The following is a 144179-nucleotide window of genomic DNA, read 5'->3' as shown; positions in this document are numbered from 1 at the left end:
CGACAGCGTGAAGAGAGCGGCACAAGGTCGACCAGCATGGTGAAGAACTTCAAGAGTGGCGACCGTGGCAGTGGTGAGGAGTGAAGTGGAAAGGAAAGAAATAGTGGGATGACAATGTGGTAGTAATGAAAGAGTGAACCGAAAATGAGTGTGAAGGGGAAATAGAGTGTTGGTTGTGGCGGGATTTGAAATGAGTGAACACAAAATTAACGACAGTTCTCTTTAGAACGATCTTCATTCTCGCTGCAACTTAAAATTAACAACGGTTCTCCCTAGAACATCATTATTAATGCCTTGTAAAGACAGTCTCCCAATAACCGTTGTTAAAATGACTTCATAATTACAAGTTTGCTATCGCTTTTTTTAATCATGGTTTTGGTTTAACCGTCTTTGTATGGGTCGTCGTGTTGATATTTTATACTAGTGTGTGTATATATATATATAGTGAATAAAGTATAAAGCAATTGCAAGTTGATGTGTTGGTATATACAATGTATGACGAAGTGTGGATTTGGTTAATTTAGTAGTTGGTATTCTTTTATTTCATGGGATCTATATATCTTGCTGAGAAAACATACAAACATGAGAATGGGTATTTGGTGCATGATCTTCTCGTTTAAGTGATCAATAAATTGCTTCAGGAATGAGTATGTTTCTCGAGCGATAATTGAGTGTTTGAGCGAGAAGAATGTTGCACCAATTCACTATCTATAAGAAGTACAATTGTTAAAGTGACCATGAAGTTGATAAAGTGATGAACATGTCCCTTAAATGAATATTTGAGCAAGGAGAGAGTTTGAGACAAACCTCTTTCTTAAGAAAATATTGCTCAAGCATTTTTGTCTCACTCAAGAGATATATCATTTGATTTATATCATGTTTACTGGATTTTATTTGATCTTGAACCATGTGGTACTCTTTAGTAGACTTTGTTCAATGCTTATTTTTCAGAAGTTGTTGAATTGCATGTCAAATTAAACAACCAAATAGTTTGAATATGTCTACAAATATTGCTTCAGATAATAGATACAAAAAGTCTGATCATACTAGAAATACATAAAATTCAATATAGTAATGTGAAATTTAAATGCGATTTAGAAAAAGGAAAGTAGTTCATTCTTTAAGAAAAAGAGACCAGAAGGACCATTATCTGGTAACAAAGCTAGTCTGGCAGGACACTCAGCACCTTCGTCAATGGTTAAAAACCCTACATTCTGGTTTAGATCAGTCTTGACAAAGTCAGGGCACAAACAGTTTATGCGAAAACGAGGAAACTTCTTAGCCAACATTCTTGTGTAGGAATTTAAGGCTGTTTTTGACATAGTGTATCCAGAAAGAACAGGTGGCCAGTTCTTGGATTCCAATGATCCTACCTTGTAATCTTTCAGAAACTCCCTCAACACCACATGGATTTTTTTGTTTGTAAGGTTTTCAATGTCACTCAATACTTCTCTTGCCCAATCATTTGGTATATTCTGAAACAACAAAAGAAAAATAAGTTTAAATTTATAATTGGATCCTTTGCAAATTAAGAACACTCAACATGAATAACGACCAAATAATAAGTGTTAAGTGTGAGGTTTGAGTCAATAATACACAAGAATAAAATTGAAAAAAAAAACTTTTAATTAGTAGAAGGTTCTAATGTATCTGTCATACACATAAAATCATATACATAATAAACATCATTTAATACATATGTTAAACAATGTAAACATAATATTATTAAATATTTTTTCTAATAAACGATATTTTATACTTATTATGAGGAGTATGATTTATAATACTTATAATAAAACAAAATTTAACTATAAATAATGAAATAATTTTACCCTCAATATCCCTCTTCTAGAGGAGACATTGACAATTCTAGGTGAAGTGGATCGTTGAAGGAGAGGAAGAAGAGCTTCTGTTACTCTCTCTGCACCAAAAAAGTTTATTTCAACACATTCTTCAGCTAACTCATAATTTTGTGGAACTATTAAATTCCAATCTGATATTTCGCCCCTTTTCTACAACAACAAACAAAAAAACACACCATTAGAATATATAAACTTATATAGAATTTAATCAATAATTTAAACCAACTATTCCTTTGAAGAGTTACTGAAATTGAACATCAAGCTAAAAATATTGTTAGTTTTAAAATTTGAATTTGGTTTCATTGTAATTTTATTTTTTAAAGAAATATTTGATAGGTTAAAAAGAGGGAAATATATATGAACTAGTTTTGATATTTACTGATATAATAAATTATTTTAAATATAATTGTTAATATAATTATTATAAAAATAAATATTTCAAAAATGTAATCTTTTATTTAATGTAGAAATTTATGTGTCTTCTAAGTATAAATTTATATAACTTTTTAATTTGTTCGGCAAATAATTTTTTCCTATATTTACTTAAAACATAATTTTTGAGTTAAATGTGTCTTCCACAAATATTGTACGGTGTTTTTACTATTATGCTTATGTCATCAATATGTTTTTAAGTATATTTAGTCTTTTCCAATCAAGTTTTATTTATTATATATATTTTTATCAATTGGATTTATTTTTTTAAAATTATAAAGAGAGTTAAAATAAATTTTGAATAATTAAGAATCGAAAGCTCAAATAAGGTTAGAGAAACTTATATTTGAAAAAAAAAATATTAAGCACACAAATAGATATTTTTTTTTCCTTCAAAAAGTAAATTAAATTTTATTTTGAAGTGATATATCGAGAAAGAAGCAACCTGTTATTCGAAAAAACAGAACTCAAATTCTTAAAGAAAAGTTTCATATTCAATTGTGATAAAAAAAAAAAAAGTGATTGAAAAAGAAATTTTATTGAAAATAATAAACTAAATTTTAAAAAATGTAATTATTGATAACCACTCGATTTTTTACATTGTCATCTAAAGGGATTTAATCTCCTCTTTCATGATGTAAAAAGAATGTTTTAAAATTTTGTTTAAGTAAAATTAGGGTTTTTATATGATTTTATTTAAAAAAATTACAGAAAAAGTTGGTTAAATATGTTTTTGCAAAGATTTTGGTTATTATATTTCTTAAAATCATTAACTAAAATATATACTAATAAAATATATGTTTCTAATCACTCTAAATATAACACAAAGAAGCACTACCAAATACCGTTGACCAATACCTATTAATTAATAGTTATTTTTATCAACAATTTTAGGCATGCACCCATTAAAATATACCCACTCTTTGCTTTCTACTTCATCATAACAATACAAAAATGGATATCTTGTACTTCATCTTTCTATTCTCCTTTTTGTACCTTGTAGCAATCTCAATCTCGATGCATGCACATGGCAAATATACAATTCTTATGCATTGAGTACTAAAACAAATGCTTCATTCACATGTAGTGTTTCAAATCATGGACTACACCATGTGATGAAGTTGTAATTAAACATTGCAATTGTCAACTCAGCTTCTAAAAAAATGTTTCATGATTACGATAAATTGTATATGACCTATAACATCAAGGTTTTAATTATTTTTTATCATATTGAGAAGAAGAGTTAGTGAGCAAGGTTTTAAATTTTTTTATCACATTAATAAGAAATTGAGTAAACTTGATTTGAACTCAATTTTATAAGATTGGTAGATTTGGACCCACTTATATAATATAAAATATTTTTATTTATAGTTAAGGTGAGATTTCTAATTTAAATTTTTCAAAATTCAACTATTTTAGTTTCACATCTACCTAAAATAATAAACTAGATCTTTTTTTTATCAGCAATAAAAAAATAAAAAATCTTTTTAAGGATAATTAAATCAATGTACAAAAGCATACAGACAACACCTCCTCAAAGATTTGTCACTAACTTTCAACTATAATATATATACTAGAAAATAGGGCTCAAAAAATCGAAAACCACCTACTTGCCTTTCAAAATAATTAAGAAAAACAAAGTTCATACGCAAAAATCAAACAAAGACTGAATGACCTAAATAAATCACTTATATTTAATCGAATACATGTAAATTAGGGAGTAAAAACACTAATAAAAAAAGAAAAGAAAAATCTAAATCACTCTTACAAATGACTTTGTATTAAAACTTTTTATTTGGGTCAACCTTTACATGTTAATTTCTTATGAACCAATAGGTTTTATATTAGATGAAATTATATTTTGTTTTTCTAATTACATATAGCTTTTTTTAAATTTCATACAAATTTTTTTGTGTATTTTAAAAACATTATCAATTGCGACTATTATAACAATAAAAACAAAGAAATATAATTATAATATTTTGCAAAAAAACAATCAGAAAATGTCATGTAATTTATCTATGATTAAGTTTGCTGAGAAAAAAAATATCTATGATTAAGTTATTGTCGTAGAAATCTTTATTAGGAAAAATAGCACACAAATATAACCAATGTAATCACAAATATTATGGTTGTCATGAAAGACAAAAGGAATTAACCTTACCTTTCTAAGAACATTCTCTCCATTTACTAATCCACCAGGAACACCTGCATTGTTCACCTGCACCCAAATAGATGAAAAAAATGAAACCTATCATGAAAATATTCTGGTTCTTTCTTCATTGAGAATCTGAGAAAACCAATGATGCCAAAACTGCAATTAATCTGAACAAGTTGAAATAGTGACACATAAATTGGTACCAAGATGTCAAGTCTTCCAAATCTAGTTTTGATGAATTGTGCCAAAGCAGCAACACTAGGAGGATCAGTGACATCAAGTTGATGAAAAACCAGAAGGTCTGAGAGACCAAACTCTTTCAATTTTTCCACTGCTTCCAAACCCCTTTTCTCATTTCTAGCTGTTAGCACCACCACAACTCCATTCAAAGTCAGTTTCTTGCATATCCCAAAACCAATTCCCTTGTTAGCTCCTGTCACCACTGCATACCTGTATATCCAAGTCAAGTAAATAGATCTGTAGCTTATGTCTATGATAAACACTACTTTCTTGTGAAAAAAAATGCATAGAATCCTTGTTAAGTTCATAATATTTAGGTTTGTGTAACAATGAAGTTTTTCTGCATATTATGTGTCTACTTAAGTTTTATTTGTGAATCTTAAGAGCTATATTTTCTGATTCATATGTGCAACCCTTTTCATTTGCTTTTACAGATCCAAACTCATATATATGTATAACAAATTCTAGGTTCCACAATATTTTAGCCTCCCTAATGGATGATGATTTTTAAAAGAATACAAAAGCTTTATGAGTATCATTTAATTTCTACTTACCTTTTTGCTTCCTCTCCCATGTTGATGATGTCCCTGGTATGTAGTAGAGAGCTTTTGTTTATTTGCTTGCAGAGAGTGTGGTATATGAAGCAGATTATCAACTCCAAGACTCTTTTATAGGGCAAATGCTTCACCCATTCATTTTATATATATATATATATATATATATATATATATATATATATATATATATCACTTATCACAAGATCTTTAAAATGTATAATGATATACTGATAGTTACATATATGAATATTTTGTTAAAGTGTTAAAACCCAAGAACAATGAGAAATGATACAATAAAATAAAAATTATAATTTCGTTTAATTTCTAATTACTAATATATTGGTTTGTTATTGAAAATAGAATAAATTATTTATGCTTGAAAATTGAATTTATTCATATCAATAAAAAACTAATATAATTCATAAAGTGGAACTAATGACATTGGTTGATTCCACAAGGTCATGCACGATGGGAAAAAACGCACGTGGAAGCAACACACACAATCAAGAATCAACTGCGGAAAAATAAACGACATAAGATTTAATGTGGTTCGGTCGCCAACTACAACTTACATCCACACGGGCAACTATTAGGTTTTCATTATGTCCTGATGCACACCAATTACAAGTACAATGATCTCTTTAAATAGAGATTATAAAAGGGACACAATGATTAAGCCCACCCACTAAACATGGTGTCTAGTCAGCCCAACCCAATTGATCCTGGATTCATACCCAACAATCTCCCACTTGAAGCCACGGAACAATGTTTATCTATGCTTCAACTGTGTACATGGTGTCTTGTCAGCCCAACCCAATTGGTCTTGACTTCATACCCAACAATCTCCCACTTGAAGTCACGGAACAATGTTCACCTGCGCTTCAACTGTGTACATGTACTTCTGTAATCTGTCGACGGAACTCAATGTTCCACCTCTAGTTGCCACCAACATCCTTAATCATTTTGAAGACTTCGTGAAAACTCCCCTGAGTTTCAACACGTCAGTCACTGACCCGTTCTCTATTCATATCGACTCCCACTTATAGGAACTATCGGATCCTGGAACAACCTGAGAATAAACACTCTCCATATTCAACAAGAAATTTTCTGGAGAATTTTCAACCACTGGAATACTGGTTTTCCTAACCCACTGTCGTCTAGGAACCTCAACTGAAGCACGACCCGTGCTCCCACTATCATAAGTACCTCTGACTGGTCTACCTGAACCTTTCCATGCTCGTTCATCCTGAATCTGACCCGTGGCTCTGGGTTTCTCTCTTGTAAAGACAACCCTCTTCTGCCCACGAGATTCTGTGAACCGGACTTTGTTTATCTTCTGAACTGGGATGGTCACTCCCTTAGACATGTTAATCTGACTATATACAACGAATCTCTCTTTCTTCCGCAGGCCATGACAAGATTTCCCTTAACGACCTTCCACTACTGATTTTCGAACTTCACTTATGTCCCTGTTCGTCCAACTGCCTAACAGAAATCAAACTTTTCATCACGCTTGGAACAACTCTGACATCCTTCAAAGCCCAGAAACCAACTGGTGTCTTCAACACTATGTCACACATGCCCGTAACATCAAGAGTTTTGTTTTCTGCTAGTCTTACCTTTCCAAAGTCTACAATAACTAGATTCTGCAATGCTTTAGAATCCATGACCCAGGAATCCATACTGCTATCCGCGCAACAGACTAAAAGGTCCTCGTCCGGGGAATCTTCTACAATGTTGACTTGTTTATCATTTGTCATTGATTCCTGAAATGCCCCACCTCCTTGCACAGTTCCAACATGTTACACTTGAGCAATCCCGAGTCTTTGACTGACTCCTTCTTTTGTTCTTGCTCCCACTATCTCTGATATTATTCTTACCTCCGATGACATATAGCGATTCACTAGATAACTCCCCATAACTCTTTCTTCAGACATCCTCACCAAGAATGAGATCACGAATCTTCTCAAAAGTGAATCCATTGGATCCCGTTGAACTGGTAATTGCGGTAACCGTTCCGGACCAACTGTCAAACAAAGACAATAGCAGTAGTAAAGCTTGAACTTCATCATCGAACTTAATGCCCACTGACGTAAGTCAGGCTAAGATCGAATATTGATGTGCTCAGTAACTGAACTGTCATAACTCCGTGCCGCAGCAAAAAACAATCACACCTTGCGCCTAGCACCGCACCGACACTACTGCATCAGTAGAAAAATGCACGCGCCACCTTGCGTCTTCCATCACTGTCATCGCACTGCACCTTCGTGTCGTCTCGCTCACCGCAAGCACCTGCACCTTTTCGCCGTGAAACACGATCTGTCGCCTTACTAGCGCACTCCACCACACTGCCTGGACACGATCCTACTCCGAGCAAGCCACCTGCACAACGTCGTGAGCCGCCACCACTCTTGTTGCGACCCACACCACTGCACGTCGCACCGCCTACTGCGAGTCGCAGGTCTTGGTTGTCGTGAATCCTAGGCCACTGTGAAACCCTAACTTTGTGATGCCGCTACAGCCCCTGCGAAACCCTAGCTTTGTGACGTTGTTGCCGCCTCTGCGAAACCCTAACTTTGGGACGCTACTGCAACCCTTGTGAAACACTAGCATTGGGACGCCGCTGCAGCTGCAATTTTCATGTCTCGTTGATTAATTTCTGCTGATCGGATCTCTAGTGTGTAAACGAACCAAAGCTCTTGATACCACTCGATGGGAAAAAACACACGTGGAAGCAACACACACAATCAAGAATCAACTGCAGAAAAATAAACGACACAAGATTTAACGTGGTTCGGTTGCCAACTGCAACCTACATCCACATGGGCAACTATTAGGTTTTCATTATGTCCTGTTGCACACCAATTACAAGAACAATGATCTCTTTAAATAGAGATTATAGAAGGGACACAATTATTAAGCCCACCACTAAACATGGTGCCTAGTCAGCCCAACCTAATTGGTCCTGGCTTCATACCCAACAATGCAAATGTATATGATTTTGGAGGCAGAATGGGGTTCTAGGAAAGCTGTTTTTGGCAGTATCAGGGGCATTAGTGTTGTTGTTACAAGGGTCATTAAGAACCAAGCAAACAGATACCAATTAGAAGGGAGAAAATTTTCTAGTCCTCTTTTTTTTGTGCTTCTTACTGCATAATTATGGAGCTCTTTGTCTTTGGATAAGTTTTTTTTTTTTTGTAGGAAGCAGTGTGGTTTTGTTTTTATTGTACTGATTATGAGGTTGTTAGTTAGATGGAGAGATGGAAATGTTGGTGGCAGTTGTATAAGGGTTGGGGCACTCCTGAAGTGTTCCCTTATAATTAATTTATTTATTTTTTATTGATAAAAAATGACATAGTAGATTTTTGGACGTAATGTAATTTGGGATGTATATTACTTAAACTTTTTTTTATTATGACTTGGGAAGTTGTGTCTTGCTGGAACGACTCCAATATGAAGTCATGATAGGGACATGCAACTTGAGCTTAAACAATCGTGTCATGGTGACACGTCTTTAGTGCAAAATTAATAGATATAAAGGTGATCGGGTCAAGGACGACTTTGATTGGATCTTTAGTGCAAAACTTTAACTTTGCATAATTTTTTTGAAAAACAAAAGTTTGTTTTGTTTTTATAAAAATGCAATAATTAATTAAATTATTAAATTGAAATTTTTTATAAAATTGTGAAAGATTTATTATTTTTTTTTAATTAAAAAATGGTGTTAAAAGCCTAAACCAAACATAATTAAAAGTCTAAAATATACAAAAATGCGTCCAAAATACTAAAAGAATAAAATTCTTAATAGATGGTTGATTTTTTTGAAAATTTGGTATCTCCAAATTCTTTTAGGCATTGGTCATTGTATTATTTACCTCATTTCCAACAACTTTTATTTTTAATACATCTTAATCCTAAATCTCTATAATTTATGACCATTTGAAGTTCTTTCATACAAAACTTTATAAAACTTGTCATTTTTTTATATTTTTAATAATTCAATTAATTATTATATTTTTTTTAGAAAAAAATCTGCAAGACTAAAGTTGTCCTTTGCATGCGCGACTTCAATGCATATTTCATACAACTAAAGTTGTGCATGGTGGCATGACTTTAGCATATTGATTCTACATTGAGGTTGTATCACCATAGCACAAATTTAATTAAACCTTAATTAAAAATTCATTCAAAGTCGTCCCTTGTCCTAATGACTTCAGATCTATTACCTTTGTGCTAAAATTGTGTCATTGTGACACAATTTTCACATGAACCACATTATGAGCTGAAGTTGTGTGTCTTTGGCACAACTTCTTTGTAGTGCACTAATCATTCCATTATTCATACCAATTATGTTTCTTATTCTTGTGGAATTATTATTTGATATAATATATCATTCTACTAATTAAACCCTAAATCTTTAGTTTTGTGAAAGTTGTTACATAATTACTTATTACTTGATAAAAAAAAATTATATAAAAGGCATTAGCTTATGTATCTAGTTGCAGTTTTTACAATCTTCATGAACAAAGTTTGATTAATCTTTGCTTTGAGGGTGTTTTTGCTAAGAATCTTTGGGTCTCATTAAATTTTGTCTGTCAATTCTATTTGAAAGAGCTAGTCATATCCTTTGTGACAATAGGTTTTCATAATTATGATAATAAGTTGTTTTATCATACGAATTAAACCTCTTAATTTATATTTATGTCATGAACTTGTTCATTTGATGCTGAAATTTATGGTTTAAACAATTTTTTTGGAGATAGAAAGGTTGAAGCAAGAGAAGATGAACTCGTTTATAAACCTTCTCTCCCAACGACCATGACTCGTTAGGCCAACAAAGCATTCATTGGATAAGATACAAAGGTTTCATATTGTTTAAAAAGTTGTTTCTCACTGTGAGTTCACTTTTTGTAATTGGTTTAAAAAGTGAAAATTGAACATGTGGAAAAAACTTTTGGAGGGAGAATGAACAAGTGTGCTTGGAAGAGTTGTTGTGCGAGGAAAATTTGCATAAGGACTTCCCACTTCAAACTTGTCATTCTCTTTGTCATTTTTTGTACTCCAAATGTTTAGGAGTAGCCAACTCCCATTTTCATTGGGGTTGGATGTAATTAATTTCTTCTATATTAGTTTTTCTTTTCAATATAAATATGTCATATGACTCTTGTGTTCTTTCTAAATGTTTTACGTTGCAAGGTTTGATTATGCCTTGTGTTGTTTCTAAACATTGGAAAATAATTTTATATCTCTTAGTCATTCTAAACATTTATTCTTCATGCAAATCTTGTGTAAAAAGAACTAAAGGATTAATATTTTTTGCAATAAGGTTTATAACTCATCTTTAAGGAATTAGGAATAATGAACTTATTGTGTGAATGTTGGAGTTATGTTAAAGATATATTGATAAGAAAACATGCATTGAGTTGAGTTCATGAAATTCAACCCCACTAAATTTTTATCCTGATTAAGTAATATAATTTTAAATTTAATAGCATTGAATACTTTAAAATTAGAATTTTTTTTCACTGTCTAAATTCATATTAATCGATGCCTTTAAATTATTAGTTCAAAATAGTAAGAATTCATATTTACTTAGGCATACATAAATTTTTTGGAAAACAATATTTGGAGTTTCCAATTTTACTACTGTAAGATTTAGTACACTTGTTAAGGAGTTAACAAACTTTTTATCTTTATTATTTGGATAATTTTGGAAATTTAGAAATCATATGAAATTTAAAAACCTATCCTTTTTTAGTTGATGATTCATTTTTTTTCAATGAAATATTCAGATAGTTGATAAAATATTCTTTTAAATCTATATGCATAATGATATAACTCATATTTTCATTTTGAAGTTTTTCAATGTTCAAACTAAAAATTTCAAAAGGTACTAGAGTAAAACAAGTAGATTGGTCTATTCTTGGTGTTAGTTGATTAGAGGTTAATATTGACGGTGCTACTAGAGGTTACCTCAGTAATGCTATAAGTGGTGGTATCTTTAGAGGTAATAAATGAAAGTTTGTTGGAGGTTTTACTCTCTATTTAGGCATCAAGTTCTCTATTTACATTGAGTTTATGGTTGTTATCATTGCAATAGAGACCTTTAAAATGAAAAACTATAAATGTGTCTGAATGTGACTTTTCTTTGGTTTTTCATGCTCTCCTTGGAAACTGAAAGCTCACTAACAGAAGACTTTTTAACACCTACAAAGTTCTTGATTTTAAAGTGTTTTATATCCTTAAAAAGGATATACTAGTACAAAAAGGCTAAAAAACGACTAAGAATAACAACATTAAAAAAAACGTCGTAGCAAAAAGCGTGGTGACATTTCTGTAATTTTTTTGAATTTTCGATGAGATATAACAACAGTTATCGCTATAACTGTCATTAAAAATGAATCTGGGCACAAATAATGACGGTTACTCTATTGAACCGTCATTATAAAACTGAACCTTATATCAAAACCCCCCAGCCCACGCTCAAACTCACTCTTTTTCTCTCTCGCGCGCACTCTTCTTCTTCATTGAGTGGTGCTTGCGAATCCATTGCCGTTGTCACCGTGCCTTTAGCTCTCCTCTCTCCCTATAAACCCTTTAAGCTTCCACCCCACACCCCCCGCACTAACCATCCAAGCTCCCTAACCCTTGCGTTGTCAGCATCTTCTTCTCTCCTCCCCTTTGCGGCGTCCAACGTCACTGGTGGTTGTCGCATCTCTCCTTCGCGCGCGAGCTGCCTCTGCCGCCAACCCTTCACGCCGGCTACACCTTCGCATGCCAACAACACCTAAACCCTAAATCACTATAGAAAAGTTACTATCTTGAAAAAAAAATTAACTTTATAATAAATATTTGCATGTATCTAGTACTTTAGGATTTGTGGGAACTTCATTTAGTGAATATTTGATGGAGGAGTCCTATCATTGAAGAGAAGAGTGATAGATTTTGAATTAGCAAAAATTTGCATGATGAAACTTCAAACGGTCATAACTTTTGACAGAGAAGTCAGATGGAGACGCGTAAAAAATGAAAGTTGCTTGAAACGAGGTAACAAATCACGTGGGCGTAACAAATGAAAGTTGCTCGAAACGAGGTAAAAAATCACGTGGCCAATTTCCGTAGGGGATTGGGGTCGACCAAAATTCCAAAATCAACTATTTACTATTATTTTTTTATTTTTAAGTATTATTTAGGTCTTTTTAAGGTATTTTACGGTTTTAGTTCTCATAATTTCACTTGTCAGAAAATTCTAAAATGTTGCATGATGTTTTCTAGTATAAATTAGAGATTTATCAAACTATTATGATTATATTACATTCACAAATTTATTACTCATACATTACATTACATAATGTTATGTGTTCCAACATTTTAATCTTATTATTTCAGTGTTTATTCTGTAATAATATGTTGAGTCGGAGGGAAAGTGAAAATGCAAAGAACATGTACCTTAAGGTAACAATGTATAACACTTTAGGATATATGAATTATTAGAATGACATAGAACTTTTTCGTATATTTATAGAACTTTTTTGTAGATTGTATGCAGAATTTCATATTTAAATTATGATATTACATGCATTATAGTTCTGGAAATCTGATATTGTATGCAGGATTAGAGTAAGTATATAATAATAAAACTTTTTTTTAAAAATTATTTATTTATAACGACGGTTTAAGTGGAAATCGTCTTTAAAAACCCATCAGAAGCACTTATAACAATGATTCCAGTGTGAAATCGTCATGATAAGTGTTTTTTTTTTTAATTTTTCATTTATTTGATAGAATGATAGTTTTTACATGTGTTGTTAATGTGGTTTTATAACAACGGTTCTAGAATCGTTGTTTTTTTAAGTAGTAATAATAAATGTATTGAAGATTTTTCCAACAAGTCTTGTTAGTTTAGATTAATATAGGTTTTATAAGCTCTTTGGATCCTATTTATTCTTTACACGAGTTTCGATTTAACTCTTTCTTCCTCTTTATATTTTTTTTCTTCTTTTTATAGAATTTTCATACGATTACATGATTGATGAAACTTTAATGTGTGAACTTAGTAAAAATGTTAAAGCTTTATAATGATATATTACATAGTTTTATAAATAAAAAAACACGTTAATTCTAAATCAAAAGGAGTCATCACTTATGGAAGAGTTCATCCACACAAGATTTTATTTTTTTCTACACTCATGACTTTCTTTTAGCATTTCCATAATTTGAAAGAAAAAAATATACTAAAAAATGATTTTGTTTTCAATTTCTTTAAAATATATAACTAGTTAACAATCCATTTATAATGTAATAATAATATCTTAATCAATAAAAAAAATATTAAATATGAATACAATAAAAAAAAATTCATGTTGGACATCTTATAAAGGTTGTAAATATATTAATTCTAAAAAAAGGGAAAAAAAATGAATATACCTTCTCTTTCTGTTTGAGGGGCTACTCCCTTCTCCAAATATCGGTGTCAATGGTGTACATTGCGGAGGATTATGTGTTTTGGAGAGTAAAATCCAAAATTATAAAATTGAGAATTTAAATTGCATTATTCGAAATAAGTATACTTCTATTATAAGTCCCTTCCAAGATCGGGTTTCCATTATTCCTTTCAACGGTTCACAAAAAGCTTCAGAAATCTGAATCATGTTATACTGTTTCCACAACCACATGTGAAAGAACAAACTAGGCTATATTTCAGAAAAAGGGTATGTAGAATTCACCAAAACCATGCTAAACAAAAATTCCACTTTATATGGAGAAACCTTTGTAGCAGTTATACATCATTCTTATGCTCAACAAAAAGGAAAAGTTTTACCCCACTATAGAAAGTATTTTGATTAATTAACTTTTAAAAAATGAAATATTAAATTAAAATTAAAAAGAGACAAAATTAAATCTAATAAAAAGACAGTATATTTGAGCCTAAAAAAATTATATGGGTATCAAGTTAAACATATTATAAGAAAAACCTATAATATTACAAAATAAGAGGTTATTAATTATTTTCAAATAATATTCGACTAATAAGACTAATTCATAGTATATAACTGATTGTAAACTTTATCTTAAACTATCATAATGCATTACAGACATACAAATTATATTTGAGATGATGACAATGTGAAAAATATTATATATAGATCAAAAGGAAATCTCTTGATCCATTGATAAAAAGAGGTCAGGAGGACCATGATCAGACAACAATGCTAGCCTAACAGGATTTTCGACACCTTCATCAATGCTTAACAAGTCTTGGTTATGGTTTATATCAGTCTTGACAGAGTCCGAGCATATACAATTTATGCAAAAATGAGGAACTTCTTAGCTAGCATCCATTAATCTCTGCCAAAACAATAAAACAAACAAGGTTTTGGCAGAAAATTCCAAAGTTTTTTTTTGTTGTTCTCTTGTATCAATTAAAGATTTATCAAGTCATTACATCTTCAAAATTTACTTATTTAAAAAATCCGTTCTATTAATGCAACATAATTGTTTTGTTTGGTTAACAGGACTCTGATGTTCATAGGCAAAATATACTTGTGCATGGGAAAAGCAAGCATCCCAATCAATATCTGATGTAAGAGTGTCTCCACCTGATGAATTACTCTTTGGTGTAAAGTTGCTAGAATTAACAAAGGTAAGGTTTATGGGTTTGGATCTGAGTCAACCAAAGAAACTGGAAAATCCTATCACGATTCTACATCTTCGTCTATACAAGTCATAAAAGGAGATTCAACCAGGAAAAAAGAGTTATTTGCTGCTGAAACTTAAAGGGGTGACCGTGATAGAATGTTGAATAATGAGACAAAAATTCAGCAAAATAACAAAAATGTTGCATTTGTTGATGGAAAAAATTAACTTTCAACCTCCTTTATGAATTGAAACTTTATTCTCCTTAATTCTCCTTACCGTACTTAGATTTTATGTTTTTAAAATTGTATTATTTGCATTGAATCTTAGTTATATAACAACACTACAAACCTTTTTGTATGCTTGTATTGCTTAATCTTTAACAGTATCAATATTTTTTGATGTTAGTATTTAAAAATATATTTATGTAAAATTAGGTGTTATTATGATGAAATTGTATTGTACAAAACAATTATCAAATTTATATTTGTTTAAAAAATATTCAAAATGGTGATGAAAAAAATATTTTAGAATCAATTACAATTTTGGTCACAAATTTCAATCACAATTTATATAATTAAATCAATCACAGTTTTCAGTCACTAAATTAGTCATGCATTAATGACTAAGATATTAACAACCAATTTTAGTTAATCACTAAACTTGTCACTAATTAAAACAGTGATTGATTTTGATCATTTAGTAAATCAATTACTATTTATGGTTTTTTTTATAGTATTTTTTGTTGGTTCTCTCGTGATGATGATTCCTTGTATATGTATGAAATGGTTTTGGTCTGTTTTATCTTCATAGCCTCTGAATTAATTTTTGGTGAAACTATGCTTTCTTTTCTTTTTATAAAAGTTTTCATAGCTATGCTTCCAGTTTGGATAAAGTTTTTTTCTTAAAATTATGAAGGTAAGATACGTACACTAATAGTGAAATAAATTATTTATATTTTGTACATAAAAAACAATTAGGTCATTAGAAAATCACATATTTGACATAGTCAAATGCAGTAAATTAAACTCACAATTGAGAATTGTTTTAGTACTTAGTGAATAAAAATTATGACAATGACACTGATATTCTGATTTCACAATTAATAATATTATTATTTTATTTTATAATTTTATTTATTTTATTTTTATTAATTTAATATAATATTTTATTATTAAAAGAGGTTATAAAGGAACGGAAGAGGAAAAAAATGTCAAACACACATTATTCTAAAAATTAATAATTAGTCATGACTCACTCCTTAAATAAAAAGATTAATTTTTATTTTAACACTCTATTAAAAAAATAATTATTTTACAATTTTTTAAATAAAATATTATATTATAATAAAATAATAATTTTATTTTAAAGGTGTGAAGTGAATGTAACTGTTGTTAAGATTTATTATGCAAATAAAAAGTGTGAAAGTTTTTTAAAGTAAGTAATTAACAAGAGTGACATGTCCTTTTTCTAACCCTAATGGTTCACCTCAAGTTCCATCATATTATTAACATCACTATATCAACTTATTAGTTTAGTCTTAATGAGATGTATAGGTTAGTTAATAAAAAAAATATTTATATCTATCATTAACCTCAATTATTAGGGTCAAATGACTTGTAGATATTATATAATAAACTTTTAGTATAATTTTTTTGAATACAATGACTTTTAGTATAAAATTATCAAAAAATGCTACAATAATAAGACGAGGTATCACTTTCATCTTATGCACCACTATCTATTGCTGCCAAACTTTTATGACTTTGCTTTGTGTTTTTTAGAGTTTCATACGTTATCAAACGAGAGAATTGGTAACTTAGTTGGTTTATCTTCTAATTACAGTTTTGGTTGTTTAGGTAAGGGTTTCTAAGTTTATGGAGGATTATGTGCAATTTCATCTTCGGGTTGTTGTTGTTGTTTGATAAACAAAAAATTGTGAGACAAACATATACGTATATAATTATCGATAGATACGTATGTATCAGTAAAATATCATTATTGATGGAAAATGTTATACGGATAATAATAATTATCAATTTTATAATATTTATGTTTATCTGTTATTGAGAGTCAAAAACAAAAATCACTGTTATGGATTTAAGGGTCTTATTCGTCAGTACAATTTATCTGTAATTACTAACAGATCTGCATATATCGATAATATTCGTTCATACATTAAATTCCTAAAACAGAAATCATTATTATGGGTTAAAGGGTCACTGGTAGCATGACATGCGTCCGTAATATTATTCTATACATTGGACGCCAAAAAAAAAATATTATAATATTTTTTAGATTTAGTGAGTCGTCTAATAATATGTTAGACTCTAGATTATCTAACGTCCTGTTAAACACTCGGACTTCCTACTACATCTTCCAGTTGTACAAATAATTGTTAAAAGGAATAAATATTAATTATGAGTCCGTCTAATAAAATAATCTATTAATAAAAATTATGTTTTTAAAGGGAGTTTAGTGGATAGTGTAAGTTTTTGCTTTGGTTCAATTAAAGGTGTAGACGTGTATGACATTTAAGTCACATTCTGCATTTTTTTTCTTTGTCTGATTGGTGTCTTGACTATTTGGTTTGTATGGAGATGATTTTATGATGTACTCTTTTTTAGGTGTAGGCTTGAGCAAACTTTAAGTGATTTTCTCTAGATTCAGATAGGTGTATTATGTTAGGTTTATTTGGATGTTTGTCTACTAAGAAAGGTTAAAGGTTCTGTTTATGTATAAGAGTTTGATCACCCCTCAGGTGATTCACATTTATTCATTGTTTATTGTTGATAAAAAAAAATTAATAAAAATTATGATTCAATCATATAAGACTTTTCAAACTCATTTTTTATTTCTTTAAACGCATCTAACTTTAAATTGATTAATTTTGAATCAAAATAAAAGGTTTAATAAGGATTTCTGTAAATTAAATCTAAATATGTAAGAACATTGTTTTCCAAAGCGAGAATGAATTAATGATTCTAAATATAATGTGTGGTAATTGAAGGTTTACTTACTATAATCAGTTAAATAGTAATTACTATAATCACTGAATTGATTATAGATGAATAAACGCATCAGAACATTGTTTCCCAAAATAGAATGAGTTTTAAATAATTATTATGGATATAATGTGTGTTAATTGAAGATTTACTTACAGGTGAACTTTTGAAACAATTAATTTAAATCATTTACATATTAGGGTTATTTTTTTCAAAAATCAAATTGGGTAAATCTAGTACTGTTAATTGACTCTAAATTGATTCATTATGGTTAATTGCTTATCAAATTAAAGTTTCTATTAATATGGATCAATGATTAATCAAAAGGATTTGGAAAAAATTTATAAATTTTGTTCTAAGAGATTTATTGAAGAACTTAACATCTTACTCCTGGAATTTATTTGAAATTGTATTATCTCTTGTCTTGGACGACTAGACCGAGTAATATGATATGATTGAGATAGAGTGATATGACATGATTGAGATAATCCTTAGACAACTTATATGGAAAACTATGATTTCGTTCTACGGGTTATGCCTCCATTGTAAATGGATGATTGTTAAATTAAGTAAATCGACCATTAAAAAACACAGTGATTAGTGTGAATCATTTTCAGGAAGACCCAATATTTATCATGAATGAGTCCCAAGAAAATCTCGTTCAATCTTAATTATATTTGTTGATATTTGAGGAATAACAACCCACTAGTAATGAGATTATAGCAAGATTCACAACCTGTACCATTCGAGATTATAATGATTGGTTATTAAACATCATATGAACGATCATGTGTTCTTGAATGACCAAGTCATTAGGTAAGAATCAACCTCTAGAAGAACCCCTCAATCTTGATCCTAACGAAGACTTCTAGAATATAACTATCCATTTTTACTGTTACAATTTGAGCTGTTTTTACTATTACGAAACACGATGTTGTTTACGCGATTCACTAGGAGGTTTGGAAGACTTACCATAAATAATAGGTCTTATTGGAGAGATAGGGTTTGTTTTTTTAGTCACTATGTAAAAGATTATAAATAATAAAAAATATTTTTAATTGAAAATAGATTTTCTCTATTCAGTTTTTCTAAACTTTCGAAGTTGTGAATTCCAACACTTATCTTTATTAGTTTTCCCTTTACGCGGTCCGATGTGGATCAGATTTGATCGATTTCACGTACCTAATTTTGCTTTCCAGTGACTCATTCTTCATACTTTAGTATTCCTAAAGAATAAAAGATATTTTAAACTTCATTAAAAAAAGTTAGATTAACAAAAGAAGTTAATTAAATCTAAAAAAATAGTAATTTGTATTCTGATAATTTAGTTTAATACTTCTGGTAGTATAAAAATCAAATTTATAAAATAAATTAACAAATATTTTTTTTTAATATTTATACACGAAAAATATATGTTAAATTTAAATTATTAATTCAATTTTATTTTTTTATTAACTAGTAGAGTGATCCTTGGAGTCATTAATGGATCCATAAATTTGAATTGGAATAGTGGGACGATAAAATATTAATTGAATTGGAACAGTGGGACGATAAAATATTAATTGTTTCCTAAACGCAAGAAATCGTTTAGCGTAATCATCCTAAAAATTAGCAAATAAATTTTATCTCTAAAAACTTATTGGGTAAAAATATAATTTTAATTTATAATACAAAAATGTTTAGCAACAGAACACGTAAAAGTAGTACCTAAATTAAAAGTAAGTGGAGACAAATATATATAACATCGAGAGGCCACTTTAATACGAAACTCTTATAACTTAAAATTATTTTATGTATTAACAAAAAATTAGAAAAATTATATGATGGAGTTTCTGAAATTAATTAAACTCACTCTACCACGATTTCATTTTTTTTTTAATTTGATCAACAATAAAAAAATAAATTAATAGGAACCACTTTATAAGTGGGTGGTTCAACCCTTATACATGGTACTCAAACGCCAACTTCATCCAAAATACTCAAAAGCTAGCTTCATCCTAATGCCAACTAATAACTAGAACTCCCATCCCTTTCTATACCTAGAAAACATCTTCAAGAGACCGACCTCAAACTTTCCACAGGTTCCAGACACCAATCAGAATAAGAAAACGAAGCTAAGCGAATTTTTGCAGAAACCCAAGACCAAACCTTTACTTGCATCAAAGCGAAAACTTCAGACACATCAGTCACTCCCCTTTTGAATATGATAAAATTCCCGTGGTTCTAAATTTCACTCACCACCCCAACCCAAATTGTGCTCCATAGTAAATTAACCAAATCTGAAGACATGGTCATCCCGAATTGATCAAAGTTTGACTTCGGGTCTATATGAGATACAAATGATACTCCAAGTCATTTAAAGCATAAACTCCACACTCGTCGAGCGAAACTGCAATCGAAGAACAAATGTTTGTAAGACTCTTCCTCATTCCCGCACAGACAACGCATCGAACTTTCTACCGACATCCCTCTTCTTTTCAAATTACCCCTAGTAGCAAGCTTGTTTTCCAACACCCTCCAAGCTGTAAGAACGGTAAAGGGTACTGCTTTGCACCTCCACAACTTACAACAAACCGAAGAAGAATCCTCCTCTTTATCCTTCCTAACGAGATTGTAAGCAGAATTAATTGAGTAAGTTTGAAAGCCCCCGTCCTTCCAAATCCATCTATCAGCCTCTCCCTTGACTAACCTAGCCTCGAGCAGAAACTGACTCATCTGGTCCACCGAAGGCTTCTCCTAGTCAAAAAAGTGTCTTCTCCAAGCTAGCTGCCAAACCCAAATGCCATTATCCCAATACCCAAGCTTTGCCACCTTTGCATCCTTGGTCATACAGATAGAGAACAACCTCGAAAATGCATTCAACAGCGCAACACCTCCCAACCAACTATCCTTCCAAAAAGAAACATCCTTTCCATCTTCGACTTTCCACTTGAACCCCTCCTCAAAACTTCTCCCCCAACCCTCCGAAGCCCACACCTCTTTCAGATCATTCCACCAAAGAGAGCTCCTCTTGCTTTTTCCATCCTCTCCCAGACTTCTCCACCCGCCGTATTTAGAAACGAGAACCTCCTTCCAAAGACCACCCTTATCCGAACCCAACCTCCAAATCCACTTTCCTAGCAAAGCCAAGTTAAACAACTTTAGGTCAATAATTCCTAAACCCCCAAACTCGTGAGGCTTACAAACCAAATTCCAAGAAGCCCATGCAATCTTCTTTCCTTCTGCACCCCATCCCCAAAGAAAATTTCTTTAGATTCTGACCAACTTTTTTGCCGCCCCAGAAGACAATTTCAATAATGACATGAAGAATAACATAATCGAAGAAAGAACAGATTTAATCAAACAAATTCTCCCTGCCATTGTCAAGCACCTGTCTTTCCACCTGCTTAGTCTAGCCTTAACTTTCTCTAGCACGAATTCATAGTTATTTAACATTACTGAAACATAATGCTTGTGTGTGAATATTTTTATTATGCTATTTGATTTAGTGTTTTGAGACATCTAAAATTATTCTAAAAGTAAAAGAAATTTGATTTATTTATTTATTGTTTGACATAATTTTATTTGTCTCTATATCTGAATTTGTTAATTTTATCATAAATATATGTATTTATATTTTTTTTAAATTATTATAAATTTATATTATATCATTCTAGTTCATGTAAAAAGAACAACTTATATAAAGAGAAGAAGGAAGAATTTGAAGAAAATCAGAAAAAAAAATGAATTTATTTTAATAAAAGAATATTTTTTTAGAGATAAATCAAAACATAAAAGGATAAAAAGAAATTAGTATGCAAATGTGTATCTATCTACATAAGGAAGAGTGAAAATAAACACTACTAAAAAATCATTAAATAAAAATCAATTTTAAAGATAAAAAATAATTAATTATTATATTAAATACTATTTTGAAAATTAAAAAAATATTAATATTTAAATTAATTTTTATTATTGATAAATAATTTTTAAATTGATATTTAATTATATATAAAAATTTTAGTTATCAAATTATTTTAGATTATAAATGAAAATTGTTTTAATACTTAGTTGTGAATAAAAATTAATAATTAATCATGGCTCTTATTCGAATAAAAAGAAGAAAAAAAAATTGAAATAAAATATTATATTATAATAAAATAATAATTTTTTTGGATTTCAAACTAAAATGAAAGTGGTGTCAAAGTACAGATAAAAAATTGTGAAAACTTTTAAAACTAAATAACTAAAAAACCTTATGTCCTTTTCTAACCCTAATGGTTCACCTTAAGTTTCATCATACTATTAAAATTATTATATCTAAAATACTATCCACTACTTGATGAGTTATTAGTTTTGTCTTAATAAGATGTATACCTTAGTTAAAAAAAAATTATATCTATTATTTACCTCAATTATTAGGGTCAAATGACTTTTAGATATTATATAATCAACATTTAGTATAATTGTTTTGAAAATTATGTTTTAATATATTTTTTTAACAGAAAAAGCTATAATAATAAGACAAGGTATCACTTTCATATTGATCACAGAAAAGGGCATGAGTAAGGACCACTATCCAATGCTGTCAAATTTTTATGAACTAGCTTTCTGTGTTTTAGGGCCTTGTTAAATAATTTCTTCTAATTTAATTATATTTGAAATCAATCAATGATGTACTTTTATTTATTTTTATTTTTATTTCTAAATATTATTTGGTCAAACACACATCTATTTGACGCACCTGCACAAGACGTAGCATAACCATTTACTTCTCAAATGTTGTATTAATAAAATGAAATAACATATCCATCAGCAAAAAATATTATTGCTTCGAATTATGCTTTTTATTGAAATTTAATAGTCCAATTAATAATCTATCTATGAAAGAGGACGGTTTTTGTAACAACCAAACACACATCTATCTTAATTATATTTAAATTAAAATTTAATAATATATTTTGGACTGATGAGATTAATAGAACTATTAATTTCCAATTTTGTGTTATTTTCATGAATTTAAGAAGAGATGAAACAAATAGATATATTATGAATAGAGATGTTACTTAATCCAAGTACAATTAGGTTAAATAAGAGCGTAAGGGTGGAGAGAAAAGTGTGACCTAGTGGGGAAGGAAAGAAACCCTAAAAGAGACAGGATAACCTTTCCCGATTTCTTTCTTTGGCTTTGGTGCATGTAATAGCCACCATGAGTGACTAATTCTTTTCTATCAGATTGAGAGTAGTCTATTCAAACTCTAATGTACTTTGGTGGTAATTATATATGAATTTATGTTCCTCTTTGATATTGGTATTGTCATTTTGTACTTAAAGCTTGAATTTTTATTCATGAACATGATTATTGAATCTTGTATTTTGTGCTTAAAACTTAAATTTGTATTCATAAACTTGATTATTAGATATTGTATTTTATACTTAAAGCTTGATTTTTTATTCATGAACATGATTATTGGATTTAACTGGGAAGTACTTCAAAGAATCTGACCTAAATGAGAATACTTGATATGCTTTTATGCTAGGAATAGATTTGAATGTATCAATTGCTATACAACATCTTCTTTTCTTAATGATAAGAATGTTTTCTAAAGATATGAGACATCAATGTTTAAGAGATAATCTTAATAATCTTAATAATTGATGAATTAATATGAATGACTTTTATATGTTGCATCAATACCAATTAGGTTAGAATATTGTATGTTTTTATTTACCCAAAATACATATGAGTGAAATAGATTATTTTTTCAATCCCGATTTTATCGATTGAATTGTTTTACGAATTTATTTTGTTTTAGTTTAATTTTCACGCAAACTTATATCAAAAGAATTCAATTATTGTACATATTCTTATACTTAGTGAATATTGCGATTAGGATTTTAAATAATTGTTCATTATGGGTTCGACATTTGTCTTTTTAAGACAATTTATTACAACTGAGTTGGTATATTTATCGTAAAGATTCATCAAGTACCAAAAAAGAAAATTATTGTTATGAGTTTAAGGGTTTAATACATAAGTACAATCCATCGGTAATCTTCAGGAGGTGTTTATCTGTTAGTAAATTGAGCCCCACAAACAGAAATTATTGGTATGGGTTTAAGGGTCTTATTCGTAGATACAATTTGTTCGTCAATAATTACTAGAAAATGTTCATTAGTCAGTAAAATGAGCGTCAAAAACAAAAATCATTGTTACTAGCTTAAGGGTGTTATTCGTCGGTACAATTCATTGATAATCGCCAGTAGGTGTCTATCCGTCGGTAAATCGAGTCCCGAAAACAAAAATTAATGGTATGGATTTAAGAGTCTTATCCGTCGATAATATTAGTTGATAATATATGTCGGTACATTGAGGGTCAACAACATAAATCATTATTATGGGTTAAAGGGTCTTACCAGTCAACAATTGACAACGTTTATCTGTCGGTAATATCCTTTGATACATTAGATGCTAAAAATATAAATCATTGTTATGAGTTTAAGAGTCTTATTTGTCAATCAAATTCGTTGATAATGGTCACAATAATAATTAATGTTAATTATTATTATTATTATGTTGATCATAAAAGTAATAATAATTAAAATAATAATAAAAATAAAATAGTAATAATAATGATAATAATTATTATTATAATTATAATTATGATAATAATAAAATTAATAATAATAATAATAACAATAATTAGTTCATTGTTAGAAGTTCAAAAAGTCTAATACATCCTACAACTCTACAAATTACTATTAAACTGAATAAACATTTTTATTTAATTTTGTTATCCAGAAAATATAAGTTTATAATCTTCAGACAATAAGGCTTCTCATGTAACTTCGTAACAACCCTCCCTCCCACCTTTTGTTTTCTCTCTCTTCAATTTCTCTCATACCTCATCTATTCAAAAAACCTGATCACGCCATGTTGTAGTTGAGAAGTCAAGGTACATTTCTACCCGATCAAATTTTCAAATAGAGTAAGTTCATTTTTACTCTAAAGATCCCTTATTCTCTATTTTTCTCTATGATTTAGTCATTAATCTTAGTGGGGTCAGTTGAGAAAAGTGTTTCTCTCAACTTGATTAAGCTCATACTAAAATTTGGTAATGTTTGGATAATTTGCTCCCGGTTCCTAAATTTTGGAGTGGTTTCCCTGTTTGAGGTAAAATTTCCATCAGAATAAGGAATTTCAGGTAAGGGAAGCTAACTTTAACTTTCAATATTACCCTAGGCTAGAAGATCTGAATGTGGAGGGGACGAGGTCCCAAGTTTCAATTTCTCTTGTAGGGATGTTATTTGATAAAATTGTTTGATTTTATGTTGTGTGAACTTGTATAAATATTAGATTTTGATAATTTGGAAGTTAAATATTATTTTTGATGTTGGAAAGGTTCTTGAATGTTATGAATTTTTAAATGTTATGTGGTTGAATGATATGTATCATATATGAACGATGAAAATTGTATGAAATTGATGTCATACATTTGGGATAATGTATGAGTTATTGTTTGATGGTGTATTAAGTATGAAAAGTCTATGTTTAACAGAGATCCTCTAACTTTACTGATGATCTATACCATATAGACTAAGATATCATGTGGTGAGAAGCTGATGAGGGGGTTCATACACATCGAGTCCCACTATAGACACTCGGTATTGGATGTTTGAACTTATCCTGATCCTTGATGTATGGATTAGATGTTAGTCTCTAGTAAGAGCATACTTAATGAGTCTTCCGAAAGACGATGGATTAATGTGTACTCATTGTGATTGAAATGAAAAGTAATATGGATTGAAACGAAATCTAATGATTGTGATTGAGAAATTGATCCATGTAATTTGGTTTGCTCTTTTGATTAAATTGTGTATATTATAAAATTTTAGTTTCACTAGCTTATCCTTGCCTTTTCTTGTTGTGTTTGAACTACAATGATTGTACTATGTACACAAGCAGATGATCATACAGGTGTAGGAGAGCCTATGAGGCTTTAGAGTTTTGTTTTGAGTTATGAATTGTAAATATTTGTATTTCTATAAGTATTAATCATGCATTAGGAATGTTTTGAAAAACTATAAACTTGTATAGAAACATGTAGAACTTTTATATAATAGTTAGATGTATTTTTGGGGTGTTACATTAAATGGTATCAGAGCGATTCATCCTGGATGACTTGAGGATAGTGGGTTTATTGTGTTTTTCCTGCATGTAGATTTTTGTTTAAGTCTAGCTTCAAGACTTAGTTAAAAGTTTCTAATAGGATGTTTAACAAAGTTGTTGTTTGAAATCTTTTTTGTGTTTGAGTCAAACTGGTTGTTATGAATAAAGATGAAAATATTATGAATTTAAAAAATCTTGATAAAGTGGTGAGGGTGCACACTCATAACTAAATCAAGATGATTTTCTATCTTAATGCTAAAAGTAGAGTGTACTTTTTTTATATATGTTTTGAGATGGTTATTTACCTTGCATATGAAATTTCTTACCTTTCTCCTTTAACCAACATTCACAATATTTTTGTGTATCGTAACTAAGGATATATATATATATATATATATATATATATATATATATATATATATATATATATATATATATACATACATGGTCACAATCATATTCTAGTATTTGATTTGGTTAAATAAGAGATTTGTCTTTTGAGATGAAATCAGTTAAAAAAAATGGGTTCTCAAATAAAGTAACTTCATGGTAAAAACATCGATATAGTCAAAGTGTTGTGAAATCTCACATGTTGTGATTCCACACGAGGAATAAAAGAGAAGATAAGATAATCATATCCTAATTTTCTTGGTAAGCTAATTTTTTAGGACAAAATTTTTTTGTTGTTGGCGATAATTGTAACCCCCGTAACAAACCCCCCCTTATGCTTTATCTCTCCATTCTCTTTCCCTCTCCCTTCTCTCTTCAATTTCTCTCTCCAATTTCTCTCTCATACCTCATCTATTCAAAAATTTGATCACACCATGTTGTAGGAGTCAGGGCACATTTTTCAAGAGTAAGTTCATTTTTACTCTAAAGATCTTTTATTCTCTATTTTTCTCTATGATTTAGTCATCAATCTTTGTGGGTTCAGTTAAGAAAAGTGTTTCTCTCAACTTGATTAAGCTCATACTAAATTTTGGTAATGTTTGGATAATTTTCTCTAGGTTCCTAAATTTTGGAGTGGTTCCCCTGTTTGAGGTAGAATTTCTATCAAAATAAGAAATTTCAGGTAAGGGAAACTAACTTTAACTTTCAATAATATCCTGGGCTAGAATATCTGAATGTGGAGGGGACATGGTCCCAAGTTTCAATTTCTTTTGCAAGGATGTTATTTGATAAAATTGTTTGATTTTATGTTGTGTGAACATGTATAAATATTAGATTTTGATAGTTTGGAAGTTAAATATTGTTTTTGATGTTGGAAAGGTTCTTGAATGTTATGAATTTTTAATCGTTTTGTGATTGAATGACATGTATTATATATGAATGATGAAAATTGATGTCATACATTTGGAATAATGTATGAGTTATTGGTTGATGGTACCTTAAGTATGAAAAGCCTATGTTTAACAGAGATCCTCTAACTTTACTGATGATCTAAATCATATAGACTAAGATATCATGTGGTGAGAAGCTGATGAGGGAGTTAATACACACCGAGTCCCGCTATAGACACTCGGTATCGGATGTTTGAACTTATCTTGATCCTTGATGTATGGATTAAATGTTAGTCTCTGGTTGAGACATACTTAATGAGTCTCCTGAAAGACGATGGATTCATGTGTAGTTAGTGTGATTGAAATGAAAAGTACTATGAATTGAAACGAAATCCAATGATTGTGATTGAGAAATTGATCCATGTAATTTGGTTTGCCTTTTTTTATTAAATTGTGTATATTATAAAATTTTAGTTTCACTAGCTTATCCTTGTTTTTTCTTGTTGTGTTTGAACTGCGATGATTGTACTACGTACACGAGCAGATGATCATACAAATACATGAGAGTCTGAAAGGCTTTAGAGTTTTGTTTTGAGTTATGAATTGTAAATATTTTTATTTCTATAAGTACAAATCATGCATTAAGAATGTTTGGAAAAACTCTAAGTTTTTATAGAAACATATAAAACTTGTATTGAAATAGTTAGATGTATTTTTTTAGTATTACATCTCAAACTCATTTTTTATTTATTTAAACTAGTCTAACTTTTATTTTAATAATTTTGAATCAAAATCAAAGATTTAACAAAGAATTCTATGAATTAAATCTAAATGTGTAAGAACATTGTCTCTCAAATCAAGGATGGATTTTGAACTAATGGTTATGAATATAACCAAAATAATTGTGTGTGAATTAAAAATTTACTTAGTATAGTCACTGGATTAATTATATATTAACTTTTGAAACAATTTAAATCATTTACAGATTAGGAATTTTTTTCTTCAAAACTCGAATTGGGTAAATCTAGTAATTATGTTAAATTATTCTAAATTGATTCATTCTTATTAATTACTTATCAAATTAAATTTTCTACTAATATTGATGAATGATTGATTTGGAGAGAATTTAGAAATTTTGTGCTAATAGATTTATTGAAGAACCCAACCTGTTCATGAAATTTATTTGAAATATTATATGATTTTGAAATAGTTCATCTGTTAATGGAATTATGTATTTTGGAGAGTAAAATCCCAAATTATAAAATTGAGAATTTAAATTGCATTATTCGAAATAAGTATACTTCTATTATAAATCCCTTCCAAGATGGTTCCAAGATGGGGTTTCCTAAAAAATATTACATGCATATCAAGTTAAACATATTATAACAAAAACAATAATTAAAAAAACAAGAGGTAACTAATTATTTAAAAAATAAAAATTAAGTAAAACCAAATCAATTCATATTTTATAATATATAAATGGATGTAAATCCAATTTTAAAAAGTTATATTAAATTTAAAAATTCAGTTCTTCTAGCATAATGTATTTTTACACACATATTACATATACAAATTATTATTTGAGATGATGAGAATGTGAAAAACATTATAGATCAAAAGGGAATCACTTGATCTATTGAGAAAAAGAGGCCAGAAGGACCATGATCAGGCAACAATGCTAGCCTAACAGGATTTTCAGCACCTTCATCAATACTTAACAAACCGTTGTTGTGGTTTATATCAGTTTTGACAGAGCCAGGGCATATACAATTTATGCAAAAATGAGGGAACTTCTTAGCTAGCATCCTTGTGTAGGCATTTATACCTGCTTTTGCCATGGTGACACCAGAAACCACAGGTGGCCAATTTTTGGATTCTAATGATCCTTCTTTGTAATCTTTGAGAAACTCTCTAAGTACCTCATAAAGTTTCTCATTTGTGAGATTCTCAATGTCACCAAAAACTTCTCTTGCCCACTCATTTGGTATGTGCTGAAACCAGAGGAAGAGAAGTATAAGACCTTGCTTCTTTTATTGTTTTGGCAGAGATTAATGGATGCTATAATGTGAACAAAACTACACAGCACTTACTAGTAAACCAAATCCAAATCAAACAAGAAAAACCAAAAATATCAAACTATACTCATTTAATTCTTCCTTCACATTAAAAACTGAATATTTCAAAATTTGATGTTTGTAAGAATAAATATATAGGATGGCATGATAAACTTGACAAATCCAACCAGAATCAATGAAATACTGTGTTACCATCTCGTTATTTAATTCAATTCCAAGTCTAATTCAACAGTAAAAACTGATACCAGTCTTTTCCTTTTCAGACTTTTGGGTTCCTGGCTTTTCAAAACTTCCCAAATGCAATTTTTTTTCACATAATGTGTGAATCAAGTTGGAAGAAAGAAGTGCATAAATTATCATAATATATATATATATATAATCAATTAACTAGATGTAGTTGTCTTTCTAAGAAAGATAATTTAATCTTTCAGACAAATGTTCTTCTCTTTTTCTTCCAAATATCAGTTGAGAAAACTAAAGTACTTTTTTTGTATTAAAGTGTTGAGTTGAGAGATATTGTTTTGACAAAATAGTAAGGGATATTCTAGACTACACAAGTTTTTATGCAGTGAACTGACTGGTTGGTGATTTCCAAACAAAACAAAGAAGAACATGTTGGAAAAGGCATACATGTTTGTTTAAATTTACCTTCAGTAGTCCTATTTGACCAGAAATATTGACAATCCTTGGTGAAGTGGAGAGTTGGAGCAGAGGAAGAAGAGCTTCAGTTACTCTTTCTGCACCAAAGAAGTCTGTTTCAACACATTCTTTGGCTAACTCATAATTTTGATACACTATTAGATTCCAATCCAATATTTCACCCTTTTTCTACAAGCACAAATAAAGTTATACCATTATACATAGAGCACCATTAATATATACATACATATATATATCATGGAACCTTACCCTTCTAAGATAATTCTCTCCATTTACTTTTCCCCCAGGAACACCTGCGTTGTTCACCTGCAACACCAATTATTATGTCAAACGCATCACATGCAAGGATCAATATATCAAGTTTTCCAAATCTGGTTTTGAAAAGGAGGGAAGAAGATAGTGACCAATATATCAAGTTTTCCAAATCTGGTTTTGATGAAATCTGCTAAGGAAGTAACACTGGAAGGGTCTGTGACATCAAGTTGATGAAAAACCACAAAGTCTGAGAGGCCAAACTCTTTCAATCTTTCCACTGCTTCTAAACCCCTTTTCTCATTTCTAGCTGTTAGCACCACCACAACTCCATTCAAAGCCAGTTTCTTGCATATTCCATAGCCTATCCCCTTGTTAGCTCCTGTCACTACTGCATACCTATATACATCTAAGTCAGTATTACAATTTCAAAGTTTCATATTAAGTAAAAAATGAGAAAGTTAAGTAACATACTCACAAACATGCATCCTTTACACAATTGTTGATGATTATCTTATGAAAATTTACACAATTTTTGTTTACATTAGATTCATGTTTTGGTCTGTGCATGGTTACAATAGAATTTCACAACAGAGTTAAGTACTAATGATTTTCTTAAAATGTTTTCTGAGTTTTTTATCTATAGATTTTTAGCTGTGATTTTCTATCCATGCATGTTATGCTACCTTTTTCACAATAATGATTCTTGACAAATTCTAGCTTCATAACTTCTTTAGCTACCTTAATAGATGTGATAGAATAACTTTAAAAGCATGCAGAAACACAACAAAATTTGTGAGTATCATTTTTTTTTTCTGTACCTTTTTGCTGCTTCTCCCATGATGATGATTCCTGGTGTCTATGTATGATGGTTTTGGTCCGTTTTGTAATCAGATCATCATAGCATATGAATTATTTTTTGGTGAAACTATGCTTCATTTGTGGATATAGTTTTTTTCTTAAAATTATGAAGGGAATATACATGCACTAATAGTGAAATAAATTATTTATATTCTGTGCATAAAAAACAATTGGGTCGTTAGATAGTCAAATATTTGAAATAGACAAATGCAATAAATTAAACTGACAATTGGGAATTTTTTTAGTACTTAGTTGTGAATAAAAATTAATAATTAGCCATCATGACTGATTGTGTGAATAAAAAGAATAAAATAAGACTAAAAAAATCATTTTACAATTATTTTTTTACTAAAAAAAATCATTGAATAAAATCTAATTTTAGAAAAAAAAATTAGTTGTTATATTGACTAAATTAAAAACTAATTTAAAGATTAAAAAAATGTTTGGTTTCTAAATTAGTTTTTATTATTGTTAAATACTTTCTAAATTGGTATTTAATTAGCTACAAAGTTTTTTTCTTTCAAATTTAGAATCTAAATAATTGGTAGTTAATTAAATATCAATTTATAAACTATTTATCAATAATAGAAATTAATTTAAAAACAAACAAAAAATTTAGTCTCTAAAATGGTTTCTAATTTAGTCATTATAGTAACTAATTATTTTTTTTATTTAAAATTGATTTCTATTTAGTAATTTTTTTAGTAGTGTTTAGATATTATAATAAAATAATAATTTTTTAATTAAAAATGAAATTATAGGTTTTGAAACTAAGTAACTAACAAGAGTAACCTATGTACTTTTTCTAACCCTAATTGTTAACCTTAAGTTCCTTCATATTATTAAAATTACTATATCTAAAATATTATCGTTGATGACTTATATTAGTTTTGTCTTATTAAGATGTATATGTTAGTTAAGAAAAAAATATTTATATCTATTATTGACCCCAATTATTAGGAACAAATGACTTTTAGATATTATATAATAAAGTTTTAGTACAATTTTTTTGAAAATTATGTTTTAATATATTTTTAACAGAAAAAGCTATAATAATAAGACGAGATATCACTTTCATATTGATCACAGAAAAGGGCAGAAAGGACCACTATCCAATGCAGCCAATTTTTTATGAACTAGCTTTGTGTTTTTTAGGGCCTTGTTAAATAATTTCTTCTAATTTAATTATATTTGAAACCAATGATGTACTTTTATTTATTTATATTTTTATTTCTGAATATTATTTGGTCAAACACACATCTATTTGACGCACCTGCACAAGACGTATTCTCAAATGTTGTATTATTAAAATGAAATAACATATCCATCAACAAAAATAACATAATTAATTATTTTTTATTTTTAAAATTAGTTTCTGTTTATTGATTTTCTTATAATATATTATAATAACCATTACTAATTCCCTAAGTCCCACTCGTTTATGTGACTTAATCAAACCTAAAATTTTATGGAATCTTTTAGTTTGATATTCACAAAACATTTACAACATGTTAACATATATATGACTATTACCTGCATACCATATTTGTGTTAATAGTTACCAACATTATATCATCCTTCAAATTTACACAGATAAGAAAACTTTCCGTTACTCTCAAATTGAAATTCACTAGGACAATAGTTTAGATTCTCAATAATTATAATAACTAAATTTACAAAACCAATTATTTTAATTTGTTAAAGTTTGGAGAATTTGATATGAAAACAACATTATTTTTAGATTTTTCTAACTATGTTGGAAATTAAACACGTAAGTGAAAGACTAGAAAATTGAAAAGATTAATAGTAAGATGTTATATCACAACCACTGCACTAAAAAAAATCATTAAATAGAAACCAATTTTTAGAAATTAAAGTAATTAGTTATATAATAACTAAATTAGAAATCATTTTAGAAACTAAAAAAAAAAATTGATTTCTAAATTAGTTTCTATTATGGTTAAATAGTTTCTAAATTGGTATCTAATTAGCAACCAAAGTTTTTAACTACCAATTATTTAGTTTCTAAATTTGGTAGAAAAAACTTTGGTTGCTAATTAGATACCAATTTAGAAACTATTTAACAATAATAGAAATTAATTTAGAAATCAATTTTTTTTTTAGTTTCTAAAATTATTTCTAATTTAGTTACTATTGCAACTAATTATTTTGATCTCTAAAAATTTGTTTCTATTTAATGATTTTCTTGTAGTGATTATAATATTATGACACAACACGACAAAATACAAGTAATTAGTATGTGTCGTTCACTACAAGAAAATCATGAAATAGAAACCAAATTTTATTCATTTATAAGATTGAGACACCATCCAAGTGTCTCATTTTATTTCATTTATTCATTGCTGAAAAAAAAATAATCACTCTTTTCTTTTTTCTCTTCCAAAAACTGACCTAAACAACTTATAAATTATTTATACCATATCTTTCACATATACCTTCCAAGTCTCCAAGGTTTGAAAAAACAGCATCGTCATTTTGCACATGAACTTGGTCTGGAATCACATGAACTTGCTCCTGAACTGCAACATTCTGGTTTTCGGATAATTTGATGTCGTAAATACTTTTTCTTTTGCCTTTATTGGGTAAGGCCAAATGTTTGTAGTATTTCTGTGCATGGCTTGCAACTTGTGATGGAGTTCTGCTTTTGACCACATTTCTTGCAATATTCGTCCATTCTCCCTTTTTGTACATCTTAAGTCCAGTCAGGAACAATCTGTTTGGAAAAAAAAAAATATAAGATTTAATTAAATATTGGGTTAAATGTATATTTTCTCATTTTAAACCAAATTAATTTTCGTTCCTAATTCAAATTTTAGATCTTCTGGATACTTATGTAAAGAAACTACTGAAATGAATCTTTGGAAAAAAATTTATACATGATCAACGAAATTTCAATATGAATTAAAATGTTAAAATATTTCATGTTGATTCACGTGGATATTATAATACTATAATATAATTCACGCTTTTGTTTGTTACATAAACACACAGAGATAATAACATATTTCCTTATTACAAATATCTAAGAGATCTAAAATTTGGACTAGAAACACAAAATCAATTTCATATTATAATACATGTTCGACTAGAGATGAAGACATTTCATTGTATATAAGTGAATGCAAACCTCACCTTATAAGTCGGTTTTATGGGTTGAGTTAGGCTTAAAGTTCACTTCTTAATATGGTATCAGAGTCAGGTTCAAGTCTATCATAGCGATTATTTGGTGGGCTTATCAGGCCACCCGCTATCGGATCACCCATAATATGTTATCTCACGCACGAGCTATCACTTTCGGCGTGAGAGAGTATGTTGGAGATCCCACATCGACTAGACATTTCATTGTATATAAGTGAGTGAAAAAAAAATATTTACTATAAGTATCAAAGAACTTTAAAGTTTGGATTAGAAACAAAAACCAATTTCGCATTATAATACAGAACGAAAGACATATTTAACCTTTAAATATTTAAATGTAAAAAAAATTGTACTTACCTGTGTTCTTCTTCGCTCCATCTCTCGTAACGATTAGTTTGAAGGCATGGTGGTGGTGGTGACAAATTTGAAAATGGAATGATCAAAGAATTCTCATCAGTTTGAAACTGCTGATTCATCATGTCTTTCAACCTTGTTTCTTTCACTGTGCGCTTCTTTTCATTATAATCCTTCATTTTATAGGAACAACTTCGACTTCAAGATAAATAACTTACAGATTAATGATAGAACTTACAGATTAATGATAGAACTTACAGATTAATGATAGAGTAGTAGATTGCATTTCTATCTTATACGTAGATCTCCAAATATTATAAACAACACTTATCTTAAATAATCTATTAAAAAAATCACGAGTATAATTTATCTTTTCAAGTATAAAAGATTTGTGATAGGATATGTTGTTTGATTAAAAATATAAACAGAAATTGAAATCAAAATAATTTATTAAAACATTTTAGTCTTAAAATTTTAAAATTTCAATTCATAAACGCAGTTAAGTTTTTGTGTCTATAGTAGTTTATTTTAATAATATGCTATAGATTGAATAATTAAGCTAAATAGTTTTAAATTTAGACATTTTTAATCTAGCTAATGAAATCAAGTACTTATTCTATATAAAAAAAAAAACTAATATTACAGCCAATGTTTCAAAAATTGATCGATCAATACTTGTATAGTGTAATGGTTAACATAAGACCGAATCAATATTAATAAAATAATTATGAAATAATATATAAAATTGTATCAAAAGCCTAATTAAATAATACTAAATGTTTAAAATAATATACGTATAGGTGTACATTTTTAACGTTCAAAATACATATAAAACCAAATTAAATATATTATAATATTCGTATAAATTTAAATAATACACGATAATATTTGTTAATAAAAAAAAGTTTAAATATAAATAAAAATGATAATGATAAAATATTTTAAATTAGTTTTATTTCTTCCTGAGAAAAAAAAAATTATAATCTATAAATAATATATATATATATATATATAATTCAAGAGAAACTTTGACACGTGGCAACACCACGAAATTCCAAAAAATGTAAAAGAAAATCATTAAAAGTTTATCAAAAGAAAAAACGAAATATACGAATGTGGCACACTAGGTGACTGACACGTGACATTAATTTAAAACCATTCTACCTAATAAATCAAAACATTAATAAGAAGTTGAACTAGTTCGTTAATATTCTTAACTTGTGGAACTTGTGACATTAAAACATTATTCACACGAAGAATTAGAAGCAGATAAGAGAAACAGACTTTAAAATAAACAAAAAGTTGTTTATAATAATTTTAAAGTGGTATAGTGAAAATGATAAAAAAAATTAACATAAAAGCTTTTATAAAAATATGGCTGAATAAATACTTTAAATTAATTGTATATATATTTAAGAGAAAAATGAACATGACATTCTATCACGCATTCTGTTTTCAACTAAGGCTCGTTTGTTTCTGATGGAGAAAAGAAAATATTTACTGTACGTAAAGTTAACCGTAGAAATCAAAATAATAAAAAAGAAAAAGCATGGAAATCGAATATTTTTTCATTCAAAACTTTCTTTTTGCGAAGAAAGTTATATATATATATATATATATATATATATATATATATATATATATATATTTATTTATTTATTTTAATTTATTTTTTACTTTTTATTTTAAAATTAAATTATTATTCTTTTTATTTAAAATAGAATTACAATTTAACTATAAAAATATAATCAAAATTATAAAAATATAATTATTATAAAAAACATAATTAATCATATTATATATGTACCAGTCGGACCCCAAACGACCGAAGGTATGAATAAATAATACCAACAATAAATACGTGACAAAGGCTACTCAACATTGAAGAGGTCAAAGGCATGTCGAAACACATTCCTGTAATATCATGAAACCACCATACACGACCTAAAGACCACTAACCATGAAACCAACTATCCAGCCCATGTTGGAAGAGGCCCAAATCAACCTATAAAAGGGACTTCTGAAAGGGGGGAAGGTATGTTTTTGATATCCTAAGAGAATAGACTAATCACGAGCACTGACTTGAGCGTCGGGTGCAATCGCAGGCACCCCTGCCGACCAGCGGAACGCGCGAGAGAGGAAGAGCTTTGAAGAAATAGAAGATTACCAGCACGACAACAAATTATGTATCAACGTGGATCAACATTACTCAGGCCTTGACATCCACACAGGTACAATTGGCGCCCAACGTGGGACACGAGTAATCTCAGTTTCCCAAACATAAGGATTTCAGCGAGCAACAATGGTATCGGCAGTGAGCAACACCAACAATGATAACATGGCAGAAGAGCAGATGATGATGCTCCAAACCCTCCAAGCTCAGATGCGCAAGAATTGCTTCAGAAAGGAGCTACAGATCAATTGCGTCACGAGAAGGATAGGCGTAAGCAAGAAGAAATGCGACAACGGCAGACAGAGGAACTGGCTCAACTAAAGGTGAAGAATAAAAGATTACTTTAGCGGCTTGAGCAATCCGAACGGGAGGGACACTCTCGCGCGCCAACACCACCCACACATCGATCTGGAACAAAAATACCAACTCCCCATACTCAAGTGGTGCATCACACGTCGCTCACGCACCACACCCATCAAAGCGTTAAGTATGCTTCTCCCGGCAAGGTAGTTAATCCAAGGGGTCATTCCTTCACAGATGATATCATTGTTACGCCTCTTCCCGATAAGTGGAAGGGCTTGACTATGAATCTTTACGATGGATCCATCGATCCAGACGAACATTTAAATATTTTTAGAACACAAATGACCCTATACACCGTGGATCATACAGTATGGTGCAAGGTTTTCCCACCTCACTGAGAGAGGGACCCCTAGGGTGGTTCACTGAACTTCCCACAAACTCTATAACCAATTTCGACGTTTTGGAAGTAAAATTTACTACTCAATATGCCACAAGTAGACCTCACTGTACGTCCTCCATGTCTCTTCTCAATGTCAAACAGGAAAAAGGGGAAACATTGAGGGCTTTTATGGACATGTTCAGCAAGGTGTGTATGGGAATCAGGAATCTAAACCCAGATATAGCAATGCACCATTTAGTCTCGGTCATTCTCCCCGGCCGGTTCACGGAAAGTCTTATTAAACGACCACCATATAATATGGATGAATTGAGAACAAGAGCGACTAAGTTCATGCAAATAGAAGAACATGTTGACTATCACAGGAAGACGCAGGTCAAAAACACAAAGAGAAACAAGGGCATTCGTCCTTCCATGATGACAACCGACCGAGATCGGTATCGTTCTAATAGAGGTCCTCGTTTCCATAATTATACCCCTTTGACGGTACCTAGGGAAAAAGTTCTGGACGAAGCCTTACAAACCGAATTGATCCCAACGCTAAAACAAACACAAACACCGCCCAATGCGGATACAGCTAAGCGTTGCCAATATCATCGCAATTACGGTCATACGACTGAGGGCTGTTAGGCACTAAGGGATAAAATAGAGGAGCTTGTTCGAGCCGACCACCTCCGCAAATTTGTAAAAAAACCATGTCTGCACCACGGTCGCCCCAACATGACATTGATTACTCCAGGGATAAGGAACGCTTTGGACAAAGGGACGACTAAAACCGCGATGACCATCGTCGCACGAGTCGAAGGAAGCGAAGTGAGAGTCCAGTCAGACAGATACGACCTCGAAGTGAAAGCCCTGAACGCAGAATGGACGATGCTCTAATTCAGCCAGGAAGAAACATCTAAGGGCAATTCAGTCCGTCCATTCAGCTTCTACACATCGACGACCGCACATACCACCAATCACGTTCACTGACAACAATTTATCGCAATCGACCCCGCTCAAGACGACCTCATGGTCATTACAGTGGAGATAGATAAGTTTGCAATCGCTAAAGTCCTAGTTGACAAAGGGAGCTCGGTCGACATCCTATATTGGGAAACCTTTAAGAAGATGCAAATTTCGGAGGCAGAGATACAACCTTACAATGAGCAGATAGTTGTATTTTCGGGGGAAATAGTAGAAACGAGAGGATATATCGACTTATTCACCACCTTCGGTGATGATTATCTCAGCAAGACTATCAACATTCGGTACTTGCTGGTTAATGCCAACACGTTTTACAATATTCTGCTCGGCCGTCCCTCCATAAACAGGTTGAAGGCCATTGTTTTCACTCCTCATTTGGACGATCCTCGGTTGGACGATCCTCGCATGGAAGCCGGAGAAGACCTTTAACCCATACTCCTTCACGATAAGGACTACAAAACACACATGGGGACATCCCTCAAACAGGACGACCGAGAGGCGATCGGTAAGGCATTAATGAAAAATGCTGACCTTTTTGCTTGGACTGCTGCAAATATGCCCGGGGTAAAACCCGATGTTATCACTCATCGCCTATCTGTGTACAAGGAGGCTAGGCCGATCGCCCAGAAGAAAAGGAAGTTAAGGGAAGAAAGGCGTAAGGCCGCCGAGAAGAAACTGATAAATTGGTACAGGTCGGGTTCATTCAGAAAGCCCGCTATACAACATGGTTGGCTAACGTAGTAATGGTCAAAAAGTCAAACGGTAAATGGAGAATGTGTGTAGATTACACAGATCTTAACATAGCATGTCCAAAGGATTCGTATCCTCTACCTACTATCGACCGACTGGTCGACAGAGCAGTCGACCATCAAATCCTAAGTTTTCTTGACGCATACTCAGGGTATAATCAAATCTAGATGCACCCTCGTGATAGAGAGAAAACAACTTTTAGAACGGACTCCGACAACTTTTTCTGAGGTCATGTCGTTCGGCCTCAAAAATGCTAGAGCTACTTATCAACATTTGATGGACTATGTTTTCCATGACATGATCGGACAGAATGTCGAGGTATATGTTGATGATATTGTTGTTAAATTTGACTCGTGCGAGCAACATGTTTCATATTTGAAGGAAGTTTTCCAAGCCTTACGCAAGTATCGCATGCTTTTAAACCCTGGAAAGTGTGTGTTCGGTGTAGAAGGTGAAAATTCTTAGGGTTAATGCTAACCCATCGAGGCATAGAAGCAAATCCTGAGAAGTGTAAAGCTATCACAGAAATGTGAAGTCCTAGCGTACTCAAAGAAATCCAATGGCTAATCGGTCGACTCACTTCTTTGTCTCGGTTCGTACCTAAGCTCGCCGAACGAACGAGACCCATTATCAATTGGTGGAGGCGCAATTCCAACAACGGTGGAGATCTTGCGTCCGTCCGCTTGCCTTTTCAAGCTCTTCATAAACTTGTTAAGGCCTGGGTCCATCTTCAAAATGATCTCTGAAAAATGCATGTAAAATTAAACTACATTAACTTAATAAAAGAACGACCGAAAGTGCGTAAACTCACATACCATTTAAGTCTGCCCACTTCTTAGACGACCCATACAAGGCTGTCAGTTCTCGAGTAGGCAGCCTACAGGGCAACTGGTTAGTAATTAGGATAATCTCCTTGTCGAAGGGCGATAACGACTTCCACAACCAACTACCGAGTCGGCTGGGTTTCTCCGTCCAATGGAAAGGAAACTTAGTCGTCTCATCCACATTGTAGAAAAGTTCTCGGCCGTCAGGTTCCACAAAAATCTTAAAATAATTTTCTTTGAAATTTTTATATGAGGTGGTATAGGCAGCGAAGCGAACATTCCCCGGTCGGCTAGACAACGACAACCAACTAACAGGAGTGCTGGGGTGCGAATTATAGTAATACATGAATGACCCTCGGGTAGGTTTTGTTGTAAACATAATCAGTTTTGCAAAATAAAAAACTGAAAAACAGAGATGAGCATAAACCCTAATCTTTCGATGTTTCTGTTGGAGGAAGTCTCAGAAGTAGAGTGAAGTGGAGAATGACTCCAAGTTTGAAAAACAAATGTTGCCCTCCCCACCTTGGATTGTGTCGCACGACTTGGAAGTTTTGTGCCTCCACATTGCTAGATTTTCGGAGGTTGAAGAAGTTGTGTTGTTGGAACCTGGAATAGGGCCACCAATGGCTGTTGGAACGTGGGTAATGGTTGTTTGGGGCTGTTACTTTTTCCCTATATAAACAAGGGTTCCCCTCCTCCAGAAAACGCAACTCACACACTCACCTTTTCATCTTCTTCAAACCCTCCGTTCACCATCTTCTTCCTTCTCCATTTTCCCTTTTCAATTTCTCTCTCCTCATTATTTTATTATTATAATATTTATGGGTTCTATTTGGGTATTACTCTTTTAAAGAGAAACTTGCTAGTTCTGATCCTCGAAAATTACCGGGAAGTTCTTGATGTATCATGGGGGACCTGCGCAATACACCGCAGATAAGTCCTTACGGACAATGATCACTCACGCCTCGGGAAATCTTTTTGTTCGTTTTAAAGCCAATTTTACTACAGGTTTAAGCGAAAAAATTTGGCATAGGATTCGGAAGGCTTGAAGAATTGCCCACGAGTTGGGATGCAACTGCGTGGGCGTGACATTGAGAATCCGAAGGACTCCCATGGTAAAATCATCAAATGGAAAAGTTATGTGTAAGTTGGAAAAGAATGTACTATATACAAAAAGAAATCGTGTGGCGCATTTTCCCGACCGTGACACACATGGTTGGTTATGCCGCAAACGTCCGCGGCTAACGCCTCGGTCAGACAGTCGATTTCTATAAAGTCCTTATTTGCAGAGAAAAACTTATCTAAATCATCAGCAGTTTTAATCTTAGTCGGAATGTTAAGGACGGATGGATCAACCCAATCATAGCTTGGGTCGTCCGACGACTGACTTGCACTACCAGATGCAATACGAGTCAAGGACGAATCTACACTATGGGAAGACTATATGGAGGATGGCATTACAAACCTTGACGGTAAACGAAACTGGGAAGCGAACTCGACGACGAACTTGGCACTCGTAATGGACTCGGCACTCAAAGCAAGCAGCATAATCCGTGCAAGAGAAGAGAAAGTGTAAACCTTCAAACTTCAGGGCAAAGCTCTATTTATAGGCATCAAGGTGAGAGAAAGGTTTATCCAGCACTCGTCTAGCACCGTCAGATCTATCGTGATCCAATGGTCAATATGACTCCGTATTTGAAACGACACGAAATCCCCACCGTTGAAGCCATCAGATGAAATAGTACACCCCAAAATGGCAGCTCTGCCAAACATCACATCTCTGCCATGCTTTCAATGATGCCATGCCAGCTATCATGCATTGTCTTGGAATTCTCAGCCATCCTATACGACTCTTCGGCAATTTATGCCCTTGAGCCTGGGGGGCAAGTGTAACAGTCGGACCCCGGACGACCGAAGGTATGAATAAATAATACCAACAATAAATACGTGGCAAAGGCAGTTACTACTCAACATTGAATAGGTAAAAGGCACGTCGAAACACGTTCCCGTAATATCAGGAAACTACCATACATGACTAAAGACCACTAACCTTGAAACCAACTATCCAGCCCACGTTGGAAGAGGCCCAAGTCAACCAATAAAAGGGACTTCTGAAAGGAGGAAATGTATGTTTTTGATATCTTAAGAGAATAGACTAATCACGAGCACTGACTTGAGCGTCGGAGTGCAATAGCAGGTACTCCCGCCGACCGGCGAAACGCGTGCGAGAGAGGAAGAGCTTTGAAGAAATAGAAGATTACCAGCACGACAACAAATTGTGTATCAATGTAGATCAACATTACTCAGGCCCTGACATCCACACATGTACAATATATATATAATAAATTATAAATATAAATAACAATAAAAATAAATATATTTTTTAATAATAAAAAAATAAATTTATATAATATTTATATTAATTAAAAAAAGTAAAGATAAAAATAATAATGTTATTTAATATAAAAATAAGTTTTTATCAAATATTTTATAATTATAAATATTTAAATAATATTTTAATTAAAAATAATTATAATTTATAAATAAATAATTTAAATTGATTTTTTAATTTTTTTAAATATAAGAATAAATTTATAAACTTACATTTTTATTAATTAAAAAAAATATAATCACTACTATATTTTTTTAGTTATTTTTATACAATTTAAAACAAACATAAAATAATTGTCTATATTCTCTTATATTTTGATAGGTTGACAATCATGTTAAAATATAAATAAATAGAGAAATATTTTTTTTAAATAAAATAATTTTAAAATTGTATTGATTAGATCACACTTATAAATTAAATTGGTGTATTTTAATTTATGATTTACAAAGTAACATATTACTTTATATGTTTAACTAATAATGATAATAACAACATTTTCATTATTTTGTGACCATCAATTCCTGAATTAATATTTTTGCATGAAGCCTCTTCCAAATAATCGAATGGGAGGGCATGTGAAGTGGTGAGATGAGGGGTGTGTAGTTATTTAAGCCCTTTTCCTCCGTTGTCGGAACTCATACATGGATGTCATTTGCCTTTCTCCACTCTTAAAAGCCTAAACTCAATCACAAATCACCCAAAACTCATTTACTTTTTAACTTACTTGGTTATCATGAATCAACAATCTAAGGTTAGTGTATTTTTTTTTTCTGCTGTATTTTTCAGTTGCAATGATAAATGAATGAATCTGTATATGGATTGTTGTGTCAGAATGAGGGTATCAATGCCAGCATCGAAAAAAAGGTGGAAAGTGTGGATTATCGATCTTCAGCAGGGCAAGATCAAGAAGCTAGGAGCGTTGAGGTAACTCACCAGCCCCATTCAAGCAATAACACCAGTGGTGGAATACTTGCAGGTGCTGCTGCTGCTGTTACTTCCACTCTACAGTCTGCCAAGGATGCAGTGTCCAAAAAGTAATCTCATTATGCAATGTTCTTCGTCAATTTGTTTAGCCAAGCAAATAGCTAGGTTTGGCAATGTGTAATTTTGTTCTTTTGTTCATACTGTTGTGTCCTTCAGTTACCAAAAGACATGGACAAACTAGTCACAATGATGTATTCAGTATTTATTGTAATTGATCCTATAAATATATATGTTTATAGTTTCACATAACACAGTTTGTTGTTTTTATGGGTTGATTGGACATTAATTAGGTATAAAACTAGTTTACAATATATAATTATGTATAAATTTCAGTTTGGGAGAGATAGAGATAAAACTAATTTATATGTGTGTATTATTAGTTTAGTAGGGTGACAATTGAGTCCTAATCTGTACATGTTTTGAATTATGACTTGTTTTTGTAATGGAATCGGTGGTGTTAATGGTTGATGATTTCGGTTATTATTAGTTTGGAAGGTTACAATGAATATGATGTGATGGATAATTGAATTTCTTATACATGAATTACATGGAGTACTCTTTTAATGACAAATAAATGACAAATCTTATTGAGGACAACTTTGTTTGTTAAGTTTTTTATTTGTTTGTCAAGTTTTTTTTGTATAACGATCGATCTGTAAAAAAAAACAATTCATGTTCAATTTGAATAAAGTCTAACTCCATCAAAGGGAGATGTAGTGAATTCTCTAGCCTATGAAGTTAAAAGATCCAGATTATGACTTTGTTGGTGATGAACAGGGGTTTGGGATTAGTCTAACTAACCATCTAGACAAACGTGAGGCTTAGACGCAAGTTTTGTCTAGCATATGGTTAGATGTCAACTTTATGAGATTTGGACAACAAATTTATATTTAGAAAGGATAAAAAAAAAGCCAAGACACTAGAGAACCGTGATAGTCCTTTACATAGAAAATCTTAAGGACAAATATAGAAAACAAAGATACACACTAGACATGGTTTGATGTTTAGATAGTCTATATAAACAAATAGACTTGTTTTCTTGTATTTTTATTATTAATTTAGATTTTATTATTCTTTAAATTATTTATCGTTATTATTGTAATTTTATTATATTAGTCAAATAATACAATTTTTCTTTCATTTGTTTGCCTTTTGTCTTTTCTTTCATGGTATTAAGAGTCAATAATAATTAATTTTGAATGTTCGTCATATTTTCGTATTCACAATTTGGATACTCAACATAAAATTTGGATATACAATCTTTCGATTTCTTTTTTACTTCGAGATTGTAAATCCTCCTTTAAAAGATAATGATTTATTTATTTTTCTTTTTAGAAGTAATGAGTTATTTATTCTTAATAGTTTATCATTTTGAAGAAAAAAAAATTGTAAAATAACCTTCAACCAGCAAAAGAAAATTAAATATTAATTTATTTGACATTTAAGTTAACCTAAACATATTATACCCAAACATATTAGTAAATGTTCAATTGAACTAGGCAAAATAAAAAAAATAAAAAAAAATAGAAAGGTTTCTGCAATGGTAATCTTAAACTCTTAAGCCAGTTAAGCTAAGCTACACATTGGTCTCAACAAGCTGGAACCACTGGCTTTGAGGATCATCAAGACATAGAGAATCATCTTTTATGCAGATACACTTTGAAGTCACGATGCTGGATGAGTTAGAATCCTTCTGCAAGCAAAGTTGTTCCTCCTGTTGATTCATAGTAGCCAAGTGAAGTTTAGACAGTGATACAGATTTCCAAGAACTGCTCTTCCTTTCACAATCAGAAACTACAACTGGAAGCCCTTCACCAGCTGCTGTTAAGCACTTCTTAGTGCCATGTAAAATGATTTTAGTCCCATTCTCTCCACCAACCCATCTGTTTTTGGTCTCACAGCTTCCAAGTTCAACTTCATTCTTCTCATTCACTTGAGCACATCGACCAGATAGAGGGTGATACATGATATTTACAATGGGGGCCTTAGAGATAGGTTCTGCATCAAGAACACACAACTTAGATATTAGATAACAGTTCTTGAAATTTTCTAATCACTATGTTAATAGAGAATCATCTCATGAGTGATTTTGTATTGGTTATGAATCTAAGAGTGCATGATAAAAAATAGCTGAACTCATTAGTGAGTTTAACTCAAAAAGCTTACCTATATTCTTCCTTTGCAAAAGCTGGAACTTGTGAGTGAGGTTGGGATATCTAAGGTGATGCCAAGTTTCATCCATGAGACCAAATGACTCATCAACTTGGACCTGGTCTTTCTTCACATAGTAGCTACCCTGAAAAGCCCACAATCCCCAGTCCAAATCTTTTCCAAGAAGATAGGTTTGAAGGCATGTCAAGAACCTGCTGTCTTCCACTGAAGAACCTTCCTCGTTAAACCCAAACTCAGTAAAAATCAAAGGAGCTGCATTCTTGCCAGTGGTAAGGAATCCAACTCTGTAGTCTATCCCTTTAATGTTGTTGGCACATATCCTATTCAATGGTTGCTTTGTCCATATCTCTTTCAATTTCAGTGTCCCAATTCCAGACCATGAGTACAAATGTGTCTCGTACACCATTTTCTTACCCAAGTCTATCTTCAATGGTTTACTCTTCAAGAACTGCAACTCAGTGTCATAGTTCAAACCTGAGATAAGCACAAGCACATTTGGATTTGTCTTGTGAATAGCTACTGCTCCTTGGCTCATGTACCTGTACCAATCCTGCAAGTTCTGGCGAGGACCATGCAGCTCATTCCTCAAACTCATTGCCACAACAGCATGGTTTCCAGTGAAGTGTTTGGCTGCCAAAGTAAGGCCACGAACCCATTCCTGAGGATTGAAATGTCTATCATGGAAGAAGCCATTCTCATCATCATCATCACAGCACCACATTGGCTCACTCACATGGTTATCAAGCAGCACTTTCACATTCTGAACCCCAAGTTCATGAACGACTGCATGAAAGGCCTGAACATGTGTCATGGACAACACAGAAGGGTTGTTCTTGGAAATGCCTTGGACCACTTCTGGTGCATCCAAAGAGGCAAAGGAGGCACTCACATTTTCATGGCTATAGCGTGTCCACATGTAGATTGCATAGGTGAGACGCACGCAGTTGAAGTTGTGCTTCACAAGCTCACCAACCAGCTCCTTCAATGGCCGTTTGTCAAGACCCTCAGGGATCATCGGTTTGAGGTGGCCAGCCCAATTGGCACACACCAACTTCGCACGTTGTCCTGTGGCTTCATCTATGATCCATCTGTTCTGCGTTGATAAAGGGTATGCATTCGAATGTGATGCAGAGATGAACACAAGGAAGAGGATCAGCAAGGAAAGTGGTGAAGCCATTCTATAAGCTTTCAATGGAAAATAACTTTTGATGTTGAAGAAGAAAGCATGCAAATAAATATATAGAGTTTTCTGTTAATAAAACCTATTCTATTAACTCATCCTAATCTTTTTTTTTCTGTTAATAACTTCCATTTGTAACTGATTAACTCTTTTTATTATTATTTCATTAATTACTTTTTAAGATTAAATTTGACAGACAAATCTAGAGGTTTCAATAATGTAACCGACTCTCTAAAAATATCCATCATATCTTATGATTATGTTTTTTCTATAATAATTTAATAATATATAGTAAAAATACATTTTATGAAAATATTAAATATTTAAAAAAAATCAAATTACAACAACCTAAATTATATCAATTATAACATCTTTAATAACTTTAATTGTTTTTACAAATTTGGATTAAAAGTTCTAATTAAATCAATCAAAAATATTTTATACCATGTTTATTCTTTGTTAAAATATCGTGATATTAAAATATATACATATATGAATTATGTGATTGCCATATTTGTTATGAAACTAAAATTTTAGGCATAAACACTACATTTTTATTTTATAGTAAATTATTCATTTTTTATCCCTTTTTTTAAAATATATGATTCCTAAATATCGTTTCCCATACAACTAAGTTCTTTTTATTTTTAATTTAATTTTCTAAATTTTACACGTTTACCTTGTGCACTGAACATAAAATATATGGTAAACCTTCGTAAACAACAATGATAAAAAGGCAAGATAAGAAAAATAATGTAAGTATATGAGAAAAATATTTATGAAGAAAATCATATATTTATTAGTGGCTCTCAAAATTAAAGATGTTTATGTATTAGATAATGTTTGTAAATTTATACAATTTAAAATATCATGAACTGCATTTAATCTTTAAATTATTATCATCAAATAAAAAGTTTAATTAAAAAAAGTATAAAAAGTTACCTAAATTTTGTTATATAACTAATTATTTTATACATCATTAATTATATTATTAATATTTTTTATTATATATTAATTTGGATAGGATAATTATATGTTTTTGAGAGATAAGAGATGAAACTTGGGTAGGACATTGTTGATATATTCAAAACATCCTCCAGCTAAGCTCTATGTAAAAGCCATCTTTTTAAATTGAAAGATTTTTAATTTGTGTTATTTTTTTATCAGAATAATTAATATGAAATATTTTAAAAATATTCTCACTAATAAAAAAAACTTTTTTATGTGGATTCAAATTTTTTATCAATAAAAAAATGTATTAATATGAAATATTTTAGGAATGTTGTAACCTTTCACCGTAGAAAGGTTATCAATCCTGAATAATTGCGTTCTTAAATTGTACAGTATAATTTTTAAATTATTTTAAATATGATATTATAAAATAATCTAAAATTCTAATATTATTTATGTACTTTTAAATTATATAAATACAAAACTATCATAAAACTAATATAAAAATATAATATTTTCAAAATAAAAAATATGTGATTATTTTTATTAAAAATAATTAATTTACTTTTAAAATTAAAATATCATGTACGAATTGAATACTAATAGAAAATACTAATCGAATAGAAATAGAACTGTCTTTTCATATAGATATCTCTTCAACACAACATAGGTCATCGAAAGGATCTCGAAGACCCACCAAATAAAACATACGGAGTTTTTGTAACGATAATTGGTATCTTTATTACACTAGTTAAAACTTATTTATTCATATTCGTTTCTATCAATTCCCTTCTTTCGGTAAAGAAATTCTTTGAACTTCTCTTCTGTGAACTGCAATTCTGCTTTTCACTTTGTCTACCATCGGCGGAGGGCATCCCTTCTCAGCTTCCCGAAATATAAAATTTAAAGGATAGAGGAGTGTGGGTTTGATGAGTATAAAAATAAAATATATTTCCCTTGTTAAAAAATATATTTAATTGATGTTATGTCAAATTGAAAGTTTGGTAGTATATTTTAAACTCATATTTTGTAATTCTTTATTATGATTTATCTTTTAAGTTGGTTAAGATAAATATTTAGTTAATACACTTAAAAATTACAATAATAACTTCAATTATCATATAAAACTAAATTAATAATTTTAATAATAATATTTAAATATAATAATTAAATAGAAACTAGTGTTAGAGAAAAAAATAATTAATTCTATATTGACTAAATTAGATATTATTTTATAGACTAAAAAATTATTGGTATTTTTATATTATTAATAAAAATTTATAATTAATTTTTAAATCAATATCTAATTAGCTATTAAATTTACAATCTAAATTAATTAATAGTTAGTTAAATTAATTATTTATTATTTTAAATATTAATAAATTTTTAATCTATAAATATATAGAGTTTTTTCGAGTTAGTAACAATGTTAACAAAGCTTAATCTGTTCACAGATCCAATCTTTTTTTCTGTTAACAAGTTTCATTGTAAATGATTAACTCTATTTTTTTATCATCTAAATTGGTATTCATGTTAAAAGTTAAATTTGACATTCAAACAAAAAAATTGTAAGTTTCAATTATATGTAACTGAGTCTCCAAAAATATCAATGATATTTTATGTTTCTTAGATTAGACTGCCCTCGATTCAATCAGTTAATTATTTAATAAAAATATAAGTTTTATAATAGTTTAAAATATATAATAAAAATTCTTTCCCACCAAAAAAATTAAATATATAGAGATATATGTATATAGTTATTATGTTTAAAGAGAGTAAAAGCAATGTTATGTTAATAAGGAAAGTATTCGTTAGTTAATGTAGTGTTTAATATAAGACTGTTAGAACTAGGAATACAGACAATTTTATTTAACATATAGTATTTATGAATATGTTCTTTTTATCAACAAATGGACCTTGCTTCGCTCCAGTTAAGGGCCAGTGGTAGAAGTTAAGGCCCAAACGGCCCAAAACGTGTGCTCTTTCTTAGGTAGTTTCTTCCTGCACCCCTACATTTTTCTTCCTGCAACCTCATAATGTTGTGCAAAGACAAAAACGTCCCTATATAATGTATTATGAATTATGAAATCCCGTAAATTTTTGGATTGGCGCTTCTGGTAAAATTTTGGATTGGCACGTATGGTAATCTCCTGGATTGGTGCTTCCAGTAGTAGTAAATGAAGGCAGTGTTAATCCAAAATAAAAAAAATGCAAAAAATCCATAATTAAAAAAACCATTCTGAATCCGCCAATCCATAATTCAAAATATGCATTCCGGATTTAGAAATCCATAATTGAAAAAAAATCATTCCGGATCCATCAATCCGTTATAGAAATTAAGCTTTTAGATTCAACAATCCGAAAATCAACAATTTATGCAAATTTTACTTCTAGAACACCCCCTCATCTGGGAAGTAATATGATTCACTTCTGTATTGATGAATCCGTAACACACTCCCAAATTTCGATTTCAAATAAAAAAGGAAGGTCAGTTTTAAGATTTATAGAATTATGAAGGTGCAGGAAGAAAAATTTATAGATTCAATGTCCATTATGTTTCTAAATCGGCAATTACTTCTTGTATCATATCATTGCATCCAATTTAAGTATAAAAAGACGAAACTATCCTTAAATAAAATGGGGTACATCTACAATTCATTTCAGATTCCCTTTTCTAAAATGTTTCCAGATTTTTTTTATAAAGAATTTTTGTATTACGGATATTTTTTCTAGAATGGAATTTTAATTTTTTTTTTCTAGATATTTATTTATCGAACACAATAATCTTTTTTTTAGATCTATTTTTTTGAAATGTATTATTTTTAATTTCAAATTTTCATTTTGAATAAAGAGTATTTTTGGAAATTTAAAACTATATAAGTGTAGGTTAAAAAATTAGGGAAAATTTGCCTTCTAAATGCTCTTATGATAATAACAACAACTCTTAACTCTTGTATCAAGTCCTAAGTTAATTCATCCATCATGAAATCCATTTAAACCAATATTTCTTTAAATAAGTTTCCTAATGTTCTTTTGCTCATCCTCTACCTATTTTAAAAGAAAAATTGTTCCATTTTGTACCTTAATCAAATAAGTAAGTTTGTTCTATTTTCTAGCCAATCAATCTTACTCCAACTTTCTCCTGAAAACATTTGTTAGTGACAATTGAGCTTATATTTTCTAATTTAATTACAATAGAAGAATCATGGCTGTCTCATACATGAAACTCATCGTACAAAATTTGATAATATCAAAGCAATGTAACGTTTTCTACTAATAAGAAACAATGTTGTTTAGCATCATAAATCTTTGCACAAACCTAATAGAGAATAGTGAGAAAAATATAAGATATAATAAATTATTTGTTGACAACGTTTAGACAGAAAATATTGTTGTATAAATCATTAGATGAGTCTATATATAAACAATATATCTCAAAATGATTTGTAAATTAAAAGGTAAAATGAACTGTGAATTACAAATGAATCTTATGTAGCCTTTAATATATTTAACTATTTTAAAGTTAATAAATTTATTGGTTGAATATTAGAATAACTTAATTTAATTTTTTTTATAAAGGTTAATTATTAACTTTTTAATGTTAAGTTTATATTTTTAATTATACATTAATTTCAATATTTGATAGTACTTTAACATTTTTATATTTATGCATTTATTATTTATTTAATATATATTTAAATAAGTAAGTTTGATTTAGGAGAGATGTTTATCCTAATTTCACTTTCTTTTATATCTATTCAGATAAAATATAAATTAAATGATTTTAATATGTTTATTTTTAAAAAAATTGTATCACGCACATCTTAATTTTGATAAAAATAAATATGCTTAATAAAAGTTACTCCACTATTTTTATTAAGATAAATCATTCTCTTATTTTCTATTTTTTGTTATAAAAATTATTTAATTTTAAAATATTAAAATAAATTGTATAAAGGGATATTTTTTTTTCACTTATTTGATGCCAAGATGCCAATTCGGTAGGAAAAAATTATTCTTTAGAATTCTATAATGAATATTTTCCATTTCTCCTATCTAATAAGAAAGAATATGTTACTATTTTTATTTCATGTACCTTTTTTTCTTAACATTTTCGTAAAAAAAAAACTACTAAAAAAACTGATAGAAATCATATGTTAATGAAAGCTAGACAGTGGAAAATTGAGTCTGCAAAAAGTGTTTAATTAGATATATAAATTTTATTTAAAGTATATAAATTTATCACAAACATTCATTTATATTTAAAGTATATAAATCTCATTTAAAGTATAGAAGCAATTAGATATATAAATAATATTTATTTACTTCACGCATTCCCGTTAATTGCAGTGCCAAACAGGAATAATTCTCTTCTTGAAAAAGAAAGTTGCATGTTATTGTGAAATGCAACTAGAGAAAGTAAAAGTGGTATCTAGCATGCTAGGTTAGGATTAATTTTAAATATTTTCATCAATTATCCTTTTATAATATTTATTTGTTTTATTGTATCATATTTTTTAATTATTATTTATTTATTTACAGAATGTTTGCTTAATTTTATTAAAATTTGAGGAAAATTATGAAGTGTTAAATAATAATTTATTGAGTTACAAAAATTTTAAATTTATTCATTCTTTTATTTATAGACGTCTGTCTCAATATTTGAATTTAAAAGATAATAATTTTAAAAAAATATTTAATTATAATTATTTTTTTTAAATAAAAATTTTTATGTTAGGCATTATTATGCAACTTGATATCTCAACTATGTTAATACCTTAAGTAACAAAAATTATTTACAACAATTATTTTTTTATATTATTTAGTTTTTTTATAGTATTTTTTTCAATTATTTTACTCATTTATAAATTATATACTTGATTTTATTGGAAACTAAAATGTTATATATGTAATGTTAAATGATAAATTACTAAGTTACCACAAGGTGAAATTTGTTCACTTACTTTTAATTGCTGATATTTGTTTAGGGTTTAAGCAATATATTTATTTTTAAATATTTTACATCAATTACCTTTTTACATTATTGAATATTTTATTATATTATATTTTGTAAATTATTATCAGTATTGCTCTTTTACAAATTATGTGTTTTATTTGATTAAAAATTGAAAAGTTTCACCCACTACCAAGTTACCAAAAAGTCAAATCTGTGTTCACTCAATCTCAAGTGTTAGAAATCTGTTTCAATATTTGATTTTAAAAAACAATAAATTTGTTTTTAAATATTTTACATTAATATTTAATATTTTATTATATAATATTTTTTAATTATTATTGTTATTATTATTACTCAATTTACAATTTGTGTGTTTAGTTTTATTGAAAATTAAAATAATTATGTGTAATATTAAATGATATTATAAATCTTATATAGTATTTATTTTTTTACATATATTAAATCTGTCTCAAACACAAATGTCTTCATGTCAAGGTTCTCAAAGTTATAAAATCATGTTACTTTATTTATTTTTAATTATGAGTCTAAAAAATGATAATATCAGAAACAAATATATTAAATAAATAAACAAAGATTTCTTCAAATAACAAGATTACTATAATACGTATTTGAAAAGATTTTGTCACAACTATTATTATGACAGTATAAATATATATATATATATATATATATATTACATTTTATTTGTATTATTTCAAAAAGTTTCATTATTTTGAAATTAGTTGTATATAGTAAATATATTATATTTTAAAATTAAATCTCATGCCTTCCACGGGGAGAGAACTAGATAATATTAAATATATTATATAGTTTTCATTTAGACCACGTGTCTCATCGACAAACACAACCAAACAGGGACACCACATCCACAACCACGATAGTGGACCATGCATGTCTTGGGTTACGTGTCAACTTTGTATTGGACGTGAATTTTTTTCTTCCTCCATTAGAATAACATAACATCGTGTTTGCACACACTTTAACATTTTTTTTCTAGAAACCAAATTCTAAAGAAGGAAAAGTTTATTTATTTTTGCAAATTCTTTACAAAATTGAAGTTAGTAAATTCATATTTGAACATGCATTACTGGTTGATAAGATCCAACGACGTTACGTTGATATTAATAATATTATGTTACAGAACAAAAAGAGGTAAATTTGGTAAAGCTACACAAATAATGGCATGTCCTGTTACAATTGTTGCCTTTTTCTGAAATCCTGACATCCATCATCGCTGCTTTGCTATCAGCAGTGCTTTAGCATTGCACGTGTGTTGAAAGTTTGAAGTCAAACAGCACTCTGATCACGACTAAGAAGAAGACGACAGGGCCAAACACCATGATGACCCAATGTTGATAATTTTCACAGCCGAAAGTTTCATGTCCTGCTATATGATACAGTCCAAAAATCATTGCAACTTCAAATTTGACCATTTCAAGAGCCAACAATGTGAGAAGATAAAAGAGCCAAGTAACTTAGAAGCATTCCCCACATGCCATTATGTCACAAAAAAGACCAGAAGGGTAAAACTTTCATCCAAGCCACATCATTTTTTTCTCTCATCCAATCTGCAATCTGCAATCTGCAAGTTGTAAGCAATAGGTCCTGTTTAGATAAATCCTTCATAAATACTTGTAAAAGAAGAAAATAAGAAAGAAAAGTAAAATAATGAAGTTTCTTTCATAGGTTAAAGTTAACTTTTACATAAACTAATATAAAAGTTACTTCAAATCAACTCATATATAGAAACTTGTTTTATCTTTTTCTTTACAAGTATTTATGAAAAAATATCCAATCATGACCTTAAATCTTTCAAAAGCTTGACACTTCTTGTCGAGTAAAGAAGTGGCCAGAAGGGGAACCATTAGGCAAGAGTGCTAATCTCACAACACTAGCAGCACCATTTTCAACAGATAAGATGCCAGTGTTTTTGTTAATGTCTGTTTTAACAAAACCAGGACAGACACAATTGATGCACAATTTTTGGTGTCTATAGGCCAGAAGCCTTGTGTATGAATTCATGGCTGCTTTTGAGACCATATATGCAGACAGGTAGGTTGGCCACCCTTTGTTTTCTAATGAACCTTCTTTTAAGTCTTTCATGTACTCCTTCAGCACCTCATCTATTAGCTCTTCACTGAGATTTTCAGTGTCATCAAGCACCCTCCTAGCCCATCCATTTGATATGTACTGAAATACACCATAGGTATTATAACATCAGATTTCAAATTAGTATGATTTCTGATTACTAAACTGTGTAAAAATCTTATTTAAAATAATTCAAAATTATGCTATTTTTGTACCTTTAAAAGTCCTGCTTCAGAGGAAACATTAACAATCATTGGTAAATTGGATAACTGAAGAAGGGGAAGAAATGCCTCAGTTGTTTCCTTAGCACCATAGTAGTTTGTTCTTAGGCAATTTTTAGCCATCTCACAAGTTTGAGGTAGCTCCTTCCAGTTAATTTTTGATGGCACCTGCATTGGATTAAAAGAAGCCAAATGACTTTTAGAAGCCTTTAATCTAGAGAGAGCAATACCCTCACACAGTGTAAAGAAAACTGATCACTGACCATGCCATCTGTATTGAACCCATTGATTCCTGCATTGTTCACCTGCACATGAATTTGAAAATTGTTTAGTGATCCTTCATCTATCTTAAGAAAAAATATACAGGTTATTGCTATGGTGAAGTCATTCAGATTTTTCAACATCACCGATATAAGTCATGGAAAGTTTTTTATATTATAAGTCTAAGAAAACTCTGAATCAGGTTGGTGTCAGCCAGATCAGGCTGTTTTCACCAATACAAATTCATTGATTTTCCAGATCAATCAAAATATGTTGTAAGCTTGTAGAACTGTGAGCACCATTCTTATTATAAATATGTAGTTCAGTCATAGGAAGACTAATTAGGGAAAAAGATGGAGAATTGGACATTAATATAAGAACAGATAAAGGAAAAATCTCGGACAAACACTGTTCATCTTTAGTGTTCTGTATCAGAATCACCAGACAAATGGTGCTTGTGAATCATATTTTTCAATTGAACCAACCAAGTGGGGGCACAATGCAAGATTCCATGCATTGTCATTAAAAGTTTAACAAACTCACTTTACACTCAAAAAGGAGAAAGTAGTAAAAAAGTAAAAGCATAGCTCAGAATATCAAGCATAAGATCAAAATCTTACCAATATATCAAGTCTTCCAAACTGGGTCTTCACAAACTCAACCAAAGATGCAACACTTGCAGGATCAGTGACATCAAGCTGGTGAAACACCACAAGGCCAGAAAAGCCAAATTCTTTTTTTAATTCCTCAACTGCTTGATAACCCCTCTTCACATCCCTGGCTGTGAGCACCACCTTGATTCCATTTGAGGCAAGCCCTTTTACAGTCTCTAATCCTATCCCTTTGTTTGCACCTGTCACAACAGCATATCTGAAAAAAAAAACACAAACACAACAAACAAATCCTTAAAATGTTAATCACCAAGTAGAAACTAAATACACTAGAAGGAAAAGGGTATGCAACTAGCATGTTGGACCCATGATTTGATAAAGAGAGAAAGTAGTACCTTTCTTTTGCATCTGCCACAACCATGGTTGTTGAATCTGAATGAATCGGATGCAGAAAGAGGAGGATAATATTTAAAGTGGAAGACGGCTATACAATAATGTAAGCTCAATTTTCTAAATATGAAATAAAAAAAGTGAGTGCCGTATTATATAGTCATGTGGGTTGGAACATATTTTAGTATCTGTGTTAAATATTACTTTGACCTTTTTTCAGTGATGTGATATTGTCTATATCATAAATGGTTATCCATCTCTTCTGGATGTTTGCCAAACAGGAAAATTTGATAATGCTTATTTATCTCTTCTGGATTCTTTTAAAGTATCATACCACAATTCGCTCATCTAGAAAAAGTTGAAAAACTGAGTATTATAGACAGCAGAAGAAGTGATGGAGAAAATGGACACAGATCAAATCTGCAAAATCGCTTGAGGGGTTTACCTAACAAAACAGTAAATGCACACCACAAACGACTTTATTCAAGATTGACTTTGAGTCCTCTGATAATTATTATTTACTCTGTGTTTGTTAGTACAGAAAAACAGCAGAGAGAAAAGAGAACTACAAAATGGTAAGATTTTGAAATTCAAATTATATTTAGAGTTTTCTTGACCCTGAATTCAGAATATGTTAAAAGGGGAAAAAATTAACTTTGATTTTAATTTTTTTAATTAAATTTTAATTCTCTTATAAATTTGGATATTTAAAAAAATGTCTTATAAAATAATTTTTTCATTTAATTAAATTTTATTTTTGTTTAATTTGAATACTGTCAAGCAAAATGTAAGTTATTATGACGATCCCATTTAATATTGTAATAGAATTACGAACATCCATTTTAAAGCGATGAGTTTCATTGTTGAAGCAAATTTGGTGATTTAAGCAAAAGTTTTATTGAGATAATTCTTCCCCTTTTAAGAATTAATCACTCAAAGAAAGAAAAAATTATTACTAAAAAAAAGTTATAATAATTATTTTTTCTTTGAAAGTTTGGTCGCGGATACTCTGAGTTATAGTGTTTGGACACTTAAAAGTGGTTTGAAAGTTTTTTTTATACATGTTAAACTTGACATCTCAACTATATTAACACTTCAAATAACAACAATAATTTGTCATTACAAAAAAAAGTATTATTAAAGATATGGGTTACAAGATCAAAATCCATATGTTAACAAAAACAATACATAGTTATATTATACTTATACATAAAGAATTCGAAGAATATTGAAAGTTCAAGTGAAATTATGTTTTTGTATGATTACATAATATATATAAATTTGGAGTGTAAATTATGTGACTTAGGTTGAAAGTGGATGGTTATATAGGAGGATGATGTTGTGATGGTAATGTTGAGTATTGAAATTTGTTACTAATAAGAGATATCATAATTAAACCACTAAGTTAAATAAACGATAAAATACTAGGTGGTAAGAAACTAAAAGGATTTTTTACATTATACTTTATGGATTAGACGTAATAAACTTTTTTTTATCAATAAATGTTAGTAAGAGTTAGGTATTAATTTGTGGTGGGTCTTATTTTCAACATGAATCTTCTTGAAGGTATTTTAATACCTCATACATTTGTGAATGTTAATTTTTATGAAGACTAAAAATATGGATATAATTTTATCTTTATGCGTTGATTGTTATAAATGTATTTATTACGAGACTATGCGAAGTTGTTATATGAAGTTGCAAGTACATATGACAATTTAGAATCAATTTAAAGGTTTATAAATTTTGTTAATATATGAGTTTTGGTCTAGTTCCATCATATTTACTTTATTTTCTTTTTTCTTTTTTTTAATAATTTTTTTTTTCATGTTGTGGCAGATGATTATTGTTACTTAAGGTGTCAGCCTAACTAAAATGTCAACTTTCATAGTAATGCCTAAGATGAGAGCTTTTATAAAAAAAAAAATTAAGGTTTAAAAATTGATTTTGGAAATCTTTGAACATGGATATAATTTATATTTTCTTGTAAATACCCTGTGTTTTGAATAATTGTATAATATATGATATGAAATATTTCACCATATAGGAATAATACTCATTATTATATTTTATAAATCAAATATGAAGGATTTTTTAATTTATTTTGTATATGTTTTAAAAATCGAACATTTCATTGAATAGGTCAAATAACCAGTTTAAGATTTAAGGTTTAGGGTTTAAGATTTACAGGTGAGACAATGGTTAAATTATGATTGAATTGGTTAAAAGCAATAGTAATAATTAAAATACATATAAAATAATATTATAAAAAATATAATATCATAATTTAGTAATTTAAAAAAAAAAAACATTTCATACCTTTTTTACACACAAAAAATCAAATATTTCATAATATTTCAGTTTATGATTTTAACAATACATAGTAATATTATTTAAAAACAAAATGTTTCTTATAAACCAGGTGGAGAGGAGGATGATTTTGCAGATATGCCTCCTCTCGAGGATGTCTCGGATCATGATAAGTCCATACCCAGGCCGAGGTTGTCCACTCCTACTTTGGATTTCCTAGAATCGGGGATGTTAAGGAATTCACCTACTGTTATGCAAACCAGGGACTCAGAGTCACATTCAGTTACAACCCTATTGATGATTATCATGTGGAGGTCTCTACTCCTTGACCGTACCATCTCCGTTGCGTCCTACCTCTCCTCGGAGGGCTAAATCACCTACAGATTCTAAAGCACCAATTAAGACTCCAATTGATGGTCATCATGTGGAAGTCTTTGCTATTGTGATTGTACCATCTTCGTCGCCTCATAACCTCCCATTGGAAGGCTAAGTCTTTTGGGCATGTTAAAGCACTATAGTTGGTCTTGCAAAATCACTTTTCCTTTTTTGATGGTTTGAAAACTATAGATATTGTTTCAAAATTTTGGGCTGATTCTAATGAGATGGAGAAGGATGGTAGTGATACTGGGGAGGAAATAGTTTGCACTAAAAGAAAACCAGGGAGACCACCTAATGATACTGGTAAATCCAAAAAAACTGCTAAGGCAGTTCTCTCTACAACGTCGCAATGAAGGTCTCTTCATTTCTATGGAATGTAAGAGGAATGAGAAACCACAAAACTGTGGAGATGTTTATTAGTTTTCTTAAACTACATAAACCCCTCATAGTTTTTCTTGTTGAACCTATGATGTCGTACACTGATGCTTTCAATGTCCTTTTCAAATTTTTTAATATGCATTTGGTGACTACGTCTCCTATTGTTAATAAAGCTGCTAAGCTTTGGTGTTTGTCGATTCCTAATCATGTCGAAAATTTCTTGGTCAATGATCAATTTTATTTTTTGTAAATTTTCTTTTGCATGATAAATGTTTTAGCTTTGCAGGTGTTTATGGTGCTAACACATACTTGACTAGACAAATTTTGTGGATGGATCTTAGTTTCTTCACAGGGCCTTGGTGTATTCTGAGAGATTTTAATGTTGTGCTATCGACAGATGACTGTAAAGGAGGGTGACTCCTAATCAGATTTCTTGTAATGAATTCCTTAATTAGATTAATACTAATGACATTTCTTGTATGTCTTTTACTGAATCTTGTTATACTTTGTGTAATGGAATGAGAGGGTTGCATAGAATTCATAGAAGGCTGGATAGGGCTTTATGTAATGGAGTGTGTCTGGATGAATGAGATTCTTGTACTTATCAAGTTCTTGTTAAAAATTGTTCTAATAATTTCCCTATTCCTGTTAGTAATTCTTTGAGGAAAGTTAGCAATTTTCGTTTCTTTTCTATGTGGCTTCAGAAAACTTCATGTTTGAAGCTTATTCACGATTCTTGGGCTAATAAGGTTATTGGTTATCCTATGTTCATTTTACAACATAAGTTAAAAAGGTTGAAAATTAAGCTCCGAAACTGGAATAAAATTTTTTTGGTAATGTTCACAATGCAATTCTTATTAAACAGGATCTCTTCTTAGTATTCAACAAAACTTTTATATTACTTTTCTAGATAAAATAGTATGTCATAATTATTTATGATAATATATTCATGTTTTCACAACTAGTTTTAATTTATTATGTTATATTTGTCTTTATAAAATAAACTCTTATTATTATTACCATCTTGTTTTTATTATTATTTTCATTATTGAGAAGTTCTTTCCTTTCAACATTGATTTTTAAAGTTACTTGAAAAAAAAAATCATTACTTTAAAATGAAAACTTATCATATACTATGCAATAAAGTTACCCTAATTTTAGGGATTTTCAAATCTTTTTCCCCCACCAACATGTAATTATGATTCTTAATGTATATGCACCAAATCAACTTAAAAGGTAGTGTTTTTCTAATTACGCACATCTGGTCAAAGAAAAACACAATTACAACTTTAGGGTTATGGTACAATTGAAAGGTTCAAATATTTTAAAAATACTAAATCCCTATGCAATTAATGGCTAAAATCCTATTTACTACATAATAATCTTAATAATTTTGTTATAAAATTAGTCAAACATAAAAAATTAAAAAAAAACCTTCATTACTAGTGCATTAATTATGGTGCAACACTTTCAAAGGTTGTTCCAACTAATAAAATCTGCATGCAATTTCTCAACCCATTTGTGAAAGTTGGTCAAAAAGAGAGAATGATAATTTCTTGTCTTAGTTGAATAATTCTTTGTTTTTAAGGCAAGGCATTATTTTTTTTATAGTTCTTCTGATAATCTTTAAGACTAAGCATTGTCTTGTCTTATTTTGAAATTTAATAGTAAAGTGTGGTTGATTTAATGTTTAAAATAACTATTTATACTTTCAATGATCTTTTTTCATTTACTTTTAATTTTTTAAAATTAAAATCCTGAATCAAAATTTTGAATTACTATACATATTTTATGATTTTACAGATTTTAAATTTATGCATTTCTATTTTATTCGATCAAATGACATCTTATTTTCAAATTTTTTATTCTTTTAATTTTTTTCCCTGAATTCTAACGAGTCGTTCCATTTAAGTTTGACTTAAAGCTCATTAATTATCTCAAATTTAATAGAGTGGGCACAGGGTTTGAATATCATAAAAGATTAATGAATATTAATGAATTGTTATTGTCGTGGTGAAATTTTATACTATAATTATGTTACAAATCTTTATTTCTAGAGTTTTTCAAATAATTATTATCAAAAATAGAAAAATGTGTTATATTATATTTAACATTTTCTGTAACTAAACTTTACTAAGAATCTAGTTAATAATCCATTTGTTCCTACATAATAGTCTTTTAAAGTTATGTTTGGCTAAACTAAAAATATATTTATCATTTGATTTTTAATGTAATTTTGAATAAGTTACATTTGATAACTATTACAATTTTCTCTCTATTTATTGAAAAAAAATTGTTATCTTAAAATTTAAAAAAACGACTAATAAAAAAATTTATTGAAAGACAAAATCTGTAAGAGAATAAAACTTACCAGAATTTTTCATTTTATTGAACTTTAATTTATTAATAATAAAATTAAATTTGAGACACGACTTTTTATTACAAGAAAATATATATTTAGTATCGGTCAAAAAGGACATAAACAATAAAGACGCTAATCAACTAGTAAATTTGAATTTGTGTTAAACATGAATGAGACTCTAAAACCATTAATATTAATTGATTAATATTATTTTTTAAGACTAATTTAAACTAGTGTTATATAAGTAAATATTAATTTATCACTAGTTTTTAAATTAATTTTTTAATTAAAACAATTAGTATATTTTTTTTAATATTTATTTAATTTAGTGTTAGTTTAGTCAACACTAAATAATATTAATTTTAAATATTAATTTAAATTAAGTCAGTTTGTACAACATTAGTGACAATAATTTCAAACAAAAATTTATTATAAAATACCTCATCTTTAACAAAATAAAATATAAATAGAAAAATAGAAAAAAAATATAGTTTATTAAGAAAATGAGTGTTAAAGATAAATATGAATGTTGTAAATGGGTATATATGTGAAGAATATTGTAAATGAACGAGTATATGGATAAATGAGTTATGTGTGGTTGAAAGATATTAATGTAAATGAAAGAGATGAATATGAATGAAAAAGATGAATGTGTATTGATAAGTTGGTTAATTTAGAATTTATTCATAGATAATTTTTTCATTGATATAATAGACTTCCATCTAGTATGTTCTTAGAATTCTTTATTAATAGGTATAGTCTACCTATGTATCATTTTTGTTAACATATGGATTTTGGTCTAATCCCCCATATTTTTGTATTTTTTTTTAATAATATTTACTTGAGGTGTCAGCCTAACTGAGATGTCAAGTAACATAGTGATGTCTAACATGAAATTTTTTTATAAATTAAAAAATTTAAAATTAATGTGAATAAAAGAGATGAATGTGGATGAATGAAATAAAAGTATGAAATAAATATATATATATATATATATAAATTAACATCAACATACTAACTTAAATAAATATAAATAATAAAAATAAATAAATTTAGTGTCAGTTATATTAACCTTAAATATATTTTAATATTTATTTTAGTTAATATTAACTTAACCGTCACTAATATATGATACTAATATAAATAATTTTATTTATTAAAAAAAAGTTAAAAATAGTTAATGATATTGTAGAATTGGTTTAGTCAACTTTAACTTTAGTAATGTCTAACATTAAATAGATTCGAATCGATTAAACTTATGTTAATATGATATAATATACATATTTATTTATTAAAAGAATAAAAAATAAATTTATGTTTTTAATTTTTTAAAAGGATTTGTATTGCATTAGGGTCGGTCGGGTTAGTCAATCCTATTAATGTCCAACATTAAAGGCACCATATTAATGTCATCAACTCAAATATTTATTTAATAAAGTTATTAAAATAATTTTATAATATTTATTCAATAAAATTATTAAAATAGTTTTATAATATTTATTTTAAAAAAATTACATCAATATTAATATAAACTATTCTAACAACATTACAAACATCAATATTTAAAAATTAATTTAATATTTTCTTTTAATAATTTAAAAAAATTGAATCCAACACTTCTAGAATGAGGCAATTATATAGTACTAAATTAGGGTTTAACGTGGAAAACAAAACTTTTGTCGAGGCAAATGCACTTTCTTTCTCGTTGACTTGGTAGAGCTCATGGATAAACTGGTGGACCCGCCTACAGCAAAGTACTACCTTCCAGAAATCAACACCGTCACCGCTCTCGTAATCCAATCCAAACAAACCCTTTAATTTCAATAAATTAATTAATTAGTTTCCCATTTCTTCTTCTTCTCTAATATTTTTTTTCTCTGTTCTTCTAGATCTCCGAAAAAAAAATCCAATTTTTGACTTTTAAGTGCTTTTGAAATTTTCTGATAAATGCATGTTAGAGGGGTATTAGCTAAATTTCAGCTGTTAGTTGTAACCAAAAAGGTATTTACAATAAAATGATTTTGTTAAAAATTTAAAAAATAAATATTTATAATATTAGACACTATTTTTAATAAATATATATACGTGCTATATTTTCCATTTTCATCTTGGATATAATTTAATTCAAGGAATGGTTGATTTGAAAAAGAACGATTTAAATTAAAAATATACCCTAATTTTCACTTTAGCTTTTGTTCTGAAAGTTTATATGCGGAATACTTTTTATTTTTATTTTTCTTCTCTTACTCATAATTCTTTAATAAATTCCTCGTTTATTTCACCCTTTAATAATATATCAATAACTAAAACTCTAACTTACCTAAACATATATCGTTTTACAAAAACAAAATACAATAAAAAATGTGTTTTTTATATGATTTCCCATCATTAGTTTTACCAAAAAATATTAATTAAACTAGCTTATCATTTTTATTTTAAGTATTTTCTTAATTAATTTTGTCAAATATATAGCTTAAAGTTTTGGAAAATGAACAACGAAAGTACAATATGTTAGAATAATTTCTCGATTAAAAATTCAAACGTTTCCCTTCATGCTCACCATATATTAGTTGAAATTTCAGTAGTGTTTTCATGATTTCTTAATGAGTATTACAAATTGTTCTAGATTGTCCACGTGAAATTTTCATTGTTCTAGATACAATGACAAAGCATGAAATAGTTATAATAAGAAGGTCAAAAGCTAAAAATTCCAATTCTATTATATAACATGCACGAAGGTATGTTGCAAAGTTCAAAATCAGTTTATTCAAAATCAAAAGATCACAGACGTAAACCATCTAAATTTCTTTATTGCAAAATGGCTAAAAAATGCAGAGAAAAGAAGATGAATGGCAATGAAAGAGAGAGCGTGAGAAAATGGTAGTTAGAATTGTTAAAGGAACTTTGCGTTGACTTTGGTGGTATGCATGTGGGAAACTATTGACCACTCAAGATGCAGAAAACCAAGTCTAGTTTCCAGAACATTTCCTCTTCGTGATTTCATCAATCATTGTTACTTGCTGCAGTTTACAATCTCATAAATAAAAATGTTGTTCTTCCCACATTATAACGCAATTTTGGATTTTAAAGTTTTCTAGAAGATCTCACTTTTGACCTATGCTGTATTATTTAATATTTTCAAAAAAAATTCATTAAATCATAAGTATTTAAATGTTCAAATACTTATTTAGACGTTCAAGTAAAGGAAAGATATTTCTTCTCCAAGGAGATACATTCAATTATGATAAACACTTAAATGATATAAATTATCACTCAAGCATGAATTTACAACTTGAGAGTCAATGTTCATTATGTTTCTCTTAAAATTTTCATTGTTCATTTAAAATTTTCTTTGTGTTAAGTGATATGTGAGGTCACATGAGTGGAAAGTTTGTAACTTGAGTTAGGAAGGGACAATATAATTTCTGTGTTTGATAAAGATATAGGTCACTCAAACAAAGGTGTATCGATTAAGCAATAAGTTTTTACATGTAAATACATATTGTTTAAACATAAGGTGGGTACGATATTACTATATTTAGGTGTATGTAATGATGAAATTGAAAAGAGATGAACGAGATTGATGTGATTGACAAATTGTCTAAATGATAATTTGATTTATGTAAGGAAATGAATGCATACAACGAATGAGAATAAGTATGAATTGGGATATGCAGTGTCTTGAGTGAATAAGAAAAGACACTTATAGTGGTGAGAATAAGATATTATAGCTTCAGTGATATTTTGAATTAAGTATATTAAGATATTAAGTAGTAAGAAACTAAAAAAGATTATTTAAGTATCATTTATAAAGATTTCATGCAGAAAATCATCCTCATAGTTAAGGTTGGTATAATAAAAGGATTTAGAATAAGTCACGTATTATTGTTTAATGGGCATATTTATTACAGTTTTTTTCAAAAACAATAATTAGTATTTGGTTACCTGATTTCATAAAGTCGAGATTTGTATATTAACATTACTTATAATTATGAGTTTATGTAATTTATTGGTATAATTTAGTTGGGTTGAGAATCATAATTAATTAATGTAAATACACACATATGCATATGCTACAACTAGCGTTATTTCTTGTTAGCTTACCATTTTATGTAGTTTGTTATCTATTATGATCATATTTGGCATGAAAGTAAATGATGGTGTATGTCTAGTAGTTCTAGATAGTCATAGAAGTTTTATGATATCTTTATATCATTATTTGCAAATACTTTCTTTTAGAATCCAAAAAAATCCATAATAATATTTATAAATATATATATATATATATATATTTAGTTTAGTAGATATTATTTGAGATGTTACAATAAGAAATTCACCTTCCTTGTTTGAATGAGAAAGGAGAAATTTGCGAAAAAAATAAATGAAAAAAAATAAAGTACAAAAGATTTATTTGATTGAAGTGAAACTGAGTGAAGAAAAAGATGATAATAGAGAAAAAATTTATATATAAATATGTTTGTTTAATAAAATTTTATATTTATTGTTTTTATGTTTGTTTTATTCTTGATTTAAGTTGGTTTAATATGTTATGAGACCATAAATGAGGCTTTTTCTCATTTTGATTAACTTTGTTTCTTCATGCAATCTCATAGGTTGTCGTGACAACCCATAATAATTGTTTAATTACATTATTTTTCTTCATTTAAAAAATAAATAAATCATAAAATTTCACCTAGATTTTTCATCCTACTCCTTCTCTCACGATGCACCCCAAGCTACTTTCAGAATGCATTTGTCATCGGTTAAAGATTTTTTTGGTGATTGTATATATGAGAACATGCATTTGTAGTAGTGTGTGGAAAATGTTAGTTTTTAAGATGTATTTCACTCTTCTCTTCTCTTGCACCGATTTCATTGCATTAATTATTTTTTGCGTTTTGAGAACATTTCAAATTATATAATTTAATTTTTTTTTTGAAAAAACACATTTCAAATTATACATTCTAGAAGTTTTTCTCATAGGATTAACTTCAATATGTAATTCAAAATATGTTTTTCAAAAAATTGAAATTACATAATTTAAAAATATTTTCTGGATTCAAGATTATGGATGATGTAATTCAAAGTAATTTTTAAAAAATACATTTTAAATTACATAATCCGAAGGTTAATTCTAATCCTTTAAAAAATTCTAAATTATGTTATTTGGTGCAGAACACTTTAAACTTTTAAAATTTTTTAATTGAAAGATATTTTTAAAAATACAAAATTTATGGTGCCACAAGAAAATATGGGGTGCAGGAAGAAGCAGCCACCTTTTCTCTCTTTCTACCTAAGCATGTGCGGATTTAATGTTCATGGACCCAACAGTCTTTTTCAATATCTTTCGTTAGCTTTTCTCTTTACCACATTTCTTTCTTCTCCTTTATCTTTTTCCCGTAAATCAAATCAAAGTTAAATAAAAAGCACTTAAATAAGTTTTAAGTTTTTCATTTTTCATTTTTCTAATATTTAATATACTTTTTTTCACTTTAGCTATTTAATAAATTGAACATTTAGTTTTTATGTTACATGGGTCAGTTCTACTATATATTTATTAGATTGAAACATGCACGGTTAAGGAGTGATTTCATTAAGGTTTTTTTCTATTATTTACACTAACAAAATTTGTTACCATGTAATGGAAAATATATTAATTAATATGATAAAAATATAAGTTGATGGAATAAAAGTGAAATCTACAAAATGTATGGAGGATCAACTAAGAAAATAATCGTAGAGACGAAATAGAAATAAATATATTTTAAAATACTTAAACCAAAATGTTATAATTTATTAAATGCACAATTTAAAAAATAATTTTTTACATACTTGAAATGAAGATAAATCATAATTAAAGACTTAAAACTTATTAAGCAAATAAAAAATATAATATTTAAGAAAATAACTATTTGGTCACACTTAAATTATAAACTTGCCCACATTATTATAATATCTAAGAATAATTGCGTAAAGGTCTTCAACTCCCTCTCATAATTGCACCATTGAGTTCCTTTCAAATAAAGTAATATTATTTATATACACTTATTTTATTTTACAAAATTTCTTCTAATTGCACAATTGAGTTCCTTTCAAATAAAGTAATATTATTTATATACACTTATTTTATCATACAAAATTTACATACATATTTTTATCATTTGAAAATTTTATTCTTTTACTATTTTTGAACAAAATTTCCAATATTATTTTTAATAGTAATTATTTTTTATTACAAAATTACAATAAGTTATCCACCGAGCATTTTTCTTTTCATTATATTATCCATGCTATTATTCTTTTTCTTGGAAGTATTGCAACATGGGACCTAATATTAATATTTTTTTCTCTTCATAACTTTCTCGGACTAATGCATTTGATGTCAATTTAATAGAATAAAAATTGACATGTATTTCTCTCTTTTAATTTCTTCAAATCCTATAAAACCACTAAGAAAGTTTTCATCCGAGAAATATGAATTAAAATTCTCCAAGCTGAAAAAATATGGATAAAGACTGAAAATATACACCAGGATGAATTACATGTTCTTACATTTTCTTGTATTTTTACATGTTCTTATTGCATCCTGCATCCCATAATAAATATGAAAATAAGATTTTTTTTTCCTTCAGTACAAAAATAAAACCCTAAAATTCTAGACAATTTTTCACTTTCTTTATTCTTTCTATTTTTTTTTACACAGCAGTCCAAGCATCCCATAACTCAATTGAGTTTGTTCAAGATTTTCTTTATGAATTTTAGAAGGTCTTGACAGTTCGTTTGTGATTTTGTGGTGAAAACATTAGTTCTTGAATTATATTTTATTGTTTTCGTCCATTGATTTGTCATTATGTCCTTTCTTGTTTTGTTTTTTATTTTATTTTGTAAGCATTTTAGATTAAGTCATTTTGTAATCTGAAATTGTTGAACGGATTTGGACAATCCAGAAGTAAGTTTCCAAAAAAAATAAAATTCTAGATTACATAAAGCGGAAACTACTTCCAAATCCGGTATTAACTTCCGGTTTATGTAATTTAGAATATATTTTGTTGAAAAATTATTTTTGAATATATTGTGTATAATATACTTTTGTTTCACGGATTGTCTAATCCAGAATATTTTTCGAATTTGGTTATGAGTTTTAGATTGTCCAATTTGGAAGTTATCCCACCTAGAGATTCACCGGATTACACAATCCGAAATACATAACCAACACACTTCCATAACCATAACTTCAAACATTTAACTTATTTACAAAAGAGTATTTTTGGAATTATAAAAGTTAAAGAGGTGCCACAAGAACATATGGAGGTGCAGGAAGAAGCAATTCGATGAATTAGTTCAAACCTCCAGTAGACCATGACGTTCTTCTAAAGTTGAGATGAAAGTTAATGAAACCACATTCAAAACAAGTCAACCCAAGAAAAATTAGTGATAGTAAAAATTAATGATAGTGACGTGTAACAATATCATATGAATTGAATGCAAAGAGGGAGGGTCCATCTGATTAAATTTTTGAGATTCAATCACTCCTCTTTGTTGTCTTTTTGGGAGCTACTCATTAAAGAAGGTTCTTTTGTTTTTTTTCTTGTCTGTCTTTGTTTTGTTTAAACTCTCAATGTAGTTTGTTTAGGCTACTTTTGGGAGTTTTTTTGTTTTTGCATAGGTTTGATCTAGTTCCCATATTTTTTTAATTTTATGCTATTTTTTAATTGATGGCACATGCTGACTAATACAAAAAAAACATAGATTAAATAGGCTCAATACAAGTAACTGACAACATGATAATGCCATTACGCAAATACAACATGATATAATGTGCTTGAAATAGGTTCAGCAATAGAGAATCAAAACGAATGGTTTTGCCCTCAAACCTTAAAATTGCATTATCAGAAATCAAAAGGAAGCCACATGAGTTCTGTAATAGAAGAAGCCAGATGGAGTTCCATTGGGAAGCAGTGCAAGCTTGACAGGACTAGCAGCACCTTCTTCAACTGTGAGGAGGCCAGTGTTGGATGTTATGTCTGTCTTCACGTAACCAGGGCAAACACTATTGATGCAGAATGAAGGATGTTTCTTAGCAAGGATTCTTGTATATCCATTCATAGCAGCTTTTGACACAATATAGGCACCTGGATACCTAGGCCACCCTTCACTTTCTAATGAACCTTCTTTGAAATCTCTTAGAAACTTCTTCACTATTTCATCCACTTTCTCTTCTGTCAGGTTATCACCATCACTCAACACTCCTCTTGCCCATGATTCTTTAGGGAAACTCTGAATTTCACATCATTAAGCAATAAAACCTCAACAAAATTAAAGGAAAGGAGATGCAATAATAAACTAATATCTATTATAGCAAAATTTTGAATAAACTGAAGATTTTGGTTGAATATCTTATAGAATGCTAACTAGAGCTGGTGTTAGCAATCATATGATTTCAGACTAGAGTGGAGATCCACTTGTTATAACCAGGCTTGTTCCTTCTACTGTAAACAACATTTGCTATCATCTTTTAGTGTATTACTTTGTTCATTTTTTTTTAAGTTGTAAAAGAGATGCACAAAGATACATATCTATGCATGCACCTATGCTAATTATAAATTACAAGACCCTTTTGAAGAATGATTGAAACTTGGAAGATGTTATACTATTTTTGTTTAAACTCAAGGTTAACATATGAATTGGCTATTATACAGAAAGATCAATCTAGAATTTATTAGTATCTTAAGTCTAGAAGAGTAGGTACACCTTTCAGTCAGTCAGCTACCTAAAACAAGAATTTCAAGTTTAATCTTTCTTTAGACTTTCCAGTCAGATTTTATGCAAAACCATTCAGTATTTATTGGCAAAAGAAGTTATTGCCTACCTCTAACTGTCCCATAGTGGATGATACATTCACAATTGTTGGTGAATCAGATAATTGGAGGAGGGGCATAAGTGCTTCTACAGTTATTTTAGTTCCATAGTAATTTATTTGCAAGCATTCTTCAGCTAACTCGTATGTTTGAGTCATTGCCTTTGTTCCATCTTCTTCCGATACAATCTGCAGAATAGACAACACTCTATCAAGAAAGTCTTTCAAAACTCCCAATAGTGTTCCTTCATCCAAAATAAACCAATCACAACCTTTCTAACAACTACATTTCTCATGTACTGTCACTTTAACATTGCAAAAAGGGCAAATTCCAACATTCTGAATATTATCAAGATAAGATGAAATGCCTGAGCTCTAATCAGAATTGATAAAAGTTTTCACTTTGTTATCAAGTTAAGGATAAGCTATTTAATAGAAAGGATATTGTAATTCAGAGAGCTTGAATAGTATAAAATCTTTCTGGGCAATTCGTCTATTAACTAGCATTTGAGAAGGCCTAGATACTCACCCCACGGTTGAGGAGAACTGAAGGAAATATATCAATGTCTTTGATTACTGCTCCACCAATCCCTGCATTGTTAACCTGCATTGTACAATTTTCCTTAATGAAATATGCAAACATCCAAAATCACAGGTCATGAGATTCCCTTTAAAGCAATCAAGAAAATTTAGAATTACTGTGAACTTTAAACCTAACTCAATCATATAAAATCAGTTTATAAGATGAAAATGAAGTTTGCAGTCACTTATATATGAAATGTTCTTAATCTCTAGTGTGTATGTGTGATCTCTAACATTACTCGATAACTAAATATGAAAGAAATCTTTCAAGTTGGTAACTCGAAACTGAATCTTACTTAATACCAAATGCTAATGATACAGAAGAGCATAACCTGATACATAAAGAAGACAGATTATACCAAAAATATTTCTCATTCTTAACATGCAGAACCAGCACTAACATTCCAACAATGATTACACCCACATGCAAAGGGAAATAAGAAAAAAGTAAAAAATAACATTCAGAATCATACAAAAAGAAAACTAAGCGAAAACATTTCTGCACTTGTAAGATTGCTGTGACAGAACTTCATTTACAACCAAACTTGGAAAAAGAAAAGGGGGAGAGAGGAGAATCAAAGATGAATTTTACCAGAATATCAAGTTTCCCAAATTTAGATTTGATAAAATCAGCCAGAGAGGCTACAGTGGTTGCATCAGCCACATCGAGGTGATGAAACATTACAAGGTGAGATAGAGCTGAGGCTTTTATTGTTTCCATTGCATGCAGACCCCTCTCCTCATTTCTTGCTGTGAGCACCACCTTGATCCCAGCTGAGGCTAACTGCTTCACTATCTCTAATCCAATTCCTTTATTTGCACCTGTCACAACTGCATACCTGATCAATTCAAACCCACAAAGGTTAAAAGGAATTCACAAAAATGTAAGACTTTGAGTTCAACAATAAAACTGAAGATTGAAAGTTGAAAAACAGCAAGAATTCTAAGGTTCTACCTTTCTGATGCTTCTCCCATCTTCAGTTTCAACTTTCAAGTCAATTATTGCAAACCTGTTGTCCTTGTTAATGTTATATTTTTTTATAATAAGAAAAATTTAACAGTAACAATGCTTATCTGCTAAGTCTGCAACTCTTATTAAATATGAAAAAGACAAATGTTTCATTTCCTTGTAATTTGTGTATATTTTATTTAAATTTTTATTCTCATGTATTCTATATAGGTGAAAATGTATTCATAGTTCTTGAAGTTTGATCCATTTGTAATTAATCATCATGAATTTTGAAAAAACATAATCTGATCTTCTTCCGCGAATTAATTAATCCTTTATCCTAGTATTAATAAATATCACAATACAGAACAGAAGATTGTTAAAGAAAATTCCAAATTCAGAACAGAGGACATGGTCTTCTTCAGCAAAGTTATATATTTATTTTATTTTATCATTATAAATGAATGAATGAATGAACAACTAATGTATATAATAGATTTAAGAACAATTAATACCAATTTTAGTTGAAATAAAAATAAAAAATAGAAAGAAATGGTTAGCCAAAAAATGGCTTTCTCCTTTTGTGCTTATTTCAACTAAACAATGTATTTTTTATGAAATAAGTTACTTGTCTAACAGTTCTTCCATGTTAAAATTCTCTCCAATTTGCAGAGTAAGAAATTCTTACTGTAGAATATAAATATATTACATTCTTGTTTTTGAATTCTAAACATGTGCACATATCCACACCAAAATAAATGAAGAAATGTCTTATTTATATTCCAAATTATAGAACATTATTTTATTCTTTGATTATCTTTTTATAATTTAGACTTAAATATATTTTTAATTTCTTAAAAGTTATGAAACTTATTCCTGAACGTAATCTAGACAATAAAAGAAAGCACGATTTTTCTTCGGTTAAACAGTGCAGTATGATAAATATTTTCCTATTTCATTTTTAGAACATTAAAAAAGATATATTTTTATTGTAAATTTTTTATTTTCATTAGTTTTATTTAAATTTAATTAATATTTGACATAATTTAATAATTTAATATGTATTTAGTCCTTAAATTTAATTAATATTTGACATAATTCAATAATTTATACTTTTACGTTAACTTTATTTTTGTTTTAGTCTATACTTTAGATTTTTTATATGACAAAAATATATTTTTAAGTGTAAATTAAGATATTAAAATATTTTATAATTTACTCATCTGTTACAATATTAGAATATTATAGTATTATAATAATATAATAATATAATTTATAATAAAAATTTATTTATTACGTAAAAAAAATATAAAGATCTACTCCAATAGTTTTCTTATTACAATTAATCAATAAATTTGAAGTTTTGATTAGGATAACAACTAATTTCAATAAAAGGGAAAAACATATTTAACTCTTATTAATATACCGTCTTGAGATACTCACTAAAAAAATCTTTAAATTTAAAAAAAATAAAAAATGAAAGATTAATAATATATTAATACTAATTATTTTTTTGAATAAACACACAATAGTTACTAAAGAAAAAAATTAATGAAATTATTTTTTTATTAAGACTCTAGTTTTATATATACATAGAAAATAAAGAAAAATAAATAAATAATCGGGAGCTTAATTTAATTCAAAGTATAAAAAAAGGTGCAAACTGATACATCAATCTCCATACTCCCCAAAAGAAAAGAAAAGACAAAAGAGAGGAGAAGAAGAAATCATACTCCCCAAAAGAAAAGAAAAGACAAAAGAGAGGAGAAGAAGAAATCATGAAACAAAAAAAGTTGTTGTTAACAATTTATCTTCCAAAAAAAGAAAGAAAGGGATAAATCTTACAAAAATGGAGAAAATATGGACCTCAAAAACCCATTCTTGAAACTCAGCATAAAGGTGAAGATGAGAAGAACTAAGGAGCATAATAGAGAAGTAATTCAAAAAATCTTAATATGAAAGTGAAAAGACTGATTCAGCTTATATATAAGAGAAGGAGGAACAATGAATGCATAACAAGAACAAAAGAAGCTTACCTTTCATGAACCCCTTTCACTTCTCTTTCCTTTCATCAACACCTTTTTTCTGCCTTCTTTTCTTTTATACCAGAAAGTCAAACAAACTTTCACCTTCATTCTCCCTACCCTACCATTACCATACCCTTCCAAATTTCTCATACAAATCAAATAAATTGCGTACCATTCTAAACAACTACAAATTCAACTTTTTTTTTATATATTTTAGACATTACAATATTCAAAATTGTTGGGTATGAAGTCAAGACCAATTGGGTTGGACTGGCTAGACACCATGTTTACTGAGTGAGTTTAATCATTGTACACAGTTGAAGCGCAAATGAACATTGTTCCGTGGCTTCAAGTGGGAGATTATTGGGTATAAAGCCAGGACCAATTGGGTTGGGCTGACTAGACACCATGTTTAGTGAGTGAGCTTAATCATTGTGTCCCTTTTATAATCTCTATTTAAAGAGATCATTGTACTTGTAATTGATGTGCAACGTGGCTCCAAGTGGGAGATTATTGAGTATAAAGTCAGGACCAATTGGGTTGGGTTGACTATACACCATGTTTAGTGAGTGAGCTTAATCATTGTGTCCCTTTTATAATCTCTATTTAAAGATATCATTGTACTTGTAATTGGTGTGCAACATGATAGAATGAAAACCTAATAGTTGCCCGTGTGAATGTAGGTTGTAGTTGGTGACTGAACCCCGTTAAATCTTGTGTTGTTTATTTTTTTTGCAGTTGATTCATGATTGTGTGTGTTGCTTCCGCGTGAGTTTTTCTCATAAAAAATATCATAAATATTTATACTATTAATAATAATTACAGGAATTTAAGTTTCTTTTCTTCCGGTACCTTCTCATTTTTTTCTCTCTCTTCTCTTTGTTTATTCTTTCCTCACTTTTTCTCTTTTCTTTACTCTCTATGTCTCTTTCCTCACTTTGTAGATTATCACCGATCCCCCTTCCTATAACTATTTCACTTCTAGTAGTGATTGACTTACATTTATCCTTGAGTTCCCTCAACTCTTGTGTAATTTCCCCAATTTGTGCTTCCAAATTCTCAACATTCTTTTGCATAGTCAATACTGTTTGTGTAGACTTTTCTGTAATATCTTCCATTTTGCTCATTCTCTCATGGAACGAAGGATCTAGTAGTTGGTGTTGTTAAAAAATATCTTTTGATCTTCCATGTCAAAAACTTTTTCTCTAGATGAAGTATTCTGATAAGCACAATGCCCATTGGAATGATCACCTCCACACAATCCACATCTTAGTTCTTGATTTTGACTTTGAGATGAGTGAACAACATGTAATTTGGCGGGCAAATTAGTCATCTATGTGTTTAGCTGCTCAATCTGCTATGTCAAAATTTTTTTTTGAGCAAAGAATGCATCTTTGAGCCACACTTTCTTCTGAATACTTCGTTCATCATATTGGGCTTGAGAATTAGTTGATGCCTCGTTACTTGTTTTGCATCAAGAGTCATCATTGTGCCACCAGCTGCGACATCTAAGAGCATCTTCATATCAGATCTGAAACCATTAAGGAATATGCTCAGTTGAGCAATATCTTTAAACCCATGATTTGGACATTTTCTCAACATTATCTTGAATCTTTACCATGACTCAAAGAAATATTCCTCTGCTCCTTGTCTGAACATAGAGATTTCAGACTTTGCTTTAATGTAGCGAGAGATTGGAAAAGATCTTTGCAGAATTTTTTTCTCTACATCCTCCCAGCTAGTGAGACTCTAATTTGGAAGTGATTTGAGTCATTCTGATGGAGATCAAGCTCAAGAGGACATGGAGGCCAATCAACAAGATCAAGAAGAGGTGGAGGCACAAATGGAGGACGCCCATGGAGGTCAAAGTCCACCTCAAAGGATTACAAGAAGCATGTTCAAAGCTTTGGGAGCTAGAGGACATTTATTTTCTCTTTTTGTAATTTCTTTAGTTGAAGGTGCTTAGAGGGAAACATTAGAAACCTCTTTTGTTTTAGCATCTTTTAGGCTTTAGTTAGGAGCTTTAGGAGGGGGGGTGTATTAGTAGATAGGTGTAGGAGTAAATAAGGAGGTGCCAAAGTGAGAGAAGGGATCACACCTTCCTCATGCTTTGTTTTAGGCGCAAATTCTAGAAGCTTTTTAGGAGGGAGTTTTTGAATTTGTGTAGCTTACTTTTCAGCACCTTAGGCTATAAATAGAGGTGCTCTCTTTGTAAAATTCAGATTGGAATTAATCTAAGAAAACTCTACTCAAATTTTGAGTGAACTTTGGAGAGCTTTGAGCCTTCTTCTCTAGTCTTATCTTGATGGATCAATGGAGTCCTCAAGTGGCGGCATCACTCTCATCTAGGAGCATTCCACACTAGTGGCGAGATCATCCATCCTCCTTCCATCTTCATGAGCATTTCTTCTCTCCTTCCTTTCTTCTTTGTTAATTCTTTGTTCTAAGCTTGTTGTCTTGTTTTTGGTTCAGCTGTTCTTAATTTTCCAGCACCTATGTTTTGTTCTTTGCCTTCTAAATTCATTTTGTTCGGTTCATATGTTTGCTTATTCAATTCTGTTCGGTCCTTTCAATTTTACCTCTCTTTGTTGGTTCAATTTGACAATATGTGGAGCATCCAAATGAGTTTGGGATTTGGTACTAGTTTTTGGTGAGTTCTTGTCTTAGAACAATGATCCAACTCTAAGAAAAGTGCCTCTATAATGTCCAGCTCAAGGTGATTCCTAAGAATGTCAAGAATCATTCTCTATATGGCTAGTGGAATCACATCACATTCTTTAGCTTTTTCTGCCAATGAGAAAGGAAACAAGCGCATATAAACAATTTCAATATAACTGATTGAAAACCCATTATTCCCACCAATTCTTAAAAGGTGTCCAAATGTAAATATTGATCCTCATGATCAATTGCTCTAAATTGATAGAAACTAATGAGAGTGAGAAAATCGGGTTATATTTCCAAAGCCTTGACGATAGTAGATATTGCAATACTAAAAGAATGTCTTGACTCTGGGTACATGTCATAATCTCCAAGTTCTTCTTAGGAGGTGATATTTGTGCTTCTCCCATGTTGCTTTCCTCTTAAAAAAGTTATTAGTAGAAAAGAAGAACAAGATATAATTTTATTTATTTTAAAAAAATAAACAGAAAATTAAATTCTAATTAAATAAAACAAAGAGAATTCAAAATAAATCAGAAAATAAATAAAAACAAATAAATTCAAAATAAGAATTAGAATAATAACAACAATCTGTAAATTAAAATAAAATAAAATAAAGTAAAAACAAATATGTTTAAAACTAAAATAAAAACAATAACAAATATACAAATCAAAACATCCTTCCTTTCTGCCTTCTTTTCTTTTATACCAGAAAGTCAAACAAACTTTCACCTTGATTCTGCCTACCCTACCATTACTATACCTTCCAAATTTCTCATTCAAATCAAATAAATTGCGTACCATTCTAAACAACTACAATTCAAATTTTTATATATTTTAGACATTACAATATTCAGAATATCATAAATACTTATACTATTAATAATAATTACAGGAATTTAAGTTTAATTGAAGTTTATAAAATCAACACTTATTTATGTATTATAATAAATTTTATGTTTAACTGATAAAAGATAAAAATAATGAAGCCACAATAAATCTAATTATAGATTCTTAATTGGACTATAATTATTAATGAATTCACTATTTTAATTGAAATAAGTCTAATTTATTTACTTTGATCTTAATTGTTATTTTTATTAATCTTAAGAGAACCTAATATTTTCTCAAAATAGACGATCTGATAAAATTTTCTAACTAAATTATCTGAATGAATCGTCTCTCATTGTGAGTGAGCTGAATTACGAAAAAGTTCAAGTTGCTTCTATGAGTCCAAACGGATAACAAGATTTGAGTAGAAGAATGAGAGAGAAAAAACCCACAATATCTAAAAAAAAAGAATTGGAAGCGAATTTTCAACAAAAATATGAAGAAACAAAGTTCACAGTAAAAGTGAAAACAAAATACGAGAATTTTGGAAGGTTGGAAACTGAAAAAATGTGAACAATATCTGAATCAAAATATATTTCCAAGATATTTGGAGCATAGAAACCTATAAAAAGATGCAAGCTTCGCTTCAAGGAGAAAGGTCAAACTTCACAACAACATTCAAAAAACAAAGCATTAACATTTCTTAGTTTTTTTGTTTTCTTCTTTGTAATCTTTTCGTTTTGCCTCTGCATGGAAAAGTAAACTCCTTTGGGTTAATTCTCCTATGATTTCACAATGAATTATGAGATCTATGTTCAAAGAAGTCTTATTCTTAAGATTCTCTATAACAGTGTGTTAGAAGGTCTAATCTTTTTGAATTCTGATTTTTGTTAATGAATTGTTTTTGAACGCTTGTTGAAAATTTAGAGGGATCACGATGAGGTAGTGAAATAACTTTGAAAAACAGAGGAGTCACCATAGTTTATTACGGAAAATTCTAGAAAAACCAAAAGAAATGGTCTGCAACACCAAATTTAGAGTTCGTGACTCAGTTAGGTGTGGGAAAGGTGTTAGCACCCTATAACATCTATTTGAAGACAATACATTTAATTAAATATATAAAAATAATGTGAGTTTTTCTTGTTTTAAAAATGTTTACTTTTCTCCTAAAAGGAAAGCATGTGAAAATAATGAAAATATTTTTGAATTTTTTATTTAGGTCCCACAGACTGCATGAATTTTCTATTCATAATGAAAATTAGGACTAAGTTGTTCTAAAGGTAAATATCTAGGTTAATTTTTATGTCTTTAAGAATTTGTAATTTTTTGTAGTTTACAATAATTAGAGTATAAGATAGTGTGAACAACTATATTTAACTCTTTTAAGCATAGATAGTGTAAATTACACATTAATATACTTAATTGTTTGCGTGAACTTTATTTAAGAAAAAACATATATTTTGAAGAAGAGTCATATTATTATTTTTTTAAATATCAAATAGAAGATTATGTGTGCGGTTATGTAAATCTCTGAAATTTATTTGCACGTAAAGTCAATATTATATTTGTATTTATTATTATTATTATTTCCCTTTTCAAAAAAACAATTGCTGTGTATGAAAACGACCACCTTTGAGAGAAAATGAAAGCTGATAGGTGTATAAAAAAGGAGCGGGTGGAAATAGCAAAGATGCTGGGTCAATCCAATGAGCTTCTAAAATATGATACAGATATGAAAACGTGAGTGGCAAATAGTAGACATGTTCCGCCGAACTAACTGGCCCAAACGTTTTTAAAGGAAATAAAAACTGTTGGCTTGTATATGTAAAAGCTGAGTGATATTTAGTATAATTGATGGGCCAACGTATGGGTCCAAATTTAAAAATGGCTGTTTCTTCCTGAACCCCTACATTTTTCTTCCAGCACGCTTAAATTTTACAAAATACCAAAATTAGTCCTGACAGTTTTATTTTAAAGGTAGCATTGATGGCTTCCATGGAAGGGTTGTTTTTCCGCTATGATTGTTGCCGCTGGTAGAGGGTGTGTTAAGGGTGGAGGTGTGACTACCTTTTGAAGTCTTAGTTGTTTTTGGGGATAAGAAATGAGTTTCGTTTAAGAGCTTTGGGTAGTTATGGAGTGTAGAGGTTTTGGGTTATGAGAAGTATCAGACTAGGTAATCTAGACTAGGTAATCTAGAATTATATAAATGCACTCTAGAATGGGTAATTCGTAAGTTAGCATTTTCTGTCAAAAAATATTCCAAAATGGCCTATTCGAAATGCATTATTTTGATTTGCAAATTGGTGAATTTTTTTATATAATATTTCCCAAGCAAACTCTTTACATTGATATACATCTCAAATTTATCTTGCTTCTGTTTACTATTCGTTTTAATAAAATAAATAAATCAAATTTGAAGAGATTCAAATTAGTTTATTTATTAAAATTTTGGCCACTAAAATTGAATCGGTTTTGTGACCAACTATTGAAATAAGAACAAATAGCTTGTTGGTGGTCTGTAATGATAAAATCTATCGCATGGAGGATGTGGATGCTTGAGGGAAGTGAGAAGGTCGTGACTGAGGCTAGATGTGTTTGCTTTGCATGAAAGACAACAAATCTTTAGGTAGTTCTTCCTAAAGAACTTGCACAAAATATATTTGTCCACCTATTAAATACACATGAAAGAGAATTCGTTTAAATGAAATAAATTAAAACAAATTGGAGGAGTCAAAAGAAGCAAGAGAAATGGGAGACATGACATGTGTAACTATTTGTTTGATATATTGTGCTTATTATCTACTCAAAAGGCAAAGCAAGTTAACTTGAGAAGCAACTGATACTTACTATGTACTTCTCTCATAGAATCAAATTGTACTAAATCTCGTGTAGCTACATGATTATAAGAACTCTTTAATCGACGCCCATTATCAGCATTTAGCACATGTTAACAAACAAGTGTATCTATTCATTCTCTCTAGCAACAAAGCATTGTCATGCTATTGAATAATTAAAAGGGTCTAAGGAAAACACTTGGACAAGCATGGATACTAAACTTCCATGCTTGTTAAGTCAACATTTATAACTCCAACTATGAGAATAGATAGTGAAAGATCAAATGCTTTAACAAGAGCATTTCTTGTTTCTTGAAAATCAATGGAAACTCCATTATATAAGAAAATTAATCTTTTGATTCATTATTCATTGTTATCAAATAGAAAACAACATCAACCAGTTATATGGGTGAACTCTAAATCAACACAAAAATTGCACATAACCTTATATCGGATTTGCAAATCCAATTTCATTTTGAACAACATATTTTGGTTCAATTCTTAATCACCTATTTCGGTTTGGTATTATGAACTGGTCAATCCCGAAGAGTCACCATGTCATTATGGAATCCCTAATTTGCAAAAAGAAAAACGGATTGCCCATTTTTGGAAACAAAAAAGACACTAACTTACCCTCCTCTCCGAACGCAACGTTGCTGGAAAGAGCTACTTACCAAAGTTGCAGAGAAGGAAGAAAGAAAAATGGTGAGGGTGCTTTGCTGCCTCTAGGGTTCTTAAAAAGTCCCAAGGATAATTTAGTAATTGTACATGAATGTAGGAGTGTGGGTGATGACTTTCTACGGCAGGTGCACCGCGTTTGTCAGAAGTAATAATTGACGGATATCGTTCCCACAAGGAACAATGAATTATCAAGTACAATAATCGCTAAATATGAAACAAAACAATTAAGAAGAATGTTGAAATGATTGTGGTTAAATATTGTTGTTTAGGTTAGAACCCTAAGAATACTTTCCAATCAGATTTAAGATTCTCAATTTGTCACGAAAATTTAGAAATAAAACAACAATACCAAAAATCAATTAAGAACTCAATCCCAAAGGGTAGAATTAGCCACACATACTTCTAGCACCTTCTATTCTCCCAATTGGGTTACAATTCACTCAATGGTGTTTTCCTCTCAATCTAACACACTAGGGTTGAGCCTCTAACCCCTTATTTAACCTAATTTTCTAAGGTTTACCTAAACCCTAAAGCCCCCTACTCAATGGGGGGCTTATGTTTATGTTGGGATTCGATTAACAAGATGGTTATTTTACCCTATCTGCATCTAAGGTCTGATAGGTATAAAATTGGCCAACAATGGGCAAATGCAACAAATTTGACACATCATCAAGTGTGATAGTCATCTCCTCAATAAGTAAATGAAATGTGTTAGTCTTTGCATGCCACCTCTTTACGAATGCACAAAGCAATCCTATGTTTACATTCTCATAACTTACATGTATGAGACCACCTAAGTCAGACGTTTGCACTGCAACGTCTATTCGCTCATATGGTGTTCCCAACTTATTCACCTTTCTCCCATGAGAAACAACTTTAAGCTCACCAGGATCCTACATTAATCAATGAATACCATTTTAAAATTTCAATATAATACATAACACGCTCAATTAACTAGTGATATAAAATCTTCATTACTTACCACACCATCCCATAATTGTCTTGTCACTTGCTTTTCATAATTAACCAACAATAACTTATCCGCTGGCCCTCCAAGATAGCCTTCATCTCAATTTCCACTTCTTCATGTTCAACGTTATTATGTTCAACATTATCTTCAAATAACTCATTTTCAACTTAATTACTAGGACCAACACACTTTCTTTTCACAGATGTAGTTGGTCGCACATAGTCAGCCTTAGAGGATTCTACTCCACTAGTTCTCACCATCTTACCATGCATCATAAAATATGGCATCATGATATACAAGCAAGTTTTCATAAAAATAATAATCACAAATCAAGTCATGCTTGTGGATTTGAATATCCATAACCCTTATGAATATGTATATCTGAAAGTGTTGTTGTCCAATACTACCACCCACCGTACATCACAGTCGCGGTCCGTCGCCGCCCCCACTCTACATAGAAACTGCCTTTACCAAATGCTAACCTAATTCCATATTCTAAATGATGGAGGGTAATTCTGTAATTTAATATCTTGGGTAGAATGAGACATGAAGGAATAAGACACATCAAATCCGTGGACCCTATATTTGCATGCTATTTGATGGGCCCAATTGCAGCAAATATTGGTGGGCTCCAGTTATATATAAAAAAGGAACAATTGCATGGTCGAAGAAAAGAAGGACCCCATCTGCACTAAAACTACAAATAAAGTTAATCACCCAATTAATCATGAAAAGATTAAAATGTTCTTAATCAACCTATCACATTTCGGATCATTTTCTCCAGAACTCATTTTCCAGTTACGTACATGTGCATCCAGAACTTTCAGCTGGAAGTTTTAATTGCTTACAGATTTGTATATCCGGAGTGAATAATAATGAATTCCGGATGGGTGAATCCGAAAGCTAACATTCAAGTTTTCGGATATTTTTATCTGAAACTTTCTCAACTTTCTCAATTCAAATAAAACGCAGAAATTAGTGTAAATGTATTTTTATCTCACAGTGAAACAATCCACCTCAACCATCACACAAAAACACATCCTCTACTTCCATCAAACATCAGAGAACACCAACTTTCTCTGCAACTCAACCTACATTTTCATAATATAGAAGATAAAGGGAGAATGAAGTTTTAAAATTTTGATTGGGAGTGAAAATTAATTGGGCGTAAACAATTGCCAAACTACTGCAATCAAATCCGCAAATTTGCAGCCCCATCTGGCGAAACTCGAGACAGAACCCCACATGCATAAAAATGGACATCAACACACACACGTAACAAAGAATGCACAAACAAATGAAAATTAGTTTTTTTTTGTTTTAATCAATTTTTTTATTAATTTAAGGAATCAAAAATAAATATTTTATAAATAAATGCTTAGAGAAAAATGACATACTGAATATTTCTGATAAGATTGTTGAATTTAGTTAAGTGTGAAAATTAATTTTAAAGTCAACTTGCTTTCTTTTATATTCTTATCTCCTATTTTAATTTATGTTAAATAAACTTAACTTCATTTACTTTATTGTTATTTTTAATTATTTTGATTGTAGATAAATTTTGGATACGAATTTATTATTGGATTAGTAGAAAAACGATTTAGATTTATTTTACCACAATTATACTATCGTTTTTCTCGTGTTAAATGATATAAGATTAGACCTTATTGAACTGAAATTCATTTTAATTTGATATAGGTGAATATTTTCTTATAATAAAAATTAATTGAAACTTATCTCTCTTACTTGTGATAAATAGGTATATAAATATATAAATCACATATTAAATTTATAGTTATAATTCGACTTACCATACACGTGTAATTTATAATAATACTAGATATTTTATGTGGACGAATATTTTTCATAAAATTTGATGTATATTTATGGTTTAATTATATTCTAACCTTAAAACTGGAGGTAAATCTGTTTTATTCCTCAAATTTCTAAAGAATATTTTCATCTGTCAAATTTAAAATAAATGCTTTTGGTACTTAAATATTAATTGTATTGCATACACAGTTCAAGACTTTGTTAAGATCCAAACAACACAAGTTTAATACAACATGATATAATGTGATTGAAATAGGTTCAGCAATTGAGAATCAAAAGCAATGGTTTTGCCCTCAAACCTTAAAATTTCATGATCAGAAATCAAAAGGAAGCCACATGAGTTCTGTAATAGAAGAAGCCAGATGGAGTGCCATTGGGAAGCAGTGCAAGCTTGACAGGACTAGCAGCACCTTCTTCAACTGTGAGGAGGCCAGTGTTGGATGTTATGTCTGTCTTCACATAACCAGGGCAAACACTATTGATGCAGAATGAAGGATGTTTCTTAGCAAGGATTCTTGTATATCCATTCATAGCAGCTTTTGACACAATATAGGCACCTGGATACCTAGGCCACCCTTCACTCTCTAATGAACCTTCTTTGAAATCTCTTAGAAACTTCTTCACTATTTCATCCACTTTCTCTTCTGTCAGGTTATCACCATCACTCAACACTCCTCTTGCCCATGACTCTTCAGGGAAATTCTGAATTTCACATCATTAAGCAATAAAACCTCAACAAAATTAAAGGAAAGAAGATGCAATAATAAACTAATGTCTATTATAGGAAAGTTTTGAATGAACTGAAGATTTTGGTTGAATATCTTGTAGAATGCTAACTAGAGCTGGTATTAGCAATCATGTGATTTCAGATTAGTGTGAAGATCCACTTCTTATAACCAGGCTTGTTCCTTCTACTGTAAATAACATTTGCTATCATCTTTCAGTGTATTATTTTGTCCATTTTTTTAAGTTGTACAAGAGATGCACAAAGATACAAGACCCTCTTGAAGAATGATTGAAACTTGGAAGATATTATACTACTTTTGTTTAAACTCAAGGTTAGCATATGGATTGGCTATTTATCTACTATACAGAACATATCAATCCAGAATTTGTTACTCATTCCAGTCAGCTACCTAAAAGAAGAATTTCAAGTTTAATCTTTCTTTAGTCTTTCCAGACAGATTTTATGCAAAACCATTCAGAATTTATTGGCAAAAGAAGTTATTTCCTACCTTTAACTGCCCCATACTGGATGATACATTCACAATTGTTGGTGAATCAGATAATTGGAGGAGGGGCTTAAGGGCTTCTACAGTTATTTTAGTTCCATAGTAATTTATTTGCAAGCATTCTTCAGCTAACTCATATGTTTGAGTCATTGCATTTGTTCCATCTTCTTCCGATACAACCTGCAGAATAAACAAATTACAACCTTTCTAACAACCAGAAATTTCCATCCTTAACATTGCAAAAGAAGAGCCAACTCCAAAAATCTTAACTATTCTGAAAATGCTTTCACAATTCCTTGACTTTGTGTGGGCTTAACAAGAAAGGCAAGTTCATGAGAAGAGAATTTTCCAGGCCTTTATAAGCTCTACTTTTACCATATCTCTAGTTGACATGGGATGGGATCTAGAACTTCAAATGGTCTAGAAAAGTAGCAAACTTAGGTCCCTTTTAGACACTGTAACTTTCCATATATATGCTAATTAGATTTCAGAACACGTTTAGATTCTTACCCCACCATTCATGATGACTTTGCTGATTAAATCACTGTCTTTAATTACACCTCCACTGATTCCCGCATTGTTAATCTGCATTGAACCATTTTTCATAGTGAAACATGCTAACACCAAAATTACTTAATTAACTACCTTCAAACCATTAAATGACTAGATGTAAAAGGAATCTGTCTAATTGATTAAATGGCAACTGAAGCTTACTTGATACCAAATATGACCAAAATACAAGGAGTATAATCATCACATGCCAAATAAAGAAAACTACAATAAATTAGGTATAGAAAATGCTCAATCTCTTTTTAACCCCTGATGACTCTACTATATATTAGAAGTATCATTAAAAGTAACTGTTAATGCACACACTAACAGCATTCAACAATTTTTATACTAGTATTCATGTGTTCGTACACCAGATTACAACATTCTTTTGTTTAAATGAAAAAGGGAAATGATGCTTTGACAACTCTGACATAGTATTGGTGAAATCAGAAGTTGTCAAACTAATATTTTTTTTTCAATCCAAATCCAATGAAACTCCCCTACCAGCATCGAAAGAGTAAAAGTTCCCATTTCCTTTAACAAATGGACAAAAACAGAAGACATTGGTGTGGAGATGAGATCATCATGAACATTTAGAAAGAGGAATAGCTATGAAAAAAAAGAAATATTCAAAAGTCTAACAACTATGGCTAGCAACAAGAAGTATGCATTCACACTTACATAACTAAAATTCTAAATAACAGCAGTAGCAGAATGAGCACACCAACAAACTTAAGCTGTGACAAACTTTTCATTTAGAACAAAAAAAGAGAAGACAAATCAAAGTCTAGTTTTTTTACCAGAATATCTAGTTTACCAAATTTGGATTTGATAAAATCTGCCAGAGAAGCTACAGTTGCAGCATCAGCCACATCTAGCTGATGAAACAGCACCAAGTGAGATAAAGCTGAGGCTTTGAGTGTTTCCAATGCTTGAAGACCCCTCTCCTCATTCCTTGCTGTGAGCACCACCTTGATGCCTGTTGAAGCTAACTGCCTAACTATCTCTAATCCAATCCCTTTATTTGCTCCTGTCACAACTGCATACCTGAAAAAGGTCAGAGAGACTCAGAAAATGTAAGATTTGAGTTCAGCAATATAATTGGCATTTGGAACTTGTAAAAAGAAAAAGGCAAGAATGAAGACAAAGACACCTTTGTGTAGCTTCCTCCATCTTCAGTTTCAACTCTCAACTGTTATCTGCACCTTATTACAAACCTCTTATGGTTCCCAAGTTGTTAGCTTTTATTATGATTTTCAATAAAGGAAAATGATACATTAAAAATCCTAATTTTTTATACCATCATCTAAAAACTCTTAATATTATTATTTTAATATTGTACCGGTATGGGCGAGACAGACCCCTGTCTCCCTGACCGAGACTCACCTGGCTGGCCGTGACCTGGTCTACCTGGCCGAGACCTTAGAGATTTTGCCGAGACGACCGAGACTGGGGAAGCCTGGCTGAGACCCGAGAGACTTGGCCTAGACCGACCCCTAGTCTTCCTGACCGAGACCCACCTGGCTGCCCGAGACCTGGTCTACATGGTCGAGACAACCAAGACCATGGAAACCTGGCCGAGGCCCGAGAGACTTGGCCGGGACGACCGAGACCAGGAAAGCCGAGACCTGAGAGACTTGGCCGAGATGACCGAAACCTAGGAAACCTGGTCGACGGCCGACCCATCTTACCGCTAATGCTCAAACCAAGGTCAGTGAAGTTAATCCGTCATTAAGAATTAGGTAATACAACCCTAAGGAGGGTCCACTCTGATAAACGGGCCCAACAAGGTAGGCCCATTAGAATAATATAAATAGCACACATCCCAAGGGGTAAGGTATGTCATTTATTACTGTTCACCTACCTGAGAGCTGACCACCCGTTTTACTGACTTGAGCGTTGGAGTGCCTTCACAGGTACCCCACCCACCATCCGGTGTTCACCAAGACCGAGGACCAGAGGAGAAGCAGCAAGACGAGAAGAATCTCAGTTCACCACCCAGTCACCTGACCGATCGAAGGAAGAAGAAGAAGACTTCAATAGTTCTCTAGATCTCATCTTCCTAGTAGAACAAATATTATTTAATTAAAAACTTTTTATTATATGTATATTATTTTTAAACTCATCATATCATACAACTTTAAGAAAGTATCTGTATCTTTTCCTTCGACTAGGAATATCAATACTACAGCTATGTTGGAATCACAATGTCTTTTCTCTTTGTTTTCTTCCATTCCGACAAAGAATAAGTTTTTTTTTATATAAAAAACTTTCATGCAATCAAAGAATAAGTTTTTGTAAAGGACAAAAAATTGAAAATAAAATTTAAAAAAAATATAAAATATTTACTATTTGCAAGAAAACATCTTCACTCCAGAATATCAAGAAAGTCATCAATCTTGATAGAATATATATATATATATATATATATATATATAATTTCTTTTTTTTCTTAATAATTTAGTTATAATATTCAAATAATAAATAAAATAGTTTGACTGAAAAATAATTTCCTCAACTCTTTTAAATAATTTCCTCAATCCAAACAAAGATTATAGTTGGACTGAAAAATAGTATAACTCTCCCATTAAAATTTGGTCTAAAAAATAGTACTTTTTAAAACGAGGTTAATAAAAGTTAAGGATATATTGTACAATAACCCATTATATATACTTTTAAATCTCTTCACCTAATTAAAAAGCATTTTGAACACCAATAAATTACTCACTTTAATTATATTACCACAAATATATAAAATAAATTGAAAAGGATAATATAATCTAACTTTAGATGGGTCCATTGCTAAACTAAATATATATCTTTCTATCATTTAAACCTATCTTTTTCTTGCTTGTGTGTGTGCATCCTTCACAATTTAAACTTTATTTTATTATTTTATAGTTTTCACACTCCCTAAACTTTAATCTACTTGGAATTAGTCAACATTGTACTGAACTACGTTCAAATACTTTCTACTTTTCTTACATCAGTGCTTATGAAAAACTATAATTGTTTTTCTGAAAGAATTTAAAATATATATAATTTTTGTTGTAGTTATAGTTGTTTACCTAAAAAGTCTAAAGTGGTCAGCAAAATCATGTAGAAATAGAAAAATAATGGGAGTTGTGTGTGTAGGTAGCATGACTCATGAGGAGGGTTTGCTAAAAAAATTATTTATATAATTGAAACCATTTAAGGGAAATCCTTAGGAGAATCTCTTGGTTTGATAAAACATGTATTTAAAAAATGATTTTGGATCTAGGAGTCTAATTGGACTTGGGAAAGAGTGGAAATTAGATCCCAGTGTATTTTTTATTTTGTTTAAAAAAACTTTTACTTTTAATTAGTTATATAAAATTTAAAATATTCATTTAAATTTTTATTTGTGGCATAATTATGAAATGGGAAATATTATTATTCTTAAAAGAAAATAAAATATTTATGTAAAACTTATTATTATGCTATTTGATTTTAAGGAATTCTGTTTGATTAAAATCAAATTTTTGTTATATCTTACACTGATAAAATGCTAAACTTCAAATTCATCACAAATATAATTAAAATAAATGAAGGTTGTATTGGTTTTAAATAAATAAAAGTATCTAAAGTATAATTGGTGTGTGACTCTCCTACATTATTTGTAAATTAAAATTTTCTATGGTATAATATTTATTTTATTTTGTGTGACATATTTGAGGTTTTTTCTTCCTGCGCCTAATAAATTTGATGAGACAAAATGATAAAAATGTTTTTTTAAAATTTTAAATAGGAGTGCGAATATAGGTCGAATGTATTCTAGATTTGGTATTCATGAATACAATTTCAGGTTTGAATTAGAACACATTTATAAATTAGGCTTTCCAGAATAGTGTTTTTGAGATATGTTTTTGGATTTTTCTGAAATCTATTTTTTAAAATATGTTTTCAGATTTTGTGTTCTGGAATTTCTTTTCTGAAATATATTATTTGTATTCTAAATTTATCCCGGAATGAAATTTTGATTTTCAATTTTATTATAGAATTTCAATTTTGGAAATCAAAAAATCAATTCCAAATTTTAATAAAAGGCAATTCTGGAATTTCAAAACTTAAGGTGCATGTTAGAATTGATTGGGTGCAGAAAACAAAAGTCCATATTTGATTACAATGTTTCTGTCGCTGAATCAATATGGGGCTCGGTCCAATCCGATTTATTTCAAATTTAAAAGTTTTTTTTTTACTTTTTTTGCTATAATAGTATTTCCGAATTCTTTAATTTGACATGATGTTATGAATTTTTAAATTATATAATACAAAATATATTTCAAAATTGTGCTATCTAGATTATATTATGTACTTAAAATTATATAATTTAAAAACATATTATGAATTATATAATTTAAAAAATCTAAATATACATTTAGGATAGAAAGACATTTCAATTTTGCAATCTCAATGTTCAAATTCTCAGGATTAAGAATGATAAAATAGATCAGACCTCACGGGTCAACATCATTTAGATTGGACAGGTTACCTTTTTGAACCTGTCAACCCGTATTGATCCAACTCGTTTAACTTGTCTTTCTTTATTTTTGACATTTAAAAAAAAGAATATCATACTTTTAGAATTAAAATTGATGGTGATTAATGTTTTATATAGAACTTTATTTACATTAATTTTTTTATAGATAATTTTATTTATTGAAGTATTGTTGATATTTTCTTTATTTTATTAGGCATTAAACTTTCTTTGATTAGAATATTAAAATTTAATTCAATTTTTTTGTTTTTCTTACAATTTTATTGTCCAAAAAGTCATACAATTACTATAACCAAATAAATAGATAAAAACAAAATAATTACAAAAGTTGACAAAAATAAGAATGTTGCATGTCCACCGCCAACCCATTCTCTAACAAGACAACTTGCTAATTTCAATCTGTATAACCTTGACAGGTCAACCCATCCTATTCCACTTTTGGCCGGTAAGGCTAAAATGGATCAGCTCATTTTACCACCTTCCTCATGGCATGGGTTTTATATTGTTGTAAACAGAATCAATTTTGCAAAATAAAAAACTGGAAAACAGAGATGAGCATAAACCCTAATCTTTCGATGCTTCTGTTGGAGGAAATCTCGGAAGCAGAGTGAAGCGGAGAATGACTCCAAGTTTGAAAAGCAAACGTTGCCCTTCCCACCTTGGATCGTGTCGAACAACTTGGAAGTTTTGCGCCTCCACATTGCTGGATTTTCAGAGGTTGAAGAAGTTGTGTCGTTGGAACCTGGAATAGTGCCACCAATGGATGTTGGAACGTGGGTAGTGGCCGTTTGGGGCTGTTACTTTTTTCCCTATATAAACAAGGGTTCCCCTCCTTCAGAAAAGCAACTCACACACTCACCTCTTCATCTTCTTCAAACCCTCCGTTCACCATCTTCTTCCTTCTCCATTTTCCCCTTTTCAATTACTCTCTCCTCATTATTTTATTATTATAATATTTCTGGGTTTTATTTGGATATTACTCTTTTAAAGAGAAACTTGCTAGTTCTGATCCTCGGAAATTACCGGGAAGTTCCTGTTGTATCCTGGGAGACTTGCGCAATACACCGCGGATAAGTCCTTACGGATAGTGATCACTCACGCCTTGGGAAATCTTTTTGTTCGTTTTAAAGCCTATTTTACTACAATCGTAAGGACTTATGGCTGAAAATACGGACAACAACAACGCTGCTCAAGGAACATCAAATGTTGTTTCCGCAACGCAAACCATTTTTGTGAAACCATTTCCGGATGTCTCAAAAATTGAAGTCTTCACTGGTCAGAATTTCCGACGCTGGCAAGAACGTGTGTCCACCCTATTGGACATGTACGGAGTTGCTCTTGCACTTACAACTTCCAAACCCGACTCAACCACGACTTCAAAACAAGTTGATGATTGGATCCATGCAAATAAGGTATGTCGTCACACTTTACTCAGTGTGTTATCTAACGATCTATTCGATGTTTATGTTTCTTATAAGAATGCAAAAGATATTTGGGATTCTCTTATCCTCAAATATACTTTTGAAGACATTGTCAGACAAAGGTTCGTAATTGCAAACTACTACTGTTGGGAGATGATCGAAGGCAAAGACATCAAAATCCAGATAAATGAATATCACAAGTTGATTGAAGATATCAAAACTGAAAGCATAAGCTTGCTGGATGAATTCGTGTCCGAACTCTTAATCGAAAAGCTTTTGCAATCTTGGACGGATTACAAACAACAACTGAAGCACAGACACAAACAGATGTCACTATCAGACCTGATCACCCACATCATCATCAAAGACACAAACAGGAAGGAGTGCGTTGCTGCAAAGGCTAAAACTCTGTCTGCCAAAGCAAACGTGGTAGAAGACAAACCAGCTCCAAAAAGGTACGAGAAAAAATTTTATCATAAAAAGAAATACAATAAATTCTCTCGTCCCAGTGGAACTAACCCCACCTTCAAGAAAAAGGGTAATTGTTTTGTCTGTGGAAAGCCAGGTCATCATGCACCTCAGTGCAGACATAGGGCTAAAACCGACTATCCTCCTAAGGCAAATCTAGTCGAAGGGGAAGATACTATTGTGGCAGTCGTTTCACAAGTAAACCTTGTGACAAATGTGAGCAAATGGGTGGTAGACTCTGGGGCTACCAGACACATCTGTGCAAACAGAAATGTGTTTACCTCCTACACAAGTATGGGGGATGGAGAAGAACAAGTATATCTCGGTGACTCTAGGACAACTCCTGTCCTAGGAAAAGGAAAAGTTCTTCTGAAGCTCACATCTAGTAAAACTTTGGCTTTGAATGATGTGCTACATGTGCCATCAATTAGAGTTAATTTGGTCTCTGTGGCATTGCTAAGCAAAGTTGGGGTTAAAGTGTCATTTGAATCTGACAAGATTGTTATGACAAAAAACAATGTTTTTGTGGGAAAGGGATATTGTGATCAAGGCCTTTTTGTATTGAACATTTATGAAATTATGAATGAATCTGAATCTTCTACTTATATTGTTGACTCGTATGATATATGGCATGCTAGATTAGGACATGTGAATTCTTCGTATGTTATGAAATTGCAACGACTAGGATTAATCAACATGCATGACAAACAAAATAGTAAATGTGATGTATGCGTAGAATCTAAAATAATGAAGAAAACATGTCACTCTGTAGAACGTCAAACTGAAATTCTTGGTTTAATTCATACCGACCTTGTTGATTTAAAACAAACCATGTCTAGAGGTGGTAAAAATTATTTTGTAACTTTTATAGATGATTTTTCTAGATACACCAAAGTGTATTTAATTAAACATAAGGATGAAGCTTTTGACATGTTTTTAACTTATAAAGCGGAAGTAGAAAATCAATTGAATAAGAAAATTAAGAGAATTAGATCAGAGTGAATATGTTTTATTTAATGATTATTGTGTGAAAGAAGGTATTATTCATGAAGTAACCCCACCATATTCACTTGAGTCTAATGGAGTAGTTGAAAGGAAAAATAAGACTCTTAAAGAAATGATGAATGCAAAGCTTATTAGTTCTAATGCTCCTGATAATTTTGGGGTGAATCTCTGCTTACTGCGTGTTTTTTGCAAAATAGGATATCACATAGGAAAACTGGTAAAACACCCTATAAGTTGTGGAAAGGTTATCAACCTAATTTGAAATACCTAAGAGTGTGGGGGTGCTTAACTAAAGTGATGTTACCTGATCCTAAGAAAAGGAAAATAAGCTCGAAAACATCTAATTGTATGTTCTTAGGATATGCAGAACATAGTGTTGCCTATAGGTTTTTAGTTCTTAATAGTGATATAATTGAGCGTAACACTATAGTAGAGACGAAAAACGTTGAGTTCTTTGAACACATCTTTCCTCTAAAGAGTAGTGGTACATCTGAACAACCTGTAGATAGTGCTAGTGATGCCTTGAGTGAGGATGTTAGGAGAAGTAAAAGACATAGAAAGGAAACCTCATTTGGAGATGACTTTTACACTTATCTAGTTGAAATCCAATATGTTTTTTAGAAGCTACTAGTGCTCCTGATGCTAAACATTGGGATAAGGCCATTAAAACTGAGCTTGATTCAATTAAGAAAAATAATACGTGGACCTTAGTAGATCTGCCTAAAGGAGCAAAACCCATTGGTTGTAAGTGGATCTTTAAGAAGAAGTATCATCCTGATGGATCCATAGAGAAATATAAGGCAAGATTAGTAGCTAAAAGGTTTACTAAAAAACATAACATAGATTACTTTGATACTTTTGCACCTGTTACTAGTATTTCCTCTATTTGTGTATTGCTAGCCTTAGTATCTATCTATCCATAAGTTAGTAATTCACCAAATGGATGTTAAAATAGTTTTTCTGAATGATGAATTAGAAGAGGAAATTTATATAACTCAACCTGAAGGTTGTGTAGTCTCAGGTCCAAAGGAAAAAGTATGCAAACTTTTAAAATCTTTGTATGGTTTGAAACAAACACCAAAACAATGGCATGAAAAACTTGATAATGTTTTACTTTGTGAAGGTTTTTCTACCAATGATGTTAATAAATGTGTGTATTCTAGATCTGAAAATGGTGAATATGTCATTATATGTTTGTATATGGATGACATGCTAATTTTTGGTACATGCAATGATATAGTTTTTCAAATAAAATTGTTTCTTGGATCTAAGTTTGAGATGAAAGACATGGATAAAATAAGTGTGATTCTAGAAGTTAAAATCATAAGGAAGGGAGATAATATATTACTATCCCAAGAAAAATACAATGAGAAACTTCTTAAGAAGTTTGGTTACTATGACTTTAAGTCAGTGAGTACCCCTTATGATGTTAATTCTAAATTAAAGAAGAACAGAGGAGAATCTATTTCTCAAACTTAGTATGCCCAGAAAATTGGGAGCTTATTGCATTTAATGAGCTTTTCTAGACCAGATATTGCTTATGCAATAGGTAGATTGAGTAGATACACTCAATGTCCTAGTCAGGATCACTGGGATGCACTTGCGAGACTCATGAAATATTTGAGAGGTACAATGGATTATGCCATTGAATATAGTGGATTTCCCGTTGTGATAGAAGGGTACAGTGATGCTAACTGGATCTCTAATTCATATGAGACAAAATCCACTAGTGGTTATGTATTTACACTTGGGGGTGGTACAATTACATGGAGGTTAGCTAGGCAAACTATTACTGCAAGATCAACAATGGAATTTGAGTTTGTTGCTCTAGAAATGGCTGGTAGTGAAGCTGAGTGGTTGAAAAACTTCTTAGCAAACATTCCTTTAGGAATGAAACCAACCCCATCTGTATCAATGCATTGTGATTGCCAATCGGCAATAGCTATATCTTAAAATAAAATCTACAATGGAAAGAATAGACATATACAATTGAGACATAATTTGGTGAAACAGTTGTTAAAGAGTGGAACGATTTCTATTGACTATGTCAAGTCATAATGGAATCTGGCAGATCCTCTAACAAAACCCCTAGGGAGAAAAATTATTTTAGAAACATCGAGGGGGAATGGGACTTAAGCCACTTGCAAACAAACAAGTGATGGAAACCCAACCTTTGTGATTGGAGATCCCATGAATAAGGTTCATATGGGTAAAAACAAGTCACTTGTTAGTTCTGCTAGCACTAATATTGGTGGTGTATGATTTACAGCATACACATGATGAAATCACCTATATGAGTGTTAAGTGGGGCCGCTTGCATGAGATCTTGGCAAGATCTCTATAACACTCATGAATATCGGGCACGCGCATGGCCTAGTAGCGCAACGCAGCGATAACAGCAAGTAATGTGGGGGTGTATTGTGATTGATAAACCTCTAACACATACTAAGTGTCTTGGTTCATATAGCTTGTTATACCAACTACACTATGTGTTACGTTCATCAATCTAAGACTAGTTCATATAGCTTGCTATACTAGATCTGACGCATTACATCTTAGATGAACCCAAAATATTCTTTTTTTTCTTCTTTATCTCTATGTTTTATTTTTTGCAAAATGTGGGGGATTGTTGTAAACAAAATCAGTTTTGCAAAATAAAAAACTAGAAAACAGAGATGAACATAAACCTTAATCTTTTGATGCTTCTGTTGGAGGAAATCTCGGAAGCAGAGTGAAGCGGAGAATGACTCCAAGTTTGAAAAGAAAACGTTGTCCTTCCCACCTTGGATCGTGTCGAACGACTTGGAAGTTTTGCACCTCCACATTGCTGGATTTTCGAAGGTTGAAGAAGTTGTGCCGTTGGAACCTGGAATAGTGCCACCAATGGATGCTGGAATGTGGGTAGTGGTCGTTTGGGGTTGTTACTTTTTTCCCTATATAAATAAGGGTTCCCCTCCTTCAGAAAAGCAACTCACACACTCACTTCTTTTCACCATCTTCTTCCTTCTCCATTTTCCCATTTTCAATTTCTCTCTCCTCATTATTTTATTATTATATATTTTTGGGTTCTATTTGGGTATTACTCTTTTAAAGAAAAACTTGCTAGTTCTGATCTTCGAAAATTACCGGGAAATTTCTGTTGTATCCTGAGAGACTTATGCAATACACCGCGGATAAGTCCTTACGGACAGTGATCACTCACGCCTCGGGAAATCTTTTTGTTCGTTTTAAAACCTATTTTACTACATATATTTCACCATGTGGTGTCAGATTTATTTACTGTCTTCGTTTTTTTTGCTAGTCCTTACCTGTTTTATACAATCTTTTCATTGTTTACTCACTCTAAGTTAAATTTCGATTGAACATTTAGCATGGTTACTACTCCCAATATATTTAAAACAGGAAAAAGAAATACTAAAAACATATTATTCTCTACCATATTCTTTCAAGATTCTCTTGTAACAGATAATATTTATTAAAAACTATAGACTAAGTGAAATAATCATAAATAAAAAATACATATTTCTAACTGGTAGTTTCAAATAAAAGGGTAAGAAATGAAACATGTGTCATTATTATACAAAAAATGTTACATTAGTGTTAACAAGAAACCACCCACCGCAGCAGTCATCAACATTACACACAACATAACTATTAATACATGTCTCCAACATAAAAGCTACGATACATACTGAACTTAGTAAAGTTAAATTTCAATACTAATACAACAATTCATGACAGAAACTAATGAGACATATTTCCTCTTTTCGCTATTTGCCATCCAATACTCAAGGCTGCTAGTAGTAAATAAGCATGAACAAAGAACATAAGAATAGAAACCATAGATAGAAAAGGCTCGGCTGCAGCACTCTGAGACATGAATTGCAAAGGTCCTCCAAAAATTACACATACTGATAGGAAATCATTTCTCGTGAACAAGAGGAGAATACACAGGATACCACATATTACTTCGGACGTACTCCACAGTCTCATCCTGCAACATTAACCACCAGTTAGAAATGCAGCCAATGCTTGTTAAATTTTGCAATGTTCAGATCTCAATACAGTCTAGGCTGGTAGCATGCAAAACTTATTGATATAATCCATCCATCAGTAGTTTTAGAATTTGTTTCCAGACAGTTGTTTTTCTTCAAAACTGCTGAAATAGAAGAGAAGAAAAACTTTTCTAGGCATGCTCTTAGTATATCGTAAAGGATGAAACTTTTCATACTTTTGACATATGGGAAAGTTCTCTGGGCCCCACATCACCATGTCCTTCTGCCAGTTCTTCTTCAACTGCAGCTCGAAGCACAGCAGCCCCAACCTCGGCTGTAACATCTCGTATGCTGCAGCAAGCAAGTCGCATTAATAAGAGAGGGTCATCATATCAGTTCATGACATTTTTTAGCTTCGAAACAAACAACCAAATCAAGCAGACCATTTATTCTTATGAAAAAAACGAGTGTATAAAAACTTTTAAACATTGTTACTGTCAGAAGCTTTTATATTTAGGAAATGAGTGAGAACACCTTTGACGAGAGAAGTGTGGATCAACATTTATATATATTGTTAGATATTGGTGCCAAACTCGGCATCTGAATCCTTGATAATAGCTTTCACCAGATCAAAGTTTTAAGTTATAAAATTTTTACAATTTCATTTGTTTTGGTCATTACAAAAGGCAACATGAAAAGCAAAGCCAGAAGAAAATGAAATGTGAAAGATATCAAGAGAAAGGAAAAGGAACATTACCTGTCAACAGATGGATATAAAATTCCGCTTAAGGTATCTTCCTCGGCCATGTATGAAGCAAGGCTGTAAGGATATCAGTATGTCAGTAATTTATTTAAAACAAGCATCAACTGACATCTCTTCAGAACTGGGAAAATTGAAAAGGATGCAATTGCAATTTAATCAAATGAAAATAGTAATATAATTTTCATGATATTCTCATCATGTTACAAAAATTGTCAGATTTGAACTTAAAACTAATTGACAACGTGGGACTTTCCAAAAGAAATGCACTAAAGATAATTAGTACTTCAAAACCTATGGTAAATGCATGTGATGTGACTACCAAGTAGTGAACATGTTTTTTCTTCCTGTACAAGAGCATAAAGACATAGGCCTATATAGAATGAATATCAAAGGAATGAAATGTAGAAAACAGGAAAAATGTTGGGCAACACATAAGACAAGGACAAACAGTTCAATGATTATAGCAGCCTATGCCATGACTATAAATGTCAAAAGACATGTTACTGTTGCCAAATTTCCACGGGTGTTAGCACCAATAGCTTTTGGTTAATAAATAAAGAAACAATTTTCCAAATTAAAATCATACCACTCAGAAGCTGCCTGCAACATTCCATCTGTTATAAGGTGAGCGCCTGACAGAAGAGTTCCCAAACCAATTCTGAAATGAAATGGTTAAACTCGAAGTTACACCACTAATTCAACTGACAGGTATAATGCACGAAAATATACAAGCCAAGAAGATCTACCCTACCCTGGGAATAGGTACATATTGTTTGCTTGATTTACATGACCCACTTTTCCATTACCTGCACAGAATTTAAATCAATAAATTATAAGATCTGAACTATACTAGTTACTTCTAAATCAAAGAAAGTGGTAATTACCAAGATCTACATTTTCAAAAGGGCTTCCACTCGCAAACACTATATGTTCCCCAGCATGCTTGAAAGCATCAATGGCAGTGCACTCAGCTGTCCCCATAATACATGGAAAAAAAGAGTCAATGAAAACACATAAACATTATTAAGGAATTATGAGTGCTTAATGAGCCTTGTACAAACAAACCATTCATGGTGGGGTTAGACATGGCAAAGATAGCAGGTTTTGTTGAAACAGATTCTCTCATTGCCTTAAGCACCTGAGTCGAATCTCACCATTAAAATTAAGAAATTCAATAGCAGAAAAGCTCATACAGTACCGAAGATGTCTATTATATATATTTATTTAATATTACTTATTGAGGGATGTGACACGATAGAAGTTATATTGTAGAAGGTAATACCTCATCATTGAAAATGCCACCAACACCAGACAAACCAAGGAGCACATGAGGCTTAATCTTCTTAACCTAAATATCAATAGGTTTAAGAATTAAAAGATACACATGAAAGTAAGCATGATCTTTAAAATTAGCATTAACAAAGTGAAGAGGTTTAATCCTTCTATGTCAAAATAACTCTTTTCAGTGTTGTAAAGTAGATCCTTGAGCCAAACAAATTTTCCCACGAGTGCTGTAACATTTACCACTTCAATTATGCTAGCACCCTCATTAAGCCCCTCTATGTCTCTTGGATTTTTAGCAAATGGAGCAGCGGCTGGATCTAGATTGTTCCTTTCTGTTGTGACTAGACCCTGCATACAAAAAATGGCACTGCTATCAGGCTAAACCTAATTTTTTTATGAAATAAACTGGACATCCTACATACAAATATGAAATAGTAGCATAAAAAATTATATATCGCACACTATTATTAATTCTTCTCTAATGCACATCAACATTAAATGCAAAGACAAATCAAGACAAAGAATATGGTGAAAAAAAATGTTTAGATTGAATGAGTTCATTCAGAATCGCAACTGAAAGGGAAATTTTATTGTGGATAAGTAAAAACAATTATGTGACTTGAAGAACTAACAATGCTAGTAAAGTTCAAGAAAGCATACATCTTTATCGATCAAATAGAATTGGCTTTTGGCAGCTAAATCACTGCACCCAGATATCTTTGCAACTGCCTTTATGGCCATTTTTAGAACCCCAAGCCCAGCACTGCAATCCAGGAAAAACACAAGCTTGAGGCAGAAAGTAGCTATAACGAAGGAGTGTAATAGACAACAATCAACAAAAGAAAATGGAAAATATGATGTTCGTCGTAATCAATTTCGCAAGTGAATTACCTCCCAGCTCCAACCACAACTATCTTTTGGTTCACAAAGTCGGTCAATGGTAGGCCTTGGGCTCTTACAGTTCCCAATAATCCAGCAAGTGCAACACCAGCAGTACCCTACAGGACATGAAGTAAATTTGAACATTCAGCAGATACTTAAATAATGCACTGTTAGGTTATACATTCAACATTTTCTAAATTAACATTACTTTCTCACCTGTATATCATCATTAAACATGCAAAACCTTTTCTGATATCTTTCCAGGGTTTCAAAAGCCCACTTCATTTGGAAGTCCTCAAACTGACATAATTAACGCAAAATCTAATTACAAAATTGATAAAAGAATATGTGCTAGAATAAATAAAAACAAACACGTATCAATGGGGAAAGGAGAAAAAATAAAGAGACCTACCTGCACAATAGCCTTGGGCCATCGAGCATGAACTGCTTCCATGAATTCATCTACAATTGATAGATACTCTTCACCTTCCAACCTTGGTTGACGTAGTCCTAAATCTGCCATGTGAAAATGTCAAAAAAGCCAATTCCTTCTGATATCAACAATATGATAAATTCGAATACTGATAAGAAAAACTAATTAGAATGCTAGCTTTTGGTCGGATCCTTCCATTTTGAGAAAAAATTACAATTCAATGATAAAATATTCAAGAACACATCCAAAGCTCAAAACATAAAAAGTTGTATCTAATTGATTGGTTCCTTTCCAGAGTTGAAGTTAGAGACAACTTAATGGCATAAATGACTGCCCTAGGGCAATTTATTCTTTTATAACAGTTCTAATTTCTGGATAAGCTTTGCATAATCAGAGTGTTAAAACTCTAAAGTGAGATGAGCACATATGTGCAAGGTGAAAAGCAAGGTAGGTTAATTCTGAAGCTTTTAAAGCTTCCAAAGTTTCTATTATAGTAATAGTATAAAAGGTGATGATTGATGAGTCTGAATCGTTCATCCTTGTTAGGCAATTTTATGCCTAGGATCTGAAACCGTATTCCAGTTAGTGTATTAATCCTGGTCTTAGATATGGAAACTTAAAAAGTCATTCCTGGTTCTAAATGAAAAAAAAAAAATTGGTCCTCCCATTTTGAAATTTCTGGCTCCATCCTTGTTTGCAAATAAATTAACGACGAAAATAAAAGCTATAAAGTACTCAAAAAATCGAAAATAACAGAATTTACTCACAAAGGCGGTCTTCAAGTAGCTTTTGATTATTGGTGCCAACGTCCAACATAACTGGAAGTATCTGCAGTTGGAAAAACATGTGGTGAGGTAACGAGAGAGAATTTATCAATTAGTACTCAAATAAAAGAAATCAAATGACATATCATTCTACATTAATAATTTTAGTGAAGTCAGAACATCATGAGCTCATTGTCATGTAATTTCTAGATGTCACATGTAACTAGACATGATAAAATTGCCCACACTAATGAAATTGTATCTATCCTAGCATACTCTTAGCACAAGCCTAGGCCGCCAACATAACATCCATGAGTGACGATCAGATGTATACCAGCTAACAATGAAACACAAACAGCAAGGAAACTGGAATGAAAAAGTAGTTTGAGAAAGATAAAAGAAGAAGCATACTCTTTGTGGGTTGATACCAGCAGCAGCGACATACACATCAAGTTTACCTATGGGAATTCCAATTCCCTGAACTCCAAGGTCGCCTAAGCCAAGAATTCGACTTCCATCTGTTAAGACAATCATGTCTACCTGCAACAGGAGCAAAAAAAATGATAACCAAACATAATGAATGAACAACTGCAAGCCAATTTTGTCACTTAATGAACCAACCAAAGTCGTGGCAAGGGTTTTTGTTTGGCTAACATAATAGATAAGTTAGCTGAAATCTTATATATTTGTTTAGGCTTTAGGAAAATGTTTGGCAGAACTAACCTTTGAATTGGCTGATAAGCATAAAATAATATAAAAAAAAAACATATTAATTACTTGGCCACAACTTGAAATTTGAGAACCATGTGTTTTCAAATAGTTATCACTCACTTCTCGTATTTTAGTTCCTTTCAAATAATTTAACATCTTAAAAGTTAATATAATGTCTTTTTAATGTTATTCTCATTTTTAAATATTTTCATTTAAGGAAATGAGATAATTAAATTGATTTATATTACAACTGTGATGAGTTTATTTTATAAAAAAAATATTCGATGATAATTAGTGAAAATGTTAAGGATTTTTGCACATAAGAAGGATAAAGAAGAATTTTAATAAGATAACAAACATGAAAATTAAAAAAATAAAATAAACTAGGAAATTTAAGCTTAAATGCTACATAAATTAGTGTTTAAAAAATGTTACTAACTAATGCAATAAGCTCCTTTAGCAAACAACTCTACCTTATCCAAATAAACCTATAAGGTCAAATAAGCTAGATGGTAGTTTATTTGTCTTGCCAAACACACGGTAATTGGTAACCACAATTAGAGATACAAGACCAAAATTTTTGAAAATTCTATACAAACTTAAAAATCAGTATCAATTTTAATTATAAAAGAGTCTCCATTTCAATAAAAGAAAAAATATAGCCAAATACTCCAACCTCCCCTAACTTTCCTGATTTTTCACAAACATCTCCTAAAGTAGGCGTATTAATTACACAATGAGTATTTATTGCATCTTTTCTCACTTTTCTATTACACTAGCTTCTCATAAGAGGAAATATTTGTGAAAAATTCAAGAAATTATGAGAACCTTTATATTATAGAAAAAACAAAAATCGTCAATGACAAACCAAACAAAATATTTTTTGATAAATTAATCTGGATCCATACAAACTGTAACAAAGAAAACCATATTGCGTTCTTGGATAAATCAAACTGACCAATACAAACTGTAACAAGAAACACATGTTGCATTCTATAATTACCGGGTCCTTTCCTAATATTCAAATTTTAAAAACCTTATCTGATAGTTTTCTTATACTAAACTACAATAGAACAGAATATCAATTCCAAGCCAACTGAATATCTGTTTATCACTCAAGGAACGGAAATTGACTAAATTCAGCGTTAAAAGTAAGACGATTCAAGGAGATCTTTCAATAGTTCAAAATGTCACAATGTAATTAATTAGAAGGGAAGAATATAAGGTAAAAGACTATTTCCATTAATGAACGAAAGGAAAATGAAAAAATAATGCAATACCTCGTGAGCTGGCCAGTTATAAATCATAGACATCATCTCCCCTTTATCTTTGGCACTAAAATACATCCCTCGTGGACGTCTAAATAACCCCGAATAATTTTGACACACTAATCCAACTGTTGGAGTATATATTATTGGAGCAAACTCTTTAATATTATCAATAAGAACCTGAAAAAAAAATGTAGTACAACAACATATGAATCTTATAACAGCAATTTGATCACATTTTTTCATGAACAAGAAAAAGTAAACTTCATGGTCTAACTCACTCTGTAATACAAAGTCTCGTTCCTGTCGTGCAGTCTATTTAAGATCCTCCATTTTGCCAAGGAAACAACTTTATCTGATTGCCCCTGGGTATTATTCTCCAAAGAACGGAATGAATTCACTGGAAAACAAATATAGCAATCCAATATTACCAAACAATAAAATAACAAAGGGTAAAAAGCCTGAGAACCCAAACACACTACACTAGCGAACTAAATAATAAAGCTTTCAGAAGATAGGCAAAGTGACTACTACTACTACTAAAACACCCCAACCCCAATGGATAAATATAAGAAAAGTAATCCTCAAACTTACTAAATCGATCATATTGCTGCTCAAAGGATATAACACGAGGAGGAAGGAGGCCCCGAAGCCCCAATCTATCCCTTTCTGTCAAAGGAAACCCAGTATCCTGCATTCCCAGAATTTAAAAAAAAAAAACAAAACAAAAAGGTTCACATATTCAGGATCCAGAAGAAGACCGTGAAGGAAGGTTTCATGACCAAGTTGACATCATCCCAAAGATTTTGTAAAAAAAAAAAAACACCCGTGAGAAGTCCCATTTTTGTCAAGCGTTCAATTCAACCAAACTCCAATCACATGCCATGGAGAATATCACTCACACCAAACAGAATTAGCTTCCATCATTTTTTCCTCCTACTATTATTTTTCTCTCTCTTTTGTTTGAAAAAAAAAACAAAAAAATATTTTTTTCATATAATCATGGCAAGCACATAAATCAACACTCGAACTTCAAGAATCATAAAAGTAACAACAAAATTTCGGCTTGCAAGCACCAGTTCATAAACTGCCAGAAGCCTCTGAAACTAAAAAAAAAAAATTACAAACAAAAACGGAAACCAAACACTTTCTGCTAAATTGAAGTGAATTAGAAACTCTCAAGATTGAGAGACTAGTAGAAAAAGCGAAGCTAAAGTGTTGTGATGTGAATTATAAGAAACCTTGTTGAACCAGGGATCGTGGAGTATGTCAGCACCGCGTTTGTGGACAATGCACGGACCGGGAATCGCGGCGGAGAAGCGCCGGGATCGGGCGACGTTGGAAGCGGCGGCGAATCGCGCGAGTTTCCACATCCTCTTCTCTTTTTGTCTGTATGTGGAAAATCGTCTTCGAAGTGAGCTTAATTTTGTGGAGAAAAATCAAAACACGTCGATTACTATGCTAATGCTATTGACATTTTCTTTGAACGAACGAGATTTTCCCGAGAAAATTAAACTCTGAGAAAACGGTAACTAGTGTTGAAATGAAGACTCCGAGCATTTATAGTGGAAGAAACTCACTATATGAACTCAGCATCAATCACCTCATTTTTTTCTTATTTATTCATGGTGTTCAACTAACTCTCATTTTATATTATAAATCAAATAAGTGTTTAATTAATTTTTTAAGTAAATTTATAAAGTTTGTATTCAAAAATTGTTTGTCTAAAATAATTTACTTTTTAAGTATCGTGCTGACTGATTTAGTTACCAACAAAACGGTGAGATCATTGCTTTCATTCTTTTCGTTTTTAATTCATTAATTTTTTTTCAATCTTTGACTTGTTTTTCAAAATAAAGAATTGAGTTGACCAATTTAGAGAAAATTTAGAAGAAAAAGAAAATGGTTGAAGATAGAAAAACATAAATAACAATTAACACTAGAATTATTAAAATAAAAATTAATTTAAAAAAAATGTTAATTAAATTATATACTATTAAATTAAAAATATTAGTATCTTAAATCATTTCTGTATAAATTAATTTTTAAATTAATATCTAATTAGTTAATTTATGTTTAATTAGTTATTCAAAATTTAAATATTAATTTTAGAATATAAAATAATTAATAAATATTAATTTAAAATTAATTTAGAAATTTAGAAACTATTTAAATATCAATTATTTTTTTCTTTAAAATAATATTTAATTAGTCAATATAATAATTAATTATCTTTTTCTTTTTAAATTAATTGATATTTAATAATTTTTTATAATAAAAAATATTTTATTAACAATCAAATCAAGCAGCATAATAATTTAGATAAACATAAAAGCATTGAGTATCTAATAAAATAAAACTTTTTAATAGGAAATATATAAATTTACAATATATTTAAAATTTAATTAAGTATAAAAAAATTATATTTCTTACAATTACTTAAAAAAATTGTTAATTCTGTTGGTAATGATGTCTGAAAATTTTCAATTAGTTGATATTATTAGGAACGTCATATCATCATATGATATTTTCGAGACTAAAATTTAAAAACAATACATACTTATAGAATTTAAAATAAAAGTATTTTATTTATGAAGACTGTAGTAAAAGTATTATATATTTTTACACTAATATTAAAAAAAAGTTTATATATATTTGCAAAGGTGCGGAATAAAAAATAACATTTATTTGTTACTCTAAAATTACTTTGTAACTATTAAATATTTTAAATATGTGCGTTCACTCCAACTATTTATTTAATAATTTTTTAATTTTAGAAATAAACACTTTATTAATTTTCTTCATCGTATTTAATTATGATATTGGTTATTATTATTATTAAAAACTTACAATAATCAATTAAATATAACCGCTTTTTTTTTAATTGTTTTGAAATTATTACAATAAGTCAATAGACAAACTCGGAAATTAAAAAAAATATTGTGCTACTCTTTTATGTGTCAAATTAATGTCTTAATTCTATTTATTTATTTATTTTAGTTACTATAGATAAGATGATTTTATTTTAATCCTATAATTTATATTATTTTTTTCAATTTAGTTTATGATAGTATTATATAATAAATATGATTATTTTAACAATGTAATATAATTGATATTTTAACTGGTGTGATGTAGAATAACCATACCATAGTTAAATTTAACAAAGTAAAATTAACTACAAATATTAAAAGAAAAATTAAAAAAATAAAATAAGAATTAAAAATTTAATTAATTCTGTAATTTACTAATTTATAATTATTTTCTTTTCTTTAATATCTTTGGTCAAATTGTTGATGGTGTCTTTTTTTAATAACGTGGTCACTCTAATTTCTACAGCTCAAAAGAATATGCAAATTATTTTTATTTTTATTTCTGTCTTTTAAAATCACAAATTTCGATCACTGTATTTCTTAAACACTCAAATTTTATTTCTTAATGATAAAATCGTAAAAGATGAAAACTCAATAATTTTAGAAATTAAAAATATTTAACAACATAAATTATTGTTGAAGTATGCCAGGAATATTATTTTCGTAAACAAATTTCACATCAGATTCTAAATTAACATTTTCGTACTATGGAATTTACCGAATTAAAAATGAAAGTAATATCATTTGCATTATTTAAAATGTAATTTTCCTTACAGATTTTAAAGTTAATTATAAAATTAATTATAGTTATTAAAATTTACCAAATTAATATAAACACAAAGGTTTTTGGGAGATATAACTGTCCTTGGTACATTTCTTAGCATTTTCTAAATTTAAATATTTTTATTTCTTATTTTGGCAGTCTGTTTAATATTTTATAAATTATTTTATTAATTTAAAAGATAATTTAATTTAGTCCACACGTATTCAATTAATAGAAAAGTTAGTCAAAAGCATTCCTAACTTTCAATTACTTTTGTATCTTTATTTAATGTAAGTGATACTCTATTAATTGGTCTTAATTATATATAAAGATACTGATTGAAAATAACTTGAAAATACTAAAAAAATTACAATTTAAAAAATAAAATAGCTAATTTGAATAACTCAAATTAACTTATTTGGTTCACTCACTCTCGGTCACATACAATTGACGTCATCCACAATAATTTCTCTTAGTTAATAATCAAGTTATCTTGATTTTAATATCAATTATTAGATCAAATACTTACCATTAGACTAAAAGTTGTAACTTATGACTAAGATGCAACACTTTTCATGTAAGAGCGTAGCAACAATTTGTGTCATCTGCACCAATCTCTCTCGTTGGTAATCAAACTCGTAACCTTGATTATAATATCAATTATTGGATCAAACGTTTATCATTAGACTATTTTTTTTTTATCAACAAAATTTAGACTAAAAATTATATCTCATAGTTAAGGTGCAACACTTTGAACTTAAGAACATACTAGTTCAAACACCACAATTCGATTAGAACTTGACACACCTAACATTCGTTATGCGGTAATTGATGTCACCTACAACATTCGTATATAATGTATCTTCTACAATCATAATCATAATTTAAAATTTATTTAAACATACTGAAAAACTAATAAATATGACACGTTTTAAAAGAATTTTATTTTTCAACAAATATATTAATTTTATTAAATATCAATTTTTGCAAGATAAATTTGGAATTAAAATTAATATTTCATTACAAACTGAAAATATAAATCATTTTAAAAGTTAAACTACTAAAAACCACACTCTTCTTTTAAAACCGTTTTGAGAAAAAAAAAAAAAAGGTAATGAAGAAAGCATATAAAAATTAAACAAAGAAAGTATCATTTGCAAATACATATTTATATCATGCAAATTAAATATTAATGACTGATCTTTCACTTTGTTAGAGACTCATTTTATGTTAGTAGTTAAAACTTTAAAAAATAATGTTGTTTCTTATGCTTTGATAGAATTGTTTTTAGTCATTTGCAATATCTTAAATTTTAACGTGTCACATGTAAATAAAGAATGAAAATGCATAGTAATAAATTGACTAATTTGAGAATTGATTATGGAGAGGATTTTCGTTGTTTTTGAAACTTTCTCATCTTGTATTAGTCAGAAATTTTTTAGAAATCGATTTTGACAATCAAAATTTATAATTTCTTGATTTATTATGGGTTTTGATTTAGTATCCTCAAAAGCTATTATTTTTGTTTTATCTTATTTAAACAATATTTTTTCTTTTTATGGGCTAATGATTGATGAATTTTTTGGTGAGATGCCAAGATTTATAACAATGCCCATAAACTAATAACTTTTACTTACAAAATATCTAAGATAGAGATCATTGTTAAAAAATATGGAATTGAAATTGTTGTAAAAAAAATAGAAACAACAATTTTTACTCATTAATTTGTCATTGAAAGATGTCTTAGATGACAATTAGATAACAAATTGTTGTTAAAAGAAAAAAAAAACTATGATTAATTAAAACATGTCGTTGAAAGTATTCAAATGTTGTGTGTGTTTTCTAATCGTATTATGATTTTCAAATTAAATACTCTTTTGTTTCCAACTTTTATTTTGATTTTAAGCAATTTATCCTATTTTTTTATAAAAAAAAATTATCTATTCAATGTAATAGCATTCAATATACTGACAATACATATAATTCAAAAAAAAATATAGTTGGAGAATGATTAAGATAAATAGGTTCTAATAATTGAGATTATTTTGAACTTTCTAAAAATATAGAGATTAAATTACATAAAATAAAAAATGGTTGGAACCAAAAGGTATTTAAGTATGACTTCTTCGAATTAAATCCTTCGTCCTTTCACGATTTATCATTTTTTATAATTTTTTTTAAAATTTATCCATTTTTATATGAACGAAAAAAAATTAAACCAGTAAATTTCACTCTAAATGAATGCAAATTTGAAATAGTTATAATATAAAATAAACACAAAAAACTATCATATAATGACGATTTCTTCGTCACTATCAACAATGATTATTATTATTATAATCATTATCAAATATTGATAAAAAAAACTTTACAAAAATAAATATAATTACAGTTTTTTTCTACTCACCTCCAATGACTAGTCTAACCGCGATTCTAAATCGTTTTAAACTATGCATATTAATATAATTTTGAAAAGAAAAACTCTAATCGTATTATGATTTTAAAGAATTAACCTTTTATTTTTCTTAATAAAAAGATATTATGATGTAAAAAACAATAATTCCATGCATTTCAAATTTAATTAAACTTTCAATCTTAAAGAATGTTAATAAAATTTATTCTAGATTTTAAGTAATCTTTTTACTAAAAATTTTAAGATAAAAAAGTATTTATGGTTTTTAAAAAAGTATGTATAACTAGTTCATGTAAATTAAGAAAAATAAGAAAATATTTAATATTAGAAAACATGTGTAGTTAATTGAAGAATTTGGAAGTAAAGAAAAGATGAAAAATGAGAGTCCTCCTAAAAGGATAAAATATATTAACACAAGAGTGGGGACATCCTCCTCCTTCCCTTTCCATCACACCATTCATGCTTAAATATATTTGAGTCAAAAGGATAATAATATCTTGTACCTTTTCCACCATCTTCTCTTCATCCATGATTCATATCAAATTCATCCTATAAATGAATCTCATCATTATATTCCATTAATGGATTAAGATATCAAACAATTTAATTTTAACTTTATTATAAAGTGGACTTTAAACCTTACTCAACCTCACAAACCGGTTAATGGTGTGAGGTTTGCACACACTTATATACAATGAAATGTCTTAATCTCTAGTTGATATAGAATCTCCAACACACACCCCTCACGCCGAGAGTGACAGTTCGTGCGTGGGATAACATATTATGGGTGGTCCAATAACGGCCCGATAGCGGGTGACCTGATAAGCCCAACAAACACTCGCTAGGATAGACTCGAAATGACTTTGATACCATATTACGAATTTGACTTTAAGCTTAACTCAATCTCATAAAACCGGTTCATGAGGTAAGGTTTGCACCCACTTATATATAATGAAATGTTCTAATCTCTAGTCAATATGGAATCTCCAACAATATAAAAGATAATTGCATGATTCACTTCAAATTTAAAATAAAATTTTACAAAATAAAAAATGTTTCTCTAAAAAAAACTAAACGTTGTATATTTTTATCATCATTTATTTGGATCTCACATCAACTAGAAATAAAAATATTTAATAATAAATAAATAAATGTAAATCTTATTTAATAAGTCAATTTTGTAAAATCGAATTAACTTAAAGTTCACTTCTTAATATAATATTACAGATATGTTAAAGATTTTACATCAACTAGAGATAATAATATTTCACATTATATAAATAAATACAAATTTTATATTATAAACTAATTTTATAAAATTAAGTTAAATACAAATTTCATATTATAAATTAGTTTTATAAAACTGAGTTAGATTTAATCTTCTTAATATCATAATTTGCCTACCTCTTTTTAACAGGCTATATCCAAACGAGTAATGATATTTTGACATCCTTTGTTCCAAATTACATCTCTTTAACTGATAAAAATACCTTTTCACATCTCATAACCTTTATAATATGGAAGATGTAATTTGAAGCAATGCAAAAAGTGAGTTTCAAATAATATTTTTCCTATCAAAAAGCAAATGGGAATGCAAGTGATAACTTGTTTAATCCAGTATGTTACCATGCCCCCTTTCTCTTTTCAATTTGCAGTGACACTGTAATATATGCACAGTGTTTTCAAGTTCTCTCTTTATCATAGTTGTGACCTACTTTTTCACCTTCAAATATTTCCTTTTGTACAGATATTCCATTGCTCAATTTCCAAAGAATGAAGTTAAGAATATGCCATTTCCACCTTAGATGGCCCACAACAAACCTTTTTTCTTCAACTCCTTCGATTAAATGTCACCCACCCCATAAACACATACAAATTCAAACAGAATAATAGCACAAAATAATTGCTACTCATTGGAATAATCCCACAAAAATAACATATTTAAGTGCTGGTCAAAATTAGGTCACAGAATAATAACCAATCTTTTAGTTACATAATTAAGAGAATTACAAACAGAGAATAACACATTCTGCTGAGATCAAAGAATTTGATTCCATATATGAGAGCAATGGGTGGAAATCCTTTCATCCTTGTAAAAGTTGGAACCAAATCCTGAACTTTCATTCTCTTGGAACTTTTCAGCTCATTCAATGGAAGGGCATCAATTCCAGTTGATACACCGCGTAATCTTTTCTTTCAAGCATAATACAAATATTAACAAATGTTACTTTATAATAATTCATATAATAATATTTTTTGTCTTAATTTTATTTATTATAATAAAAGGATAGAAACAAAATTAATGGTACCAAAATTATTGTATAAATGTTTTATATTACTGTATAAATGCTTTTGCCATGGAAGTTTCAAGCCTAGTTCAACATAAAAATAATTAGAACATGTATATAATTTTAATTTAATTTTTTCAACATACTCAAATAAAAACAATTTAAAAAATAAATGCTTCAAAACATGGAAGGAGTAAACATCCAACTAACCTGATAATATACCAGAGGCAAGTGGGTTCGTAGGGTGTCTTATAAGTCGGCTTAAGAATGACGTAATAAATACGTAGTTACTTAAAATTTAAAAGAATAAACTTTTCAACGCGAAAAAAAAGTTTTTTTTAAAAGTTACAAAAAATTATTTTTTGTAGAACTTCTTAATATTTCATTTTTAATTTTTTTTAAAACTATTCAAAGAGAATCCTAATATCAAATTCACCGAATCTCAAAATGAACATTTAAAATTTGGAATATTTGTTTAGTTAATAAAAATTGGACAGGCGTGTTATAGTTTTTATTTTCGTAAAAAAAAAGTCACTTCTTGTTATGTATTTGTTGCAACTTTCTTTTTTTCAAAATAAATAAACGTTGAAAATAATAAAAGTATGAGGATAACTAAAACATATTTAAAACAGCTTATGATAAAATCATTTATTTCTTCTTAAAACTTGTTTTTTATTGTAGTAAAATATAAATTAACTTCACTTTTAATTTAAAAAATAATCCCTAATTGATTTCATATCAAAATCAACAAAGTGACAAGCTAAATTGAATGCGACCACTGAACTAATTATCTAAATGAAATGTGTAACAAAATTAATTTAAATACAATCTTAAATATTCATTTATAATTCAGTGATGAAGGATTTATTTTCTTCCGTGGATTCAAGGTGTACAAAATATAATAATAGTTATAACCATCATATGTCTAATATGCATTGTCTTTAGACAAAGTATTTCAGTATTCCTCCGTTCAATCACTGACCGTCCTTCATCATCATTTATTTATTTTGTCCTTTAACTTTTACCCTAAATCATTGAAGGGTAACTCAATTCGTGCTTACTAAGGATTCTCTACATCCTCCTGTTAATAAAAAGAAGAGTTTAAATACAAGGTTTTTAATGCAAACAAGTAACTCCTTTGTCTAAAAGAATAATATAGGTTAATCTCCACAGGACAACTTTCCCAAAATACAATTCTAGTTTAGATCATGTTGCAAATTTTATAAAACTTACATAATAAGTAAGAACTTATAACAAGTAAATTTTAAAATGAACTAGGAACTAATATACTCAGACATAAAAAAAAAAGATAATATCAGCAAAGCTGATATATAAACTTATACTAGTATAGGCAGATTGAGAAAAAAAGAATCTTCTCAATTGGTGCCCTGGAGGATTGAATGGAAGAAGCAATTCGGAATTCTCTTTTGGCGCAAGATGAGAAACTAGGGGATGATTCGGGGGTTAGTAATGCTATAATTCCAGCATTATAGGGTTTTTTAGTGCCACCCTTTCGATCAGAATTGCCAAGGTTCTTCAAGGCTCTCAACGAAGCGATTAATATAACGTTGATTACCTCAGAATAGAGTACAGTTTCAGGAAGGGTTCGCCATGTTACCTCTTTCAACCTACTGAACCTAAAATAGATACGGCTATAAACAAATTAAACAGTCACAGGAGAAATCACTGATTTCAATTACAATGAGACTTCCGGAGAGAAAAACAATAAAACTTCATGTTTTAAAAAAGTAAATGGAACCTTTCTTAAAAAAATATCTCTAAAAATATACCAAATTAAATATATTTTTTCCAAAAAATAAACTAAGCCAATGCACAATTTTATATTAATTTATTCAATTTTATTTTGAAAATTTAAATCTTAATCTCATAGTTTTTTTAGTGTTTATGATATGACACATTATTTTACAAATCTAATCAGGAATGAACACTAATATATAATATATTTATAAGTTGCCTCCAAATTTGACCAATGCAAATTTCTTTCTTTTTCAGTATTCCAGTAATTTAAAAAACTAAAGCAACTTTAAAAAATAAAGCGTTCACTTGCGCATGCTGGTTTACATGAAATCCTAAAATAAATTGAATTAAAATAACTTTTGTAATATGAATTGATAACTAATTATTTCAAAATTATATTGTCTTCACGTTTCAGCTGTCTTACGTCCATGCATCTTAATTTTTAATTTTAGTGTGAACATGACATAATTAACTATTTCATTGCAAAGGAAAGAAGCTAAATATACACCTTGCCAGTCTTTCTTAGCCAAAATTACTAAAACTAGACAGGAGAAACTACAGAGGCTGCCTTGAAAAATTCAGCAACTTAAGACAATTTTGGTTGGGTGCAAAATTTTACCTAATGGCTCAGTTATACAATTCTATTCATCCCCGTATTTTAGCTTTTTCTTCTGCTTTCTGCGCTGATCACGCGAACCTGGAACAACATGCCAGAATTTTTAGTTTTTTCACTAACATGAAGCATAAACGTTAACAAGGCAAATTAATAACTAAAATACTAAGGAAAAGACATTTAAGATTAAAACTCACGTTTTTTCTCCTCTTTTCGCTTTCTTTTTAAAGTCTCCACATTTCTCTGTTTTCCTGCCAAATCCTTGATATTCATTCGCACCTGCGTGGAAAAAGGGTGATGAGTAAAATTTCAATCAAGTCACATGATAGTTGGGTTTAAATTTTTGTTTTAGGCTTAATAATTAGCTCTAATCCAAGATTTTGTCAGTTATAAGTTGGGGTGATGCCTTTTAATTTTCCAGTTCCTTTTTATCATTATATGGATTGTTTATGCTAAGAATCAAATGTGTGATTCTGTTTTAGGCAAGCTAATTACCAAGGGAAAGGTACATAGTTTGACCCAATGCCAAAAAAATAAAACTTGAAGCCATGCATTGGAATTAAGCATGGATTACTCTTCGCCTATGCTGCACATGGCACCCAAATCGCAATGCGATGACACTACACGGATGCAAAATTTCCTTTCTGACCAGTACTATCTAGTGTCACATTCCAATGCGTGTCAGGGCAGTGATGTTCGAATACACTATTATAAAAGAGCAGGAAAGTAAAAAAATGATGAATTAGCTCCCTATCTATTGCTTTTATGCTTTCACCTTCCTTCATGCCAAACATAAAGTCTGTAGATAGTTGTTCAACTTAGGAAGTGGTACTTAATCATAAACCTTGAGGAAAATACTTAGTAATTTTACTATACACACAACATTATACACTTACCACGTTCCACATATTAACAAGAGGCAAAAGGATAAACGAAACGTACAAAAACATTAGTTCAGTCTTAAAGTAAGCCTGAACATTATACTACTACTATACATAAATTCCAGACATTTCAGACCCAATAAGCTAGAGTCCACTTTTTCAAGTACCCAGTTTTATTTGGATTTACTAGCAATATGGAACTCCTTTGCACTATCATCAAATTATATGCTACAACATTATTGGGGCTACATTGGATAGTTGTTACCAAAGTCAACCTATTTTAATGATTTGGGTATGAGGCAATACATGATCAAAACTAAATCAAATTCTGTGTGCCTGCGGCTATCATGTTTCCTAAAATTAACCACTTCAGTCAAGAGCATTTTTCATAACTAAAGAGTACGAACAAAATGGCCAAATGTAGACAAGGGAGAAGTGAAAAATACAATTTTCACAAATAAAGACAAGAATCCTCAGTTTAGACATCAGGCAAGCAAATCTCATTTGATGTCAGAAAATCATCATCCACAACACAACTCACAATGCAGAAAACAGAATTGCTAGAGTATGAAAAATGTTAAAATATTAGTCTACCTCTTCACCAGCACTACGAAGTGCCTGAAGTGCATCCATGCAATCTTGACCAATCACAACCAATTTTCCCTTTTTGCCTAGACTAGAACCCTGGTGATCACTTAGTTTTTGCCTTGCTAACTGTTGCAATTGCTCCTGCATGAGGGGTGTGACACCAGCCTGGAAAGAGAGTATTACATTAGAGTCTTGTCCTAAATCCTTCAAGGTAAAAGTTGAAAGGAAAAGAAACAGTGAAAAAACATGTTCAAAATAATGTCTAAACAATTTTGAAATATTAAGGCATACATATTGTTGACAATTATCAGTGAACATGATAACATGAGGTATTGTCCGATTTTAAAATGCCAACAATCGTTTTTCATTATAAAGAAAATATTAATTCTATACAAGTTGTGTACAGAGAGATAAGGTAACAAGAGGACTGGTATTTAGAATATAATAATGATTTTTGAAGACACTGGAACATATATGTATGGGCCACATCCTAGTAGCATGGTAGAAGCTTTTATTTAATTCCTTGGATAAATTGCATCTTCCAACCAATTTGCAACTTCACCCATATTACTAGAAGCAGCCCAATCCAACTTTAGGATAAGTTGAACTAAAACATATGATCAATAGTATGTATCTGCAAATATGCATTATAAAATATTAAAACCTATATCCTTATGCTCACCACCTCCTGCCTTCCCTTGCAACAGCCAATCAATCACTATGCTACTTCTAAATAACATAAAAAAGCAAGTGTCATAGTGAAATAAAAAACACAATAAGAATATTACCCCTGCTAAATACCGATGAGAAAATGATTTTGATTCTAATGGGCGAGAAATCAGCATATTGAGCTCCTGCAATTTGTGAGATTTATAAAGCATTAAATAGTTTGGAAAGTGTGGGGTAATGACTACATAATTTCAATTTTTTTTAGGTGAGTTTCAAACCTCCTGCAATTTCTTCAATTGTCTAGAGCTGACCTTCATTTGCTTCTGTTTGTTCACTTGCTCCTCTTCACTGTCATAATTTTCAGTAACTAATTCCACTGAGCTAGCATTCCGATCAAACCAGCTTTTCTCAGCCTTTACCTACAATAAGAAAAATAAAGATAGAAAAGGATAACATTCCTAACAATGAAAAATAGACAAGGATAAGATAACCTAATAAATCTACAACTATACTTATTATACAGACTCAATCAGGAATCACTGAATAGGGGGAAGTAAAAAAGGAGGCAACAAAGCAAAACACAAATTTAACTGTTTAACCTGGAAAAGTAAGGACATATAAGAAAATATGCTAGAGGGTAATTGAATTCAAAATCAGTTTCAATCATATACACAAAAATGAAAAATTCGAAGGTGACTTAATTTGTTCAAGTAACTAACACGGGTTGCATGAATAAAGTCCAAAAATTAATCAGCATGAATTTAGGTGTAAATCATTATACCTGGGAATCCTTCCTTGTTATCTTGTCTATTTGTCGTGCAAGAGACAATCTTTTTAGGACCTCTGGCATGAAAGAGTTCTCTAAAGGAAACCGCTGAAAGTTATCCTGCATATGACCAAGACCATAAACGAAAATTTAAATTAATTATTTTGGTCCATGAAACAGCATGAATTACTGACTTATTTCATGTAAATGATATTTAATTTATTCCATTTTCTTCAAAAAGATATCGGAACTAATTTTCATTAACTGTTTAATATTTCAACTATAGATGCTTAAATTTAAAACAAAAGATACCTTAGAAAATGATTTGCAAAGTGAAGCAAACTTTGACGTATCTCTCGTTGATATTAAAGCAATGCTACAACCTTCAGCGGAGGCTCTGGCTGTTCTTCCACTTCTATGAACATAAACCTAAATAAAAAAAACAAAAACAAGTTTGAGATACCATAATATATATAAATATAAGAATCAAAGAAACAAGGTATTGCATACCTCTGCTGAATGTGGAAGCTGATAGTGGACAACAGTTCTAACATCAGGAATATCGAGACCCCTAGCAGCAACATCTGTAGCAACAAGTATGCCATTTTCATTTCCCCGAAAGCGATCAAAGGCCTACATCAAACCAGGGTCCAGACAACAAAAAATGGTGAGGGAAATATAATGCAATATTCAATTAAATGGATATATTACTTAGTAATATGATAACTTAATGACAATTTCAAGGATCTGAGTCCCATGCCCATGAAAGGAGACAAATTAGACTCACAATGCACATATGGATGGACAATACACCTTCAAGTACAGTAACTAGGTTCATTTTATTTGTAGGAAAAAAACCCAAGAGCATTAGTTGAGTATATAATCCTCAAAACAAGAGTTTGGACTCAGGATGCAATTAATTGGAAGGATTGCAGTCAGCTATTCTATTTTTATTTCACTTCATTTATATTGGGATTCCTAAATAATTTTGAGAATACATTATAAATAATTCTTCATACTCTTCTCCTATGGTATCAAGAGCAGGTTCTTCATTGATAAAAACCATCACAGTTAATGGACTACAACCCCAGAAAATATTGAACAGTCTGTCATAAGCCAAATAGTTACCCAATCTCCGTGACTCTCGCTCTTACTTTTTTTTCCTGTGCAATGATGTTTAATAGGAATAGGATTAACACTGATGACCTTCTGCAAGAGGCCTCACATTGATCATTCTATTGATGTGTACTATGTGTTGTTCTACTTCAGAATCTACTGGAATTTGTAACACTTGTTTAAGATGGCTTGTGAAATAATTGACATTAGGGATTTTAGGTAGAGAAAAGAAGAGAGATGAAAATGAAACACTAAATTGATTTTAACCTAGATGTATTTCAATAAGATATATGCAAATAAGATCGGAGGTGACCCCAGGCAAGTGGCAAAGTTGTAAGAAACATCCCCTTTGCATATGCAAAATACCGCTGCATACTTCAATGCAGTGACGAGCCTTCTAGCTGAGGGGTACATTATTTTTTCTTATATACTAATAAAATCCAGAGCACTGATCCTTGTTTATGCTTATTAAGTTATTAGTTAAATCATGATCTAAACTAATTATGGAAACAAATCTTGATAAGGAAGCATATTAATCAATCCTAAGAAATAATGAGGAAATAGAACTAATCCTAGTCAATGATCTAACATATAATAAGATATTTTTATATATTCTAACAGAATAATAGAGGTTTTATCATCCTTTGGGCATGTCATGTCCTACTTTAGAAGGGTTTTCAATGGTTAGTTCTAAAATCATGCTATCAAGGAGGCCAAACTATGTGACAATGAGAATAGTTTGCAGACCTTCAGTACATTTAGTTGGAGCGGAATATACACCTCTATTTGAATATACCTTGCTGCTTCTCAACTTTATATGAGACCAGATGTGTTTCTGACCTCTTTACGGATGTGCAAATGGTTTTCATTAAAGGAAGTTGCAATTTCTGATGAGTATAAGGATTAGCTTTTAATGGTATGTATGGTGCAAAGAATCCAAACGTGCAACTCCATTGCAGATGCAACTTTCAACCAATGATAAAAAAGAACGTTGCATTCTATTGAGAAATAGAATGGTACCTGGTGACTCAAAAACTATTTATGGTTCTAAGAATTCAAAAATACAATTCTGTTGCAGATGCAACATTCAACTAATGATAAAAAATGACTTTGCATTCTATTGAGAAATAGAATGGTACTGATAGAAACCAACTGGTATAGTAATATGGACTGAACTTTATTCAACTAACTAATATGGAAACACCAAATGACACGGACAATGAGTTCGGGTTGAATACAAGGATTGAGAGCTTGGTATCTCTCTTCCCAACTCCCTGATATATCCTTTTGTCCCTCTTCTTTTTCCCCATCTCGTATTTCGTTCCTGCACTAATAACTGCCTAAAGGCAGTTGTGTTTGCCCCTGACAAGAACTGCTAACCACAGAATAAAAACTGTTGACAACTTAATAACAGCTAGAAACAATTCAGTCATATTACAGAACCTAATTCTCCTCTTATAATATTTACTTATAAGAGGCCTAACAGGTACCGGATGACTTAAAGGCGATCTATATTATCCAGTACACCCTTGAAGCATAGAACTAGAGTAGAATAACGAAGATAGGGGAAAAGATTGCCCAATCTTACAAGGAATATGTTGGCCATATTCTTATCCAATGTAAGGACGGTTTCCTAATGTTTAAAAAGAGAAATTGTCATATTCCAAGTCAAAGTGAGACATCTGAACACAGCCCTCTTACCCAAGCCTAGTCATTTGTGAGTAGCCTCACATTAAGACTGGAATCATATTATGAACCAACTAAGCTTGAACTATTAGTTTAAGACACAAATAATTGTATGTTATAATTATATACACAATGTAGAGCTTTTATTGTTAGAAGAATGAAGAACAATAAAGGATCGACTTATAGACAACCACAAAGGTTCTAATACCATTTTAAAAACTAACCAAGCCTAACTCACGACCAAAAGCTAGCTCTAGGGGGTAGAATTGCTCAAGTCTTTCAAGGAGTATTTTGGCTATATGCCAAACCAATGTGGATAAGAACATCAAATCCTATAACAAATATTTTGATTGCATTCTAAACCAAATCAATGTGGTTAATCTCAACACACCTCTCATTCCTAGGATTGGACGTGTATGGCATGATATTTGCAAAAATGAAAATTTGCAAACGACCCCACATCAGGAATAGATAGACTCTAATACCATATTATGAACCAATTATCCCATAAACTTTTAACTAGATGATGAGAATGATTTAATATTACACTTAACAGGACACAAACCTTCAATCGGGCACGCTGCTGCATTTGGGCATGAAGAGTCCAAACATTGATTCCAAGAATGCGCAATATGGAAGAAATATGACGTAAAGCTGCAATTGACGTGCAGAAAACTATTGTTCGACCTTGTCCATGGACAGTCAAAATATAATACAAATATGCGTCTTTATCTTCTTCTCTGCATCTGTCAAAGATAATTAATGCTGATCATCAAACAAAGCTGACATTTCATGTCATATTAAACTTTAGTTTTGACTTTATCATGAATAATAAGGTTTAGCAAAAATGCTAACAAGAGACTTCAGAAATTTAGAAAAAATGCTCAACGATAAAGTAAAAATTTATTTTGCACATGGAGGAAAAAATAGCATTGGCCCACCAGGTTATGTAACCCAACACAACAGTAGGCATAAAAAATTAACATAGCACCAAATTCTATAGCAATTTCAGTAAACAAATTATTTCCTTATACCGCTAAAAAAATATTATTCTATAAAACCCAAGTTCTAGAGTTTAGATATGAGTTTACATACTCAATAAATGACTCCTCAAGCTTAGCTGCTAATATAGATGGATTAGTAAGATCAATAATTGCAGCATTGGATCTCATTCCTGCACGCTCAGAAAGAGTTTCGATAGAGTTCAATCCCTCTGTTGATGATTGCTTCTTTTGAATTGAGCCATGTTTTAGCTTCTTGCGAAAATCAGAAGACAGTGCAATAGTTGCTGAAAAAACAAGTGTTTGCCTTTTCTTTCTTTGGTAACTAGAAACAGTAACACAACTCTTTTGTACATTTTGAGAATTATCTTCAGTGGAGATATTGGACATGGGAAGCATATCAATTATAGACTGCAACTCCTTAAAATGACCACTTTGTACCATTCGATCAGCCTCATCAAGCACAAAGAAAGAGAGTGAATGTAACTGCAAATCAACAAGGCCGACATCACAAATGACTTTCAATAAATACAATATGGAATACATTTATACATTTCCTTTATCAGCTTGCATCAATCCTGCAGCAGTTATATGTCAACAATGAAACAGGCATTCGCAAAAATGATATCAAACAACATCCAGCATGCAAACATTGTCATTAAACAGTAAATTTTTTAGCTAGGAGTGAGCAACATATTACTCTTGCAATAATCTAAGTCATACTGGCATGCTTAATCATGGCTTGTAAAGATAATTATTATTCATCAAAACAATTATTTGATTCGCACAAATAAAAATGCAGTGATACTCAAACTTCTCAATGCATCACATTGGCTATTACCTCAACTAGATGTTTTTCTCCAGCTGACATAAGTTCCCATAACCTCCCTGGAGTTCCGACAACAATCTCAGGCTTTGCTTTTAAAAGTCTCTCCTGTTTTTCTGCTAAAATGCCACCAACTATAGGGGTCACCCTAACATTAATATACTTAGCAACAGCTTTCAGATGATCAGTGACCTGAAAAGACAATTAAAAAAATGAGCAATTCATTATTAAAGAAAACTACAGTTAGAATGAAAGTCTGGCAATATCAAGCAATTGGCTACAGGACAGAACTGCATATAAAGTTTTATCATAATTCTCTTTGTTGAGGTCGTGAAATAATTGATGCAAAAACAAACGAGGTGCTGAATTTTATTCAGATTTTTCACTTATCATTTAGTATGGGTTAGAGTATATGAAAATATCTTGAATTATCCTCTAGGATTACTTGTTTTAATTCCACATCATCTCTTTAGGATCGGTACACAATATCTCCTTATCTTATCATAATTTGTTTCCCTATTTAGTTGGGATTAGTGAACATATTGTAAGTAACTTAAGTTTTATGAACATAGTAATCACATCAGCACATTGTAACTCAGTTTGGTTACTATATTTCCTTATCTTTACATCGTTGGCACTTAATTCAGTTTTCAAACATTTGAAGTCCAAGATACCAGACTTTTCAAAATGACCCACATTTTAATCTAACTAAGAAAATTTCCCACTCATTACTGCAAGTGTTCTTTACGTCTAACCCATTATTCTTTCATTCAATCCAAATTCCAGATTACACAATACCAGTTGCCACTTGCTAGTGACCAGGAGGCTCCATTTTGTTATGTTCCATTACAAAAGCTTTACCCACCAACTCTAGTAAAAGATTTATCATAAAAACACTGGATTGCTATAAATAAATCCCATCTGAGTTACTCCCTCTAATAGACATAGAAAATGCTAAGTTAAACCATATCAGACTTGTTAGTAAGTTTGTAACTACTACAAAACTACACACCCAACATAAAGTTCTCACTTCTCACCTTAGTCCTATAAAAGAAATATATAAACCTCACTGTAACAATCAAGTATTTGACAATTATGAAAAATTGAGAAAAGCCTTGCAAGTACCTGAAGTGCAAGTTCTCTAGTTGGAGCAATAATAAGAGCCCTCAAAACGCCTTTAGAAGAATACTTCTCGGGTTCTTCAACCACGTTTGCATCCTTGTCTCTCTCTTCCAAAAGGCGTTGCAAAATGGGCAAACCAAACGCCAGTGTTTTACCAGATCCTGTCTCTGCAGCCCCAACAACATCCTATCAAATGCACACAAAAGAATTTTATTAAATTTAACTGGATAAAAACCAAAACAGCACCCTGAAGAAAAGCTTCTAGCAACCTTTCCTTGATGAGCAGCAGCTGGAATGCAAGCCTTCTGTATTGGTGTTGGTTCCTTGAAGCCAAGCTTGCATATTGCTTTCATTAGGAGAGGATGAAGCCTCAACTCATTCCATGCATAATATTCAGTTTCATCATTGTCCTCTTCACCGTTACCGTCCTTCACATTCGCATCTAAACCTAGAAGCAGATATACACATTAGCAAAATGCATCTTTCTCATCTTCAATTTATAACATTGCACAAGCAATTCCCATTTCAGTAATCTACAAACACACATGCAAGCATTCTAACACTTACACGTACACATACACATTTACACAGAATTTCAAATTAATTGAAATTAAACATGCAATTACCAGCATCTGGCTGCTCAACTTTCTGGTCTTCCGTAGCATCCTTCTTTTTCGTCTTCTTCTTTTTCTTCTTCTTCTTTTTCTTCTCTTTAGCCTTCACACTCTCGTCCAACTCAGCTTCGACCTCGTCACTACTAGCACCGCCAACTCCATCTTGCTGCTGCTTCTTCACATCTTCATCCTGTACAGACTTCTTCTTCGTCTTCCTCTTGCCATATTCAGGTTCAGGAATATTCAAACCATACTCCGCCTCATCAATCTCCTCGAGCGAAAGAAAACCTGCACAACGCAAAACATGAACAAAATAAAATAACCGCGAAACAGAAAATCGAAAATGTAGAATCAACACTGTCCTTACAAGGACACCAATGCAAACAATCTAAACATTTCGCTCAATTAGCTACAATACAAATGCTTAAATCTTAAGTTTATTTAATAAAATCAACAGGTTAAATTAAAAAAAGTTAAAAAAAAAGCGATAAATTGAGAAGCGAAACGGAAGATGATTGTTTATGAGAGCGAACCTCCTTCGAGTTCGTTGGAGCCAATGAAGATGGAGAAAGCGCCATCGTCGTCGTTTTGAGGAAGAGAGGAGTTCCACGGAAGCGAGTTAAGACGGTCGAATTCAGGATCGCTTTTTGCTAGGGTTCGCTTCCGCTTCAGCTTTCTCTGAGAAGAGGTTGCTACTGTTGCTGCTTCCATGGCCAACGACACCGCCGCGTTTTCAGTTTTTCGTAAGTGTGTTTATTTGTCTTCGGTGAACAAAGCCACTGTGCATCAAGCGAAGTTGGGCCCTAAAATCTGGTTTTCGGCCTTTATTAGGCTTTAGCTCACAGGCTACTATGGGTGTTTCTTTCTGCACCTCTACATTTTTCTTCTTGCACCCCTACATTCTTTTAAAATACCGAAATTAACCTTTATAGTTTTTGGGTGTTTCCCAAAAAGTAGTTCTGTAAGCAAAGATATTTTCGAAATATAAAATCTGGAAAACAAAATATCATTCTGAAACAACTTTTCTGAATACATTTTTTTATTTATTTCTGGATTGGTAAATCTGGAATTCATAAAACATGTTTCGGAAATATTTCAGAAAGAACAATCCGGATATCATTTTTAAAGGGAGCAAAACAGTCTTCTCTGAAAATGAGGGGGTGCAGAAAGAAATTTGTAGAGGTGCAGGAAGAAGTTGTCGGGTACTATTGACATTTCCTTAGGAAAAAGGGTTGCATTAGTACAAAATGGGAGTATAAATAGTAATATCTTTCAATTTCTATAATCCAAAATGATATTTTTTTAAAGGAACACTTCTGAATTATAGAATCCAAAAAAAATACCTTTCAAATTCTATAATCTAGAGTTTTTACATATCACTCATTCCAAATGAAAAATATCAATAATATAAACGGTATTTTTAATATTTTAAGAAGTATGGAGGTGAAAAAAAACTATAAAGATGCAACTGGTTTTAGCCTTTATTTTGCTTTAGCTCATAGGCTACTATTTACACTCCCCTAAAAAAGTGGTGCATTAGTATATAAAGGGAGTGTAAATAGTAATAACCTTAACTCGTAAAGTTGGTCATTCTATGTAGCACAAATACAAATATGGACACTGACACGACATGGATATTGACATGGAGATACGTATAATCTCTAAAATGTAGGATACAGGGACACAGATCTATACATTATATAATTTTGAATTATATAAATTGAAAATAAATATTTATGTGCAAAAGTATGTTTCAGATTCTTTTGGGAGCAGGAAGATATTTTTCATGACTGGTTCAAAAGAATTTGTTCCTTATTTTTATAATCATAATAAAAATTTATACAATAAATTTGAGTTTTAGAAAATTATTGTATTTATACCTTTTAAAATTGTGTTAGAACCGTATTAGAATTTTCAAAAATCTAACAAATATTTTTTGAATTGAACATTTCACCGATAAGTGTCCTACAAGTGTCGTACGAGTATCGATACTGATACATGTGTCCGACACAGATACGTCATTTAAGAGAAGTGTCTGAGTCTTCATTGCATATGTTAGACTCTGTTGTTCCTACCTACTTATTCACTATTTTTACACCATTTTTTTTTTACTTTCTTTTCTTTTCTTTTTCTTTTTGAAAATACCCATGTATTCATTGTGTTAGAAATGTGTGCCTCATTCATATACAACAAAATTTCCAATTGTTTATTAGTTTAGTCCAAATAATGGTTACTTGGTTAAATCAACTATATATATAACTAATGAAAATAATATATCATATAAACAACATATATTTATATGATAGACATATTGCTAATAGAGATTCAATTTAAAAAATAAACATTTGTATTAATCTTTAAAAAATACTAAATCAAACTTTTAGTTTGTCTTAATTAGTGTTAATAACTATTAATTAGGTATAGTAAGAAACAAATTAAAAGTTCAATTACAAACATAAAAATACCAATATACAAACCATGCACTTGGGTGTCCCTTCAAACCAACCTTCACCATTGTAAGTGCACCTCTTGTTTGATGTTAACCATGTTCTTAAAACTTCATGAAGTTAAAAGAAGAATAAGTGATTCTTTATTTGGTTGAGAAGAGAAGAAGAAAATGGAATGATGATTCATGGCTCAATAATTTTGTAGCAAGAATGAAGAATGAGTGTGATAATAATGTCCATACCCTTATGTCCATTGCCGAGTGTCTGCAAAGACCAACATGCAGATATATATTTATTCATTCATGGCTTCTTCACACAGTGCTTGTCTGTGGTTAAGAAAATGTTCATTGCATATATGTTTAATCAATACTCAATTAATAGCCACCAAAGCAATGGAATCAGATCATACTCATGCAGAAAAAGAGGTTTTGGCCTAAGGACAAATTTCTCCATGTCTTTTCTCTCCCTGCAACATATGCATGCTCTTTTTTTTTTTCTAGCTTCTATTTATGTAGCATGCCTCTTCTGACATCATGCTGCAACTTTTGAAATAGGATTAAACATTCAACACTTATATTAAAATAAATTATATTAAAGATATTTGAACAAGTTAAACATTTATTACCATCTCCACAATTAATATCATTGCTAGATTTTTGTACTTAAAATTAAAATAAGAAATAAAAATGTATTTAAGTTATGACTACATCTATCTTTGTTTTTGTGAAAAAAAAATATTACTTTCAAAATTCTGGTAATTGTTAGAGTTTTTTTAAGTTTAACATGATTATTAAACTGAATAATATAATTATTATAATTGAGGTAATAATAATTAAAAAATATAATAAATATTTTTTCTATTAATTGGATTAAATAATAAATAAGATGATTTTGTAATGTTTTTAACAAAATGTAATATATTATATGAACCTTGATTTTTATACTACTTTTGTTAATATATATTTTTGTTTTATATTATATAATAACATGTGGTTTTAGTCCATGTAAAATGAGTTTTAATTTTAGTTTCTGTAATTCATTCTAAACCTCTAAAACTGAAAATTAAAACTTTAATATTTAGTATTATATTATATCAATTAACGATTTATATATGGAATAAGAATAATTTGAAGTGATAAATATTATTAGTAATATAATATATTCTTTAAGATTAATAAAACAAACGTTTTTCATATATCTTAAAAAAAAATACTAAAAACTAAAATAGTGATAATTTTTTTTTGGAGGAATCTAATCAAAGAAAAATATTTTTTAGAAAATTACTGAATCAAAATCAGAACTCTTTAATTTTGGATAGATAAAAACTATATTTAACTCTTATATATAATTATTGTATATCACATAGTATATATATATATATATATATATATATATATATATGTATGTATGTCTATTTATTTATTTATAAATCTAAGGGGAAATTTTAAAATAAAATATATCATGAATAAATTAATTTTTATATTACTTTTCAATAGAAAGGATAGAAAAAAAATAATAGAACAATGGTCATTATTTTATATTACATTATTATATAGTTTTTAATATACTATTATCAATATAATAATTTTATTAGGTTTTTTTCTTTGAAAAAAAAAACATTGGTAGTGATATATTGAAAATTAAATTTTATTACAATCATATAAAATTATTGAATAAAATGTCAAAATAATATGAAAGTAATCAATTAAAGTACTATAAAATATAAGCATCTAATTAGTAAATATATTTTATTAAAAATATACAGTGTTAAAAAATAATTTATTTAACCAAAAAGTAAAAATAATATTAAAAATGGTAAAACAAAATTGTTTATAATATATATATAATTAAAATATTTTTTATTACTTCATTTATTCTGAAAAATATATAATTTAAAATTAAACACCTCAAACTAGTTTTTATTATCTTAATATAAAATATTTTCTAATAATAAATAAAAGTAAAAAAATATTAGATATTTCAAAGGCAACATTTTATGTTATAACGAATAAAAAAAGATAATGTCATATTCAGAGAATTATTATTCACCATCAAACTATCACCTCGTTATTCATTAAAACTATTATATCTAAAAAAAACGATAGAAATATATTTTTCATATTTGAGAATAAAGTTATTAGTTTGTCTTAAATATATAGCAATACTAAACTTAAAAAAAAAAAATTATATATTCATAAAAGATCATAACTATTTATCACATTAAATGATTTAGCGAGAACAACCTAATATTTTTGTTATATATAAACATTAGATTTACAAAAGAAATTAGAACAACAAAGAGATTTTTCATAAAAGAAAATCATACTTTTGTTTGGGTTGAATATAATATATTTACAAGTGTACATATATAAACTAATGAAATTTGTATTCTCTAAATGTAAACAATATTTTACATTTGTATTTCATTTAAATTTGTTTTATGTACAGTTTGTTAAAGTATGTTTAAATATTTATTTGATGAACTTCAATCTTAATAATTAATTATTTTCTATCAATAGCTAGTGATAAGTGAGAACATAAAAAAGATAACTAATTAATGCATAACAATACAATACAAAAGCTTGATAGATAGTTTCCTATAACTTACTAATTCAGAATTTTTTACCAACATAAATCTTATACATTAATTATTAAAATAACTAAATTTAAAAATATTATTAAAATAAATAATGTCAAAATGACACAATTTGAAATTAAAATTTAATTACACTAAAATTACATCATTTTATTAGTACCATTAATAAAATTGTAAAATTGTGTTAACCCAATTTATTTATTTTAATAATTTTTTAAAATTTTATGCAGATAGTTAACATATAAAACTATATTACTTTATTAAAATATATAGTTAATCACCAAATTTCATGCATCTTATTATCTTCAATAAAGATTATAAGAATTATAAATCACATAGAAAACATCAAATCAAAGGTTACTGCAAAATTTACTGAGATTGGACAGAGTTGATAGATGATATGAAAAGTAGATTCAGCCATCACTTGATTAAAAGTATTCCTTTAAACATGCAAAAGAAAAACAGCTATTACACATTTCACATTATAAATATACTATGTGACAGTAATTTAAGCTACAACTCAGATTATAAGTCCTCCATAATCTTCCACAAAAACAAATCAAAGACAAAAAAATTTCAATAGATCACAATTAATTCATGCAGCAGTTGTACTGCTACTGCATAAAACAGAGGAAATATAGTTTTAGTCTTTCACAACAAAATTATGTATATACATATGAATCATAAAGTTTGAGGAATTTAGAAAATGCATGTGTATCAAGATGAGTGTTTTTGTATGTAAAATTTCTAAAAGATTATCTAGAACCATCTAGTAGGTACTGTAATCTCTTTATTTTTTCAAAATATCTTAAATCTATATAGAATAGTGTAAAGTACAGTAGTCAAATTAATACAACCTAGAAACTGTTACTCTTGGTTAGAACAACAACTTTTTTTTAGCACTTATAAATAAATTGTAAAATTTAGCATTGTTGCAAGCTGTGTAACTCTGTCTTTCACAGCAAGTACCACAAAACAACCAACAACGTGTCTTGCAGCACTGTTCTCTGCAGATGAAAAGAAAAACTTCTATCACATCAAACACCTATTTAAAGTACAAAACATAGAACAGAAGAACTAATTTGAACAAGAATTAAAAAGACTAAGTTATATCTTTTTCAAAATAAGAACAAAAATCATGATATTTAGAAGAAATAGAAAACTGTTTAAACCTTAAAATATACTAACTTTATTTAGAAGAAACATATATCTAAACAAAGAGTTAACCAACCTAGTATCTTCTTTGAGATATGAAAAGTATATTAAGTTTGTTAAGTTACTATAATGGTGGATTAACTTAGCTCTAATGTAAGTCTTAGCTAGATATGAGAAATCACAGGTTGTAACCAAAGGTTCAACACTAAGTGACAAACTAAACCTCTTGAAAATTTTGTTCCTATTATGCAGTGTTTGTAATGTCTTCCATCATTATTTTGTTTGTTTGTTAGCCAAAATCTCTTTTGGTTATGAGAGACTTAGTGACAACTATATATTCATCTACCTACTTAATTATGCAGTTATATTGTTTACAGAAGATTAAAAAATGTAAGATTTTCTCTATTATTTCATTTCCTTTGCATGTTGGAATCTCATCTATAGCACTGACATAAATATTAACGTCAAGTGAACACCAGCCGTGAAATTTTTGAAAGGACCACATCGACAGTGATAACTTTTCTGACTTTCGTTAACATTAAAAACAGAAATATGTTTTCTAGGTTTCGGGAAGAGCACCATATCTTCTTGCCGCAGAAGAAAACATAAATATTTTAATTTCGGTGAGAAGTTGAAGATATTTGTATAGATAATTATTAGGTTCAATTTTGTAATATTCAAATTAATCATTATCAAATGCTAAGACTTAATATTAATCTCAAAGAATTAGACTTTGTCAAAAAAAGTTGAGTTTTTCATTATTAAAATGATACTTTTAGTTCAGAGCAAAATGCAATAAGATTTATTTCAATTGGAATTAACCCTTTATGCTTGATGCATGTTAAAAACAAACTACCCTATTCTTTTTTTGTACTTGTATAATGAGAGTTGTGATACAGATTTCAGAAATAGACAAAAAGTTCAGGGTCACATGCTACTTTAAGTGAGTTGTAATAGCTTCTAGTACAGTGTATTTATCATTTCTCACCATCTTTAACTAATAAATTACAGAGTTCTAACTAGTCTAGCTTGCAGAAGGCTCTTATGTCAGAAAGGAACAAAGTGAGATATTTGGAGACAGAGGGTTATGTGCACAATCTTAAAGCATCAGTCACAAGAGGAAACACCTTGTTAAGGTTCCATTTCTGTGGGACATAAACCCCATAGCACATATTGAGTGTCTCCTTTTCTATTTTAATGAAAACTTATAGATATTCATAGCAAATAAATAAAATATCTTTGTTAAGAAACATATTGCATATACTTGTCAGAATAGTGGCTCTTATCTTAAATGTTATCTTTGACTATTATCATTTTTATCATCTAAACTCATATCAGACAGTGCATAGAAAAATAGTCAACTGTTTAAGCCAAAACATGTGCTTTGTAAATAATAGTTTATATAATTTTAACAGCTTATAGCCATTTTTGCTTTCCAAACAATTTAGCTCATAAATAATCATGTTTCTTGAAACTCCAAAAAAAAAAGACTAGTTTCAAGAGTAACGTGTAACCAACCTGTATGAAAATGCTGTCAAATATCAGATGCACAGAGTAATGAAAAAGACCCTACAATACAACTTGTACACTGAACAAAATTTCTAAAATTTTACAACATAGTGGAATTCATAATCTTATAGTCCATTCTAGTTCTACTTAAATGTGATATTGATAAGTTCAATACTTAGTTTTGTTGAAAGATTGATGCTCAGTTAAACACAGCAACAGTGCATTAAACACCTCTTACTCTCTGGACTTTGATATTTTCATTAAAACAAATCAAAATTTAGTCCTTTGTCTATACTACCAAAATTCATTCAAACTCTACAAAATGATTAGCAACTCAGAGACTTTGCAAAAATTTTCTCTTTATAAGGTTGTTTACTTCAACTTCTGTTTTGTAAGTTCTTCCCCTTTTGAAGTAGAACATAAACATGAGAAGTGGGGCCCAAGTCATTAGCTAGAAGCAAATGGATTCAGACAAACAATGGGCTCTTGCTCCGATGCCTAACAAGTGATGACTGAAAACAATTTTAGTTATGTCTGTCTCTTGTGCATGTAAGTTAAAGGTACAATCTTTATTTTTATTTACTAAAGATGACTTGTTTGTGTGTTAAAATTGTTTAAATCCAAATTGAACCCACACTTCTAGCACCCCAGTACAATGACTTTGCTCCTTGCTCTCTTTAAAAGCACAACACAATTCATTCTGACAGTATTTTAATCTTCTTTAAGTTCATTCACTGGTTTCCCGTAACCAACCCTCTCTTTGTTCCTCTTCTTCCCTAAAAAACCAAACACCCCTCAACCAAAACAAGCATGAAGAAGTTCAATCTAATACTTAGTAAGTGCAAGAGTTTGTCAAGGCATCTGGGAAGATCTTCATCAATTAATAGCCTAAGGTCCAAGTTTGTTAAGGAAGATTCATGGAAAGTGCATGACATGCAAGAAGATGAACCTTGTGAGACTATACTTGTTGGCAGCACAAGAAAACAGTATGTGATCAGCTCCAAGTATCTGAATAACTCTCTTCTGAAAGCTCTCATCAACCAGTCAAATCAAGAGGGAAATGATAAAAGTGTTTTGATTATCAACTGTGAGGTGGTTCTCTTTGATCATCTGTTATGGATGCTAGAAAATGCAGATCCTATGTTTGATTCTGACTCTTTGGAGGAATTGGCTGAATTTTATGTGTTTTAAGGGTTTTCAAAGTTTTAGTTGCATGCAGAAGCCTAATGTATGTAAGTGTATGTTGGGTTGTGCTTGCATTCTGCAAAATGTCTAGTTTTGTTGAGAGTCATCTTTATTTTCTTGGTCTTCACCTCTATGGTGCCTTCAACTGTTCTGTAATTGCATAGTTGATTTCTGTCCTAACTCAGTGTTTTCAAGTGTCATGTGTTTGATTAATGCAATAAAACTGGTTTTTAGGTAAGTGATGCAGGTGCATGGCTCTACGGGAGAGGGTAACATATCATAACACTAAGAATCACAAAACTACTCTTGTATATCTACAGTCTTGCAACATCTAGGAAAATTTTATTGAAAGTCAAAATACAAAGATTAAAACAAGTTAAAATTAATATAGCAAATTGATTAATAATTAGAAGGGGGTTATGATGTTTATTTTTTAAAGATCATAATGAAAATCAGTTATATGACTGTAAAACTACTCACAATACATTTAGACTCTCTCCTTAATTATTCAGTAGAATTAAAATAACTATTATTTGTATCTTTCTTGAATCCTGATGGAAAAAGATTTATCACTTTTTCATTTGAATGAAAGAATAAGAAATGTGAAAAGTTAAAAAAAGAAGAGAAAGGTACAGTTAGACTAAGAGGGATGTTATAAATAAATTATTTATAGAAATGTATGGTGATTTTTTGGTAGTCAATTTTTTTAATGTGAAGACTTTATAAAAGGTATATATAAAGAAATGAAAAATGTTAAAATGATGTTTCCCTAAGCTACCCCATTAACACACAACTACCTCTCTCCAGAAGATAGAGTGCAGCAAACGTGGATACCAGGTGAAAGATGACTAACTGCATGGAAGTGTGGTTTAAACTTAGATTCATGTTTTCTTACCAAAGATAAAGACTAGTTTCATATCATGTCACATACTTTCTGAATAATGGACAAGATCACTGAACATGTTCACAGCTATAGTTTCACTGCTCTATTTATCCTTTTTTGGTATATGGGTAAAACTTGTTTTTCTTGCAATTTAATAGATACTTAAAATTCAAATTTTTATATTGACCCTTGAATATATTTTCTTGTGTCATTTATATTTAACAAATCAAATAAGACTAAGAAAATTTAATTCAACTGCTTATTGTTTTTGTTAGGTCATTCTGTCATAATAGAGAATATTATAGGGTTAATAAAATGTGAAGAACAAGAGAATATCATTTTAACTTTTCTGACAATTTAGCCGTTTTTTGTAAATTCCATATTTGTGCCTCCAGAATGAAGATTTTATATTTTAAAATAACATTCTCATAATAAAAATATAAATTGATATTGCTGAGCAGGGAGAAAATTTGGCCATTTTTGTGGAAATGATAAAGCCACACACTTTAAATAGGGACACCACCAATTCACAAAGAGATTTATTACAAATTTTACACCGAACTACAGACACAAACTCCATGCAAGTACTGTAAAAATTAAAATGTATTTATAATCCAAACAACTCAAAGATAAGTAACTCCTTAATCCCAAACAATTACAATATGAAACCTATAAACTTCCAAGGTTTGTGTTGTTTTTGTCCCCAAGTTGAAACAAAAGCAAAGGCAATTGCACAAAACACACTTATCTATTAAAATACATGAGAGCATATGAATTAATATCACTTTACATGGATTCTTTATGGATTCATGTTGAAACAGACAGCTAGTACTAGTACATTGAAATAAGTACAACTAGGAAGTTGTTTATAATCAATCCATGGAGAAACATCTTTTAATTTAATAACAAAATTTGCCCAAAAAGGGATTACACAAGTTGCATGACCACTCAGTCTATCCTAAAATTTTCATGGATTCATTTGATTCATTCATCTGCCGCATTAATACACTCACCAACAGTTATATGATCTCATCTTCTTCTAAACTTCTTGGATGATTTTCCATCCTTCAGACCCAAGTACTTGTTGATATCTTCCCCATCATTATCTTCTTCACCCCTCTGTTTCTTCTTCCCTTCAGTCTTCTTCATTTTCTACACAAGCAAACAAACAAACATTTGAGTACTTTCTACTATAATATATAAATCACATAAAATTTGGCTGGTGTCAAATCCTTTATCATATTTAATTCCAGGAGTAATGTCTGCACATACTCAACTCATACAAAACAAGTTGCTTTTGTTTGTTGTACAATGATACTAGATCCTATGACCTACTGCATTACTACCCAAACAGGTTTTTTTACCACTATTGGCTGCTCTCAGAAACTGAATAATACCTGAAAACTGTAACCAATAAAAACTAAATTTAACTAGGGCAACCTCCAACAAGATCTCTCATGTTAATTTTGTTATGCTTCTAAGAAGAAATAGACAGACAAAATAGACTAAATATAACAGCTTAATACAAAATATGACCTTGGCAGCTAATCTTTTGGCTTCACTAACACGTTTTTCCAAAAGGAGAACTTCCTCTTCTTGTGAAGGATACTCTGGTAGCTTTTTTCCTGAAGTATACATGTATATTTCTCAATCTCTGAGATACTTTTGTTCCTTAAAATGTTAAAGCAGAGACCACTTAGCCATATACTACTACTCACCTATAAGCTATTTGAATGTATCACTCCAATTCATACTGATTTACAAGGGAAATGGCAACTCCAGAGCGTCCTGCACGAGCAGTTCTTCCCACGTGATGTATATAATTCTGTAGCTAACAAGGTTAGGAATCCAGCGAATATAAAAATGAAAAATTTGAAGAAGTTGATCTGTTTCCATGACTTGAAGTTGTAACCAGATTTCATTCATGCAATTAATTTGGGGAGGGGCATAAATATAAAGTTACTGGCTATGTAACACAAACCTCACCTTATAAGCTGGTTTTATCAGCAAGCAAGTTCTGCCTCAAACAAACTAGTCAAGCAGAGGGATATGGGTTTATTGAGTTTACCAGTCGTGCCGGTGCTGAGAGAATCCTTCAAACATACAACGGAACCATTATGCCAAATCGTGGTCAGAACTTCAGATTGAACTGGGCTTCTTTTAGTGCGTAGGATAGGACTATATTATATAGGTGGTCCGATAACAACCCGATAGTAGGTGACTCGATAAGCCCAACAAACACTCGCTAGGATAGACTCGAAATGACTCTGATACCATATTAAGAAGTGGACTTTAAGCCTAACTCAACCTCATAAAACCGGCTTGTAAGGTGAGGTTCGCACCCATTTATATACTATGAAATGTCCTATCTCTAGTCGATGTGGGATCTCCAACACACCCCCTAACGTCGAGGCTACCAACTCGTGCGTGAGACTATATATTATGAGTGGTCCGATAATAACCCGATAGCGGGTGGCCAGATAAGCCTAACAAACACTTTTCAATATGGTATCAGAGTCTATCCTATCTATGATACTTGTTTTGGTTCCTACTTTAATTGTCTTATTCAGAAAAAACTTGGCTCTTCTTTTACCTTCCTATGATTGCTATTACAGAAAAAAACGAAAAATTGGGGCAGAACTTGCTTAGGTATATCCTATTTGTTGTTGTTGTTGTTGAGGAGGTTGGTAATTTGCATAGCCTGGATAACTGCCATACTTATTGGGGTCTTGTCCAGCAGGAGCATAACAATAATTTTCATAACCCTGCACAGCATATCCATAGTAACCACCACTGCCATTCCACTGATTTGCATCTAGTTGGGCCTGTTTGTTTGAAGGACTTTGACTGCATGAAAACTATGGTTATGCTCCTGCTGGACAAGACCCCAATTTGTATGGCAGTTATCCGAGCTATGCAAATTACCAACCTCCTCAGCAACAACAGCAAATAGGATATAGCTAAGCAAGTTCTGCCTCAATTTTCTGTTCTTTCTGTAATCCTATCCTATCTATGATACTTGTTTTGGTTCCTACTCTAATTGTCTCATTGAGAACAAACTTGGCTCTTCTTTTACTTTCCTATGATTGCTACGAAGTTTTATGTTGTATCCATTAAATATTGCTTTGATACCATTATTAGGAAGTGGACTTTAAGTCCACTTTTCAATAAAACTGATTACTCAATGAAGTGTAAAGCATGATCCAAGAAAGATTTATAACTATTACAGGTGCCTGTAGGTACATTCCTAACTTTCCCTTGTGTTGTTTGAGTTGCCTCTTGCAAGGAGGAAATTGTATTTAGAACTTTGGTGCATATATGGCCAGAAGCTAAAAGCTGGGAAAAAAACGAAAAAAGAAAGTCAAATCATTGCCAAGACATATTGAACAAGAATTTTGAATTCCAAATCAGTTGGATCAATGTTCATTGTATTATAGCCCAATTAATCTCTTCAATATATAGATAGTACACCTCTAGAGGGGAAATATAAATAATATTATCCTATCCTATTCACCATGATGAGGCTTGTTCTTTCTAGTTAACCAACCATGACATTAGAGACTCATAAGCCTGACCACACCTTGGCTTTGAGGAAGAGAATAATGGATGAAGTTAAAAACTACAAGATCAGCTTAACAAAGTTGGAGTCTGTGATAGGACAATCCTCTTAAAATTTTCGTAAGTAACTACAAATATTTTTAAGTTTTCAAAACATTCAAAACATGGTATTTCATCAATCATTTCCTTTGCACGGACTAGGAGCTAAGTTTTACCAAGGACCATAACTATATTAAAGTGTGTTAAAGGAACCATGTGAACCATGCTAAACAACTTAACATGCTAACCATGTGAAACCAAACATGCTAAAAACAACAGAAGGAAAATCAACAATAGGAATTCATTCCAGCAATAAAATAAATCTTTTTATGCTAATACTCTAACATAATTGGAATTGGATAGCTTACCAACTACAAAACATTTATATTCATGGTAGTAGTTTAAGAAAACAAGAACAAAACCAATCATATCTCTATGCAAGAGAAATCACATAATTAACGCAATGTTTATGAAATATTCTGACCAATAACAATTTATTTTCAGCAAGAAAGAAAATAAATAAATGGAGCACTTGGGTAACTCCAACCCGTATACATAACCTGTAAAATATACAAAGGAGAACTAAAAGAAAAAAACAAACAAACAAAGTTACTATCCAAACCAGATAGAAAGACTAGGAAAACCATACCTAGCTAAACTTAGATGCATACCCTCATTTGAAGTTAAGAAAGACATCCCAATCTTACCTAATGCAAAGCTACGCTTGCAATAAATAAACTTAAGGCACCACAAATAAGGCACTTCCCTGCTTAAGCTCTAAGCCTCTAACAGCACCTAATGTGAATATGAGGCTACAAAATATCCACCTACACACATAAAAGGGATATCGCATACAACACTCAACACAAACATGTTTTTATAAAATTATGGGATATGACGATTTACAAAACATCTGGCAGCTCTAACAAATAATGTGTAAGATAAGTCAGTAATTGATTTAGAAACAAACAATAAAAAAAATGCATTTCTTCAATGAAACATTAGTGATATATTTTGCATACATATTCTTGATTAAATTTTGGGTCTCACTCAACTATTACCTAACTGTATCCAAGTACAACAAACAAATAAAATCAAAAGGATGCTTACAGGAGTGATAATTCTACGGGCTGTTCGCTCGATGAGGCCTTAATTTGATGAATACCCACTCTCCAACTTCAAATGTAAGAGACCTTTTTTTTTTATCAGCATACTTTTCATCTGCTGTTGAGCAAGCAACAAATGATGTTTCAATTGTCTCAAAGCCTCATCTCTATCCACCAACTCATGTGCTACAACCTCCACCCTTGTCTCTCTATGCGGGAATTGTATCAACGGAGGGGGTTTTCGCCCATACGCTGCCTCAAAAGGAGTGGTCTCTGTAGATCCATGAAAGGTAGTGTTATACCACAACTCAACCCATGACACCCAATATGACCAAGTTTTCGGTTGCTATGAAGCAAAACACCACAAGTATGCTTCCAAACACCCATTCACTACCTCTGTTTCCAGATGATATCAAGAGCTCATTTTTAATGTTGTGCCCTGTAACCAAAACAACTCCTTCCAGAACAGACCGATGAACACAAGATCCCTATCACTCACAATGGATTGAGGTAGCCATGTAGTCGAACTACCTCTTTAGCAAATATCTCCGTTACCTTTCTAGAGGTGTAAAGGTGTTTAAGTGGAATGAAGTGCCCATATTTGGACAACTTGTTCACTACTACAAAAATCACTTCATATCCTTTTGATTTTGGGAGTCCGTGATGAATTCTATTGAAATATCCTCCCAAATCTAATCTGGAATGGGAAGTGGTTGTAATAATCCCGCAGGGGAAGATGCTGAATATTTCTGCCGCTGACATACATCACACCCCTTGACAAAATCCTGCATTGTTTTCTTGTTTTCTTCATCCCGGCCCAGTATAAATTTCTAGCCACCCTCCTATAGGTTCTTAAGACCCCAGAATGTCCCCTAGCCCAGCTGAAGACAAATGAAATTTAGTTAGCATGTCGGGTATTAGAGTGGAATTGGCGACTAAAACCAGCCTACCTTGGTAGAACAACACTTCTTGCTGAAAGCGGAATCCAAGCCTGGAGTTTGACTCTTTCTGGAGGTCTTGTATGACCTGTTGCAAAAAAGGATCAAATTCCACCTCTCTTTGTACCTGCTGTTGATGCAGCCAAATTGGAGAAGTGAATTCTCTAACTCCCCTTCTTCATACCTACAGAGCAATGAATTTGCAACTTTTTTTTCTGGTCCCGGCTTGTATACGACTTCAAAATAATAGCTCAAATGCTTTGCTATCAGTTATGTTGGTTAGTAGTAACGTTCATTGTTGTACTAGATACTTATCTGGTACAGTCACCTTATTTAATTCCCTTTAGTCCACACATAAATGCCAAGAAGCATCCTTCTTCTCAACCGAAATGACCGGACTGAAGAAAGCACTATACCTTGTTGCAGCATCTCATCCATATGTCTCAATTTCATCCTTATGGTGATATGGGCAACGATAAGGTCGAAACACTCACGGGTCTAGCCTCCTTATGCAACTCAATTGAATGAACAATGTCTCGGGATGGTGGTAAACCATTTGGCTCCTTAAATACTTCACAGGGATTGTGCTAGTACTAAGTGAATTTCAGCCTGTTGCCTCTCGAATAGTTGTTGTTCTTCTCTAGGTTCAGAATCCATCACATTGTCCTGCGTTAAACTGTACAATTATGTTGTTTGTTCTGCTATTTGCCTCTTCTACTTTCTTGGGTATCCCCTTGGTCTCTGACCTGCAGTTCCCCATTCTAACAAAAATTGATTGTCATATATTCCCAATCAAAGGTTACTTTACCAAATCTATGTAGCCAAGCCACCCCCAGAATCATGTCCAGGTTCCCTAATTCCAGCATATACACATCCACCTTCGTGTGGAACACCCCAAATTGAACTTCCATTTCCCTGCATTTGCCTCTCATAGCTACATGATGCCCATATCCTAGCCTCACTCCCATGGGCTTACCTTGTTCTACTTCAATTTCAAGAACCGACACCACCTGCGGATAAATGAAATTGTGGTTGCATTGCCACTGTCAATTAGGACCAGCACCAAGACGCCCTTCACCTTGCCCTCTAGTCGTAATGTTGATGGGGAATCTTACAAACTTGGTTAGTAGGTTTACAGTTTGATATAAAACTATCCCTAAAAGGTTTACAGTTCATAACAGAAAACTACCCCTAAATGGCCCCATCCAGCTGTTGCCCAAGCTTAATGATAGATCGCAGACCTGCTATCATTAAGCTAGGCAGTTTTGAACTTTTGAATGCTATTGGAGATTTTTAGATGCAGATTATCATTGCCAGCTTCTCCAACTTTTCCATTCAGCCTTTTCATCAAATACATTGCTGGATGTCCTTGGTAGCAAGTATGTGAATTTCCGTATGCTGTGAAGAGATTTATATATGTCCAAGAAATTTTCATCTCTAACATTACTGGATGTACTTGGTAGCTGGTATGACTAATGGAACTATGAGAAAAAGGTAATGTATAAGCAAAGCACAATAAATAAACTAGTTTCTTTTTTAGTAGCAAATTCCAACCTGACATTCAGATTCAAGCAAACAGCCCTATTGAGTGAGTGTGCGCATATTAATGCATGTGTACTCTGTACATGATCTAAAAGGAACAATGATAGATACAGACAGGGTGGCATCGAGCTTTGCTTTTCAGGATGACTTTACCACTGCTTGCTGACCCTTGAGTACATCCCTTAACCTAGCAAAGATGGTCTTAGATAACTATGGAGCGCCAGAAGAAAAAGATAAATTAGTTTCCCAGCTGGGGTTTCATTTTCACATTAAGCCAATCATGCTAAGATCAATTCTTATTTCAGCATACATAACACGTTCAGCACACAAAATGAAAGACAATAGGTACTTACCGGAGCAAATGAATGCATCCCACCATCAGGTAGCAAGGCCATCCTTGGCCATTTCAGTTAGCACATTCAAAACAGTGTCCATGTTAAAAAAAAATTCAGGTTGCACAATGAGAAACTCTTTTTAGAGAAAAAATATGAATTATAATAGAGGTAAAAAAAATAGTCATATTACAAAAAATAAATCAGTATTTATATAAAAAAATTTAAAAAATAATTATTAAATCAACATCAATTTAAAATGTTTGACTTTTGTGTTAAATAATAATAAAATAAAGTAATGACAAAGTTGAATCTTGACAAGATTAGACTTTGGCTCAATAGTTTAAGTTTGAGAGAAAAAAAAATCCAATTACATTAATGTGCTTACATGAGATATACAGTGTGAATAATAATAATCACTAACTGAAATAGTAGTGTAAAATATTTAACGAAGTACCACTATAGAGGAAATATTTGCCATTATGCCAACAACAAAGAAATATCACAGGAGTCACACTTTCATGAGAGTGGTTTACAGTGCTCTACAAATTTTAGCCCTCAAACTAATTTTGTGTTTATTTCGGTAAACCATTCCATCCCATATTCCTTCTCCTTTCCACAGAATTGTCGACCACCATACTACAATCTTCTAATCATTGTCGTTGCCATTGTCATCCTCCTAGTCCACTTTTAAGGAAACCACCATTCCAGAAATCCCTTATAGTCTAATAGAACACCAAGATAATGGAAACCACCATTCCAGAAACCCCTTATAGTCGAATAGAACACCAGTCACTGATACTTGTGGAGCCAGTCACTGATACCTGTGGAGGGATGTGATGTTGAGAATGACAACAGTCATAGAGATAAAGAAAGCAAGTTATATGGTTGACAATGGCCACTGCAAAAAATCACCAAAATTAGTTCAGATGTAGAGAAGGAGAGAATTTGGTCAAATTAGTTTAGATGTGGAGAGGAGAAGAATTTGGTCTGAAGGATGCGTTATAATGATATTAATTTATAAACACAAATGCGATTAATGATAGACCACATATCATGCTAATGCACCTTAAAACCCATCCTGTAAAAACTTCAAATGCATATCTAAATGGGCATTTTGTGTGATACTACTTTGTTCGCTCAAAGATCAAAAGCCCTGTAGGATCTTTTTGATTAATGAAAGAAAAAAAAAGCAGATGTAATTTCATTCATTTCTCTATATCAATATGAAACTACATTAAGTAATCTTTACCTAAATGATATATATATTAGATACCATACAACAAAAAAGACCATGAAGCTTTTGCAGCAGTTGCAACTTGGAATTGCTCACAAGATAGCAGCTCAAGGGTGAAGAATCTGGTCAACAAGAATCTCTGGAAGCTTTTTAGTAGCTTCTGCAAGTATCAATACGTGAATTCAAAATACATGGTACATGTGCCACTCAATAATATAGGAAATACCAAGAAGCTAATCTGGAAGTTCCTCATGTGCAAAATAAGCTCACATCCAACATCTGCCACTGATTTGCCATTTGGTGTTTGCAGCTTAAATCGCTCTGCCTTGTATGCAGAAAGGATATTTTCTTCATCAGGTAGGTTATGGCTAACTTTCAGGAGTGATCTGCAAAAATTCATCTGAAAGGTTGAAGATACAATCAAATGACAGCTTCCAAGAATTTTTTTTGAAGAAAACTAGTTACAATCCAGATAAAACCTGTCTCGATGAGATAAATGATGGAACTAAAATCCTTCATTACTTTTTAGCAGTAAACCTATAATGTAGTTAATGACCTACCAACTATAGTCACTTATTCAACTGCTATACAAGATCTTGTCACTCTACAAGAATATCTCAAAATGGTGTCAAACTGAGCTAACCATATGTAAAGCAAATAACAAACTCTACCTTCATGTATGGACAAGTTGCACAACCACCATGAATGGAACAGCCCTCCCCACTAGCTATTCCTGGTACCATAGGAGGTCTGATATCACCCACTTTGGCAGAATGAACACCTGAGGATAAACTTGAGGATGTTTTTGAGATTGAGTCGCCAGAAACTGGAAAGACTATTTCAACAGTAACTTTTGCTTTTTCAGAAGAGGACTTCGCAGGCTCCAACAAACTACAAACTGTAGCCACAATTGAAGTCACCACCATCCCAGATTCTCTTCCTAAAACAAATTGGAGATGATCATTTATATTTCTATCCAAAGCTTCCTGAACCCGATCCTCTATGAAATTCAAAATAGTGTAGTGGAGCCTACTGTGCCCATTCCCCTTCTCTGTTCCATTGCCAATGAAAACATCTCTCCAGGAACCTCAAAATGAGCAGTGAGAAACGCATCACCATACATTTCTTTTATATTCTCCACAACTTCATGGCCAAATAAATGGTGAACAATGCATGCTCCATCCTGGAGCCAAGTTAGGAAAGCATATATAATATGAAGTACAGAACCATAGTACTAGTACTAGCCTACTAAAATAAAACACATAAACTAGCAGATGATAAACGAATACAATACAAGCCATATTTTATACAAGGAAAATTCAAACTTCTACAAAAAAATTGCAGAAAACAGAGAACGAAAACCACAATAGTGTTAAATTTCTCTCCAAGTCTGACGTTGCATAAACCCAACACAGGGAAAAGAAAGGTGAAATTATTTAACAAAGCATATAACAACTTAAGTGAAAGAAATTATGAGAGGGAAATTTATAATAAGAATGAGATATCATACTAACATACTGAGTATATCATTGCCACGTAAATGGCGCACATCTAAACCCAAACGAATTAGATTCTTTCTAAATGTGTAAAAGATCTAACCACAAAAATAGTGAAATCCAGGTAATAATGATCTAATAGAGTTTTGATTGTGCTTGGGATGTATAGCAGCAATCTCTTCATCAGTCATCTTTGTCATTTGTTGGAACAATTCTTTAAGGTTTGCACCCATGTAAGAATCAGGTCCGTACCATATGCTCAAATCTGGAACTTGAGCAAATGCCTGCATAAATATGGACACATTATTTAAAGAAAAAATTAAATGGGCTTGGTGACGATCATCATATGATGTTTTCGTATGATCATTACAATGTCAAAGAGTAATAAGAAAGGTTTGTATCCGACCAACCTGTAGGATAGTTAGGACAACATTTGATGAAGTACTGGTTATTGTAGGCACTGCACAAGCTCATGAGCAAATGCCTTTGTCTCTAACTTAGTGTTAATGTATATGACATGCAAAGACGTAGACCTGGAAAGCCGAAAGATATTCCATGTAAGTAGCAGTAGCTGCAGCATCAGCCAGAGAACAGCCAATTTGCTCATTTGACATCCGATACAAAGGAACCTACAAGTATTTATCCGAAGAAAAATTAAGGACTAAGGATTAACACAACCCAGATACTGAATTTTACTAATACGGTTTACTGTAGCACATCCGACCTGCTTCATACAAACCAAACCATTCACCAATATTTATAAATGGTTTACTGCAGAACATACGACCTGCTTCATACAAACCAAACCATTCACCAATGTTTATAAATAGGAAACCTAACTTAATAGAGTCCATCTTCTAGATAGCCTTCACTTGTCATTACATATTTCACCTGCTGATGGCTATCTT

General features: G+C 30.5%; 12 protein-coding genes, 1 long non-coding RNA gene and 2 pseudogenes across 18 annotated transcripts; 5 read left to right on the top strand and 10 right to left on the bottom strand.

The window, feature by feature from the left end:
* Nucleotides 1–987: 987 nt before the first annotated feature.
* Nucleotides 988–5374, bottom strand: LOC137818434 ((+)-neomenthol dehydrogenase-like). Its single transcript, XM_068621876.1, has 5 exons — nt 5247–5374; nt 4656–4902; nt 4459–4515; nt 1833–2012; nt 988–1475 (listed from the first exon to the last, which is right to left on the bottom strand). Exons 1-5 carry the CDS (start codon nt 5264–5266, stop codon nt 1095–1097), a joined length of 885 nt encoding a protein of 294 aa, XP_068477977.1. The 5' UTR covers nt 5267–5374; the 3' UTR covers nt 988–1094.
* A 23409-nt stretch (nt 5375–28783) lies between these two features.
* LOC137818435 ((+)-neomenthol dehydrogenase-like) lies at nt 28784–31286 on the bottom strand. Its single transcript, XM_068621877.1, has 5 exons — nt 31128–31286; nt 30459–30705; nt 30304–30360; nt 30043–30222; nt 28784–29310 (listed from the first exon to the last, which is right to left on the bottom strand). The coding sequence occupies exons 1-5, from the start codon at nt 31145–31147 to the stop codon at nt 28933–28935; spliced, it is 882 nt and encodes a 293-aa protein (XP_068477978.1). The 5' UTR covers nt 31148–31286; the 3' UTR covers nt 28784–28932.
* Nucleotides 31287–37526: 6240 nt separating this feature from the next.
* LOC137817987 (uncharacterized) lies at nt 37527–38183 on the top strand. The gene has a single exon (XM_068621214.1). The coding sequence runs from the start codon at nt 37527–37529 to the stop codon at nt 38181–38183; it is 657 nt and encodes a 218-aa protein (XP_068477315.1).
* Nucleotides 38184–38567: 384 nt separating this feature from the next.
* Nucleotides 38568–38951, top strand: LOC137817986 (uncharacterized). Its single transcript, XM_068621213.1, has one exon. The coding sequence runs from the start codon at nt 38568–38570 to the stop codon at nt 38949–38951; it is 384 nt and encodes a 127-aa protein (XP_068477314.1).
* A 4193-nt stretch (nt 38952–43144) lies between these two features.
* Nucleotides 43145–43652, top strand: LOC137818438 (uncharacterized). The gene is made up of 2 exons (XM_068621880.1): nt 43145–43239; nt 43320–43652. Exons 1-2 carry the CDS (start codon nt 43222–43224, stop codon nt 43524–43526), a joined length of 225 nt encoding a protein of 74 aa, XP_068477981.1. The 5' UTR covers nt 43145–43221; the 3' UTR covers nt 43527–43652.
* Nucleotides 43653–45028: 1376 nt separating this feature from the next.
* LOC137817985 (glycosyl hydrolase 5 family protein-like) lies at nt 45029–46821 on the bottom strand. The gene is made up of 2 exons (XM_068621211.1): nt 45639–46821; nt 45029–45470 (listed from the first exon to the last, which is right to left on the bottom strand). The coding sequence occupies exons 1-2, from the start codon at nt 46819–46821 to the stop codon at nt 45049–45051; spliced, it is 1605 nt and encodes a 534-aa protein (XP_068477312.1). The 3' UTR covers nt 45029–45048.
* Nucleotides 46822–53841: 7020 nt separating this feature from the next.
* LOC137818436 ((+)-neomenthol dehydrogenase-like) lies at nt 53842–56809 on the bottom strand. 2 transcript variants are annotated; one of them, XM_068621878.1, is made up of 6 exons: nt 56330–56809; nt 55944–56193; nt 55326–55367; nt 55057–55230; nt 54556–54943; nt 53842–54335 (listed from the first exon to the last, which is right to left on the bottom strand). In XM_068621878.1, the coding sequence occupies exons 1-5, from the start codon at nt 56353–56355 to the stop codon at nt 54566–54568; spliced, it is 870 nt and encodes a 289-aa protein (XP_068477979.1). In that variant the 5' UTR covers nt 56356–56809; the 3' UTR covers nt 53842–54335; nt 54556–54565. The 2 variants fall into 2 exon arrangements, with proteins under 2 accessions (XP_068477979.1, XP_068477980.1); XM_068621879.1 differs by having other exon boundaries at nt 53842–54328.
* A 12673-nt stretch (nt 56810–69482) lies between these two features.
* Nucleotides 69483–74294, bottom strand: LOC137818431 ((+)-neomenthol dehydrogenase-like). Of its 4 annotated transcripts, XM_068621873.1 has the most exons (7): nt 74177–74214; nt 73986–74055; nt 72147–72201; nt 71784–72030; nt 71139–71213; nt 70622–70798; nt 69483–70029 (listed from the first exon to the last, which is right to left on the bottom strand). In XM_068621873.1, the coding sequence occupies exons 3-7, from the start codon at nt 72164–72166 to the stop codon at nt 69649–69651; spliced, it is 900 nt and encodes a 299-aa protein (XP_068477974.1). In that variant the 5' UTR covers nt 72167–72201; nt 73986–74055; nt 74177–74214; the 3' UTR covers nt 69483–69648. The 4 variants fall into 4 exon arrangements, with proteins under 4 accessions (XP_068477974.1, XP_068477973.1, XP_068477970.1 ...); XM_068621872.1 differs by lacking the exon at nt 73986–74055 and having other exon boundaries at nt 74177–74294; XM_068621869.1 differs by lacking the exon at nt 73986–74055 and having other exon boundaries at nt 71139–71231; nt 74177–74270.
* A 1446-nt stretch (nt 74295–75740) lies between these two features.
* LOC137819922 (small nucleolar RNA R71) lies at nt 75741–75846 on the top strand (annotated as a pseudogene).
* A 5864-nt stretch (nt 75847–81710) lies between these two features.
* Nucleotides 81711–83370, bottom strand: LOC137818439 (uncharacterized). The gene is made up of 3 exons (XR_011082074.1): nt 82549–83370; nt 82154–82401; nt 81711–82064 (listed from the first exon to the last, which is right to left on the bottom strand). It is a non-coding gene; the product is annotated as an uncharacterized lncRNA (long non-coding RNA).
* Nucleotides 83371–84126: 756 nt separating this feature from the next.
* LOC137818432 ((+)-neomenthol dehydrogenase-like) lies at nt 84127–87542 on the bottom strand. Its single transcript, XM_068621874.1, has 5 exons — nt 86912–87542; nt 86559–86805; nt 85717–85791; nt 85210–85386; nt 84127–84676 (listed from the first exon to the last, which is right to left on the bottom strand). The coding sequence occupies exons 1-5, from the start codon at nt 86929–86931 to the stop codon at nt 84296–84298; spliced, it is 900 nt and encodes a 299-aa protein (XP_068477975.1). The 5' UTR covers nt 86932–87542; the 3' UTR covers nt 84127–84295.
* Nucleotides 87543–96722: 9180 nt separating this feature from the next.
* Nucleotides 96723–104903, bottom strand: LOC137818115 (NAD-dependent malic enzyme 59 kDa isoform, mitochondrial-like). Its single transcript, XM_068621347.1, has 19 exons — nt 104513–104903; nt 103866–103962; nt 103553–103671; nt 103284–103451; nt 101704–101832; nt 101296–101356; nt 100508–100611; nt 100312–100395; nt 100105–100211; nt 99874–99976; nt 99454–99561; nt 99212–99277; nt 98995–99067; nt 98814–98900; nt 98681–98735; nt 98516–98587; nt 97924–97986; nt 97403–97517; nt 96723–97165 (listed from the first exon to the last, which is right to left on the bottom strand). The coding sequence occupies exons 1-19, from the start codon at nt 104642–104644 to the stop codon at nt 97094–97096; spliced, it is 1815 nt and encodes a 604-aa protein (XP_068477448.1). The 5' UTR covers nt 104645–104903; the 3' UTR covers nt 96723–97093.
* An 8923-nt stretch (nt 104904–113826) lies between these two features.
* On the bottom strand, nt 113827–124052 carry LOC137818452 (DEAD-box ATP-dependent RNA helicase 13). 2 transcript variants are annotated; one of them, XM_068621898.1, is made up of 15 exons: nt 123782–124052; nt 123261–123536; nt 122904–123082; nt 122638–122820; nt 121528–121704; nt 120781–121172; nt 120251–120431; nt 117394–117516; nt 117196–117312; nt 116899–117003; nt 116396–116536; nt 116237–116302; nt 115455–115613; nt 114177–114258; nt 113827–114063 (listed from the first exon to the last, which is right to left on the bottom strand). In XM_068621898.1, the coding sequence occupies exons 1-15, from the start codon at nt 123957–123959 to the stop codon at nt 114008–114010; spliced, it is 2415 nt and encodes an 804-aa protein (XP_068477999.1). In that variant the 5' UTR covers nt 123960–124052; the 3' UTR covers nt 113827–114007. The 2 variants fall into 2 exon arrangements, with proteins under 2 accessions (XP_068477999.1, XP_068478000.1); XM_068621899.1 differs by having other exon boundaries at nt 122904–123076; nt 123782–124047.
* A 7713-nt stretch (nt 124053–131765) lies between these two features.
* Nucleotides 131766–132146, top strand: LOC137817984 (auxin-responsive protein SAUR78-like). Its single transcript, XM_068621210.1, has one exon. It carries the CDS (start codon nt 131766–131768, stop codon nt 132144–132146), a length of 381 nt encoding a protein of 126 aa, XP_068477311.1.
* Nucleotides 132147–133752: 1606 nt separating this feature from the next.
* Nucleotides 133753–144179, bottom strand: part of LOC137817983 (quinolinate synthase, chloroplastic-like) — a 10806-nt pseudogene continuing 379 nt past the window's right edge.

The sequence above is a fragment of the Phaseolus vulgaris genome, chromosome 10 (genome assembly GCF_000499845.2).
Source record: "Phaseolus vulgaris cultivar G19833 chromosome 10, P. vulgaris v2.0, whole genome shotgun sequence".
NCBI classification, from domain to species: Eukaryota; Viridiplantae; Streptophyta; class Magnoliopsida; order Fabales; family Fabaceae; genus Phaseolus; species Phaseolus vulgaris.
This window is presented reverse-complemented; position numbering and strand designations above follow the sequence as displayed.

Bases quoted from the DNA above. Each gene is read 5' to 3' on its own strand.
- LOC137818434 (XM_068621876.1), bottom strand. From the start codon at position 5,266: ATGGGAGAGGAAGCAAAAAG. The intron at 4,516-4,655 runs GTACCAATTTAT...ATTTGGGTGCAG, and splicing joins TTGGAAGACTTGACATCTTG to GTGAACAATGCAGGTGTTCC. The intron at 2,013-4,458 runs GTAAGGTTAATT...TTGTTGTTGTAG, and splicing joins GAGAGAATGTTCTTAGAAAG to AAAAGGGGCGAAATATCAGA.
- LOC137818435 (XM_068621877.1), bottom strand. From the start codon at position 31,147: ATGGGAGAAGCAGCAAAAAG. The intron at 30,361-30,458 runs GTCACTATCTTC...TTGGTGTTGCAG, and splicing joins TTGGAAAACTTGATATATTG to GTGAACAACGCAGGTGTTCC. The intron at 30,223-30,303 runs GTAAGGTTCCAT...TTGTGCTTGTAG, and splicing joins GAGAGAATTATCTTAGAAGG to AAAAAGGGTGAAATATTGGA.
- LOC137817987 (XM_068621214.1), top strand. From the start codon at position 37,527: ATGGTGCAAGGTTTTCCCACCTCACTGAGAGAGGGACCCCTAGGGTGG.
- LOC137817986 (XM_068621213.1), top strand. From the start codon at position 38,568: ATGGTCATTACAGTGGAGATAGATAAGTTTGCAATCGCTAAAGTCCTA.
- LOC137817985 (XM_068621211.1), bottom strand. From the start codon at position 46,821: ATGGCTTCACCACTTTCCTTGCTGATCCTCTTCCTTGTGTTCATCTCT. The intron at 45,471-45,638 runs GTAAGCTTTTTG...TTCTTGATGCAG, and splicing joins TTTGCAAAGGAAGAATATAG to AACCTATCTCTAAGGCCCCC.
- LOC137818436 (XM_068621878.1), bottom strand. From the start codon at position 56,355: ATGGTTGTGGCAGATGCAAAAGAAAG. The intron at 56,194-56,329 runs GTACTACTTTCT...TTTTTTTTTCAG, and splicing joins GTGGCAGATGCAAAAGAAAG to ATATGCTGTTGTGACAGGTG. The intron at 55,231-55,325 runs GTCAGTGATCAG...AATCCAATGCAG, and splicing joins GGTTCAATACAGATGGCATG to GTGCCATCAAAAATTAACTG.
- LOC137818431 (XM_068621869.1), bottom strand. From the start codon at position 72,166: ATGGGAGAAGCATCAGAAAG. The intron at 71,232-71,783 runs GTAAAATTCATC...TATTTCATTAAG, and splicing joins TTGGGAAACTTGATATTCTG to GAAAATTGTACAATGCAGGT. The intron at 70,030-70,621 runs GTAGGCAATAAC...TGTGAAATTCAG, and splicing joins CCACTATGGGACAGTTAGAG to AGTTTCCCTAAAGAATCATG.
- LOC137818432 (XM_068621874.1), bottom strand. From the start codon at position 86,931: ATGGAGGAAGCTACACAAAG. The intron at 86,806-86,911 runs GTGTCTTTGTCT...GACCTTTTTCAG, and splicing joins ATGGAGGAAGCTACACAAAG to GTATGCAGTTGTGACAGGAG. The intron at 84,677-85,209 runs GTAGGAAATAAC...TGTGAAATTCAG, and splicing joins CCAGTATGGGGCAGTTAAAG to AATTTCCCTGAAGAGTCATG.
- LOC137818115 (XM_068621347.1), bottom strand. From the start codon at position 104,644: ATGTGGAAACTCGCGCGATTCGCCGCCGCTTCCAACGTCGCCCGATCC. The intron at 103,963-104,512 runs GTTTCTTATAAT...CTGGGAATGCAG, and splicing joins ACGATCCCTGGTTCAACAAG to GATACTGGGTTTCCTTTGAC. The intron at 97,518-97,923 runs GTAATGTTCCTT...TGCTTGCTGCAG, and splicing joins TTATATCCATCTGTTGACAG to CATACGAGATGTTACAGCCG.
- LOC137818452 (XM_068621898.1), bottom strand. From the start codon at position 123,959: ATGGAAGCAGCAACAGTAGCAACCTCTTCTCAGAGAAAGCTGAAGCGG. The intron at 115,614-116,236 runs GTAATATTCTTA...CTCTCTTTCCAG, and splicing joins CTCATCGGTATTTAGCAGGG to GCTGGTGTCACACCCCTCAT. The intron at 114,064-114,176 runs GTGAGTTTTAAT...ATGTTGTTCCAG, and splicing joins GCGAAAAGAGGAGAAAAAAC to GTTCGCGTGATCAGCGCAGA.
- LOC137817984 (XM_068621210.1), top strand. From the start codon at position 131,766: ATGAAGAAGTTCAATCTAATACTTAGTAAGTGCAAGAGTTTGTCAAGG.